At 42.9% G+C, this 144179-nt stretch overlaps 1 protein-coding gene across 1 annotated transcript; it reads left to right on the top strand.

Moving 5' to 3' along the window:
- The first annotated feature begins 53326 nt into the window (after positions 1 to 53326).
- On the top strand, positions 53327 to 137800 carry LOC118793067 (protocadherin Fat 4). Its single transcript, XM_036551017.1, has 17 exons — positions 53327 to 58837; positions 96282 to 96413; positions 100025 to 100286; positions 100692 to 101042; positions 103450 to 104372; positions 105109 to 105283; positions 117344 to 117524; positions 118542 to 118792; positions 120336 to 124679; positions 126173 to 126277; positions 126812 to 127119; positions 130161 to 130246; positions 130602 to 130781; positions 131034 to 131158; positions 131613 to 131830; positions 133095 to 133356; positions 135272 to 137800. Exons 1-17 carry the CDS (start codon positions 53735 to 53737, stop codon positions 137143 to 137145), a joined length of 14880 nt encoding a protein of 4959 aa, XP_036406910.1. The 5' UTR covers positions 53327 to 53734; the 3' UTR covers positions 137146 to 137800.
- The last annotated feature ends 6379 nt before the right edge of the window (positions 137801 to 144179 follow it).

Here is a 144179-nt window from a genome sequence, read left to right as displayed (position 1 = left end):
GCTGTGATGATTTTGGTTTTATCTGAGCCAGGGCACTGACTGTTTGCCCTTGGTCTCCCTCCAAAGTTACTGTAAAAGGTTATTAATAGTTGGTCCCAAGTGCTTGTTTTGGCTATTCGAATTTGTTTTGTTTTTTCCTCCAATGCACAGAGAAAGGACAGTTTATGCACATTGTAACTCATTGCTGGATTAATATTATTTATTGTGCTTTTATTTGATTTCTGAGTTCAATTACAAATAATTGAGAAATGAACTGATTAAGTGAAGACACTACCATCCACTGATTATTTTGGTTCATTTGGTTGATTTTTTTTGTAAAGAAAAAATTGAAACATAGTCCACAATGCTTTTTTAAATAATTACGTGCTTTATGGAATGATGCAATGACTGGTGCTCTCAGTAGTAGCATTATCAGTATTCATGATCAATCTCACGCTTGTGGGATGATGCATTGTGTCTGTTTTCATTAGCAGACTCAGACTGAAAACAGACGCTCAAGACTGCGCGCCAAACTGATTTACAGATAACAAGGGGTACCAGCCCAGTGAGTCATTGCAACTTGTCAGACCTGAGGGAGCCCGAAGCAGAACTAAGACTCCTCCAAGATTTTGGGGCCGAAGTTGTGAGGCTTGTCTCTGGAATATGCGGAGGGGAAGCCCTGCTCCCAGTACCCTCGCTGTCACAACAAACCGCGATTGCGAGTGACCTCAAGCATCTGGCGTCGCTGCTAAAATCGGCCATCTCCGTGTAAACACGCTCGTCTGCTGGTAGGACAATGGAAAAGAAGCAGACAGACCGCACCTGAAACACCTACAGCTGAGAAGGCAGAACAGACAGTTGCCTTAAGGTGTCATATGTCGGTGTGTGGATCTCCGATGGGAGGGGGAAAAGAACTGGGGCAGAGGTGCTGCCAAAGGTTTGATGAAGAGATTTACTCACACTGAAAATCAGCTTGGTTCAGATGAATCTGTTAATGTGAAAGAGGAAATATTAAAATCCAGAATAGACATGAGAGGTGTCCGGAGAGTGAGGTTGTCCTGTGTCTGTAAGCCTTGTTTGCCAAGCAATGTCTCATTAAACAGGGCCATGGCTGTGATAGCTTGTGTCTTTGACTGTACAGAACCTGGTCTAGCTATGGAGGATGGACACAAAATGCGCAGGCAAAAGAGATGAAGTGCTTCAGCCATAACTGTTCTTTAAAAGGTGGCTGTCATCACAAGGACTGTAATAAAATTCAAAACGTCAGCAATGTTTCATTATATTTTAGGCCTTCCTGAGGAAAGCATACAAATCTGTGCTCCCAATTTCTGTTGCTGGCTAATATCTGCATCTACACACAAATTAGTAAATACAATTTTGTTTTTCTTTTTAACTCATTCATCATTTTATCATCTGACTAATCTCTGTTATCTCTCATCTCTCATCTCTTGATTAATCTTGACTAGATTCACTCATGTGAATCACAATGGTCATAGGCTGAAGAAATTGCACGAATTACCCGTGAAACAACATCTGACATTTCTGTAAGAGTCAAAAAAAAAAGTAAAAATGCTTCGCAATTTGACATTCAAAAGTACCACTAAACCATTTTGTGCTTATTAAGAACATCACGGTCATTTATTCTCTGCAAAAGTGTTTTCTTCTTGAATCATTTCTTCAGCTTAATTCACTCTTTTCCCTTTCGTTTTTCCCCTGATACAGGTTCACTACAGCAGGCTGGATCAGACACCTGTCAAAAAAGAAAGGAAAAAAAAAAACAGCTCATTATTCATTATTCACAGTGCTGCAGGTTTTTTCTCACCTCTTGCGTGCAGTTATTGTCTGCAAAGCCCCAGGAAGGTGTAACATCTGGCATATTTCAGGGGTTACATGCGCTGGCTGACAGGTAGCAGCTCTCGACATCCAGCCAGCCTGCAGCAGGCAGTGAACTGTAAAATTGACCCACTAATAAGAGGAACCACGCATCGCTGTATAATAAGCGCAGGGTCCTGTCAGGCGGCTCCTGATGGGTGCAGGATTCAGCACAATGCACCGTGGCAGACCCCCCTGCAGTGGGTCAGGTCGGCTCAGCCTGGCTCAGCTCAGATCCGCTCAGCGTGCCGGTGCTATTCTCCGCTGCAGGACTGCTGACGAGCCCACCACATCCATCTCCTGCAGACACCTGTGCTGAGACGAGCTGCTGACCAAGAGCTCATCTCCTTTTACCCGACCCCAGAATGTCAAAGCCCTTACTGTATCACTGTGTGGTGGAAGGACTGTGTGTGTGTGTGTGTGTGTGTGTGTGTGTGTATGTGCGTGCCCATGCATCCATATGTGTATGTGCATATGTGGATGTGTGAATTTGCAGCTCACATAGATACATTCAGGTGTGACCTGTGGGTGTGTGAGGAAAAAAAAATTGTGTGAATAATAATCTGTCATGCTTTCCATTACCTGCAGGGAAGCAGGAACCAGCATAGAATATCATATTCTGCATTGCCTGAGCTCAGGTTTTCTCTGACTTCATCGATGGATAATTTCCATTGGTCAACAGTGAGAGAGCGAGCTTCACTGAGCTGACGGGCACACCTGAACACGTGTTTTCGAAACGAAGGAAAAGAGAACAATCTTGGGTAGCGGCTGCACTGCTCAGCAACACATTTGAATTTGAAATGCCAAAGACAGCATTAACTGTCTTTCCTCAAAGATAGGCAGGGAAAAGCTCCACAAGCTTGTTGGTAGCAATGACCTTTTCATTAGTGACAGTCAGCCTTTCCCAGCATGTTTTTTTTTCTCCTTTCTTTCTTTGCCTTACATTGCTCCGAAATTCCAATCGGTGTGAGATTCCGCATGAAATGGGGATTTTCTCTGTGTGCGCGTGGCCGGTCACCCCGAGGCCCCGTGCCTCAGCTCCGCACAGTCTTCCCTGCCAGCGCTTAATTTGTGGGTCTCACGGTTCGGTTTCCTTCGGCGGAATGCGGGGAATTCGGATGGCTCGCTGAGTGGCGGAAAACATTCACATTTTGAGCTCTCCCGCAAGGCTGTTCCAACGATGCGAGCAAGCCTCAGACTTTCAATGCGTAAATCATACGGTGTGGCCGACACTCTCATACACAACTCACACAAATTACGCTGTCTGGGCAGTGCCAGTGCCCTGTACAAGCTATATATTTAGCTCTCCGTTTGCTGGGAGGAAATTAAAAAAAGTAACTCAGGCAAGCAGCGGAGGAAATAGGTATAGATTCTTTCCATTGTTTTTCTATGCTTTCATTTCGGCGTTCAAAGTAAATGTTTATAGCCATGTCAGAGGGATTGCTGAGGGAGGGCGGCTGAAGAGCGCCCCTGTGGAGAGCATAAATAGCCCTCTCAAATGTGAAACGGGTGTCTCTCCACACAAGGCGAAGCCAAGTTAAATATTGTTCAGATTTTTATCAATAATGTTTTCAGCTGAGCGCGTGGCCCAACCTCCCCATGGAATTATGGTTCCGTTACACACATTCATCCATGGAAACAGAGCCCAAATAGACCTTTAACCCGCTGAAAAATTGAACAATAAAAGAGTGATTGAAACCTTTCTGAAGGCTACAGAAAATGCATACAGAAAATTTTCAGCCAGAGTGCTGCCACTTCATGGCTGAGGATATTTTGATGAATGTGGCTCTCTGTAAACAAAGAAAACTAAAAGTGCATCAAATTGTTGCCTACAGGGTTCTAAAGCCATTCTAAGAAGCACTGAAACTGGAAAATAATGTGACTATTTAGGCAGAACTGAGTTGATTGATGGCTGTAGTCATTTTAAATGTTATGGGTCTGCTTTTAAGCCATCTGTAAAGGGAAAAACATACTCAGAATTAAGATTTAATGTTACATCACAAATAATTTCTTGTGATTCAAAGAGTTTATATGGCTGAGCATCCACACAAAAATATTTATATATTATTAATCATTTATACATATTTTACTGGTATTAATAGCAGTAGCACAGATAATATTTGTCCACAACAATGATATCAGTTTAATTGCACTTATCAACAGAACCATTTACCAGAATCAAAATCAAAAGAGTCAAATCCAATGTGCCAATTATATTAAGTGCAAAAGGGTTAGGATATCATTTGTCATCCATTTTCTTTACTGCATTAGAATGCCATATGCACAATACAATACGTGATGTCATTGAGAAGAGACATTGGGAAATTCACACTCTCTTTTCAGAATTTGAAAAGAGAGCAAACCTGATTGCCCAGAATTCAGAAACTGGGGATTTTGAAAAGTAAATTAGAAAGTACAGTTGTTGAAAGTGTTTTTTTTTTCAGCTGGAATTGTGACACCATCTTTGGAATTATCTGGCTTGTTTGATCACACCAGCTTTGACACTATGACTTAATCTGGAAATCCTGGTGAAAGCCATCACAGCTACTGTAGACCCTTGGTTTAAAATGCTCAGTAAGCAAACATATTACAACTTTTATTTAACTTTGACATGCAATGGTAGTGTAGTCTTTACTTTGATAACATGTATTATCAAACTAATCAGCAACACTAATAAGTAACTATTATGTTTAATAGGGATCGTGATTGTGAATACCTATACTCTCTGGGGAGACACGAGGGACCTTTCATGTTTCATCCAAAAGCATTAATGCCCTGCCTAATATTTGCATGAACAATTTTTTTTTCATGTGAATATTATCCAGTACATTAGTGAAGAATTTCAAAGTTGCATAATTCAAATTATAATTTGAAGTATTATGGTCATTTGAAATAATACAGTAACATTTGCTTGTAAACTGGTTAGTTGTACTGTAGCGTGTGTAGCTATGCCTATTGGAAATTGTCTTCTCTGCTTAAAAATTGCATTTTCACTTATAGGCCGGTAACGTTTTGTTTATCTGGGCAACAGCTGGTCCTACATTAGTTGAGTGTACAGGGAATACAACATACTGTATTGTATGCATTCAGAAATGCATTCCCATATTGCAGTACTCATAACTCCGGTATTATTAGCAGGAGTATCCAGGTCTAACACGCCCAGAAGATGGAAGGGCAATATGTATACCAGTGAATTACGTAAGCCCTCTGCAGCAATACTTGCTAAAGCATGTGTGTCACTACTGTTAAGTGTTTGTCAGAATCCTGCCTCCCTCTTTCTGATCTTCAGCTTTACAGCTCGTCAGGTCCCTGTAACCCCGTGACCCCTGCTGTCATTAACTCTCAAACACAAGTGTGTGTTTTTTGTTTTTTTTTTTCCTAGGCTAGTGAGTCACAGACACCCTCTCCCCTCCCCCGCCCACTACACACAACCTACTCAAACTGACAACAAACTATAGCTGCCTACAGGCTAGGCACTGAGTGTACCACTCTGCTAGTGATTCAGTCACTTGAAAGACACACTAATGTGATAATACGCATTCTGAAACATGGATTTCATTCAAAAGCATTATGGATATCATATAACTTGGTGTCTTTGCTATAAAAATATCTCATCAATGCATGTTGAGCATGCGTGTGTGTGTGTGTGTGTGTGTCTGTGTGTATCTGTGTGTGTGAGTGTATGCCGTTATACCAGAAATCTTGGTTATTGCTTGGTTCTTCTGATTAAAAAATGAACTTATTGAAATATGTTAATAAGTTAATCGATCAAATGTTATTTGCTTGAGAGGATATTTGGAAAGGGAATGGACATACACCATGAAGCATGAAAGACTTAAAAATTAATTAAGAAAATAAAATAGAATTCAATAAATGCAGTTGATGGCTAACTTTCATCTGAATGAAAGAATAACAAGAAAACATCAGACAGGAGTAATGTGGGTAGTCTGTTGGGTTCATCCGGTTGGATAAGAAGTTGCCAATGAACTGCTTCGGAACGCAGTCAGGGCTACTCCTGCCACCATTCCTTTCTACTGTTTTGTTTCCAGGAAATGTACACACTAAAACTACTCAGAAACACATTTGCTGATCACTGGAAGGAAGAAACCTCAGGATGCAGCTGTATTTGAAAAGGAAGGCTTCACAAATGGAGTTATTGTTCAGGGGTAGTTAGAAAGTAAAGCCAGCGTCCGGTGTATGTGTCCCTTGGAAAACAGTTTCTGATGCAATGTCACATTTGTCTTTGGCTCCTGGGGTATAAGTCTGGCCTGTGTGAGACGTTTGTTGGACAGCTGTGGAAATGACTCCTTCCCTTGTTAGTAATCATTACCTCATATACACAGACAGCTAATCCTAATCCTATTTACAATGTTAGTGTCTGCCATAGTGATAACGTGTAGATTGAACGCAATGCCAGACTATGTGATTTTGAAGGCAGACAGCAGCAGCTGCAGCAAAATCTTCCGTCAATCTCCCAGCCATGGCGGCGTGTCTCAGGCGCTGAATTCACCCTGCTTGTTTCCTGTAGCTCCAGAGCGCCGTCAGCCCGGTTCAGCGCAAAGCTGTGATAACATTCCAATCAGGTGAAGCACGGTGCTTTGCTGTGAGCTGCTGAGGAACGGTAAAATCAGGGGGTGGGGTTTGAGAACACCGTTTCCCCCAGGCAACCGGTGCCGTGTGTGAGCGCCGTAAGTCCCGGACAGCCTCGGTGTGACGGCCGCCAAGTCATTTACAGCTGAAGTGGGTGGGAATCTTTCCATCCTTATTGCAAACATGTGTGTTGGTTTTGAATCATCGGTGACTGTGAACCATGAAAAAAAACCTACTGTTCATGAGCAACGCAGGAAGACATTAAGAAAGGTACACTGCAACAGAGGTAAATATCTGCGTGATGTTGAAATAATGTTCCTGCACCAACGCTGAATTCTTGGTTTGGTGTGTTTGTGATAGGAGGAAGAACACAGACATTCCTTTCACTATCTGAGAAAATTACAGCAATTAACATTGCAAGCTAGCTGTTATCTCCCCTTTATCCCTCTGATAAAGGTCTCAAAAAGAGAAGGTATTCAACCCATCCTCCATGACTGCTTACCAGCTGCATATCAATTCTAGCTGTGGCAACAACATTAAGTTAATGGGGAAAAAAATCTAATTGAGTAAAGCCATGTCACAATTTAACCTTACTCTCACCATTGGTTTACCCAGCTGCTCAATGACTCATTCACACGAACCAATGATGAGTTACATGCTACAAGTGACAGTGGGTTTCACCTCAGGTGTTGTTAGTTGTAAGCTGACATTACATCCAGACACTCTGAGGACAAACTAAACAGCAGAATAGTAAATGATTACACGCAAAACTTTACTTTAGGACCAGTCATCTGAGGCCACTAGCACTTATGCTCGAGGTTAGTTTGTAAACAGCTACGAGGCGATCTGAGGAGGGTGCTGGCAGCTGAACTGCAGACAACCAGCCTACTGCAAGGCCCAAGATTTACACTAATCCCTTCTGGCCTACACACAGCCTATTACCTTCACTTTTAAATGATGCCTCTGAGTTCTCCGATCAGTCCTGGTCAATAATTGCCATTTCTCACACTATCAGGACCGGAAACTGGGGGAACCGTGAAGCTTTAAAGCTACAAGGCACTAGAGGCTACTGTGTGTCGAAACTACTGGCAGAGCAAGGTCGGTTATTTGGCACAAAGCCAACCACCTGTGAAATGCGTAGACCCATATTCCTAATGTACCACAAAACCTCATGTGCCTTATTGATACAAAACTAACGTATAAAGTTATGGATCCAGTATCTCTAAAGACAAGGTAGATTCTATTCGATAAATAAATAAATAAATAAATAAATAAATAAATCATACGATAGATATCCTTCTGCCTCAAATATACCGAAACTGGTCGCCTATATAATTAGGTCTCAGGATTCATAATGTCAGCCAAATTGTGACTGCCAATTCATTTTGAATTTTAAATAAAAAAAATTATAAAGTTTAAAGCTTTTGTACTTTTTAAAAGTTTTTTTTATTATTATTAACTACATGAACAGTGGCACAAAAACAGCTGCAAGATAACTAGAAGGGTGTATAATCACAATTTTGTTTTGATCAAGTTCCAGCTGTGAGTCATTACAATAGCCATAAGTATTTTGCCATTATAGCTTGGCTAGAATGCATTCCTTCCTTCCTTCCACCAGAACTGAAATGAACCACTTTATAATGTCTTTATAATGATCTCACTAGGTAACCAAGTTGCTCCATCGGCACCACGCTTTACCAGAAAAAAACAAAAAAAACAAAAACAGTTTAGCCAACATTTGTACCTTATTTACTTTAGATTACAGCCTCTCTGGTATTTCTAGTGGCTGACATTTGTTCTGTGTACTGCAGACCACACAAGTATTGACATTGAAACAAGCTGGTATCGAGTCACTGGTCGTCCAGCGTGCACCATTCTCCTCCAAGCATGTTTTGAATTAATTCATTGAGGGAGCTGGCAGAGGTTCATGAGCAGCTACTATTGGACCACAATTACCATCCTGTGATTCGTTAATCCATCTGGGACAATTCAGGTCATTGTTGAGCTCCAAAGGGTGAATGTTCATTTTCTCAATGGAGTGGGTAGTCTGGACAGAGCAAGCATAAATGCCCTGTCTTGGTGAATGGTTTGTAAAAATCTGTGTGTGTGTGTGTGTGTGTGTGTGTGTGTGTGCGCATTTTTGTATATCCACTGGATCCTTTGGAAATTTTGAAAAAACATTCACGTTGGCAACAGGCTACCTTGAGAGCATTCTTCAAACTTATTGAGCGTGACAGTCTGACTGACATAATCCTGTGACAAACTGAATGTTTTTTTCCCAAGGCTGCCAAGATACAAGATACTGTTACACCAATGGGCCAAGATGTCTTCAAGGCCAGAACTTTTTCCACTGACAGCCACCACTATAAAACAAGAAATTCTATTTCAGCATTCGAGCTCTTGAGGTAACTCATTGAATAAAACCATTCTCTTGCAACTAATGACAACCATTTTGGTGTATGGAACAATCTGCAACGTTTAAAATAGAAGACTTACTAATATTTAAAGAGATTTTGATGGCATTATACAAGCCATTGGGAGGCATCCGGCCCATGTAATCTGCTATTGTGCTTTTTAAGACAGGAGACATAACTAGGGCAGTAACAAGCCAGACAGTTTTCAGAAGACAACCTGCTGCGGGGCTTAAAATGCTGAAATGCTAAAGTTGTTTCAATCTAAAATAAGAAGGCAGTATATTGTGCCCTAAGTGTCTCTGAGCAAGCAGACCAGAGTGACAGGCTCTCATACAAAACTGAGGTCAAATTTACCTTGGCAGCTGCCTTGCCCAAACACAATACACAATGCTGCTGTATCAGATAATGTCAGCTCAAATACTTTCACATCCCTGCGGTACAGTTTTATAAGTTGAGAAATACCAGAGACATCAGAATACATTTTTATGGGGACATGTGAACCTGCTTGCAAGATCTTCAGCTATTAGTTGAATTAATGGGATAGATCTTTTTTTAAGTCAGATGCACAAGCAAGAATTCCGGCACAGGTGTATGCAATATAAGAGCGTCTGCAAAGTCAGTAACTGTAAATGAATAAAAAAGTAAATGTATTTGGACATTCTAAACATCCCGGTCTTTGATTCCAAACTGTAGCGTAACATAATTGTGATTGGCCCCGGAGCAAATATTTTTTCTTGTCCCCCCCAAACACAAGTGTATGGGGTGCGCACACACACGCACGGACACACATGCACACAACCACTCCAGACAATTAAATTAAATAAGTGGTGGGTAGACATAATATTTATTTTCAACCCTTTCTCACGTATGTTCACCCAGTAACTAGTATGTATTCATCTACTGGCCACATTTACTTGCTATAACTATCTTCTTATTAATGTGGACAAATCAATTAGTAGCCGTACAGCAGACAGTAAGCAAAAATATAAAGCTAGATGCTTGCAAGCCAGCTATCTACCAACTAAGGTTACAAATTCGATTGAAAGGTAGCTAAAATATGTTTTCCAAGTTGATTGTTGATTTTACCTGTCTGTTTTCTGGCTGACATCCTGCACATTCTTAACTATATACGACAAACAGATGGTGCGGCTTATGGACTGGGCAGCCAGAATGAATAGGGTCACAATCATAGCTTGACACAAACTTCATTCTGAGTCTGATCAGCATCCACACCAAGGAAGTCCAACCATACAGCACTCACAGCAACATTTACAATGAGTAAGCGCTTTCGGGTGTTGCCCAATGGGGCGAGTGTTAATGATGCAACAATAAATAAAGAACATTGCAGCGGTGAGCGTTATCTGAGCCCAGGCTTCTGCCCTTTTCCATGCACTTACAGTTTGCTCCTGGAACATTCTGATGAGTGAACCATTTGGAGACATTTTACACTCCCAAACAAACTGCTAATCAGACACAAAATTATTCTTGGGCACGCCTGAAGTGTTCAGTGGGAACTGTAACAAACACTTGCTTGCACTTACTTCGACTGTACTGTCCAGGAGGGGTTTGATATTACAGACTTAGCAGTTTCCTGGTTTATAGGCCAAACAGCTGCTTAAACCTCCAGTGATTGCCCTGAGCGAGAAGAAGCCTATAGTAAGGGGCAGGTAAGCTCCAGAGACACTGGGAAAATATCTTTGGCATAAACATATGCATACCAAATGCAGGAGGTTCACACGTTAGCAAGGAAGCTGTGAACAGAATACACGGGGAATAAATAGCCATGTGCATGTCTGATTCCATTCATGTATCTGCAGTGTTATGAGCTCCCAGAGTGTGGGCACTGCCTTCATTATATTACATTACATTCATTTAGCAGATACTCTAGTCAAGGGTGACTTCCAGCACAAGAACAGAAGTGTATCCATTGAAGTTAAATGAGCAACAGTGTCGGATCACAACACTGCCGGACCAGTGAGTGTGAGCACAACACTATTCAAGCCCTATCACAAGTTAACTTGTGCAACCTGCCTAGACAAAGCCAAGTATACTAAAATACATCAGTCATGTATTACACTACTACTCCTGTACTACTCTAACGTGCAAATCCCAGGCCATGTCTGTGTCCATTCTTCTTATTCAAAGGCCTCAGGCCACAGGCTGCATCCAAGAGATACCATCACAACCACACCCAGTCATAACAGTTTAGCAGCCATCCAATTTGTCACCAAGCCAAAGATGCTAATCACAACTTCTACATGTTTCATTTTTATGACATTGTACTTCCCCTACCTGTTCTGAGACACAATATATGGTATGACTTGAAACATTGTGACACAGAGAAATGGACAGTTAAATAATAAAAAAATAAAATAAAATGAAATAATAAGGTTTCACTAGTTTCACATGACGCATGGCATAAATGCATGCTGCACCCACTCACTATTTTGTGTAGGTACAAAATAATAACAGTGTGATCTATGAACCCCACCATATGGCATATTCAGAGGATAACTCATTTCTGTAGGCCTGCTTCTTCTTTATCATGCACAAACACCCCCCGCTGCCTCTTTGTCTACTAATTAGCTGTTGAAGAATGATTTGTTGAGTTGTCTGCTTGATAGTGGGGGCTTCATATACAATTTTTCTGTTTGATAATTAGGGTGTGAATAGGAGATTTTGTTATTTCAGTGACAAGGACATGCATGGGTTTCAGAATCACCCACATGTTACAAAATGTTTCAGCTCATATGGTAAGGTAGTAACAAATATGTTAATTATGCAAATGCATCTGATTAGAACAGTGTACTTTACCACTGCTGCTATGGTATGATACTAGAAATCAAGATTAGACTGTAAATGCAATTCTCTTGCAAAATTAAACCACTTCACTGAACAGTAACTTTGAAAAATATAATGACATTGTCCTGTAGTTACCATAATCCTGTATAATTTAATTGCTGTGTCATTTGAATTAGAAAAACATGATGAACGATAAATGATAAAGGAAACATATGTACATGTACATGTATTCTTGTAGTTTGTTTAATGTCCTTTCAATCACATGCTGAAATTACTCGTTGCGATCTCTGTAGTTCCTTGCCCAAGATTGTATAATTGTAGGCTACTCTGTTGCTATTTTAGATCACTCTTTGGACTATGAGTGGTTAAAAAAAATGCTGAGCACATTTTTGCTGCTTGAATTGGAAAGAAAATGCCAGTTCTGGTTTTGCTGTATGAGAACAGAGCCTTTTTCTCAGTGAATAATGCTTTTCTGTTGTGAGCTACAGTGTTTTCTCTCATCAAATAGAAATTACTTTATTTCCTGTAACATGAACTGAGCCTAAACTGTTTTTTTTTTTTTTTTTGCAATACTGGTATGTGGAGAGTTACAGATCAAGTCAGAGATCAAACTATTTGCTGAAAAAGTATGTATTTCTTGTAGTACGCATAAACCAAAACCAAACATCCCGTCGATGACATGTAGTGGTATCAGGATCTGCACAGACAAAGCACAGTTTTAAATCTCAGAAGTTAACCAATCTAGTAGACTAGTCACTTTATCAGGGAAGCTTTTCAAGATGAAGTTAGTTTGACAATCTCTTTCTAAAACTTGCTTATCATTTCATAGCATACCACATCCGTTTTCCGTCCTGTTCATTCTGCCTTTCCAGCTTTATCATTATCCTCTCAATTCAATATGTGCTTTATCCAGTTAGTCTAAAATAGAGATTCCTCCCACCCATCCCAAAACAGTGGCTATTCCCGCCCTAACACTTTTGTTTCTCTGTGCTCTGTACTTAATGCATCTCAAAATCATCCATGAATGGGTTAAAAACCCACAGTACTGATTGAGGGGTTGTTGGGATATGCACGTAATGAAGTAACTCCCACACAGAGAGTGGGACTGAATAGATCTCAGAGGCCTTGGTCCACCGGCCGCCTCCACACTCCGAACGATTGCACATAATGAGGCTGCCTTTTACTCATCCGGGATCTGAAAGGTCCACGTGGGCAGGAACACGCAAATCAATGGACTTGGTGGGGGAAGGGGCGGGGGGGGGGATGTGTTTCACGATTTGCTAGGATGCCGCCTCTTCAAGGCAAGTCATGTTTTTTATGAAAGAGATAAGGACAAATTGAAGTCATGAATGAGGAGGAACAAAATTACTCTCACGTCGTCCTGCACTTCCTAAGGCTTTTAAACACTTGTTGAGCCTCGACGTTGGAGCCTGATGTGCAGTGTAGAATATCCTTCGACTTAATGATAAGACATAAAAAGAAGCACATGAAAGGAAATGTGACAGACTCTACACAGCCCACTGATAGGATGGTAAACTGAGAGGACATAAGCACATTTTATTCAGACTTCTACAAGAGTCCAGAGGCGCTTTTTTTGATATTCCCCCTACGAATGTCAGAGAGGCGCCACATTAGACACACGGTGCCTGAGAGCAGTGTGACAACAAACCTCTGCAGACATACCCACACCCCTTCCTTTCTTTACAGTACATTATTGGCATTTAGCAGACACACTTATCCAGAGCGACTTACATCATTTTTTTTTTTTTTTGCATTTTACATATAAATGTTATCCATTTATACAGCTGGATAATTACTGGGTCAATTGTGGGTTAACTTGCCCAGCGGTACACCAGTGGGAAATTGAACCAGCAACCTTTCGGTTACGAGTCCTGCTCCTTAATCTCTAGGCTAAACTGCCGCCTTTCTCCAATGGAATCAGCTTCCAATCATCAATTGCTGTTGACATGGCCGATATCAAACCCGGGCCACAGATTTCAGAATGTGCTTGAAATGAATGCCTTAACCACTGAGTTGCTCAAGAACCCTGAACGTCAGTAAATGAGTCCTTACCCTGAATAAGATGAGAATGCTGAACAAGGTGCCCATCATCTCTGCCTTTAACTATTTATAGTTATCCATCTGCAACTACAAGACCAGTGAACAGGAATGTGGAAAACACAGTTATCATTCTGCTTTTTTTAAAATAAAATTGTGAAAGTAAGCTGAAGTGTGTGGATTTGTCTTCTTAATCCCCATGAGATTTGACTGTCAGCCTCGCGCTGCCCTGGAGTCCTGTTTTGACTGCATCGGATCAGATTGTGTCTGAAAGGAGATGTGGCTCTTTCCGCATCACGTAACATGAGTGGACGGAGCCAGGGCTGGTGCCACGAGCTGCAACCGTGGTGGGGGTTTGGTGGGGGGGGGGGGGGGGGGGGACTGAGGACATGCAGACGCAGACGACATCGTGCTGCAGCTGCCAAAGCGCGACGCTCTGTTAGAGGCATGGCGGTGCGCGCGGGAAGGTCCCTCTGCGTGGGTGCTGTTTTTGCAGAAACATCCACTTCCCCAGATGTCAACGCTAATTGTGATAAGGACGCCGTGTTTGACTAGCCATTTTGTCCGCATAACCTTCTGCCAACAACCCATAACAAAGCCCAGAGATTTTAATCATCAGCTGTACTTTATTATTATGAGGGATATGAGCCATTATGCACATTCTATATGCACACCATATTCTAAGGTGCATTTGGCCTGCCATCTTCATGTAAATTAGGCACCGGCTACCTTTTGAAGGTCCCTCTTTTTGTGAGTAGAAAACAGAAAAGCTGAAAAGAGAATATTAGGATTATCATATGAGTAAACAAATGAGCAAGTAATGAATGTTTTGTTCCATGAAAATAATGACAGATTGTTTTTTTTTTTTTCTATGTCACTGCAGTCTTTAAGATTCCCCCATGAGACACGGTGTGAAATACACTGCGTTGACCACAATCGACTCTACCCGTTATGACAGGAGTTCTGCCTGGCTGCGTTCATTAAAAGTGGTTATGTTGCGTTCTGCCTGCTTTTTTTTTTTTTTGTTCAGTTTATTTTTGGATTGCATCAAAATCAGGTTCCACTGAAAACATGATAATAAGGCCAAACCACAGCATAAACATCACAATTAGATGCAGGAATCCTCTCTGTGCGTGTTTATACAATATCTTTATCTGTGCATAAAACAGAGTGTGTGTGTGACAAAGACACCACCTTTTGTCTCTGCTTGATCACTTACACTATCAGCATGTGATGAACTGCTTAATTGTCATGTATTTTTAGCTGTCTTTGGCAGGGTGTTGAGTCTCTAACGAGCTCATGAATGTGGATGTACAGTAGAGCAAAAATAAAGCAATCAAAAATACATATTGCAAAAGACATGGGCAAATAGATGCAAGTAAAATATGGCAATGCATTAATAACAATGAGAGTGGATCTTTTATGACTGTATTAACCAATAAATATTTGTTGAATTCTTTTTGTATATATTTAGGACACAATACAGTCGACAAACTTACAGAAAAGCCATTTTTTTCAGTCATAACTAAGACAAAAAGAATTGTACAAAATATGATCAATGAAAATGTAAGGTGTCATAATTTCTGATATTACCAAGGCTATCATATTAGTAGCTAAGGAAAGTGGGCACAGAGGCAAAAGCACAGCTTTGATAAAATAAACAAAAAGTACAATATTTTATATAATATATAACTCCCTCTCTCTCTCCTTTTCCCTACTCTTATGTCCAGCTGCTTTATTTATTTTCCCTTCAACCTAAGAGACAATGTGCTACAAATCATGTCCTTGGCATTATTCTCTCCCTCATGCTTTCTTTATATGTGGCAGGGAAATTAAAAGTTGGCCAAAATAGCCGGTATCCTGATCCAGCTAAACTCCCACATCTTTGATGTTTGGGTCTTGCGTAGGTCCCTCTGCCCTGTCATTCCAGACTGCGGCACCAGAGACCATTAATTACGAGTGAGATCCCACACACCGCTTTCCCACCTGTTCCTGCCAAAGAGTTCCTGTGCCCACTGAGGAGCTCCAGTGATCACCACTCGCTATGACTATTCATGAGCTGGCAGGCCTTTTTAGAATTTTGGCTCTGAATGGTTTATCCACAGCAAAGATACGGCCAATGCATATACATGTTGATTAGAGCCAAAACTGGACAAGTAATGGCCATACTGCAAATAAGTTATCATGAGCATATGCCCTTAATTCTCAGTTCCAAAATGAAGGGAAATAAGTGTAAAGTAAAGGGAGACAAAAGAACGTTTTAGTATTGATTAATTATATCTGGGGAAGCCCTCAAGGCTCCTCTTTGACACATCTTCTACATTGGAGACTGGGTCTGTGTCTCAGAGAGCCGGTCTGAGCCATTCAGTCAACGTACTTGGTTCGTCTTGTCTCCTTCGATTGTGAGACAAACCTAAGATTCTACAGTGTTGCCTCAAACCTGTACTGAACAGTGATGAAGTGGACTCAGACTCCATGCAATGTTTTGTGTGTGTGTGTGTGTGTGTGTGTGTGAGTGTGTGAGTGTGTGTATGTGAGTGAGTGTGTGTGTGAGTGTGTGTGTGTGTGTGTGTGTGTGTGAGAGTGTGTGAGTGTGTGTATGTGAGTGAGTGTGTGTGTGAGTGTGTGTGTGTGTGTGTGTGTGTGTGTGTGTGTGAGTGTGTGAGTGTGTGTATGTGAGTGAGTGTGTGTGTGAGTGAGTGTGTGTGTGTGAATGTGTGAGTGTGTGTATGTGAGTGAGTGTGTGTGTGTGTGTGTGAGTGTGTGTGTGAGTGAGTGTGTGTGTGTGTGTGTGTGTCTGCGTGCGTGTATGTGTGTGTGTGTGTGTGTGTGTGTGTGTGCGCATGTGTGTGCGTGTATGTGTGTGTGTGTCTACGTGTGTGTGTGTGTGTGTGTGTGTGTGTGTGTGTGTGTGTCTGCGTGCGTGTGCGTGTGATTATAAAGCAAGCATAAAAATAATAATTTTGCTTTATAGTTTTTGCCATTACACATTCATGGCACAGAATTCAAATGGATCTGCAGATGGCGTGCAGATGCTCTTCTCTATTGTTTTCAGAAAATAACACAACCTATAAAGGCGGCGTAGAGTTCAATCATTAATGAGAGAAACACTAAACAGCGCTGGAACCCAAACCGTCTTCGCCAAACCAGACAAACACAGACCAAACTTCGCTCCCTGCCATCTTTCGCTTATGACCTTCAGTGAAAATACTGTTTTTTTTTTTTTTTTACTGTTGAGAGCAAAGCGTGAAGATTAAGCTGAGTGTTTATTTAGAGCAGATTGTCACCCTCCTCACTGGGATTTGATAGCAGGGCAACCTGATCCCGTACTGGCTCTGACTGACTTAAAGTAGCACCAAATAACAAAGCAAAAGCAATTACAGGTTCTTTGCCTTGCGAATTAATGGGGATCCACATCCTTTTCATTTTTTTTCCACTAGTCCTTACATAAGAATTCCTTGTCACCTCTCAAATGAATTAGAAAGTGATTTCTGATCTCATTCTTGATTTGTATTTTTATGATTTCAATATGAGACCTAACAGCATGTCCCATATGAAAACCAAATATTATGTAATATATTTAATAAATATGTTGTTCAACCTAATGATATATTGCAAATACAATTAAAATATATTAATGGAAATCAGAAATATATTGCAACATGCCAAAAAAACATTTTTTTTTTTTTCATATGGGGTTCAAGTTGCCAGCCTAAGCCCAATAAGGCATTCATAGTTTTGCATGGCAAGGTAGTTCAGTCTCTTTCCACCAATAATATTCTGACTAGGGCAGGTTTTCCTTGTTTTGGTGTCAATGGGGTGATTTTGCACAACCTATATTTCTTCAAGGATGAAATCCAACAAAAATCCAGTCCAATACTCATTTTTACCCAGCTGAGAACAGCTGAGTAACAGAGAATAGCAGAAAGATACAGAGTTATCTATAAGCAGAAATTCTCGCAAGCAACTATCGTTGGTGTTTCTGCAATAGGGTAGTGTAAACAGAAAAAATAATTCCTTTCTTATAACAAATGGTACTCAATGCCACATTAGCTGCATAACACTCAGGGACCCCTTTCGCAAACGTATATTCTTGTTGGACCATGAGAGCTTCATATCAACTACAGTATACTGGAGACACATTTCAGTACATTTACACTCAACTGAAAAAGACAATCTAAAACCACTGGGGCCAGGAGGAAGTAAGATGAGGTTTATTTCATTTTAAACAGACACTATATCTCTTTAAACAAAAAAAAAAAAATAGCATACACAGATGTCACTCTACGCCTGTCCATGAATGGTGACAATGAAAGAAATATGAGAAAATGTGTGTGTGTGTGTTTGTGTGTGTGTGTGTCTGTGTCTATATATCATAGGAAGACAGCATCTCTGTGGGAATCACTGATGTGGGGCCTTGAAATTTCACTCAATTAGACTTGACATCAAAGTCCCCTGTGATGCCATATCACAGTCTCCATTTGGATGCTTAGTATCTCCAAAATGCCAATTACTTCCTGGTTTGCATGTAAAAGGCCTTAGATTGAAAGCCTTGCTTGACTCTCACTTACGGGAAAGTGTTATCTAAGCAGCATTTTACATAGTTATGAACCTGGAGGGGCTGAGGTCAGTGAATTAGCATTTATGTGTATGATGGAATAAAAAATGAAATGTGTGTTTTTTTTGGGTGTGTGTGCTTCGGGACACAGCATGGCCTTTAAAAACAAACCTGATGAATTGATGTGTTTGAACCTGTGTCATGTAATCGCTGTGAGTCACCCGTATAATTTAACAGTCATCACTCCATTAAAATGGCTTTTATTTAGGGAAAAAAAAACTGTGGCTATTTCATTCGAACAAAAGAGCACTGACAGCCGTTAAGCCAAGTGAAAAACTCATTTCAGCGGCAGCACACCAGCGTCACTGAAAGGAGACAGATTTCCATGTCCCTTTCCTGGTTGCGCTGTTACACCTCATATTTTAAAGAATTTATTCACATGACCATAAATAAAGCACCAGTCTCAATCCGAAAGGACATTCATGATTATCATTCCATTTATTACAAATGTATCACAGAATTTTTTCATCTTTAACACAAAGAGATGGTTAAAAGTAACTCTAACAGTGATTAAGAGTGTTTCTGCACCTTGTGAGGCTGATGGGTTAGATGCACTATCTGCATTCCTGTCAGTAGGTACTGGTGTAGTCACTAGGCTGAGTGACAGTTCTATGGATATATGCCTCTCCACTCCTCACTAAACACTGTCGTCAGGGGGATGAAGTCTATTTGGCCCAGAAATAAATATATTGATGCGAGCTCTGTCTTGAATACAGATATTGTATTAGCTGTTTTAATGGGGGTGGTGAGAGGATCCCATGACTCGGGCCACAGAGCAGGGTGTTAGCGGTACTGTTAGCACAGCCAGCCAAGGCAAACAGTGATTTGATCCACCCACGCCACCTTCTCACCTCAGAGCAATTTAATTGGTTAGAGGGTGGACTAGGGGATGTGTGTGTGTGTGTGTTAGGAAGAGGGGGGGGAGGCAGCACAATACGGTCCCATTCGCTTCTGTTGCTGTGAAGAACGGCAGACCAGCTCCTGGCTGCTCACAGTGTATATGCTGAGAATTAGCAGGACGCGGAGGTCATCCCATAATTACCTGATGAATATGGAGGAGCACCCTTTAGGTTTCCATGGCAAAGCTGCCAAAAAATGATAACGACTCCCTCTGTGCATCATCAAGGGCACTGATATTCCCTGCCCCCCTAAATCTCTGTCTCTGACTCCTGCTCCGTTCCTCAAAAAGCTAGGAACCGTCAGCTGGTACTAGTGTACATTCATTTCAGGGCTGAGAGCTTCATCCATCATGGGAAAAGAAAAAAAAAGATCTGCTCTCATTGCCACTGTGCAAACAAAGGAATAGGCCTTTATTTCAAAGTTCAAATGAGCACTAGACAGTTCATTTTAAACATTCCTCAAAATCAGTTTCAACTTTGTTTTTTTTTTTACAGCTTTTCAATTGCATAAATACTGAGAAGACTTTCATATGAAAGGCTGAAGCCTTTGTATTGCATGCTTCAATCGTCTTCAGAAGTGTACATAAAATAGCAGTATTTCTTTTTCATTTTCACTAAAGTCTTCCATTTTTCATTTATGCATGTGAGTGTGTGTGTGTGTGTGTGTGTGTGTGTGTGTGGACATGACTGTGCATGTGTGTGCACATGCATGCATGTGTGTCTGGTTTAAGGTGACATCGAAATTCCTCCATCCCCTAGAGAGAGTACACAGACCCTGTGGCAGCCCTCTCTCCTGCTCCATAGACACCCTCATTCAGACACAAAATCAATCAGTAAGAAGGCTAATTCATCTGGTGCTGCAATACAGATCACCACTGGACAGCATATTGTGCCAAGAAACAATGGCAAATATCACCCTTAAGGGGTATGGAGAGCACAGGGAGTCCTAGCATCCATCCAATTGCTGGCTGCATAAGCTACCAGTTCATCCATTCAGACTTCCCAGCCTTCTTCGGCACTTTGTCTGCCCAGTACTGTTCATTAAAGGGCCACTATAAAGTGATCTCCAATGCCAACAAAGAAGTCTGCTCTGGTTCTCACAGCAGATTACTGTTAGGCTGGGAGTCAAAGAGAGTTATTCATGGTGAGAGGGAAAATCCCTGAAAATGATGGTTTCTTCCTACTAACAAATGTAATTAGAGGAACCATCCAAAATTTTTAAAAAATACTGCTGCATACCACAGTGGTTTGATCAGAGGTCATACATTTAAGAGCGTTCATGTTCGCCACACTAATAGAAGCGCTCATGTCACAGTGGTTTTGAGTTATATTAGCTAATTAATCAGTGGTCCTCTCTGATAAAAAAGGCAGACAAACTTGACAGTCTGAAAGATGATTCTCCTCGGCTCAGTAATTTCCTGTTATCTCCATCACACACCGAAGTTCAGCTCCTTTTTTCGCCAGGCGACTCCATGTCTCACTGATAGATTGGTTGAGAAGAAAGCAGACACTGATGTCCCCTGTGGCTTTATCCAAAAAAAAAAAAAATGTGAAGACATACTTTGCCTCCTTGGGTGTGAATTGTCCCAGTCTTCCTGTTCTTATTCCCCTTTTCCATTCAGGAGAAAGACAAGGAGCAGTGTCATCAGTGTCTTTGGTTGCATTAAAAACAATGAAGTCAGAAAATCTGCTGTCCAGACTTGAAACTCAAAATACACTCAAAACAAAATTAGAAAAAAAAAATGGTTTGACAAACAAATTTCAGTTTCAGAAGTTTAAAACAAAGTTCATTCTTGTAGGTTGCGTAAGTAGACCAGTGTTTGGTGTACATTCAGGCCAACAAATGGAAGGCTTTGCTGTGTTTCAAACAAGCCGTGGATGTGTCAGAAGCACATGGCCCGCTAACATAAAGAGAATCAACATCAGATGATGAATGACACCCAGGGTGAGACAGCCACACAGCTGCTTACTCAAAACGCTCCGATATTTCATTTTCTGCGTTACAAGAAGGGACAAAGACCGTAATGTCTTCTGCATTCCTCAATATTATTTTTACTGCCAGTCAGCCCTTACACATGATTTTGCTGTGCGCCCATGGGACGTCCCATCTGAGTGTCATATGGTCTTTCATGTGGCTAACTATGTAATTAGCTCTGGGGAATGAAAACTGTGCTTAAATTAGATGAGGTGTCCTTTTATCCGAGTTCCCAGTCAAGCCACTGCACCCAAACAAGCCCCTCCCAAACACACTCTTCCCCTGCATGCTTAAATATTCTCGCTGTCCTCAAGTAATATAAGCCCTGTATCAGGAACATACGACTATGTGTGCAGAAAACCTGCTACAGACTGCGACTTAAAGAAATTTCACAAATACACCATACCACTCAATACCTGTGCTTCTTTCCATATAGAAATGAATTCCATGTGAAATTTAAAGAAAATAATAGTAGCATTCCTGCGTCTGGAACTAAAGGAATTATGAACAAGCCGAGTCCATGTTTGTTCCCTTACTCATGACGCAACACTCAGATATTAGTATTTGTAGTGAACTAACAATTTTCTACTGTCTACAGAAATCGGGGACCATTTACTAAAATACTGCTGCATACCACAGTGGTTTGATCAGAGGTCATACATTTAAGAGCGTTCATGTTCGCCACACTAATAGAAGTGTTCATGTCACAGTGGTTTTGAGTTATATTAGCTAATTAATCAGTGGTCCTCTCTGATAAAAAGGCAGACAAACTTGACAGCCTGAAAGATGAGTCTACAGAAATCGGGGACCATTTACAGGCTCTTTCAAGCAAACCAAACTACCTTACCAAGTAAAAAAAAGTAAAAAGAGCCGCATGTCATTACATTGCATTCCGTAACAGACCTTTCCAATGCGTTGCTGTTTCTCAGGTCACAGCTTAAGGCTGAGGGGGACTCCCTGCCAAACAGTCTGAGGAAATCAAAAAAACTGTGTCCTGCATAATCCATCACCTCCACATTCACACACCCACACCCATTTGCGAGCACACACACACACACACACACACACACACACACACACACACACACACACACACACACACATACACTCATTCATCTTGTCTGAGGGAATTTTAATGCCAGAAGTGTCACAGCGGCCTCCAGGTGATGGGGACACTGAGCGACATGAGCTGGCCTTTAGAGGAGCACTAATCTGAGAGGTGATTTTGTCCTGATCCAATAAACCTGCTGACTGTCACACTGGGTGTCTTCCGGCTCAAAGAACTGACAGTAAATGTGGCACTCTCAAAAAAATAAATAAATAAATAAAATAAAAAAAATAAAACACTAAAATTGGACGATTTACCTTGGGCACACTTTTGGGACCGCTCATTGAGAAATGGGTAGCTAAATCTTCCAGAATGCTGCGTGCCATCTCAGTTTCCCAACAAGATGTGATGACAGAAAGCGTCCATTATGAACTTTCTAAATATGGAAGGTTCATGCTACATACCATGCTTGAGTGACAGAGTGCACTTAGACTCTGTGGTGGAATGCTTCTTGTCTGAACGCCGGAATGTGTGTACTATATGTGAGCTGCACCTCGCTGACGTATTGGTCTTATGCTGAGCTACCTTCACCTTTTTCTTTTTACACCAAGGGCCAAAATGTTCTGTTTGGTCCAAAAAGTGCCAGCCCCATGGCAAATGTTTCTTGGATCCTGAGTGCAGGCCCACCTCTTCAAATCTGGCCATGTTATCAATCCTGTCAGTAGGCAACAGCAGGCTAAAAAATTAAACCTAGAGACCACTTCAGTGTCGCTTAAATGCTTTACATCCATCACAGCACTGTAACAAATGCGTGCTCATGTCTGAGAGTGTGTCAGTGGGTTCCTAACTATTTATTCAAACTGCTAAATGGGACAATGAAGAGCTATACACCCTATATTCTTTGAAATTGCGTGAAAGGGAATTTGCTGTATATGATTAGCATTCATAAGAATTGGCACAAAGGAGAATTTCTGCAATTTAAATGGCTGCATCAAACTCCCATGATGCAGTTAATTTTGGCCAGGCAGAGATACCGTGTGTGGCCAGTTCCTGATGTCTAATAATAAATTGTCTCTTAAATCACCCTTTTTTCTTTCAGCTTTATTGTGTATGTCCTCAATATGTAGTATTTTCAGTAAATTTGCAATTTAATAAATGGACAACACAGTGAATGGATTTTACAATGCAAGACACAGAATAATTTAAATTCCTTCATTTTACCTTCATTTTATGCACCTTGTATTGTTTCACCAAATGTCTGTCAATTTTTATAGTGCTAGAATTTGAATTAGGAAAAAGATTGTTCCGCACACTTAATTTATTTTCTGAATGACCTGCTTTCCAAATGAATGGATATCGTAATGGACTCCGCTTGAATTAACATGGGATGCAATACCTTATACAAGGAGGAAAGTAATCGCCATGATTTATCTGTTCCCTTTGAGTGCAGGAGCTCATCCATAGCTTATTCATTCCCCCGCAATGCATGCTAATCAGAGCAATGGCCAATAACCGAGCGGTGCCACTTTCCCGTATGGAGAACCGCAAATCCATTCAGAACTATTGATACAACATGTATTGGACGTCCAGCTTCTTTCAATATTACTGTCATGTGGAATGTCAGATCCGGTTAACGGTTGCCTGTCAGTTTGGAACCGAGGGTACATCTTGCTGCCAACATGCTCATCAGTGTATTTGCCACCGCTTGGGTGCACTCTGAAGGTCCATAAACAATGTTCAGGTTTCAGAGAAGCTCAGCTCGCTCCTCTTCTGCCTTCAGTCTGCCGCTGTTAATCATCGTAAAAAGCACACTCCTACCCTTTCTTGATGAAGAACTTTGGGTTTGCCCAGTGTGTTCCAGGGCGGTGAGACTCAATGGGAAATTCTCTCTACACATGTTTGTTCTGTTCAGAAATGCCTTGTTACCCACAGCTCCATTAAATTGCCATTGTATACATTCCTCATTTCCTTCATTTTTGTGTGGAATTGAATTTTTTCCACACCGCAATTGAAAAAACGAAAGCTGAATATAAAACTATCTGGAGGCTATTGCTCTAAATGGAAACAAGGCTTATTCAGAAGCCCATTTTGTAGTGTGCATAGCCGCAATCAATTAGCTTTTACATGGTATAGCATATTTTATGATCAAATTTTCACAGATTGCTATAAGTAAATATATGTGGTACAATCAACAGCATTTACAGCCCATTTTGAATGCTATATATATATATATATATATATATATATATATATATATATATATATATATATATGTATATATATTTATGAATAAACAGCTAATTTAGGTTGACCTTAGGGGAAACCATCTCCTGTTCCCTCTTCACATGTTATATCACTTTGCTTAATGCAAAGTGAAGATAAGGCTCATAGGTTGACTGAGGACATGCACACCGCTCAGAGAGAGAAAAAAAAAAATCATCTAAAATATAAAGAAAGGCTACGCATTATTCCTTCACCTTCAGATAAATAGGACTTCAGTTTTTTTTAATAATAAATAAATAAATACAATTCAAGGCTGCTGGTTCATTGTGTTACCAATGTGAAAGAGCCAGTGCGTGGTTTCTGACGAGAGTGCTGATCAAAGGCAAGCTTTGAAGCGAACTGCAGACTCACGCATTTGTTCATTTTCGGGGTGAAGCCAAATGCAGGGCTGCGCAGATAATCATTAACTCTGTGGGGATTGAATTCTGAAGGGCGATTGCAGCGCCCCTTGGAATGCCCGCCACCTGTGTCCACAGCTGCTCAAACAGCACAGTCATTTTCTTTTTCATTGCATGCCTCGGCAGTTAGTGAGCTTTCTCTGCACTCAGAAGTTGCCATACATGTTATTTGACTAGTATTCCTCAAATAAACCAATGTTCAGAAAGCTGGCAGCCAGTGCATGTCGTTATATAACACCTAAAAGTGCAAGTTGAGGACTTGGAGTCCATTATCGCAACCATCGCCTTCCATACACAAAGGAGCTTGCTTTTTCATTACAGCTAACGAAAACACAATTACTGCTATCCGTGCTAGGGCTTTTAGTGCATGCATGTCTTTTTCATGGCTATGGAGTAATTGACAGTACTTCAACCAATCCTAGATGTGGCTTTTATTTTGAAAGATGGATTATGGCACTAACAGCAACACCAGAGCAGCCAAGAGATGGCATGCAGGGTTTTTAAATAACAATTTATAGAATGCTTTCAGCCAACATAAATCATATTCAACCTTATGTCAAGGAGAGTGGCTTTCATAAAATCCATATAATTCTTAGTCAGCCATGGAATTTAGCATTGCTGCCTTAAGTTTGTAATAGAAGTTTAAAATTTTATAATAGTAGTGGTGATGATGTCGATGTGATGACTTTTTTCAGCAGACACCTTTTTTTCATGATAACTTGCATATCTTAGAATAAATTACAGTATTATCCACTTATTCAGGTTTAGTGCCTTGCGAAATGCATATTCATTGCTTTTAATCTGCTATGATCTTTCATTTCAATTTGGCAGAGGCCTACTGAAAACAGCTCACTATTTCACAGAAGGTGTGGTCATTTTAATATGTGTTTGGCATGCTGATCATGTTTAATGTATGAAATTTAATACAGTAATATTTACATGCGGTAAATACAATGAACTGAAACTGATAACAGGTTGGGTAAATGTGCAGATACAGGTTTTTAAATGATGCTTGTCTCATTCATTTTTATTTAGTTTGTTTTATGCAGCGATGTGTGTCAAAGCGATTAAATCAAAGTCAAAGAGCTGAATGTAAAACATATGTCGCCAGTCAAAAATGTATTTTGTCAAAGGCTAATAACAGTTCACAGACAAAGAACCAAATGAAGAGCTGCAGGATTACATTCTCCACGGAGGCGATGACCCAGAGCAGAGACAAATCCGAGCCCGATGCATCAGTTAAGCGTTTCTACATAATCAAAGGCTGCATCCGATTAGTGCAACAGCGGTACTGCCAAACTGTTTTCTCAGTTTTTTTTTTTTTTTTTCAACCGATGGACTGACCTGAGATCAGCACCATTTTTCTAGGGAGTGGTGAAGAAGAGAGAGAGAGAGAGAGAGAGGAAGGAGCCCTAGAGGGAGCGCACTCTCTCCCGGGGCCCTGTACTCTGAAAATGTCAGCGTTTCGAGACGGGCTGAGACAAGCTGTGGCTGCAGAACCTCCTAGCTCTTCATCCTCCATAATTCATGTCCCCGGGGGGGACTGTGATGTGATCAGCCCTTTTTTTTCCTGCAGAGGCAATTTACTTGTGATAACTGTTTCAGCATAGATCATAATATCATCACGCGCTATGACTCTGACAGCCAGGATATGCTGTCTGTTTATTTGTTATCGTAGGTCCCTCCCCCTTTCTCTTTCTCAGTCTCCCTTCCCCTTACCCTCCCCCAAACACAAACCCACTTGCAAACAATAATGAGAGACACACCCCTCATGCCTGTCTTTCCACTGTAGAAGAAACTATACTGGTTACCTCTCAGAAAATCCAAGCTAGAAAATCCTTTCTGTTATTATTTTTGTTCTAAGGCACGGCTGACTCATTTTAGAAGTTTATTTTGTTTGTTTTTGAATGCGTAACTTCAGCTTTAAAATCTATTGATTTGCTCTGTACCTTTTGTGAGGTGTAATAAATAAAAGTTCAAAACATCCGAGAGCACACTCCAGTCACTTCAGATTTATTTAGTCACTGGAATTGCATCAGTTTTTTTTTTTTTCCCCATTGCTTTTGCCAAAGACAAAGAGGCTGTTGGAGCATGATGTGTTTGTTCCATTACACCAAACCCTTGTCATGGTTTAAATATTGAAACAAGCAAAGGTGGAGTGTTAATTGTACCATTCCAATTATCCATTTATCATGTGTTCATCAGGCAGTGGCTCCAAAACTGTGGACTCGGACCCCACTCGGGTGGTTGAGGTGGGATGGAAAAAGCATGGAAAAACACTCTTATTATTGGATTACCCACTCTCTCACTCACAGACTAATGTCCATGCAGTTATATTGACACACGTGCATATGTGCATGCACTTACATTGATTCACCATTTATATTGTTTATTAATAATAATAATAATAATAACAATAATAATACTAGTTTCATTCCTCTTTAAGGAAGATCTTTGATCATCTAAAGTTATTGTTTTCATGGCTCTGGGGAAAAAAACCTAACCTACACTGTGGCACTGCACCATGTTATGGTAGTAAGAAGTGACAAGTTTCTGGTGTCACCTGTGTTAAACTGAGATTTTTGTCACTCTTGAACTTTCTGAGACAGCAAAGTTATGATAATGTGATGATAATAATGGTTTGATATGTAAACTGTGCCTCATAAGATCATTTGTTTTCTGGCTTAGAGGGTACCTGTGTCTGCTTCTGAAGACGTGGGTCTTTGGACAGAACGGGGTAAAAGGTTTAGTTAATGGGTGCAGACCTTCTTGATTATTTTCTCCTCAAGAGACAGAAAGTGACTTTCACTGTGGGGGTGAAAAACACCTCTGAAAGTGATGGAACTTTCATATCAATGCACTTACCTGTGGGAAGTCTTGCAATAAAAGACCTTTTATCACCTGTTCAAATGACATATCTGTCTCTCACTCGTGCCTCGAGTAGGTATAAGTACAAGCATTTGGCAGACTCTCTCCCTTGGGAAACACAAGTACATCCTCCTCAATCTAATAATGGCTGCTGGAATCTGGCAGCTGCCCCTTCTCCAGATTGATATGTTTTTCTTCTCCACCATCTCACTCTCTCTCTCTCTGTCTTCCTGTACCCCTTTTCTCCTTGGCTCATCTGAAGTGGGCTCTGCTGTCTTCCAGCAAATAGAGATGCATCTCTCTCTCTCTCTCTCTCTCTCTCTCTCTCTCTCTCTCACACACACACACACACACACACACACACTCTGACATTTATTAGATGACTGATATGCTATGCTCCCAGTGTTTCCTCTTGGCTCACTAAGGTATGTGGATGCCTTGCTATGGTTGCAGGTCCTGAATCAGGATCAAGTGTATGGAGCTCCTGAGCAAACATCACAGATTGAAGCTGACCCTTTCCTCAGGAAACAGAATTCCCAGTCTCCATCCTGTGACAGATCAGAAGAATATACTGTATCGGTGATTTAGCAACATAGAAATAAATAAGTATATATGTACAGTGTGTTATTCTGGATAACTACATTAAAATAACTTACGGTACAATATAAAGTTATTCTGGTATCTTTGAAATTATTTTGGATACTATCTGAAATTTAAGTAGCGGCAGTATTTTAACAGCAGCAGTATTTCAGTTTTCAGAATCTATGAAGTATTTTATAACCTTGAGATGGCAATGGAGTTCGTATTTTGTAGTTTAATATCTGCATACATCCAATAAATACTAATTTTCACCTATGCTACTACCAGTGAAAACATTTTGGAAGGCAGTGCCTGCAGTGCTACACCCGCATCGAACAAGATAGTGGTTTAGTCATAGTGAGTCAGAGAACAGGGAAAAGCTCAAGCCTGCAGCTACCACAAACGGCCTCTGTCAGCGTGATGAATAAAACTGACAAGAAAATTCAATTCAGGCATGCTTTCATGCTGATAATCTTCCCAACTGTTATAATTGCCACAATAACATAATCATTAAGAATTTGCATCAAATAAATAAAGTGCTTGCTAAATATACCTGACTGTTAATGCATCACACCAGGACATGCATCACAGAGCTACGGTATGAGCTGTATTCACTTCCACTGTACTGAAGCCCACCAATACCCCATCCCAATTACATTCAGCAAGGTAACATAATTTATGGGCTTCCCTTATACTTACTTATAGAGGGCGAATGATAGCCAGTCCCAGTGGATTACAGCTTTGTTTACATGAAGACCGGGCAGTGTCAGATGTGGGCCATTATCCTGTGGAGTGATATATTCAGGGCCTGTTTTTCCCACATGGCTGCATATGCATACAAGACACAAACTGTTAATGATCAAATAACTAACACCACTATACACTTCCATATCTATTTAAATGGGTGAACTCACAAAGTCATTTTGCTTCCAGGCAGTCAGTTGCGTACTCCCTGATTTGATGTTCTTAGATCAATAATAAATCACACAAATGTATGATTCTGTTCTCAGTGCTTAATAAGACAATTAACTGCCTTAGGAGAATGGAAACAGGCACCCCACTTTATTTTAATAAGTTAAACATGCAAGTACAGGGTACAGACCATGCTTTTTACTTCATATATAATGCAAAAATGTTAATTTCCTTATGATCATGTAATGTTCTCAGTGAATAAGACCAGCCCATGTGTATAAAATGATCAATGATGAATTGATAGATTTATATTATTATTTTTTCTTTGTAATCAGAACATCAGAGGATTGCTGTGTTTAAAATTGATTTTATTTAGGGGGGCATTCTCTTTTCAGCTATTCAGAAATGATTTTGGTAAATGAAATAGAAAACAAAACTCCACAGCTTCCACGATCAAATAAAATCATTATCATATGTTTTACTTGTAAGGCAGCAAACACCAAAACCCAGTGCTCTAAACTTGTCTATGAAAACCACACATGTAGCATACACCCTGCACTTACATACAGATCTGACCACTTGTGACTTTTTCCTTTCAGTTGCTTCTCTCTTCTGCGTATGTGACCGGCGAGCGCTAGGGGAGAGGAAAATGAATGAGATGGATGCCACATGGTTAACCAGACTGAGTGATGAACAGTGGGTGGCACCATAACACATCCAGTTTAGACACATTTTGCCTGGCTAAAAATGGTAAGGCCCAGGAAGAGCCGCATTTACGATATGTGTAAAATCTTTACACAGATCACTCATGAGAGCTGAAAGCCCACGAATAGCAGTACACAGACATTCTCTGTAACCATCACCTTTACGGTCTTTTCAGCAATCTGTAAAATGGCCTTCTGGATGTGATTCCGCTCCCTATTGTCCTCAGAAAACGAACAGGGGAGCCAAACTGAAAAAGAAAAAAATACTAAAAAAAACAACACCACCATTCAGAGAGCACAACAGGTTCTCTTTTTAGATTCTCACTGATTTGTCTCTTTTTTTTATTTGGTTAACCAGCTTTTACCTTATACTCTATCAGCTCATTCTAGTTATGAAAATCAATGAGAACAAATTTGAAAAAGCAGTAATATGTCACATTTAGCAGAAAAATGTATAAATCAAGTATTTATTTGCTAGTAAGATCTTAGCTTGCTATGTTTTGAACTTAATATCAGTTAGATTAATTAACAGTGGAATACTTCCTCTTTTTTCATATTTGTGGTCCAAAAGGACAATCAAAACAAAACTTTATCACCATAAAATGCATAAAGATTAAACATGCACAATCGTCCTGTCTTAATATGAAATGTTAATCACCATGAATACTGAAAATCTCCATAAAAAAAAACAAAATTATGCACTCCAGCTATTTGAAATTCAGACATTTCACAGAAAAAAGTTTAAATTTTCTGCTCTGTTTATAGATATGCCACAAATGTACAGATTTTCCTTTACTAGAAAAATGTGCTGCCGTCATGTTTGTTTAAATGTTTTGTATCGTTATCGCTTACTTTGTAAATGATTCATTTCCGAAAGAGTGCCACCGGGGGTTGCATAACACGCACAAAATTAACAAAACATAGAGAATCTGTGTCAGGATTGTTATTTCTAATTAACAACCCTGCTAGAGCATTCATGTAATTAACATTTTGTTCTTGTAATTCTGCTCCTGTGTTCTTTACAGGTCACTGTCTGCTTTAGCATATGAATCCCTCATCCCCCAGTGCCCTGAATTTCTTCAGTTGTATCAATAGCCTTGACTGACTCAGCACATATGTACAAAACACAACATTGCTCCCCCATTTTGTAATTATTGGTTAGGTTTCATGAGGCTCCATATCTTGGTGAACATCCATATGCAACACATCACTGACTTGTACGAACCAATGAAAAGTCTTTACTGTCTGTGGTAAAACACTATGGTTGTTTGCTCCATGCACACCATTGATATCGCTTGGTTGATTCATGCATTATAGAGTCCATGAAGCCTCACTCTCCAATCACCAGTAAACATGGTTCTTCTTAAAACTACCGACATGACATAACCCAACTCTGGTACTGAGAAAAAGATAAAGTATTAACTCAGAGAGTCCTTTAAGGGTACGTTATGGGGGGGTCACGATAAGCGCATGCCTGACTATCAATAGTTCCTTTAGCAATTTTCATTCAGTGCATGGACCAGGATGTTAAGGGGAATACAAAATATTCTAAAAGGTTTTATGAAACGTCATCAGTGCCCTTGAGAAACACTGCTCTCAGTTCCTTGAAACTTGTGCAGGAGACTTGTTCGGTTTCCATGGAGACCAAGTGGTCAAATTACTGAGAACAGCTGGTCTTGAACGCTGATGGCCACAGTGACATTAAGAGGCACCTGTCAACAGCTCACGGTTTTCTAGTATAATGATTGCAATCGTTGTGAAGAAAGAGAAGGAACATCACCTGCTGGTGAAATGACTCAGAACACATTTGGTGAATTTGCTTCTCAGAATGGCATGAGTGAACAGCTATTTCATTTTAGTAATCAGAAATAATAGTTGCCAAAAAAAAACAGCAAAAAAAAAGCTGAACGAACGAAAAAGTGGTCTTAACAATTTAGAGACTTCGGGATGAGATAATTACCCAATAACAGACATGTAACAAGACTCCTAACAGTTGGTGTTTTGGTTTGAATGGTTCTCCACGGGAAGACTGGAGGGACAGCCTTAGCAGCTGCTGCCTTTGAACATGTGCACAAATTCTATAAGAGCCACTTGTTTCAAATGTTTCTCTTAAGGGTGTGCTTTGGAAAACCCCAAGCAGAAACAAATAACTTATGTCAGAGACAGTAATGTTTTTATACTCCAGGGTATGAACGTAATGACTCACAATGGTCTCTTCACTTAAGTAGAGAAATAAACGTAAGTATGCATGTTTAGCCCGGGGATATGAGGAGCAGATGAATAGGAAAATGCAATTTGCTGATCATGCGGTTTCTGTCCCGTTAATCCAAACAAAGAGGAGCCCTATTTACAAATACAACAGCGTGCGTCATGAACGCCGGCATACCTGATACCGGCGTCTCAGGAAAATTTAAGATGCTGCCACTCAAATCTCATTTTCTGTCATCTTGCGAGATCTCATCAGCTTCCGACTGGCTGCATCTGAGTTTTGTTTCCTAGGGCGTTGACTTTAATGAAAAGTGCGCATAGGTCAGGTGTAAACCAGAAGCGTCAGCAGATCCTGAATTTCCAATGTCATGGAGCATTAGTGCTCTGCCTCCCGGGGGCTCGGGTACCTGTGCACACAGTGTCACAGTCAAGTAGGACGACACACTCCTAGATATTGTGGGCACATGTTTTATGATTATGATGATATATTGTGTTAATATATGAGTATACATATTACCATATGTAAATTACATCATCATTGGCATTAGTGGTAAAACGGTTGAATTCAAATTCTTGCTTTAGAAGCAAACAGATTCATGGCTCATTTTGTAAAGGCAATTGCTCTGGGCACAGACCGAGTGCTACAGCCCAGACATCACATGGCTATGTCTGGGCTGTATCATCAGCCAACTATGGCTGAGAGTCCATAACAGAAAGTAGCAGTTGGCCGTGGACAAGTGTGTCAGTGGATTGCACTCACCTTGCTTTGATAACCCTGTGCTCCTGTAGAAGGTACGAGTGACGTGTGACTTTAAAGGGGTGAAACAAGAAAAAAGAAATTCTTACAGGGTTCACAAATTTAGCTTATATACAACATAAAAAAAACAGAATGCACTAAAATGATGCAATGTCTTAGACAACATTTACAATGCAGGTATACCTCACTTAAAGAAGCATCTAAGAATGAATCTTATTCATAAAACAAACAAAAAAAATCATGGGGAGCAATGCAAATTCAATTCAAAACAGCAGGAATCCATTTGCTTTTAAAAAGTAAACAAATGTATACATTACTTTGAAAGCCAGACAGTGAAGTGGCCTGCGAGCATCCATTTTGCATAAACCATATTCCTGTCTCTCCTCTCCCTGTCATTTCTCACTAAAGCTAGTGAGCAAGCAGCTAAAGCATACAAACAGCCGTCTAATGCGAATGCAAGTGCCCTTGCTGGGCAAAAGATGAAAAGTAAATCAATTTGCCTAGATACTAAAAATGCAGATCATAAGGAGGGTAGAATCAGGAGAAATGAAAAATGAAGTGATGCGTTTGCTCAGGTTATTACAGCCGGTATTGAAAACAATTTGCAATCGCTCAGAAAAAGGAGATGTGGGTGCAGCATGCACCTGGACCTGAAAGAGGGCCACAATAACAGTACTAGTGTTTGTGTGTACAAACATATGTTATTTCTCTTTCTGAAGAAAAAAACATTTATTTTATTAACTGAGGTGTACAATACCTGCGCTCAGTTTTAGTCATCATACTACAAATATATGGAAGCTCTTGAAAAAAGCACTAAGAAGGGCAAAAAAATTCATCCCAGCTCTTAAAGACATGAAAAGGGACTTAAGCAATTTCTTTAGTCTCCATAAAAGGGGACTAGTGTGGATTTCTCTGAAGTCTTAAAAGGAATTAATAATTTGGACCACATAAGATATTTCAAGATACGTTCTATCAACAGAACCAGAGGGGGAAGGTTAGCATAGATCAAGGTAAACATCTCATTGACACTTGAAAGTATTCTTCAAAGACAGTTATCAATGCATGAAACAACTTGTCAGAGAGTTGCTGGATATGAAGTCAGAAAGCCTTGAATCCTTCAAGACCAAACATAACTAAGTGATACTATTTGTTGTAGATATACTCGGGACAATGAGCAAAGATGGGCTGAATGGTTTGCTTTGGTCAATGTAATGCAGAATGTTATTGATCAATGCATCATGTGCGCTCACTAACTGTGCACACATTGTAGCCATGAAAGATCTGGTTTAAAAAAAAATCCCCAGCCCCCAAATGGACTGCTGAAAAACTCAGCTCTCATGAGATCTAAGAGCAGTTTGGTTTTTGGCAGGTAAATGTTGTGTTAATAAGTTAATATACCTGTATGGCCACACTTTCGAAAAAGTGCAGTTGGAGAAGCCTGTCATACACAGACAGACCTGTTCCTGTGCTGGGGGGGAGGGACAGAAAGAGGACGAGACAGAGGAGGCTGTGTCTGAGCGTTCAGTTGCTGACTGAGACGGCTCTGGCAGCTGCCTGTGCTGGATTTCATTTGCAGTTTATAATCTGAAACCAAAGGAATCGGGGACAGACAATAGTGATGGCGTTCCTTTTCAACACAAACATAATTTCGCTACCATCTAGTCATTTTACAATATGTATTTTATTTTGAACATAACAGACAATCAATCAGTAGAGATGATAATCATCCTGCCTCAGCGGACAGAATATAAAAAATTAAGTATATGAACAGTATAAAATGGCAGTATCTTTAAAAGTGACAGTTCATACCATTCTTCAGGGTACCATTTTATGACAGAATGGAACAGAAATGCCTTCTGCTCTGAGGGATATTCCAAAGCCTTTTGCCTCTTTCTAAATTCTGACGTTCTTGAAAAATGTATTCATCTGTGTTTTCATTGTAAATGTTATTAGAGAATTTTTGAAACCATTCCATACTGTAACTTCTTCGAGTGTCACACGTGCACCTGCTCTCAGCACGCATGCCAATCGCATGCGCGCTGCCAAAAGTATGAAACGAAATATTTTAGGGTAATTTTAGCTCTAAGACTTCAACAGCACACAAACACTGGGCTCCCCAAAGTATGAACTAAAGAAATAATGTGTCTCTAAAATGAATGTGGACAACATTTCCAACAGTATTAACTTACTACATTTACTGCAGAAATTAAAATTAAGCATCTTACTCAAGGGTGCGACAACAGTGAGTCACCAAGGAATTGAACCTGGGACATTGCAAGTCCGGCTCCTTACCCACAATGCCACACTGCTTCTCGACAGTATATGTGCAATATTTGCTTCAGCTTTATCTTGACAGTTACAAAACAGTACATTGCTTTGTCAGTTTATCTAATGTGCTGCTTGAAGGGGTTTAATAACGTTGTACTTCCTTTTATGTTTTCCTTCATTTATATCTGCAACTTCGTGGCTTGAAGCTTCTTTTTCATATTAAGAAGCCACAGCCTTTGGAGGAATCGGTGGAACAAGTTTAATTGCCTGCTATTTTTGTGCAGCACTATGGGCTTGATCAAGGCAAAAATAAAAGGCATGCCAATATTTAAGCATATGAAATTACCTTTATGCAAATGCAACTGCTTTGATGCATAACACCACCACTTGGAAATAATGATCAATTTGTGGCAAGCTGCACAAAAAGTAAAGAGTTGAAATTTACAAGAGCACATCTGACTCAAGCATTATTCATACTTGAATGTACCAGTCCTATTTGCTCTGGGAAAAAAAGGATATTGTATTATCTAAAAAGCCGAAGTGACTTCAAACAGGACAGCATTGTAGCATAGCGGTAGGAGTCAGGGCTCATAACCAAGAGGTTGCAGGTTTGATTCCCCATTGGGGCTCTGTTGTTGTACCCTTGAGCACGGCACTTAAAACCCACAATTGCCCTAGTAAATACCCATATACAGCTGGATAGTCTGCCTGGATAAGAGTATCTGCTAAATGACAATAATGTAATGTAAACAGAGCATGGTTAATAGGATGTGCATACACCCAGTCAAGGAATGGATACAATGTGAAGAAAAACCCTGAAACAAATCAAAGGCCATGTATGCACTTTTTTGCATGCAAGGATGTTCTGAAACACCGCTGCTCCCCAGATATGGCACAAAGAGTCTGAAGTTCTATAAACATGTTGGGAGTTCAAATGTGCTGCGAATGAACTGTTGAAAAAGGGAAGGCTGTCACACTGTGAAGAGCGCGATTACAGAAAACTGCATGAATGGCAACCTCTATTCACACTCCCTCTGGGCAAACAGGCCTGCCAGGATTACAGTGTTTAAAAGGCAGAGGTGTACATCAGGGGCTGCACGCTCCAAATTTTGGGGGGTGACGCATCCTTGGCGCTGACCGCAGAAGTGGTTTTTGCGCAGGGCGGCGAGACCGCGCGGTGCTGTTTACCCCATTCCGTTCTCGGAGCAATGGCTTTGATTGACACCTGCAGCTGGTGACTCATGGGTGCCTGGGGCTCTCGGTGCCCACCCCCCCTCCCCACGAAGCCGCGCTTGGAGAACGGTAAGGCAACCCGACAGCTATCGCCGGAGCCTCCCACCGCGCCTCATTCACCTGGGCGGTCAGCTGACCTCGAGATGCCCGAGTCATGTGGGCAGGGATCACAGACACTGTCAGCTGCGACTCACCACACTCCAGACAGATCCGGAACACACACGCAAACACCAAGGCACCTCATCTATACTCATCCCTCATCACTTCAAAACAGGGCCATTGTTTTTTTTTCTTCTCCTTAAACAAGACATTCTTGTGTGTTGATTCTAAGAAACAGTGGAAGTGAACTGTGTGTCACATCTAGAATGAAGGCTTGAAGCTGTAGTTTGTTTTGACCCCAAATGTTTTCCTGTGTTTTACATGAAGAGCGGTAATATGTACTAGGTTGTGTCCTTTGAAATTTAGCTTATCTCCTCACTCTAAACCAGTCTGAACCACCGTCTGCACAGAATAACCCTTGTGGTGAAGTCCCCTATGTGCGGATCCTAATGGCTGCTTATTGAAGGGACAAACTGCGTCGTGATCATTTTGAATTTTCAAAGGGATGCCTGGCCATATGCCTCACAGAGAAATTAAGTCTTGCATTTTGGGTGATTATGAAAGTGGTCTCTCTAGAGGATTTTGTTTGTTCCATGTGTTCTCCGACTGCACTGCAGACTCCTCATTTTACAATACTGACATTCTGTATAGTTTCACAGCTGGTGTTTTATGTACTCGTGTTGTTTCTTTTATTCTTTGCCCAAGCTTGGACTTCCTCTCTAAACCCAACAGCCAACTTCACAGTAAGCCTGAAGGTGATTTTCAGTACTTTGCAATACAGTGATAGTGCAGAGAGAAGGACGTTTAAGCTTTTAACAAAAGAAACCTTGATATCATTGTTTATCTTCAGTGCAATAGAAGATTTTGGTAGATGTTGGAGTCCTGCTCTGAATCTACAGATTTGACAAAGCCACTGTCAAACCCTTCCTCGGTGTCTGAGTAAAAGATTCCACTAAGTAAGCTCGTTTTTCATATCTATAGGAATTCTGTCAGAGGTTTCCCTTGGAGCATGTGAAACCACTGTGTACTATTGCAGATTTCACAGGCTGAATAAGAGTGTGGTACAAGTCTCAGGTGCACATCCTGAAGACTCTGAAACCCTACCTGTCCAGGCCCTTTATTAAGGTCCTACCTGCTCAATAAAGGGTGTCAGATGGGAGTAATTAATACAATCAGACCCTCTCAGAGCAACAAGGCTAATCAGCTGATTAAGACTTTTGAGTTTCCCCTGCTGTCAATTAAGACACATAATTGTCCAAAAACATGCTGCAAAACAGTCTGAAGCTCATTTAAACTCACAAAAAAACTTAAATGCAATAAAATCCTGGGCATCCAGATGTCAGCAAGCAAGTCACATAAGGGCCTGTGTGACACCACATTCCGGACGTTCTGCAGTATTCTGGAGTGCGGAGGTCTGTTAGCGCCAGCCATTCAGGCCAAGGAACATTGAGAAGACTGGACTCAAGCCATAAGAAATCTATTTACCATGATATCATTAATGAGTTTGAGCAGGGAGGGGCGGGGCTTCCTTTGATTGAAAGATCTGTCTCAGCCTGCTCTAATCACACATCAGGCTGCTGTTTTTTTGGGGTTTTTTTTTTGCAGCCTAAAAAGTTGATTGATTTTGGTCAGCAGCCTATCACTGCTCTCACTTGAGGTAAATCATTTCAGTCTGGCTCAGATTCAGTCTGCTCTGCTGAGTTCACATCAGGACACCACCCAGCCAGCAGGAAGCACCACCCAGCTGGTGGATAAGTTCACATTTCCATCGCTACAAATGTTGATGTCACCGCCTAGCCAACTGCCCTCTGACAGATAGGATGGATTTTATGGCTGACCGTTATTAAAATATAAATATGTCAAATACACGAATCCACTTTAAGGCATATATTCATAATACATGTCAAAACATTTGGCTTGTATTGCAAAATAATACAATTATTCCAGATTTCACATACGCATATGCTGTACAATGCACTTTCTCTATTTAATTTGGTACACTGTGTAAAGCATTTATTTTAATTTCAGAACAGCTCCCTTGTGAACATCTCCATTGTATAAACATATTTTGCTTTTGTAAGGACTATTGAAGTTAATCTGGTGATATTACAGTTAGTCTGGGTGACAGTGTGGCATAGAAGTAAGGAGCGGGGCTTGTAACCGAAAGGTTGCTGGTTCAGTTCCCTGCTGGGGCACTGCTGCTGAACCCTGAGGGAAGGGACTTAACCCAGTTGTCTCAGTAAATATCCAGCTGTATGAATGGATAACATGTAAAAACTGTAATCTATGCAAGTTGCTCTGTGCAAGAGTGCCTATACTAGATGCTGGTAATGTAAAGTGACGTGACATGGTAGGCCTGTATGTATCAGAAGGGACTCTGCAGTAAAACAGCTGAAGGACAAGTAATTTGCATTTGGGTCTCACTCGTTTCCCCCGGAAGATCTATGCTGTTTTGGGAAGGGTCTCCTGAAAAGAGTGGGAGGGAGTCATTAATGCAGTAGATTTATCACCCTTCACATTTACAAAGCGGCAATTAGCGCCATTATGACAGGTGAGTATGCTCTGGGCACAGAGCACAAGAGAGAAGAACAGCAAAGAGCTACTGCAACATAAGCACATTCAGACGGCAGAGGCATAAGCCCTGGTCACAGACCATTTGCTCTGTTGACATTACAAATGAAAGTCCATCAAAGCACAAAAGATGATGCACGGTGTGCCTGCCCTTGTGTTCAGAGAAATCTGTGTGTTGATCGTTCAGATGGCGTTCATGTAGATATGCTAGTTTATTTCCGTTTGTCATTTTTGCTACCACAGAGACAGTCTTGGAGCGGCTCTTGATTTCTCACACCATCCTTTCCACTCTAAATTCGTTTTTTTTTTTTTTTTTTGGTAATATACTTGTAATGACTGCATTATTTGCTGTTATTGATAAATTGTACAAGAGGCATACCATGTGATTAATGTGTATGAGTGCTGACTGTGCGTATTGTGTGTGTGTGTGTGTGTGTGTGTGTCTGTAAGATGTACACTTCCATGTTTTCCAATGCTGTAGAATTTCCCTGCAGACAATTGACAAAGACAGTGTCCACTGGCAGCAGTCCCATAGCTGTGCTACACAGCCGTGTGAGCTGGTCTCTTGTGGCCATGACTCAATAGGAGGTGGCAGATGCCCCCAGAGGCAGAGGGGGAGGTATGCGTTCCAGGTAATGATGGATAGCATGCACTGGCGAGAGCCACAGACAATAACTCAGGTGTACATGCGGAGGAGGAGGGACTACGGTCAGGATCAAAGACTGATAAACAATGCATTCCAGTCGAGCGGTGTCACAGGGAGCCTTTTACATGTACGGTGACAGCAAACCCCATTTAAAGAGGGTGTGAGGGTGGGTTGTCAGTTCAAAGTATGATGAGGTATGATCCATCCTTTGTTTGTGAATCAATGTTTGTATTTAGTAATTCAGTTATTCCTGCCCAACGATTACATTGTGGACATGTGTGAAACGGAATGACATAAACATTTGCTTCTTAAGCTACAGCGTTCAAAATTCAATGCAGCTGTACAATATTTTCAAGTGTATGATATGATATGATTCGGAATGATGTGTGGTCTGCTTTTTTTTTTCTTTACACCACAAATGAGCAGAAATCATCAATCACGTCTTTTCAAAACTTTTCAGGTCAGCTTGATGCTGAAAATGGTTTTGGAGTCTGACTGCCTAATTGTTACATGATGTATACTTCATTCGCCCCAAAAGTCATTTCAACATCTGCTGTACGACAGTTTCCACATCAGCAGTAAGCAAGCCTCCTCGGGCACATAGACCATGAATCTACATTAAGCCAAACGTCATGGTGGACTGAAGAAAACCAATGCTTCTTTGAGTTTTTCCTTTTTCCAGATTTCTGATTTAAAGTGTTCTTACAGATCTTTTCTGTTTTTTTTTTTTTTTTAAATACTCTGATCATATCCTTTAACCTTTGATCAATTTTCCAGACTGTCAGAATACTATACAATGTCAATTAAAACTAAATTCCTGTTATTTTCTTAAGAAAAAAATAGCATAATTCAGTTCACCCACATTAATCATGAATTAAACACCCTGGATTTGAAACATTACTTCTATACAATCAGTGCTTTAGTTTCAGCTTCCATCACTTGTAGTGTGGAAAATATTAACAAGGAATAAAAAATAGCCCAGAACATCATCCCACCCACTCAATGATGGCAGATGCAGGCACCAATTTTCAGGTCTTTAAACGTAATGGAGGCTCCCAGCCTCATAGATATTTCTGATTTATTATCAGACTGGTGAGACTCCTCTGCCCTAACTGCACTCTGTAAACCTGGCAGAGCAGGATAAGGTCACATCATAATGGTCCCTTGATCCCATGACAATCTCCCCCACGTGTTTGTCACTGCAAACGGGAAGAAAAAAAAAAAAAAAAAAAAGCAGAAATACATCGGCCAGGAAGAGAGGGGGAGGAAAATAATTACAAAGTGGCCATTGTTGCCCTTGCTTCAGGACTTAGTGAAATATGTGTTTAATTACAGACGTGACGAGGAGGATGTGAGGGAGTTGAAATGCTCGAGTTGTCATCTGGGTGGAAATCACTCTGCCACAGAACAGACTGCATGCATTAGCGCTCCAAAGGGCTGGCAGTTGCTCCTCACTCGCTAGCTCTCCGACTCTGCAGTGGAAACATACTCCGGCCTGCCAGGACTCCGAGCCCGCTCCCCTCTTCCCTTTTTGCTGTTGTTTTAAAAAGTTTTCATTTTTCTTGTTGACACTATTTCGCTACACCCCAGCTTTTTTTTTTTTTTTTCGTTGCAGCGTGCCAAATACGCTCTTATTGCTTGTTTCATTGTCTTAATGGATTTAATTGGAAGTGCATTGATATTACATTTTGATAAATGTGACTGAAAGCGCTAAGTCTGGATCCAAAAAAAGAACAAAAATCTGTGTATAACATAACAAGCGCACTACCATCTCTCAGAGTGAAGCTGACACCTGCATTCCTATTGTATAATCCCTCAAAAATGCTTACATGGGTAAATTGTGTTGAATGGTGTGCCCCAGGGGTCTTTCCTTAGTACCTTACTTTCTTACTCCGTGAGGATATGTGATAGGCAGCAGTCAGGGGGGGACATACATCAAGGATTCTGTCACTTTTTGCCTTTAGAGTCCTATCTGTTCCCTCACATTCAACGCATATAAGCAGAGCTCTTGGGCACAGTCATCAGTTTATAAGATATCAAAGGTATCATGTTCTTTAGCAATAAAGCTGACACATGCATCTGAAGAATGACTGAAGTGCCAAATGTCAATAACAGAAGTTTTGGGAAAAAAAAACCATGTCATAGAGCAAATTCTGTATTAGGCCATATTATTTGTACCCAGAGGGAAGTTTCTCCTTCAATGTCTTCATTCCCTGTAGAACAACACCTGCCTCTTTAAAGTTATATCATGCCAAACTTAAAATAGTTGTCTGTTTTATTCTTTCACATTAGTCTACAGAATTGAATAGTTTTATTCAACAGCCAGACATACTGCTTAATCCCCAAGGGCAGAGTATGGGTTTACGGAGACATGGCGCATCAGTAGCATCAGCCATGGTTTTTTAGTGTTTTTATTAGTGGGTAAAAGTCAGAGAGATCTTTCAATCTAACATGTTATTTATAAAAGGAAAATAAAGGTTAAATGAACACAAGTGTGTGCATCCAGCCTAGAGACAAGGGATGTCTACAAGTGGTTCATTAAATGTAATGGTCCCAGCTGAAGGAACCTAATATATATATATATATATATATATATATATATATATAACATATAGATACATATGTATGTGTGTGTGTGTGTGTGTGTGTGTGTAGCTGCAAGCAGTGATCACGGGGGCCAAAGCAAAGGCAAAACAATAAGAAAATATGTGTCTAGAAAAACATGGCAGACACATTTTTGTAATTACATGCAAAGATTAATGTCTTTAACCAACACTTGAAAACATTTAAAACTCAACACATCCCTTAGCAGGATATAAACTGCAGATGTTTGGAATGTGCAGGCAGTGTGTCCACAAGTGTAAGGGAACTGATGTCCAAACATTATGAGATGTGTGTGCGTGTGTGTGTTTTCAAAACTGAACAATAAACCCACCAAATGCCAGGGATTCAAAGAAAATTTAGGATGTGCTTCTATGAATTTAGCACTTCTCTAAACTGAAAAGCTCATGGCAGGCATTGTGTTTAATACAATATCTATCTGTTTATAATTTCTACAAAGGTATGTACCAAAAAAGAAAATCAGGAAGAAAATGCACATTAAAATGGTTAAATTCAGTGGCTTATATCAGTCATTTTACCATGAAATTATGAGACTTGTTTGAATGTACTGAACTTCATGATAACAGGCCCAATGGTGCTTGGCTCCCTAATCAAATAAAAGTGAAATGAAGAAATAAAAAGTTAAAATGCTGAAAAGTATGTGATTTAAAAATTTTTGTAGTAAAAATAATTAAATTACATACTTGTAAAATGAAACAACCATAAAGTTGTCCTTTCACTTTTAGATGTAATTACATAGGAACTCTGAAGACCCACTATTGCCAGGCTTACATAAGTTATACAGAACAGCAGTGCCGGAGGGTACAAATGATTTCCATGCTCTGTTCATTTTAAAGGCAGCCAAAAAGTCCCAATTATCAATGAGAAATCAATTCAAGCCAGCTTTAATTTTCTCATTTTATATGCACCAGTATGACTTCGGCAATAACTGAAATTAATGAAAATTGTTGCGTAAAAAAAGAGAAGAAGAAGAGCTAAAAATGTAACACAACAACATTCCTCACCCTCAAGTTAGGACAGTGCGTATTGCCATTAGGCTGAACCTGGTCTCTGTATCGTCCTTGCAGGTTACTGCCATTGTCAGGTGTGGGGGCTGAGGGTTGATCCCAGGGCTACCCGAGCAACAGTAAATTACCCAGGGCTGATGGTGCAGACCCGCAGGCTGAGGGAGAGAGGTCGGAGGTGCTGTGGGAATAGCACTTTAATGAAGCCGAGCCACTGGAACTTTCAACTGTCTAACAAAGAAAGGGGGGGTGAACAGGGGCATTTGTACATCATTGTGAGCTCCATCCACTTCTCCCAATCCCTTTGTCCTCTCCTTACCTATTTTCTGAAAGTCAAGATGGCTACTCCTGAGGCTTCTGTCAGAGGCAGTGAATAACACCGGTGACAGCGTACTCTGCTCAGACTTGCACATCACCTGCATCTGGGTTTGAGAAGCTGAAGGTGGGACACTGTACAACTACACAATGGCATGAAACCTTTCTGTTGTTTCAATATGTGACAACAGGGGATTTAGTATAATGACAGTATAATAAGTTTAATTACAGTATAGTAAGCATAATGACAGCTCAATATCAGAAAAGCTTTAAGTATATTTTTTGTATATGTATATATGTGCACTGCTCATCTAACAGATAATACATGGCAGGGGTTATGTGACTAGCTTCTAGGGGTCAGTTATTTCAAGACATCAGCAATGCCAACTCACTTGTTTCAATGATTCTTTATGCTCAATGCAAAAAGTCTAAATACATGCTGTAATAGTAAAAACCTGACTTTGTGGTGCATTTTAATAGACAATCCTTCTTGGAACATCAATGTTGCAATGAAGACAGAATGCATGCGATGTACATTACCTGCAATCTGATGAATTATGCATTATGCAATATTTCAAAGCAAGCACTGATGTCAGCATTACAATCGATTGATGTTTTTATGAATTGTGAAGAACATGCTCCATTTTAGAGCTGGGCATCTCTACTGTACTAGAGGAATCCGGCTGGGAGGAAAGGCATGGCATGAGATATCCCCTGCCTTGGAGTAAAGAGATTTAAAACTGACTGTTATTGCTTTTGCTCCTCACCACATGTTCCTAGTGATGGGACAGTGGGGGTGCATGAACACTATAATGGGCAGAACTAGTCTACCATGTGCAATCAGTCACCAACTTGTATGAACCTTTCCAACACTTTTAGGACAAAGCCCTATACAACCCTGCAAATCTATTTCTTATGCTGGCACGTTAATTTATGATAAAAAATGTGTTTGCCTTTCAACTCAGTCTCTTAGGAAGACATGTAAAAGGTATTCCAATGAATAATTGATGTGTTGATTTCTTTTTGGCTGTATATACCATTTCAAACAGCTGGCATTCACTTTCAGAATGGAAAAATGGCGCCGGTCCACACAACGCTGGCACAATTACCAATTTAGCAGCTGAACATCAGTTCAGAAGGATTAACACTGCCCTCTCCTGAATCTCCGAGCCGTAATTGTGTGGTAATCTGCAGATAATTACTGTCTCAGGGAAATACTAGTTTTAAACTAATGGATCTCTTAAGCATGTCTTCCCAGACATGATAGTTAGTTTCTCTATCTCTAGCAGCTTGAGCTTGTATTTAAATAATGCTGTAGTTATGCTCATGGCCAGGAACCAGCCCTCCAGACCTACACTGAACAGTATTTCCATGGCACACGTGCGAGAATGCACTGATTAGAGGTCAAAAGGAAACCTAAAGATGAAGAATTCATCAAAGGACTGCAGGCATCACTCGTCAGCCCTATTAGAGAAAAACTCTAATCATAATTTTTACTTAATTGCTCATTTTCATGCCTGTTAAAACAGCATCATGTTCTAGGCAAGGCCTCAGGTCTACTCTTGTTCCTCTCACCAGAGTAGTTAAAGTTTATGGCTTGGGAGTTTACAACAGCCAGCATTCCTTTGAATACCCAGCAGGTAAACAAATTATTTACTGGAACGAATTTTCCAACTGGCCCTAAATGGGAAAAAATGCAATTCAACCCCTCAGTGATGTCAACCTCTGATTTCATTCGCAGATACAATCTTTATTAAAAATAAATAAATGAATAAATAAATAGGCTCATTGTATTTTTTTACTTCAAATTACTACTTTTGTCATCTTTCTAAATCATATGCTTTATTTGTATATCATGGAGTAATTTTTCTGAACAGAGCAGTTGTATACATTTACATGCAAATTGTAAATATTTTAAAAGAGATTTTGAAGCATAGATATGCAAATATACAATCAACTCACAAAAAAGGTACTTGCTAAACTGCAGGTTTTTATTGTCACTGTGTTTGTGCTCTCAAATGACTTTTTGAGGGTCATTAGGGAGTAGTTTCATTTGTTAACATGCTTGCATTGAGTAAGTGGAGAGTTGTTTGTGTTAGAGCTGTTTGTCAGGTCTGGCTATTGCCTTGGTAACAAGTGAGGACCTTTAGGCTTTGGTACTGTATCAGCAAGCTTGCCCTTAGACCAGCAAGAATCCAGTCTCTGGTTAAAATTCAGTCATCTACAGCCACCGTCCACATTGTGATTCATAACATTGCACTGCTGATGAGGAGAGGTCTGCATTTTGTCTTCTGAGTGTTGCAGAGGAATCTGCCAATGGTCATTCTGACTGACATCATCGTAGTCATCCTGACGTGACATGCACAAAACGCCATACCTGAAGTTCCATCCACAGAGGTTAGATTGTCCAAGGAATTCCATTTAACCAAAAAAGGAATTAAGACATGCATACACCCCCCCCCCCCAAAAAAGAAGAGTGCCTGTAAGGGTAAGTGCCTGGATTTCCAAAAATGAGGAACCGCACACCCTGCTACAGCACTTTGATATTGGCCTCTGTGCTCCACGCAGAATGGGGTAGAGTTCCAGATTATTTTCAAAGGAATAAAGAATCCAGTCAAAGGCACTGCCGTGGTCCCCCTTTGGGAAAAAAAAGAGTAGTGAGAGAGTGAGACTTGATCTCATTCGGCAGCTGAAACCGTCGTCAAGGGATGGATATCTGCAGCTCCTTAGAAACGTCATCACTCATTCTGTGCGATGCATCTCGGGCAAAGTGGGGTGCCAACCCATCCAGTCCTCTCCACTCCACCCCTACTAATCCATAATTGATCATCTCCTAGCAGATCTCCGCACACAACACTCAGACACTGTCGAAGGAATAGAGGTGAATGGGAAAGCTCGATGCAGCATGGCCGAACGCCCTCGGAGACACTCGGCTGCCATTAAGACCTTGTTAGCCGTTTCACCGCATTTTTATGATGCCCTTCTCAGTGCAAAAAGTCAGCATTTATCACACTGCAACTGAGTGAAGAAGAAGTCTCTGCTCTGTGATTGGATGGTTATGGGTATAAATCCCAATTTATTATTGTGCACCTCGACAATTACATTATTCTACTCAATGCACATTTCATTTTTATGAAGATTATGCGTACAGTACTATTTCAAATATGTCATTTGGTGTACTTCAACAAATCGGGCATTCATGGAGCTTTAAAATGGTAAAAGTTAAAATGTTGAATTTTTTCAGTGAACATTCTGGAATACATTTGGAGTTATATGGAGTAATACAGCAATGTTATGCAGGCTGCTAACTAGTCTGTACAAATGTCAACCAATTTCATTTGTAAACTTTCTGAATCAAAGGGTATACATTACAATACAATAACGTTTTTTTTTGTTTTGTTTAGTTTTAAACTCAGACTACTCAGGGGGTAATTCAGTGCACATCAACTGGAGGTCGGACATGTGCTGCGAAAGTAGAAGTAAAAATAGAAGTATCCTATTCTATATACTGCTGATACACATCATTTGGCATCCACAGAGGATGTCCTGAATACAATTAAACAACAGTGAAAATCTTATCATTGGTAGAGCAGTAATACCACACTGCTTTATTGCATGTCCTTGAAGGGAACATACTCCCATCTAAGATCTAGCCATAGATACATTGTTTGTTAGAAACCTTCCTCAGAACTCTTTTCTTGTAATGTTTTTTTTTATTATTTTATTTTATTTTACAGAAAGGACAGACACAACCCATCTTTGAGGATCTTCCAGATCTTCACACTTCCACTGTGCTCAGCTTCACCCATCAATACCACAGACAGCTTCCTGTCCTGAGAAGAAGCGAGGCTGGCCAACTCTGTCTGAACAGGAACGCTGTCTTTAGTGCCCTGTGTACATCATTATGGGGTTTTGGAGATCCTGTAGCTTTTGAGCCAAGGTCAGTTTCCACATGGCTACAGCTGTTGATGAGCCCTACAGAGAGACAGACAGACTGCTCTCAGCCTAGGGAGATAGTTCCCTTTTGTTCTCAACAACTGTAATTCACTGTCTCCTATTACTTCAGATGTCCATATTTATTTCCTTAACACATCACAAGCTGCTCACACATCTAACATTAACCCATATTAATATCTAGAGCTGAAACAGGAGGTCTAAACCCACTTAAAAAGGCAATGAGTACCCTCATAGTTACTGCGACCTTGGTACAAAGACTTGAGACTGTTATGTGTTGGCTGGGGGGGAGCAGATGGAAAAATAATAGAGTTTCAGAAGGCCTTACGGTTTTGACCCATCGTGAACTTTGGCTGACCAACTGGCAAAAAAAACAAAAGGCCTTGAATAGGGCCGATTCAGGATCGGTTTCAGCACGATGGCTGACCTTTCGGAAGAGTCTTGCTGTTGAGCAGGGACCCATGTTACATGGAAATCTGAGGTCATGGTTTACACGCAGTTGTAATGAAGTATGACTCAAGATCAGATTAAATGAAAACACTGGCATACAGCTGTGAAATGCCAGGGAAGATGTCCAGCTTTTTCTACTGTGAAACAAAGAGACCGGGGACTGTCATGAAGCATATTACAGAAGCCCTATAACAGAAATGATGATTTCCAAATAACTTTTAAGTCAAACACATACATGTATGTATGTATATATAGGAATATATATCCTACAGACTTGACATATGTATAAATCCTACATACTTGACTAATTGCCATATACACATATATAGATAAAATTAAGATAAATTAGCCTACATAATTGAATTAAATTGAAACAAGCCCACTTTCAAATGTCATTGTTAAACCTGAGTCACTTTATCAGTTTTACGTAACAAGTGCTTCTATAAAAGGTGTATTTCTTAGGTAATGTCGTAGGTTTCTGCTATGTGTCATAAGGAAAGAAAAGAATACAGTATGTATGGTTCCCTCAAATAGTGCTAGTTTTGGATGGCTTGTAGGGCCCCCTGCTGGTTTTATGTTGCTATTGCAATTGAAAAAAAATCCACACTACAATGACAACACATAAAGGTGTATATGTAAAGGTGAGGGTATTACCATGATCACAAATGTGTGGCTCATCTGTCACTGCATTCAATAATTGTGACTTATCATGAAATGGAAGAAAAATCAACGAAAAAATAAACAAGTAAAACATTCAATGTGTAATTGAACACCAACACGAGGCTAAAACATATAGAATGCGGATATCACTTATTCGCTGTAGGAGTTAAAAGGAAATTACACAGTGAGTGATTTTACAAATGAGTCTCCCTTAATGGCATTACATGAACTGTTCCACTGAGTTTCGTAATTAAAATTTATTCTATGGTGCTGAGTTGCCTCCAAGTCTTTCCAAACACCACCAGATAGAAAGCACGGAAAATCCCATTTTGTCCAAAGAAACAGTAGGTTTTGAGAGAACAGAAGGTCCTTGGTTCTACCTCAGAAAATCAAAGGTCAAGAGAAAATCCATGGGAAAAACAGTCTGGCAATTAAGAACTTAAGGCACATTAAACAAATAAAGACATTAGGTTGATCTACTGTCAGTGTGAGAGCCTGGCCACTTGCACGCCAATCTCTTGAAAGACGACTTTTAATTTAGCTGGCTCCCTCCTCTCCGGTTTACAATACACGTTTTGTGATATACTTCAAAAGCCAATTACCAGCAGACTTTTGGTGAACTCGTTTTTGTCCAAATCTAGGATTCAAATCAATCCATTCACTGTGAAACAGCCATTTTTTTTCAACACGCTGCTGGTCAGTGGAACATTGCGGTCACTTAAGTGACAGACGTTCCCAAGCATTCTGTAGATCTCGTTTTGAAATAGTTTTAAAAACAGGACATTGTGATTGATGTTTTATTAGCTGGACATTTGCCAGAACCCCCAAAGCCTCCCTTTTAAAGGAAACATTTTAATTTGGGCTTCTGATGACAGTAAACTTTTTGAAAGCGAGTATGTGTCTGTTTCTCATTTGTATGCTCCTCCATGTCCTCAGTGGACTGACAGGTTTGATCTTTGTGATTTTATTACCAGGCTTTGCGTTTACAGTATGTTGACAGGTTTTATAGATCAGCGCTGTGTGGTTGCGTGTATGTACTTCATAAAGGAAGCAACTCCAAAGCAGCAGTGGGCAGCTCTTGTCCTTGAGGGCAAAAGTTAATCTGTTTATTTCAAAGGTTTTTTACCTTTTAGTCAGCTTCACATCTCCAGCAGCAACAACTGTTGGTTTAACTCCTATTCAAAAGAAGATTTCTCTTAAACACAGGGACTTGAGGTGGAAACTAAATCAATGAGCTCTGTACTGTTCACAGGCTGATGTTGCCTATCTCAGTTCTTCTTCTCAAATGATGCAAATGTTCCAAAACGAAGGGGACCACCTGTCTAGCAAACCACACACATATAGACCATACTAATAATGCACAAACTCTGTCTTTGAAGGGAAATATTTTGGAGATGCCTATAAACCAAGCAGAAAGTCCTCCCGGGGCTAATTGATACACATTTGATGTGTCCAACCAAATACTCTCTGTTTCATTATACCAATGACTGAGCTGGAATGGAACCCCTCCACCCTTTCATTAGAGCATTCACACTGTGATACTGACCAATGACATATTGTAATGCTTGTTATTTACTGTAGGAGGAGATATTGCTTTAAATTCTGAAATTTACATTGCCATTCAGGCCTGAGGCAAAAAAAAAGAAAAGAAAAAAAACTAAATAAAATAATAATAATAAATAAATAATAATAAATAAATAAATAATCCTGCAACAATTTGTATTCAGCTTTCCCCATCCTGGTTCTAAGCTATCACTTCAATTTGTTAGTATTTTAAGTGAAGAAAAAAGTACAGTAATTGCTTTAGCAGAAAGTTATTCTGTAATGGCAATTCAAGTACAGATGTACTGGCAAGCATGGATTAGAATCAATCATAGTTGTTTTCACATACAGAGCCATTAAAAAACTGATCCATTAGATAAAGACACGTCATACACAGAAGAAATTAAGTTGATGAAAAAAAGATTCCTATTAGTCTTACAATCCATCTTTAAAAATGCACTCCCCACTATTTTCCCATTGCTAAAAAACAAACAAAAAAAAAAAAAAAACTAAGTAACATCACTCAAGAAAGTGTCACGTTTAAAACAGTTCACCTATAATAATGAACAGTTACAATAAGCTATCACTGAAATAGCTGCTCATGCCAAATACAAAATGGATCCTTCTATGCTAATGGAGGTTGACGCACAAATAAATCCCCATGGATGCAAGACCACATGCCCTTCATGTCTTATCTACACTGCTTTGTATTTGTGCTACCAGAGACATTCTGAGTGGCATGAAAACAAGGCATACGGGCCGCAGTGTAGCATAGTGGAAAAAGGAGCAGGACTCGTGACCAAAAGGTTATTGCTTCGGCACTGCTGTTATACCCTTGGACAAGGTACTTAACCCACAATTGCCTCAGTAAATATCCAGCAGTATAAATGGATAGCATTGAAAAAAAAACGATGTAAGTCGCTCTGGATAAGAGCATCTGCTAATTGCCAATAATGTAATGCGTAAGGATCATGAAACAAACAGGCAAAAGTCTGTCATCCTTTTTACTTCAAATGGCACCAAATTTTTGTTCTTTTTTTATTGCTTTCCTGTACAGTATTAGTAAACCCATGCATTACATTACATTACTTACATGCATTTAGCAGATGCTCTTATCCAGAACAACTTCCATCGCAATAGAACATAACATACATGCATCATTAATGACATTGATGACACTTCACATTCATATAAAGCTTTCACAATTAAATATATCCATTGTGTTTTTCTTCTTGGATTCAGTGAAAGCATAACCAGCAAAACACTATAACAAGATTATTGACATGACATATTTACTCAGACTGACTCAAAGCACATAATGTCGTCAAGTGTATTTCACTTTTCACTGGGCTATGCATAAAATAGTGTCAAGAAAACAAAAAAAAAAAAAGATTTTTTTTCTAACAAACTTAACACCCCCCCCCCCCCCCCCCACACACACACACACACACGCACACGCACACGTACACACACAAGCATGTATGACACTCCACCATCATGTGTTGGTATTGGTTATCCATATCAATGTAATTTAAGGAATTACCACCAAAAACACACACACACAAACAAAAGAAGTTGATTTTTTATATTAAAAACATCCTGCTAGTTACAAGCTTAACATAATCGGTTTACATGCCTGGCAGGATAGACGCGCTGCGTAGGAAGTTAAGCTGCTTTGATACTGTCTGGGGCACAAATAACGCTCCGTAGACGCGAGTATGGTGTGACAGCGCGCATTCTGCTCCTTGGCAGTCAAACAGATATTCAGTTACCTCTTCCAAGTCCATTGCACACTGACTTTACCTGCCTGACGAACGGCCGATTTCTCGCTACTTAGATTGAAATAAGTCAACGTCATAAATTTCTCATAAAGACGTATGATCACAACGCTTGGCATGCGCTGTTTCCATAAGTTACTGTACATTGCTGTGCGTAGACATATTTCTCTCTCATTATAAAGTATAAACTTATAAACTTTAGTTCTTTAGCATCTCTACCGTAAAGCTACGATTTAACCGTGATCCACCCTGCAGACTGAATGAACTTTTTAATATGGACACAAGATGGCAATATTTAGCTATATGAGACGAGCACACACCTAATGTATTGTAGAATTAACCATCCACATACATGTAACAAACTCTAGATCATAATAATCATTATCATCATCGTCGTCGTTGGCATAATTACATTATTATCGTCATTAATAACAAATGATTTCATGTGTGGTGAATCTGTCAATCTCCTATGGTGTAATTTATCTGCTTTGATATTGCCTTGGAGATATGTCTGGACAGCAAAACACGTTAGTCAATACTTCAAAACTGCAACTTATTTTGATTTAGGTAAGTATGTCATCTTAAACCACTTGGCAATGAATTATTAACGCAGGCTTCAGCAAGATTTTTTCTTTCTTTTTTTGGGGGGGGGGAGCTATCGTTCTCGACTCAAAGGAATCAGGTAAAGTTCTGACAGTTTAACAATTTAAGAGACCTCTGCCTCATCGAAACAGTTAATAAAAAAAGGAACCATACGCATTCCAACACTAGACTCATAATCCTCTATGAGTTATTATAACAGCCTAACGGTCCCGCAGCCAGAACTACTACCTACTCCGCCCTTACCTTATTAATGCCTGTCCTTTAGCTTGACTGACGTTTCCATTCACAAGCGTCGGGAGGAGATGCGGTTTACAAACAGAGAGTAACACCGCGAGAGGCGGGACGTCGCACAGCTATCCAATCGCACGAGGAGCGGGCGGGACTTTTCCCAAAGTGGAGCTTTGTTGTAAGTAACTTGGACTGCTGCGAGCCTCAGTCTAAATGACTGAAGTTTGTTCCCCGTTATACTTTGAGACTGCACCGTTGCAAGAGATGCGGTAACTTGAACGCAAGCCCGAGTGTTTAACTTTATTTCTTTCGCTTTTTTAAGGGGATGAACTTTTATGGAGAAAACGGAGATAAGTCGCTTGTTATTTTAGTTTAAATTTTTTGTTTTATTTATTTCGTCAGTGTTCATTTTTTCCTTAAGATGAGAGTTGTTTTAAAACGTGAAGTTATCAGCTGCCACGGATAGATGATGCGTTCTTCAACCGTTGTAAAGTTTTGACACTTTTGAACGGAGAAGCGAGGGACCTTACTGCAGCGCGAGTTACCTGATGATGCGCGGGACACCGTGTTGGCTCTACTCTGTGTGAAAAGGACAAGGACATAAAACTGAGGGAATAACTGGACTTTCGGACACACTCGAAGTGGGATATATTCGTCTAACCAGCACTGCAACGTCGGAGTTCGTACTTTGAACCGTGCCATCATGAGTATTACGCTTTCCCTTTTGTTAATGTAATCAAAGTTGATGCATTGTTGGAAAGGACTGTGTCCTAGAAAGGTGGACTGGTATTCCGACCATGGCGTTTCCAGGTAGGGGTTTCAACCGATGTTACTTGATTTTGCTGATGATGTGGACTTTATGGCAACATTCTGCGTCAAGTCAAATTCGTCAAGAGTTCCAGGTACTGGAGGAGCAGCCCATCGGAACATACGTGGGCACGATAGAGACAAAACCTAGCTTCACGTACCGATTTAGCGAAAACCACAAACTTTTTGCGATTAACGGCACCACAGGTGTCATTTATACCACATCGGTGATTGACAGAGAGAGTTTGCAAAGTAACATTATTAATGTCGTTGTTCTGTCAAGTCAGCCTACCTATCCCACGGAAGTAAGGATTGTCGTGCTGGATATCAATGACAACTCACCCGTGTTCCCGGACGCTTCAATCGTTGTGTCTTTCAAAGAAGACGCCAGCAGTGGTAGACAAGTTATTCTGGATACTGCTACAGATTCAGACATTGGGAGTAACGGAGTAGATCACACAACGTACAGAATTGTGAACGGCAACGAACAGGGAAAGTTTCGTTTGGATATTACAGTAAATCCTAGTGGAGAGGGGGCATTCTTGCACCTGGTTTCAACTGGAGGATTAGACAGGGAACTGACCCCCTTCTACCAGCTTTTGATTGAAGTTGAAGATAAAGGAGACCCCAAACGATTTGGCTATTTGCAAGTGAATGTGACCATACAAGATATAAATGATAACCCACCAATTTTTGATGAGAACCATTATCAAACCAGCGTTTTTGAAGATGCAGCAATTGGATCCAGTGTTTTACAAATAACTGCAAAAGACCAGGATGAGGGGGCAAATGCAGACATCAGGTACTTTTTGGATGAGGGAACACCTTTCCAAATTGATCCTAAGGCTGGCACCGTAACTATAAAAGAAACATTGGATTATGAGAGCAAGAGAGAATACTCTTTAACTATTCATGCTGTGGATAATGGTGTGCCTTCACTGTCAGGTAGGTCAGAAGCCACCATCAAGCTTCTGGATGTCAATGATAATGACCCTGTGGTCAAGTTCAGATATTTCCCGACCAGTTCCAAATTTGCCTCTGTGGATGAAAATGCTCAGATTGGTACAGTAGTAGCCTTACTGACTGTCTCAGATTCAGACTCACCTACTGCTAATGGCAATATATCCGTTTCAATTTTAGGGGGGAATGAACAGAGGCACTTTGAAGTGCACACTTCCCCTGTTCCAAATTTGAGTTTAATCAAAGTGGCCAGCGTTTTAGACAGAGAGCGCATTTCCTCCTACAATCTGACTGTCTCTGTGTCTGACAATGGCAGGCCCACTGCCAGGTCCTCTTTTGCCAGCCTGGTTATTTTTGTGAATGATATCAATGACCACCCGCCTATATTCCAGGAGACCCTGTACAGGGTTGACATCAGTGAAGATGTTCCAAAAGGCAGCTACATTAAAGGGGTTTCTGCAACAGATGGCGACTCTGGGCAGAACGCCAACCTGCGCTACTCCCTGGTGTCTGGAAACAGTTTAGGCTGGTTTGCCATCAGTGAAAACAGTGGTCTGGTCACCAGCACTGCTCTGCTGGACAGGGAAATTGCATCTGAAATTGTGCTGAATATCAGCGCCAAAGACCAGGGAGTGCAGCCCAGAATCTCCTACACTAAACTAATTGTGAACATAAAAGATGTGAATGACCAAATTCCCACTTTCACGCAGAGCACTTATCACGTCTCCCTGGTGGAGCACTCCCCAGCAGGTAGTGAGCTCGTGGTGCTGTCGGCCACGGACGACGATCTCGGAGCCAACGGAACAATACGGTTCTCATTTGACCCCGAGACTCCGCCCAGTGTGCAAGACCTTTTTCGTCTGGATTCAATTTCTGGCCGGCTGAGCACAGCCGCAGAGCTGGACCGGGAGGACCAAGGGTCATACCTGCTCTATGTCCAGGCAAAAGACATGGGCATACCTCCTCTCCACTCAGTCGGCAAAGTGAACATAACGCTGAAAGACATCAACGACAACAGACCCGTTTTCTACCCGGTGCAGTACTTCGCCAACATCAAGGAAAACGAACCGCCGAGCTCGTACATCACCACAGTGTCGGCCACGGACGCTGATTTAGGAAGGAACGGGACAGTGAGGTACTCCATCACAGCAGGGGACACCTTTAAGTTTCGCATTCACAGTAACACAGGCAAAATCACAACCCTGGTTTCGCTGGACAGAGAGGAGAAGACAGCCTACCAGCTTCAGGTGACAGCCACAGATGGTGGGAACCTTCATTCCCACGCCCAGGCTATTGTCACCATCACTGTAATAGACACACAGGACAACCCCCCTACCTTCACCCAGAGTGTTTACAGTTTTGTCATCTTTGAAAACATTGGACTAAATTCTGTCATTGGAACTGTGTCCGCATCCACACTCGATCTGAACACTAATATCACCTACTTAATTACCTCTGGTGACCAAAGAGGCCTGTTTGCAATTAACAGCGCCACGGGACAGATCACTGCCTCCAGTCTGATTGACAGAGAGGAGCAGGCGTTTTACCAGCTCAAAGTAATAGCAAGAGGTGGGGAGGTAACAGGCCAGGCTCTTGTTAATATCACTGTTAAGGATTTAAATGATAACGCACCACGTTTTCCCCATGCTGTAGAGCATGTTAGTGCAGTTGAGAACTGGGGCGCGGGTCACCACATATTCCAGGCTAAGGCCATGGACCCTGATGAAGGCAGCAATGGCATGGTGGTGTACAGTCTCAAACAGAACCCCAAAGGCCTGTTCCACATACATGAGAAACACGGGCAGATCACTCTAACTGGGCCCCTGGAGGTAACGACCAGCTCGTATCAGGTGGAGGTCCTGGCGTCTGACATGGGAGTTCCACAGCGTGCTTCCAGTCTGATTTTAACAGTCAGCGTTTATGATGTCAACGACAACTCGCCCATATTTGATCAGCTGTCCTACGAGGTCACCATTTTAGAATCAGAAGCTGTGAACACTAGGTTTTTCCAAGTGGAGGCCACTGACCAGGACTCTGGCCTGAATGGGGAGATCATGTATGACATAATTGGTGGGAACACTGGGGACGTTTTTGGTATCTTTCCAGATGGGCAGCTATACATAAAAGCTGAATTGGACAGAGAGGTGCAGGAGAGGTATCATCTGCTGCTGGTGGCCACAGACAGGGCTGTGGAGCCGCTTAGCGCAACAGTCAATGTCACTGTGATTCTGGAGGACGTGAATGACAATCGGCCTCTCTTCAACAGCACAAACTATGTGTTTTACTTTGAGGAGGAGCAGAAGAGGGGCTCGCTGGTGGGGCAGGTCTTCGCCGAAGACAAAGATTTCGGGCCGAACAGTGAAGTGAGGTACAGGTTTGAGACGCCGCAGTCAAACTTTGAGCTTAACGCCATAACAGGGGAGCTGACCAGCACGCTGCAGCTGGACCGTGAGCTGCTCATGAGACAGCGGGGGGCCGCGGTGTTCACTTTCACCGTCATATCCTCTGATCAGGGACTCCCCAAGCCACTTAAAGACCAGGCCAAAGTGCAGGTTTACATCCGGGACATCAACGACAACCCGCCCAAGTTCACCAAAGACATTTACCAGGCCTCCATCTCGGAGTCGGCACAAAACCTGACACAGCTGCTGCGGGTCTCCGCCTCAGATGTGGACGAGAACAAAAACGGGCTGGTGCGTTACTACATCAAGGAAGGGAATGAGGAGAACCAGTTCAGCATTGACAGCAGCTCAGGCCAGGTCACTCTAGTGGGCAGGCTTGACTATGAAGCAACGGCCTCATACTCCCTAAAAATCATTGCCGTTGACTCCGGAGCAGTGCCCCTCTCCTCATCTTGCATGCTCAGCATCAGTGTCCTGGATGAGAATGACAACTCCCCCTCCTTCCCCAAGGCTGCCCTGACAGTCGACGTCCTGGAGAACATGAGGATCGGAGAGCTGGTGGCGTCCGTGACAGCCACGGACTCAGACTCCGGGGACAATGCCGAAATAACGTACAGCATCACGGCCAGCAACAACCACGGGACCTTCAGCATCAGCCCCAACACAGGGAGCATCTTCCTGGTGAAAAAGCTGGATTACGAAACTCACTCCCTCTATAAGCTCAACATCACAGCCAAGGACAATGGGAGGCCGCCCAGGTCCTCAACAGTTCCTGTGATCATTCACGTCAGGGATTTCAATGACAACCCCCCCAGTTTTGCCCCCGGTGACATCTTCAAGTCCATTCCTGAAAACCTGCCCCTTGCTACCTCGATAATGACCATAACGGCCCATGACACGGACGCAGACATCAATGGACAACTGGAATATTCCATCATTCAGCAGACGCCAAGAGGAAACCACTTCACCATCGACTCCATCACTGGGGTTATTTACACAAACCGGGAAATCGACAGGGAGTTCTCCAATCTCTTTGAACTGACAGTGAAAGCGACAGACCAGGCAGTCCCTGTGGAGTTCAGACGCTTTGCCCTGAAGAATGTCACAGTGTGGGTAACCGATCAGAACGACAATGTCCCCACATTCGTCTCCCAAAACGCCCTTGTCGCAGACTCCACTATCGTCATCGGCTCCATCCTCACCACCGTGGTGGCGTTAGATCCGGACGAGGGCGCGAACGGCGAGGTGGAGTATGAGCTGGTGAAAGGGGACTCTGACACGTTCATCATGGACCGCTACAGCGGGGACATCCGCGTGGCCTCCCCGCTGGAGCCTTCGCGTCTCGTCTACAGCCTCACCGTGTCGGCCACCGACCGAGGGTCCGACAGGAAGGCCTCCAAGACAGAGCTGACCGTCATCCTGCAGGGCACGGATGGGCCCGTTTTCTCCCAGCCCAAATACATCACCATCCTGAAAGAGGGGCAGCCGCCCGGCACCAACGTCATCTCTCTGGGCGCCTCCAGTCCCAGAGCAGGGACCAAGGTGGAATATTACATTGTGTCCGTGCAATGTGGCGACAAGGCCATGGGCCGGCTCTTCACCATCGGAAGACACACTGGAGTGATCCAGACTGCCACAGAGCTGGACCGGGAGCAGGGCTCCGACCTGTACCTGGTGGGTGTGTATGCCATAGAGACCGACACCAGCCAGCCCAGGACTCAGAAAGCCGAGGTGAGTGACTGCCCTTTTTTGTACTACAGTGTGGGGGGGGGGCTGGAGGCAGGGAAGGGGGACTGTGGTGAACATCTGAAAAAGTGCTCAGCCTTTCCATTTGCATGTTTAAGCCATTGGTGTAGATTAAATGGAATGGAACCAAGGCCTTGGATGGAAACACTACAAATGCCCTGTCCAAGTAAATAACACATAAAAGGCTTGTACCTAATGCATGTGCATCTACATTAAGCGGATTCCTCTTTTATTTTATTGAGTGCCGTGTTTTCATTCAATATAAATTGCCTCACACATGGGCGAGCAGAGATTGGTTTTGGCAGTATAACTTTATTGTTCCTGTTCACAAAAAAGGCAGAAAAGCCGTAACAATATCATGAGAATTTCAATTTTTGGGAAAGGAAAGTGAGTACTGTGCCTCCCATCTTTCCCCTTAGTCTGTTGTTAGGAACTCAAGTATCCAAAATGGTGATTATGAAATGCACAAAGCTAGAAAAAAACAATGGAACAGCAGCTTGTGAGTAGAAATAATGTTGTATGATGTTTAAGCCAGATATAGATGAATACATAAAAACATTGAATGCTGGAAGCTCAAACAAAGTATCAGTGTCCTTTGGAAGTGGAAAAAAAAGCAGGATTACGTGGGATTTGATCTTGAATCCGTGTTGGAACAGGGTGGTCATGGGGTGCTTTATAGTGCCACTGGGCCCGGCTCTGCAGGGAATACCACAACCATAAAAGTGCGCGACCTCTTAAGACATCGTGAATACAATCTTTTTTCCTCCTTTTTTTAAAAAAAATACTTCAATACTGAAACTTAAGCTCTCCATTCAGAGGGCCTTATAAGATGCACCTCATGTGCTTCTTTTTAATTTTCTCTGTGGGGTGGAGTGAGTTCTCTGAAGTAGAACGCTGAAATACTAAACCTAGTTTGGGTGGCTGAGTCCTAGCCGCTGCTCAAAATGAAAAACAAATGTGAGTCTATATATGTGTTTTGGAAATTTCAACTGGAACCTAAAATTTCATGTTATTACAGGCTTGATGTTACACATTTATAAAGTCCAATTTTTTGAGCTCAACCAAAATGATTTCCCTGCAGCTCCTGACAAAATAAAAAAAAGGGTTTGGCACTTTCCCTGTAAAAGTATCTGACGTTTTTCAAGGCGTTTAGGAGTATGAGTACATTCGGACACTTATAATGCGTTAATGCTGTTTTTACAATTAAGCGAATCAGAATCTAATTTTTATGCTGTAACAGATTTTTTTTAAATGAAGTCAGTTGTTGTTAAGTCGTGCATTCATTTGGCAAAAGGACACTAACATAGTTATGTAAACACAAGGATAACCCAAGTCCCTGTCTTCTTGAGGCAATGGGACCATACGCCTAATCTGTTTAGCACTAAAAGCCATAGCTGAATTTATTATGGAAAGAATAACAATCAGATTTTAGTGCTTGTTCTGATTACAAACCACATTTTCTGGGTTTGTAGTCCAGTATAGTTTTATAGTTGTGTTTTATTCAGCCTAGTGAGAGACGACTCAAGCGTGCCAGTGGACCATAAGTCATTTTTTATTGTTCAAATGTTATAGCGTTAGCTTTGCTGCTTTGATGTTTTGAAATGACCGTTTCCTTTGGATGATATGGTCTTCCCAGTTTGTAGCAGTTGAAAGCGTTATTACTCAAAGACTTTTGGGTACTTTTATGTTTCTTCGAGCTCAGTCAAACTTGGTGCACTGTTTTGGTAAAGGAGAACTTTTCTCTGAGGTGAGATACAGAAAAGTTCTCAAATGTTACATTTCTGTGATTTATACATTCAAATGATTGGAAAATCTGGTGTTGCTCTAAGACTGTTCCTGCCAATGAAAACGGTGGTTTACCCTTTCAAGGCGTTTTTTTTCAACTTTCTCTGCCGTAAAGCCAGAAAAAATGTCTTTATTTCCAATTGAATTTATTATTTATTTCTTTTCTGTGTCTGTTATGTGTGTTATGTTTTTGGAAAGACAAGAACAAAGAAAGGTCCATTTAATGTGTTTTATCAATGATTGTGATCTTAAACAACCTGAAATCCCTCTGAGGTTGCTGTAGAGGGAAATTGGTCCTGAAGTGTTTTGAAGGCAGTTCTCCCTCCCTCTGCATTTGATTGGAAGTGGTTCCATTGCCGTGGGTAGTGGATTGATTGCACTCCGCTGGGACTGGCATTTTGATTGGATAACATACTGTAACACTGAGTCTCATTTCTCTCTTCCTCTGTACTAGGCTAATTGTTTTTCTCTGCCCATTGTGAAAAGGGGTGGGGGGGGGCTGGGTTTTGGAAATGGTTGAAGTGCTATGTAATTTTTTTCTACACAAACACATTGTTCTCTGTAGAAGAAAACACAGACAACCTGCAGCAGCCAATGCTGTTCTATTTTAATTTGCAGGTATACTTACACTCCTCTTGCAGTGAGTCACTGGAATTTGTGTGGTTGTGTGTGTGTGTGTGTGTGTGTGTGTGTGGTGTGTGTGTGTGTGTGTGTGTGTGTGTGTGTGTGTGTGTGTGCGCGCTTATGTGCGTGTGTGTGCGCGCTTATGTGCGTGTGTGTGTGCGTGCATACTAGTGTGTGTGTGTGTGAGTGTGTTTGTGTCTGCATAGTCATCTTCAGTCAGTGACAGATTTAAGTGTTTGCACGTGACCCCGTCTCTGATACAGCCCGAAGGAAGTGGGAGGAGAGTTGTTTTTTGCGGGCTGGGATCACGTTGGGCTGAGGGGAGCTTCCACATTCCTGGCAGTATTCTTGGACATCACAAAAGGGAGCACAGATGGCCGGGGCAGATAGAGGTGTCCTATTATTGTTTGTTTTACTCTCCCTCGCTGGAGCATGCACAGGCTGCAGAGGGCCTGGCAGAGACCTCTCTGTAGAAGCAGGCAATTCTCCGCTGTCTAGCAGAGCCCCACAGGAACGGCCAACAGCCCAGCTACGGTACAGTGGAAGAAAAAAAAAAAATAGAAAAATGAAGTAAGCAGTATTGTTCCTGAACTTTCCCTTGACCTGAAAAGAGCTCCACATACTATGTTTTAAAAAACTTGATATATCTGTTTGAAGAAGCTCATTTAACAGAGGGGAAGGAAGGGCAGCTATTTTCTCAGCCGCTGTCCTCTGAAACTAGCGCTAATGCAATTCTCAAAGATCTTGCGCTGGCTAGCATCGATGTTACCATAAAGAGATGCATAAAGCCCATTAGCCTGACACTGGGGAAAGCTGAGGGAGCCGCTGATAGCAAAGCGAAAGCGTGAGGTGGTATATGTTAAGGAGTGAAAATAAAAGCACAATGAAACAGTAAACCGAAGCGGATGGAGCAACCAGGTCCAAGGCAGAGCTTTTATTGTTATGATACAGAGGGAGTTCAAACACCCCTGGGGTTGTAAATTCGTCTGGTGATTTGGCAGAGCTCGACACGCACGGCGAGCAGCAGACACAGGGGGTCTGAACAGCGTAGACGCGGATGACGCGTGGCTGACCCTCACCTCCAGCATAGGTGGTCCGCCTGAGGTCAGAGTTTAGATGGGGTGCTGGGATGCTCCCACAAAGCCCGGCCGAGCATTGTGTACGTCTCTCAGCACGGGCCTAATGCAACAACACACCCCCCTGCCAACGCCCATACGTTAGAACCTATACCCTACCACTGCTCGCCTCACACACATCGAACGACATCAATACACAGAGCGGAGTGCGGCGTGTCTTCCTTTGTCGCTCTCCAGACACATGCTGATACCGTCATGCCGCATAACAATGAGAGGCATGCGGCGGCTTCGTCGCTATATTTCAGCGGATGCCCGGGCTTTGCGAGGAATGCCGTATTCCGTGTGACAGCCGCTTACGAGACTCGTATTTCAGCCTGCTTTGTATTTTTTTTTTTGCACCAATCAGACGCGGCGCTGCTGCTTCTGTGGTGCACTCTGCGGATTGTTTTAGTAACTGTGATACCCTTGGGTAACTGAAGCCTTGTCATTACCCCGGCCATGTGTCATGAAGCGCTCGATGGGGTCGTAATGTCAGTCGTCTGTGGCCGGGACGACCAAACCTCCCCAGTAACCTCCCCATCGCTGGCCCGAGCGCGCGAGGGCATGGCTTTTTTTATTTATTCCTTAAATATCCGGACCTTTATAACGAAGAAGAAAAAAATTACATAAATAAAATAACTTGCTTAAATTCCAACTTTATGTCTTCTTTTATCGGTTGAACATTGTCTTTCTTCAAAGAGGCCAGATGTTCAGACAATTTTAAAAATAAATGAAAAAAATAAAATAAATAATGTGTTCCAAAGAAGCCTTGCTCCCAAAGCCTCGCATACAGTTTATTTTTACGTAAGAGATGCATTCCCTTCTACTGCGAATTTGATTGTCATGCCTCATTTGCAGTGCATTTTTGGTATACTGAACACATGCCCAGAACGTGCTGGTCAAGCTCATAGTATATTTTCTCCTGTGGGAGGACCATGGTCTGTTTGATCAGGGTAAGGAGCTGTCTTTAGAGAATTCTAGGGGGAAAGAGAATATGCAGCCATTTGTTTTGGATGGAACCAAACAAAACATATTTGATGCTACACTGTTGTGCTTTGTATAAACTAGAAGCAAAAGTGCGGGCAAAACCAAGCTTCATGGGAAGACTAAAATGGCCAAAGACGTGGCACATTTAAATGTTTCTGTACTGTTCTACGGAGTTTCGTTTTTCCAAAAGTAAGCAAATGTAAGCAGTTTAATTCAACTTCGAAATGAGTTCTGTTATTGCTGTATCGATCCCATACTCTGTATTGCTGTGAGTGTGGACTGGTGTTGAACCACAGTTTGGGATTACTGCAGGCAGAATGCCAGGGTGAAAAAAAAAAACACCCAGAGAAAACAGCTTAGCAGCTCAGTGTACCAGTGCAGTTACAGCCTTATGTAATGGGTGAGAGTATCCAAGATAGGGTGTGTTCATATCTCTTGATTTAATTTATTCTCACAAAAAGACAAACTACCAGATTAAACCTTGTTGCCTTTGAGAGTTGTGAGTCATCTCTTGGAAATTTGCTGGATACTGTAAGAGTTTATTTTAATAGTCAAACTCAATAAATCGAACAAGGGAAAGGAGGTCGTAGACAGGGGTTTATTTATTATATTTTAACCTTCATTTTGGGATTCCATACTATGGGTAATGAATCTCTTTAGAGTCTGTAGTATAATCAGATATCAGCAACCGCAATCTATTGAGTCTAAAGTTGACAAAACAAGCATGTTATTATGATTTTCTGTTGCAGAAAGCTGTGGAAATGGCCAAATTAATGTATTTTTAGTATCCTACTTGTGCATACATAAAAGACTATGAATGCACATAACCAAAGCTTTCTTTGTCTGTTTCTTTTGTTTCAAAGCATAATTCACCATAGTACAAATTAGCATGTGCAAAATATTTGTAAATTTGGGCATAGGCCTTCCTACCTATAATTTATTGACCACCTGATAATTTCTGTTTATTCATGGTGTTTACTTAATTGCTACCAGTGTTGTAGAACTAGATGCCTTTGCATATATAGGATGTAACCCTGCAAACTCATGCATGCATGCTCAAAAGAAGGTAACATTTGTGCTGTAATAACCTGCAGGTTTCCGAACCCTTTCACTGTGGTGGAAATGATCCGCAGCTGTTGTTTATTTTCTACCTTTTAATGTTGCATTCAAATTCCATGTCATGCTGCTAAAGTCTGTGCTTGGCCTCAGATGGAACAATTAAATGTGTCCATATCTGTTTTTGCTTTAGCAGAAATTCACATGGATGATTCTGAATCTACTTTTATTATGTTTTAAAGGGAGGCAAAAAGCTTGAAAACACATTTTTTAAAAAAAGAACCAAGCCGAGCGAGATAAGGAGAGAGGGTGTGAGGGAGAGGGACAGAGGGGAGTGGTGTTGGTGGCGGTGGGGGTGACAGACACTGACTTCAAAGGTATGTTTTCAGACGTGTGACACACTCCGCACTGTCGCGCATTCATTATTGATACTTTCCCCTATTGGTGTCTGTTGTTTTTAACATGGCCCATTTTAAGACTGTGCCACCTCAGCCTCAGGCCTCTCTCTCCCACTTTCTGTTTCATCTCCTCTTGCTCTCCGCAAGTTGCGATCTTAAGATCTTAATTCCCCCCCCCCCCCTTCTCCGACACCATCAGCAATTTTCGGGCCTCGATTAAAGTTGGCCTTCTATTTCGAGCGCAGTTACCTCAGCAACATCAAATGAAGGTGGAAGGGGGGTGGGGGTGGGGGGGCTTGTGTGTTTTCTGAGGGGACTGCGACGTCATTTGGCTGATACTTCGGGTTGATCTGTCTGTGTCGAGGAAGCAGACCCCGAGGCAGGAAGGGTATCTCCCCCCGGCAGACAGATAATTTAGGAGCAGTGGGAGAAGGAGGATTGCGGCGGAGCTGTGGGAGAGGGCTGGAATGGACTCCAGTGTCAGGCCTGGAGACAGGGAGAGATAGACTGGCACCAGAGAAGAAGGTTCATGTTATTGTTATCTTCCCTTATTTTATGAGTTTTCCATCAAGAGCAAAAAGGAGTGCAGAGCGGTTGTACATATCCCTGGCTGAAGCCGGTACATCTTGACTTGGATACTACACCCTTTAGGAGCACAGCAGTGAAACCGGGCTTCATTTGGCAGCTTCAGCAGGTGTTTATTTCCACGGCGCAGCATGCTTTTGAAGTAAGCAACAACATTGTAATAAAACCCTTCATGTTTACCACTAATTAGAATGGGAATGGAATCCAACAGGTGGCATGTAGACGCAACTGACAAGGGGGCTCGACAACAGGAAGGGCGAAGCTCTGTAGGTGATCTCACCACTTGAATGTCATGTTGGGATGAACTGGTGAACTTTTTGACCTCTTTTAGGGTGACCTGTTTGATGGGCCACCTAAGGGTCAGGCACTGTCCAGACTGTTTTTTTTTTCAGTGTCACTAAGGTCATTTAAAACTTCTGATGACTTACTGGATTGGAAGGTTTTTGTACATGATCTAAGGAGTATCAACACACTCAGATTGGTTAAATATAAAATCAATCTGCTGAACATAGAAAATGCAATGCCTTTGACCTATAAAAATAATCCAAGCACAGTTGTGTGTTGTTTCTGACCAAATATGTAAAGGAAAATATTCAGTAAGTCGTCGTCCGTGCCTTAATAATTAAAATTTAAAACTGCTGCATCTGTTTATGATAGTCCCTGAGCAAACTCGATTGACTCTGATGGGAAGCACATTGTTCTAATGACCAGAGTGAAAACAACACTTGATTTGCTGTGCATTTCATTTCAACAAATGCTATTTCAACAAAAAAAGGAAAAAAGAAGAGAGCTGTGCTTAAATAGCAGGCCGTTTTGGTGAGCACGGCCTGTTTTTTTCCCCTCTGTTTTACTGTCTAATTGAAAACATCTGGGTAACAGATTAGGCAGTGATCAGCAGCCCAACGTGACTTGAGTTCTCTCTCATGATTGGGGTACCTGGGCTTCTCGCTTTGCCTTTGTTGTCAGGGGAAAGTTATGCTTTTATTAAACAAGCTGATATCTCAGAGCGTTTTTTTTGGCCTGCTTGCCTGTTTTAGCCCTTAATTCACAGTGAAGAGGAGGCTGCTCTGGGTTGGATTGCTTGTATTAATGTGCTTTATTGTCGTACGCTGAAATACAAATTCCAGCAGTGGGCTAATTTTGTCTGTTACACATTAAATGCATTTCTTCTCTATGGATAGTGAGTAGTGGGTTAACATGTAGGTTCCAAGGCAAGTCATTTCTTTCCCAAAAAGCTAGAAAGTTTTAATAATAGGATAGTGAATGGGTTGAACAGTGCATTCAGTTTGTATTGTGGCAACATTTGACATAGATTAATTGGGACGAACTGAATGGCTTTTATGCATTAAATGCTATGTAAATGATTTTCCTTCCCTCTGCATGTAAGTAGTCAGGGAGTCAAAGCCAGTTTGTGTGAGACTGGTTTCAATGGCAAAGAGAGACATTTATTTTATTAAGTGAGAAGCACTGCTGTTTCATTCAATTTTACTAGATGCACTGTACCAGCTGATAAAGCCCTACCCCCTATTTAATACACAAACAGAGTCATTAAGTTAAAGAAACCTGTGTGACAGGCAATTATGATTAAGTATCTTTTGGCTTACAACATTAATTTGATATTTTGCTGGTTTTCTGTAATTTGAAGAAAAAAGATTGTTCTCTGAGGTTGGATTTCCCATAAGTGGAAAAAAAAGCTTTCAGTTTGCACAATTTGCATGGTGCGCTTAATGACCTAAAGAATGCATTTCAGATACAACGGCTTGCGCATATTCTCCTGAGACATCCAGGAGGCTTGGCAAGAAAAAGAAAACACTGACCCAGCATCCAAGGCCATGTCCGTCAGTTTTTTTTTTTCTGCAGCTTTGGTTTGTGCTAGTGTTAGGTTTTACAGAATGCTGTGGAGTGGAAACAGAACCATGATATTTTCATACACTGGTGGTTTATTGACATAAATATTCGTTCTAGCCCAGGCCAACTTTGAAGGTTTTAATGAGTGGTCCCTGCTGTAAGTCCTCTGTCAAGGACTCAAAACTTTATCTTTTATTTCGTGTCCAACTGTTTTTTTTTTCCTGGTTGACGGACAGTTGTTAATGAAGTTTGTTCTTATTGGGAGCTGTTGCCCTGGACGGCGTGCTATAATATGTCAGGGAGTGTTCAAAGATTAATAACTTACTTTCGCTCGAGAGATTTCTAGTTTTTTTCTTGTTCCAGCATTGTTCCGTGACAAAACAAACTGCAGAAGTCCACTGTTGGGTGATATGAGCCCTGAGAGATTCCTGCCGTGAATCATTTATATGATATTGCATTTAGACTTTATTTATTTATTTATTTATAAATAAATATTATTTTTTGCTTATTTATTGCCATTAGGACCATTATCACATACATAGAACACAACACAGAGAAGATAGTAAAACGCAAGAAAAAAATGGCACAGTTGTGACGGGAATTGATTTAACAGGTTCCAGGAGCAAGTGGGTGAACGTTGACGCTCACACACCCGGCTACCTGTTGAATGTGGTGGCTCCTGACTGCTCTTGGCAGGGCTGACGAGTCCCGACAGCGAGCCGTCAACAGCAGAGCCTCTGGCCCTTGGCAGCTGTGCCGCTCTCCCAGCTGCTAGTGTGTGAGGCGGCCCAGCAGCGCGTGAGACTGACCACGCATGAGCTCCGCATGCGGCCTTTATGTGTCTGACACTCGACAAGACCGTGACGCTGTGATACTGATCTGGATATTATTTCCCATCATGCCTCTCCGCAGGCTGGATCAGGAAGCCACGGTCAGTCTTTCCCTCCCTTTGACTGCGGATAGGTAGCCCTCGGCCACAAGCTCACAGGCTGTGGAGTGTCTCTCTCCCCCCCCACCCCCCCTTGTGCTCTTTCTCTCTTCTCTCTCTGACTTTGAACAGGCTGGCCTACTTCCTTAACTTTTGTTGTTTGTCTGCCAAAGCTTAAAGTATGTTTAGTGGCTCAATTCAGGCCAAGTCGGGTTGAAAGCTGTTGGTCCCCATTAATTTGTTGAAGTTGATGAATATTTTAACGCTTGATGGCAATTAGCGAGAGGAAACGCCGGGCCTGTCCTCTCAGGCGTTCTCATGGCTTCCTGAAACGGAACGGTGAGGCTCCCGCACATAATTCTGAGTAATTACACCTCCTCGCTGTCTCATCAGCGCGCAGTGGCTTTCACCGGGACGCGCTTTACCTCAGTGTTCCCTAGGGTCGGCCCCCGTGTTCTCCTCGGTCTACTCTTTCCCCCATTAAAGATTCACGGTTTTAGCGGAAACTTCATCTTCGCTCACGGAGGTCAAGTTCACAACTGTCCTCACGTTTCGGGCGATTGGATTCTCGCATGCCGCAGGTCAACTGTGTTTGAACCACGCCGATGCGTTTCATTAGTCATATGGAGTCAATCATTAAAACGCAGCTTGATGCCCTGACTGTCAGGTGACCTGTCTGCGCTCAGCGTTAGGTTTCATGTGCTGTGTTACAGATGTGCTGCTGTTTGGAATTACGAAAGTGCATTTGCCATCTCTCCACACTTCCAGTACGGTGGATTTCCATCCCTTAATGTTTACAAAATGGGAGGAAGATCAGTTATCCTGCGATATTAAAGATAAATAATTTAAAAAAAATGTGTTAGTATGGTAGTATTTGGGAGCTTTCTTCATGAATGTAAAATGGTGCAATGATGAAATGGTGCAATGGCATGATGAAGAACATATAACAAGAAATTAACTGACAGCGCATACGAATATTGGCGATAATTCTGTTTTGGAGTTCTCTCTGTTTAGAGCAGTATGGAGTAGTTAGATGACACACGCGTGTTTTTGCTGTACAGGCCTGGCCAGCCCAGTTGCATCGAGCCATTCAGATCAACACTTCTGCAGAAATGAGTGTGTGTCACCAGGCCAGCAGAACCACTATCACACTCACCACAACAGAAGTTTATCAAATATTTGGGCAGTTTAGATTTCAAACAAATCAAAGCACCACTTCTAGGCTAGATGGCTAAAGATAGCCCATGTCTGCTGTGTAGCAGTTACGCCTTGTCTATGTTGTCTAGTAATCTTTTTTTTCCCAATATTATTAATTGTTTAATAATGGTGCAAGAAAAAAAGACAAACTGCGTCTGGCATTTATGCCAATGAACTCTTGGAATAATAGAAAGAGAGAGAGTGTGTGTGTGTGTGTGAGAGAGAGAGAGAGAGAGAGTGTATTTGTATGTCCACTTGCACTAACAGAAACTCAGGAATGCACCTTGGAGCAAATTCAGTGTGTGACTTTTTGCATTATGCCAAGAGTTTGATTTTGATTTACTTACTGTTGCTAGTGGACTAAATGTTTCTGTCAATGCAAAAATATGCAGAGCATAATTTTGCAAGAAATATTTATGATACAAAATATGTTTACATTAGTTTTCAGGAGCCTGGCTGAATTATCATCTTCTTCTGCAGTTACCTATTTAAAGACATACAACAAAAAGATTCATTGCGAAAAAATACAAAAAGTAAAAAATCCACGTCTGCATAACGTGTTACAGCAAGTGATATCAGTCATGTTCAATACTTCATGTTAACACAGACATTTGTACGGAACATCAGATCATTCACAGAAGTCATAATGCTGTATACATATATATGGTCTGAATTGTAGTTTGGACTTTAACAAAAGATATGCTGTAATATATAACTGTGACACATTAGTCACATTATCACTCAGTTCTCTCCTGAAAGGGAAGCTATGGAACTGCACATTAACACACTTTCAAGTGCAGCTGCTGGGTGCTTCTCTCAGGGTACTTCGGCCCTGCGTGTTGGGGTTTAAGATGTTAGGAACTCTCCCCGGCTATGACAATGGCAGTAGGTCTTTGCAAGTGAAGTCTGTCGCCTGATACAGACAGTGTCTGGCTCCGCCCATCAGCCGGCCTCTTGTTTGCGGAGTCAGTTCTCCTGCTCTTAAAAGCAGCGGCCCTCTTCCTGACCTCCGCTGCGTGGTGTGTGCGCTGGCGCTTAGGGTGCTCGCTGGAGTCCGCTCAAGAGGCTTTGTGGGGCAGGACCTTCGCCAGTTTTTGTCTGGGGTTCTGACTCTGTCGGCGAACGTCAGCCAAGCCCACCTTCCCCTGGGGCCGAGGACCGGGTGAGGAGCGCAGTCACGGTCAGCAAAGCACCCGCGCCAAGCGGCTAAGCTGACCACATGCTGCTGCTGTCCAGTCCAGGAAGCTCTGTTCTCTCAGGCCCGCGGAGGGTGATAGCTGCAAGCCGTCCTCCACCTGGAGAGCGGGTGGTTCAGTAGTCACTGCGCTCAGCTGGGAGTGTTCAGCAATGTCCTGAATCCCAAAATAAGGCTTTTCTGAAGACACCTTGTGTTAACATGTCAGGGTTCCCTCCGCAGTCACTGAGCCCAGCGAGACATTGTATAGCCATGCGATGGGTGAAACTACTTGCTGCCTTGTATAATTTCTTACAGATCAGGGTTGCATCGGATTACAGGCAGTTGTGAAGCCTTTGTTGACAAAATACAGCAACTATATAATATGGTGAAAAAATGTTGAAAAAAAATGTTTGAACTCAAATGAAGCCAGACAAAAGAATTAGAGTATCTGTATACCTCCTTTTAGAACTTGCTCTTTTTAAGTTAGTTTTGCTTTCTTAATTAAATGACTGGTACTCATTACACAGCCCATTCATATAATTATGACTGTCCTAGACAAATTACGCGTCTCGAATAATTATCCGTTGTTGACTCTTGTTGTTGTTTTTCCATGTATTAATTCAAGTTCCATCCCAATTAATTTTTAATGAAAACAGCTGAAAACCCCAGGACAATTCTTTAGGTTTATGATCAGGACATACTCAGAGATCAGAGGCTCCTTTGAATCCACCGAATTGGTATCAATGCGCTCCCTACCCCCTCCACACAGGAGTACACACACACACACACACACACACTCTCGCAAACATATGGCCCTTGCAAACACACACACACACGCATACGCACACACATGCACATAAACACCCACACATATTCCAAATAAAAGGCTGTTTTAGGTTCTTTTTTGTTTTGCCTCAGACATCCAACAGCGTTTCCTCTCATGCAAGTGAGTGCTGCTCTCCATTACTGGGGATTTAGTGGTGTAGGGACACAGACTCGTTGGTTGGTCTCTTCCTTCTTCAGACCACACCATGTATGCTATTGTCACAAGATCACATACTGTGTACTCTCACTCCGGCTCAAGTTTACAGGGGAATCACAGGCATCTTTTCAAACCACTGTTCTTGTGAGCTGGGGATTATACTTTTGGTTGTTATCCTATTAAACGCTGTTATGCTGGCAGTTCCCTGCTTTGAAGCTAAGACTTTAACACCAAAAAAATGCTAATTTACCAAGTTATTGAACAAGAAAAACGAGCTCTTAAAACGTGTAGTAATATTGTGAACATGCTGTTTAGTATTGACAAAAATATGTGATGTGATAAAAATTCCGCTCGTTCTGTTCAGTGTTTGATCACAGAAACGATTAACGATGGCGAAACATGCCTCGGACTGCATGATTACACACCCTGTGTTATTTTAATGCCTTACAAAGTGAAGCAATTTTTATGGAAATAGTGGAGTTCAGTCATCAGTTCTTGAGTTGCCAAAGGGCATCATGTTTATAAGTCTTGGCTGTATATTTGCGGAATGATATTAAAAAAAAAAGAGATAAAGGGGGCCTGCTGAAAGTTCTCTGAAATGTAGAAAAAAATGTCCGGAGTTAAATCCTTCTCCCCGCAAAGTGTTGTGTTTCAATCAAATTCTTGCAATTTTCAGCATATTAATCTTTTTGAGGCAAGCGGTGTGTTTTTTTCTTTTTTTTTTAAAGACTTGCTGTCAACAAGGCTTTTTAAAGTAATGCTCTTAGCAGGTCATTAAGCTTTTGGAGAGTTTTTCAGTAAGTTAGCCCAAACACTAAAACCCTGTGTCTCCCCGTTCTGATTAGTGACACTTTAATAAAGTCATTTGAAGTTCAGTGGACTGAATTTTCCACCTTTTCTAATGTTTCTATGGCCACAGGGAAACGACCTGTATTCAGGCCTGTATACAATCTTTTAAATGCAAATCCTTTAAAAGTAACTGTGTAATTCTGTGTATCGGGCTCTCCAGTTGGCTGGGAGAGAAAGTGTCTTTTATACGTGGCCACAGCGCTGTTTTTCTCTCTGTCTTCTTGATCTGACAGCAATTGACTAAACCGACCCTTAAAGCGTGACAAAAGGCTGGCAAAATCTTTACCCCCCATTTTTTTATACTACAGCACTTTTGGATGGGCCAAGGCAGATAAAGGTCGTCCCTCTTCCACTTGATTGGATCATAAGGCTGGAGTAAATGTTTGGTTGAAAAATTTCTTAACATTCTCAGGATTTTTTTTTCTCTCCCTCTCTCTCTGTCTCTCTCTCTCTCTCTTCTGTGCAGCCAAAAAAAAAAAAAAACTATGTCGAATCGGCCACAATCAAATCATTCACGGTGAGCTCACATAGAAGGAATTAATGCATTTTATATTGGGCCCACGGAGCTGGGCGAACAGTCCCCCAACACGTGAGAAATCCCCAGTTGAAAATTATGGCTGTCACCCACTTCACAAGGGAGCGGGAAGCAGGTCATTGACTTGATTTTCATGGGAAGACTGATTCTGTGCAGCTTGGCCATTCACAGGCTGATAGGCCCAGTATTGACAGCGTCCGAAAGGGGAGGGGAGCGTGCAGTAGCATTGTACCGCGGTTTGTTGAGGAAAAACAAGAGAGATGGGAGACAAAGCCGTGAATGGGAACAGTAGCTCCTGTGTCCTGCGACTGACCGCCCCCCGGGCCTTTGCGGCCCTGTTTGGTGAAGTGCAGCCTCCCCTGTCTCTCCCGCTGAAGCGTCCTCAGCAGAGCCGCTGTTCCTCTTCAAGCCGCTTGCCCGTGTTTGTTTGGAGGTTTATTTACGGGGGTTCAAGGATTCCTGTTTAATGTGGGGGTTTCTTTGCAACCCTTGGCTCCGCGACCTGCCCTGTCTGGCGCAGAAATCATGCCGTAATGGTGTTGGTTCTTATCTGCAGCGGGGTTTAGCGTGGAGCAGAACAGTCGTGGCTGTGATGGTATCGCTGAGTGGATGCGCAGCAGTTCAGCACAGTAGTCTGGATACTAGCATGTGCTTATCTCCCGCTCCCCTTTGAAATGAGCGCTGGCCATATTTTTCTCAGATAAGTGTGTAAGTCCTCTCTGGGATCTGGCCCAGAATAATGGGTTCTCATGGCCTGTTCACTTGTACCCTGTTTAGTGGAGTTGAGAACCTGTGTGCCTGGGGAGAGGCCTCGGTTTCCGACAGGGAAACCTCAGGACAGACCCTTTGACCTCACTGCGCCGCGGTCAGGGCAGGAAGCAACACGGCCCTCTGGCCGGCCAGCACAGCAGAGGAATTCAGACTCGGCTGTTTTTCTTCTTCCTTCTCAGCTGGTTCAACAGTCTGACTTGTCATAATATGAAGAGGTGTGGACAATTGAATTTGAAATCTGTGTTTTCAAAGTTATTCTTTCGGAAAAACAATAGGCTTGCAAACAATGTTTCTCTTAGGTGCACATTTCCTTTGCTTCGTTTCCAGCATGGAGCACTTCCGTGAAGGCTCTGCTTATTTCCTGCTCTGTTCCTGTTAAAAGGAGAGCTTTTGATGTGTGTATTTCCAGCAAAAAGCTCAGAAAAGGTTTTCTCTCCCCTATCAGCTCATTGGTGTATCAGGACTCGCTTTCATTTGGGATATACTCCCCGCTCTGAGCTCTTTATGGAGATATATTGTACTGAGGGTTACTTCCTCCTGCTGGTTAAGGATTGACTGGAATGGTCATGTGCTGTGTGCTGTACTGATTAAGAAGTTGACGGTGCCCTGGGGTTAAACCCTCTCAGTTCCTAACTGGGACAGAAAAAAAAAAATGAATTCCATGAAATATTCAGAGGTGTACTGTGAACCGGCGAGATAGGAAACAACTTTGCTGGATCTGCAGGTGTATAGATTGAGCAAAATTCATGCACAATTCAAAACTTGGAAAAAGAGAAATTGATGCAGTTGCAAATGGAGTGAAAAATGAAATGGCAAGCTCCTGATTTATGATTCAGTGGTTTATGCCTCGGTCAGGCTGGGTTAGGAGCAGGTACAGTATCTCAGAAGGCCAGACTCAGTGCCTCCGAAGTGTTCAATAGCTGCAGACTGATGAGAATCTCTTCTGCTGCATTTGCATACTTAAAAGAAGGCTGTTCCACCAGGATAAATTTCTCATGCAGCCTGCAGTCCGCCTTTCAGACTTGCCTTTTCGCCGTTTGACTGGATTCAGACAGGCTGAGCGCAGCTTGACTTAGCACAGAGGCTAGCACTGTGATCGGCTCGGCCCCCTGATAGTGGCACCGCTTGGAACGAATGAGATTATGCCTTTACCAGGCCGAGATGTCACAAGGTGGCCTTTGTGGGCTTCAAAGGGACCTCGTCATTCTTTTCCACCACTCGTTATCATGTTCCATCAAGAATTAGAGAACAGGAAAAAAAAAGTTTGTTTCCATGGATGAATTCACAGTTTTCTTTCTTCTCTCCTTTGTGCTTAGCCTCCAACCCCCCCCCCCCCCACCCCCACCCCCCCACAACAAATGTTTCTGCAAAACGCCTGTCTAAAACATGAAGTAGCAGTGCTAAAATATGGTCAAATGCCCATGCATTGAAAAGGAAGGGAAGATATCTTTATTCTCTCCTCGGTGCCGTGCTATCATTCAATAAGTACTTATAACCATGAAGAATTAGACACAAGTGGAAAGAGTGATTGAGTTCCCCTCAGAGGGCTAGATCCTCTCAGTGGCTGCTGGAAGGGTAGTTCAGCTTTAGCCCCGGAGCTTGGCGTCCGTTTGCCTCGGTCTCTGGGGTATGACAGGTAACTCCCAGGCATTTCCCCTTGTTTAACTTTGGGGGGGGGGGGGCGGTCGGGTCTGCCTCTGTGTGTTTAAGCCATTAGCAGCAGCCGCCATGGTTGCAGCCAGCGTTCTAGTTCTAATTGTCATTACTTCATTCACAAAGCCTTTATCCTTCCTCTCTAATGTTTTGGACTAAATGCTCAAAGCATTTTTTTTTTAAGTTTTTGCCTGAAACACAAGACAAGAACCAGGACTGTACAATTATACTCCTCTTTAACCAGACTAATGATGTCATTTGGTAAGACATAAATAACAACAACAGCCATGAAAGTGATACTAATTGATTCTGTGACATGTTTATATTGTTTTAATAAACTGCATTTGGTAACTGGTATTTTGTAAGAGGTGAAAAAAATGCAGTCATGAAACAGTATAAAGTGTAACATAAGATGCATTTTGCGTTATAACTGAGAAATATCCCACTTTGGCTACATTTAAAATGTAAAAAGATTAAACCCACAACAGAGTGCATTCTTATCCTTTCATCCTTTTTGTGGTAAAGCCTGTGAGAGTGTGAGAGTAATTTCTGTTCAAGCTGAATATCACAGCTGCAGATAGATTTTCACCAGAGAGGGCATTTTTTTTCTGTCTGCACCACACACTGGACATATCTTTCAGCACCGTCTATGACTGCCCCTGCAGCTTAAAGTGGCGCATGGAGAACTGGGCCCAGTTGTTCATTCAGCTGTCGGTCCAGTAGGACCCATCTGTGGATTTAATAAGCCAGGCCGTTGATTTAATGAGCCCAGTTGTAGATCTAGCAGGGCTCGGTACTGAATTCAGTTGAACCCAGATTCGGGTCCGGCAGAATCCCGCTTTGGATCCCACAGAACCAGGCTGTGGATGTGGTACACCCCAGTGAGAAAATGATAAAAGGCCTGTGACGCCGTGTCTGAGGCTGAGAGGATTTCCTCGGCTTGAAAGGCAGCTGTGATAATTCGAGAACAATCCCGTCCCGGTGGTCCCTGGCATTATCGCCCCGTGTAAGTGTATCGGCAATTAAAGGACAGACCCCCCCCCCCCCCCCCCGCCCCCACCCCCACCCAAAACTGCACCCCCAGAGAAAGCGCCGCTCAGCCTTAGTTAATGAGGTGCGAGAGAGATTTCTTACACCCCCACACTGTCCGTGCTGAGAGTCCTCTGACAAATAAAAACAAATCAAATTGGTGTTTTGAAATGTGGGTTGTTAACATTGCCTGTCTGTCTCGTGTGAAAATGGATTATTGGAAAAAAAAACCAAAAGGGGGAGTGTCCCATTGTACAAGATTCAGAATGGACCCGATTATTTTGCTCACTGTACATTGCCTCGAGGTCAAGTCATTTTGAGTATGCTGGTGTTTGAAGTAATTCCAGGTTACATTCTTTCGGGTGGTAATTGCTAACGGAGAGTTTAATTACAGCTTACCCTTACAAGAGGATCTTGCAGTGGCTGGTCAGTACTTATGGCTTTTTTTGTGTATAATACTGTAGTATGCAGCTCAAATCTCCTGCAGACCTCACGTACAAAAGCATTTACCATGTGCGCCGGAGAACAGACGCTATTGTGCTCCGGCTGGAACTATGTGAAAACACTGAACCAATCAGTAATTATAAACCCGTGATTGCCGTTTACTGTTATTTCAGATTTTTTTCTTCGATTTCAGCTGCCGTGAAGGGGCTTCATAATACACGTGGCCCACGTGAGCTGTTCGGTGTAGTTTGAGAAGTTTCCCTTGCGAGTGGAGATGCTGATGTGGGGAGATGTAGGGTGGATCTCAAGGTGAAAAGCCTTGTTTTTTCTGGGAGGGGGGGGTGGTTAGTGTCCCTGATGGCTTCAGTCTGAGAACGCCGTTATTTTTTTTCATTCCGCCGGGTTCTCGTCAGCGCCGCCGCCGCCGATGCCGCCACCATCGCCATCGCCCTCCTCACACACAGCGCCTGGCCGCAGTGCCGGCCTGGCAGCCGTGGGCGAGAATACTGATTCCGCCGATGGGGCTCCCCGATAGGAAGGCAGAGGATCCGTCCTCCCCTGTGCCGGCAGATTGAGGGGGGAAACAGGGATGACAAATAAAGCCTGAACCCTTTGAATGGGGAGGTTCTGCACCCCGCGGCTCTGTTTGCAGCCCGGACCCCAGAGGCTACCGCTTTGCCGCCTGGGGGGTTGTCAGTTACTGATGGCACTGTTGTTCGGCCGGTGTGAAGGGGGTCGAAGAAGCCCCAGAGTCCCGCTCGTTAAATAGCATGAATTAATGAAGTGGAGGAGCTGGGAACTTCCTACCCCCCGAGCAACAAAAAAAAAAAAAAAAGAGGGCCACTTCCTTTGCATTTCTATGGGCCCTTCTTCTTTTTCTTTTCATCCAGTCGGCATTTTTTCACTTTTTTGAAGTCATTTAATCCTTGGGATTAATGCCGGGTTGGGAGCGGCATCCGATAAGCAGTTTTAATAAGCAAAAAAAAAAAGAAGAAAAAAAAAATAAAATGGGGTTTGTGAAGTCGTATGTTAATGCAAATGGGAATAGCATTGATGGCTAACGGCACGGAAAAGAAGAGATGAAAGAAATCTTGCAGATGATTCTTAATTCAGTCCTCAGCCAAATTATCTGAGAAAAAAAATGTTTTCCAAAGCTTTGTATTACAGTTTGGAATCTATGATTGGCCATCTCAAACTTTTACTTTATTTATGGATTTTTTTTGTTTGTTTTGGTTGTATGGTTGTGAGCTTTACATCTATCATGCTTTCACACAACAAGCCACAGTCTATTCATTTGAGTCTCATTCCTTCTTCTACTGCCCTGTACAATAATGCTATTTTTGTTGGAAAAGCTCTAAAAAACTGTAAAATTGATTGGTGAATCAACAATGAATGTCTAGGTATTTAAAGAGGTCTCATGATGTATCACTGGCCTTTTGCTGTGCTTTATTTCTCTATTTATGAAATGTATGATTGTCTCCAAGGTACCTTATTTATGGCAAATCAAAAATGACAGTGCTTTTAAAGCATATGCTTTTAAAGTAAACACCTGTGGTGTTTTAATTCTAACATGGCATCTCTTGTTTAGCGATATCTAGTATCACCTGATGATTTTCAAAATGGTCACAAATGACTACAGGTTCAGATTGTCTGGAGGAAACTCATTGCGTTATGAACGACTGATTTCAAAGGCTTTACTGAAGAATTCATGTTTTGTTTTATAAAAATGTAATAGCTCTCCACTTGAGCGGAGTCTTCCTCATTTTTGTGGGCGTCTCTTTAATTTTGCTTAAAAATCTGATTGAAACCAATGGTTAAAACAAAAAAAAAAAAAAAGTTAGCATAGCGCACAGTATTTTGACGGGAAGTTGAGAAACAAACCCTCATCTTACCCTTTCCATAACACAAAATTATTTTTATTAAGATTAATCAGCCCTAGACTATAGCAAGGGATTGTTCCGCCTGAACTTAAGATGTGCAGAAGTCTCGCAGTGAATCACTCTAATGCACAGCATGGCGCTGTGCAGATAACAGAGATCCCTTTGAGGTAAGGCTGGGCTGGTGCCAGGCCTTAATGGGAATATGTTTATACTCGGCATTTATCAGCTGCTCTGCTCCGCAGCGCTCAGATGTACGCACAAAGGCTGGAATTTCACCCGTAAAGCTGATACTGCATAACAAAAAAATAATCACATGGAAACAATGCCTGGGTGCTTCAGGGAGGAACGTTAAAACATGTCGATTGTATCTCGCTTCTTTACGAGACAGACTTCAGGGCTAAAAGTCACACAGTCCACTTTGCCGAAGAGGGGAGTATAAACAATATTTTGAGTGCGCGCCTCATTATAGAGGAAAATTCCATTTGCAGTTTTTAGAAACTGATTGGGAGGTGTGATATGCTCAACAAGAGTATGTTTTGTGAGTTATGTCTGCGCTGCTATGTAACTGATGCAGACTTATAACTGTCTGGCTGCACCAATTTTAAAGGCATGCATTTAAAGGACAATTATTAAGTAGTCTAGAAAGGGATCAGAGATTGCGGTATGTATTCTACTTCCTTTTTAATGCAAATATAGATCCTAATGTTATTTTACACACGCTGAAGTGAGGTTCAACACTGGAGAGCTGGGGCCACACCAAGGTCTCACACAGTGCACCTCCCGTTTGGCTGCTGCTCTACAATCTGTATGTTTTAAAAGCCTTTCTACGGCTGGATCTTATAAAACACACAAGACACAAGTGGAAAATGACAGTAGAGGAAATCTTCTCCACTCACTGATGTAGCACTCCCAAGAGAAAGGATTTTATTAGCGAAATGTATGATGTTTTGAGCAAACTGTAGTGTTCCTCAGGTCCTTCGTAGGGCATGCTGTGTGATGGCTTCCTGAATAAGCCCACTAATACACAGGTGCAGGTTGCATTACCAGCCCATATGTTATCGTCCTTTTCAAAGGAGCCGACCTTGCCCTCAAGTGGATAGTGTCACTTACAAACTGAAATAACTACCAAGCCTTGGGTCTCTTCGGGGAGTAACATGCTGGATGTGGATGACACTTCAGCTGACACTCGTAATCACACCTCACTCCTTGGTATGCTGTCAAAAATGACCGGTGAATTGTAGGTAGAAATGGCCAACCCCAAACACCCCCCCCGCCCCCCCCCAAGGCCCCACCGTGTAACAGGGCCTCATTGAACCCTGTTAAAGGGTTATGAAATTAGCCAATTAGAAGCTAAGGGGAGGGAGATGGAGTGAGAGGGAGAGAGAAACCTCCAAAGCCCAGTGAGAATTAATCACTCTGTCTGGGAAATGAATGGCCGCTTACATCCCTGGGCTGTAATTTACAATTAAGTGGTTAAACAATAAAAACTCACGTCCGAGTCTCAAGCGCTGCCTGCTCTCTCTCTCTCTCTCTCTCTTTCTCTGTGTGTGTGTGTGTGTGTGTGTGTATGTGTGTGTGTGTGTGTTTTTCTGCACCCTGACCGTTGAGGAGTAACAGAACTATGGAACCAGATAATGGGGCAAGAATGTCTCGGGCCATTAAGTTTTGATGAAGTGGAGCAGGCCTGTATACCTGTTTCATTCACTTAAAGCCTCCGATGACACTGTCACCCTCCTGTGTCATGCGACATCTATGTGACAAGTTCAGGGAAAGAAGGCGACTTGTTTTCGGTCCTGTGGGGCTCAACAAGTCCCCAAACGGGATCTGCATTTACAACAAAACAAATAACAGGAAGGCTAACCTAGACAACAGATTGGCAACGACTGTATTTTTTTTTTTCCCCTTCTTTGTGTGACGCTTATTTTTGGTGTAATGAAGGCCGGTTCTAGTCGATACTGTAGTATGTTGTTGACACACGCTGGCGCAAAAAGCCTGATTTTGTTTTTGTTTGTTGGTTGGCTGCAGTCTTTGTGTTTGTACTTGCTTTGGCTCGATTAATAAAATGGAAGAAAGATAAAGAGATTAAAAGTGACCAAGAAAACCTTATCAGCTTTGCAGGAGTAACAAAGGGGCTTGTTTGGAAGCATAGGAAGGCCATCACCACTAAGATGATTCGGTTGGCTGTAAGGTATAGACAGGCACAAATGCTGTTTACTTGCGGACGCTGGGTGCCTGCAGAGTTTTAATTAGCACCAATAGCTCTTTAATTATCTCATTTGTTTTAATGGCGTAGCTTATGTGGGGCATACTGTGTTACATAAACATGCGTGCTACCAAAGTGGAATGTGTGGAAAATGACCAAAGTGTAGAATCCTATAATTTGGAATCCCCATTATTAAGCAAAGGAGGAGTATTACTGGGTGATTAACTGGCAAAATTGTCTTTCACCCTTTTTTCCCCCACTTTGACATTCGACAGATTTGACATTAGGTAGCATTAATTCTCATTTTTGGTCATTTGACATAATAAATAATAATAGATATCTGTTATGTAGAACGATTGGGGGAGGGGAAATGTGTGGAAACTTGATTATTGGGCTTGAAATTAGACCAGATTTGACCAGAGAATCAACATATTCAATGTATAACATTTCAGAAAAAAAGAACAAAAAAAATGTTCAGCAGAAAATCGCATCACTCTTTTCTGCTGCCAGTCCGACATCTTTGCCAAAAATAACAGCTAAGGGAGTCTGTACTTAAGAAAAGGTTACTCCTTTCTGGAACTGAAATTTCATGGCCTTTGCTGGACTCAACCAAAAAATTACTGTTGTCACGCTCACAAACACTCTGGCTCCAAAGTGCAAATGTTCATGGAAAAGGTCTGGATATCGTATGCCTGAGAAGTAAAGCTGGATGACTGCACACTTACCATCCTGAAACATTTAGGATAAACTGTGTAAATACATCTACATAGCATCGTCTCCGGTTTTGGTTTTTTGTGATAAATAGTTTTTTGCATACAATGACAGCAGATTTACATCAAAAAGAATTCTACACAGAGGCCTAAGTCCCGTTGAGGTATTAGTACTGTGTCACTTCTTCTTTAAAGAGTTTAACTTAAGCGTGCATAAATTATTGAGCAACGGCGACTGGAAGGCCCGGGTACACATCTAACGTAGCCTCTCCTTACATCACAGCGGCCATCAGTAACCAGGAAATTCAACATGCGAAAAGTGAGCAAGCAAGAAAATGTACAGACCTCAGATTCATAATTCTCAACACAAAAATGCATGCATCCCAGTTGTCTGCAATTTAAATTGACAGACTATAACTAAATAATATGAAAAACTTTTATGAAAAACAAATTTTTAAGATGAATTGGCCCCTGCAGTGCATTCATGTATGTAAGCTTCATTATGAAATGAAATCAAATAATGATAGACTGCAGTCTCTTGAGTGTTATATTACATATTACATGCTTTAATAGAGGCTGTATAATAAAGCTATAGGTCTTGGTTCATGAGCTCACTGTGCGGTAAGTTCTGTCCTCTTTGGGTGTCAATAGTACTACATTACATTACATTACATTACATTCATTTAGCTTATTCAAAGTGACTTCCAGTGCAATAGACATACTGTATGTGTATCCATTCAGGTTGAATGATACTAAGCCCTGAGCACTAGTCTAAAATGAATATGGATTTCTCCATTAGGATGCCTATTTGTTTCAGCGTCTCCATTGAAAGGGTGTGAAAACCCAGAAGTGTAATCTTTTCAGTGCGTGTCGACATCAAGCAAAGGTAGCTGATTCTTCAGGCACGCTCGGTGGATTTATGAAAGGAGTGTGAGGTAATGTGGGTTTCCCCAAGACCAAGGGCTAATATAATGTGGGGGGGGGGGGGGGGGGGCATGTGGGAAGATTTATGTCTGTTGTTTTAGCACTGGGTTTAGAGTGGCGTGGTTGTCATCCTTGTCTCTCTTAACAATGCGAGAAGTTTTTAGGGCTGGCTCACACTGATTAAAATCAACAACTGTAGTGTTTTACGGAGAGTGAAAAACCTTGCCTGTCTAAAGGGGGCTCTCAATCATATTGCATCATGTTATCCACTACCCTAAAACATGCACCCAGGCCCCTCTAGCTTATGTTTATGTCTCCCAGTGGACTATTCATATTGTATTTGGGAGTGATATTGACACATGGAAACTGCTAAATACTTGTAAATTCCCCCAAAGATCTCCGTGCTTTTGTCATTTTGGAAAGATCTTCACCCATTTCTCACTCACAGTAATGAGTACAAATGTGCTATTTTGCATTTCTATAGTATGCATCATTGCGCAGTAAATTTGTCCAGTACAAATTTTATAAAAATGTCACATAATGTGGTAAGATGTCCATAATATAATGTTGCAGGTAGGTCTGTCTGCCTTTGGCACTATTTGTATTGCATTCACAATAGTTCTAGCTGATGTGTGGGTTCAGCTTCAAAAGCAGACAAGTTAACATCAATGTGTGCACACCACATTAGATCATAGAGCACTGTAGGGGCTTGTGATAAAATGCCATTGGGTATGTGCAAGGGAGTTGCTTTTTTATGCATCAGCACTCTTGCGTGGGTAGAGCGGGTTTTGCCGAAAGGTGAGCTTAATCTACAGTAGCAAAGCTGGCGATTCCAAAAAGGCCAAAAAAGCATCAACTTGATTGGTTCATTCCTAAACTTTGTCCATCAGCGATGGCCAAGTGTCCTGTGGAAATGTCCCTCCCCCTATGGCTGCCAAGTTCAATGGTAACCCCTGACCGGACAAAGCACTTAATGAAAATAGGAGGACAGGTGGACTTTCCCAGTCTCAACCTGAGACCCCTCTGTCTGTACCAGCTGCCCTTTCTTCTGCTAACTAGCAGTCTCACTAAGGTTCCCAGACATTACGGCACGTGACTCTGTTAATGCCATTTCCACATTTTTACGGAACTTTCAAATCCTCCTAAAAAAAACAACAGCATTTCATGTGAAGAACATTCTCCGGAAAAGCGCAGGTACTGTTATATAGGTTTTTACGCGGTGTGAAAGTCCCTGTTGGTACTGGCGAGATGCAATTCATTACAGCAATGTTCCTGGTTTACTCCGGTGTGGACCCCATTCTAAACACAGGAGGGCAAATGAAATCAAGCCTGGAGCCTTAATGGGTTTAACAGCTGCTAATGCATTATTTTGCTGAAGCCCCTGTGCAAAGTATCTGTCTCCTGAACCTGATGGATCCAGACGTGGGACTCTGATGAGCCTCAGAAACAGGGCTCCATATATTACTCTGTGTTTAAAAACGATTTCCTTCTCCAAACACAGCTGCCTCACCCAATTCGCTTTCTTTTTTTTCCCCCCTCTTTCTTCATCCCCAAGTAGCCGGGACGGTAAATAAAGGTTCGATCTCAGAGAGAAAACGGTCTTTTGGGGGGAAAATGTGGGAAACATTATCTTCCTCCGCCCGTGCGGCTGGTTGACCCTCTGATCCGTAAATTACCACACAGTAGTTAACCGGCACACGTGAAATATTCTAATATGACACTCCGAGAAAACCGTGAAATCTGTCTGACCATTCTTTTTTTTCTTCCCCTCAGAGAAGCGATGGCCGTGTTCTGGACATGTGAAGCGTCAGGTGTTGACTGTTTCTTCCCGTTCTGTGTCTAGGCCAGTCTTCCTTGACAGGTTTCGTACGCACAGGGTTCATTTGTCTGGTTTTCTCTGTCTCTTTTTCTTATGGCCGTTTATGCTCAGCGTGCAGCCGAAACCCGTGCAGGTGTCCCGCTTCGGGGCGCAGGGATGAAGAGAGGTGACTTAAGCCCGTAATGTGCACTGGGATGTGGCATGGGGAGGGTTTCAGCCAGGCCAGAGAGCTCAGTTAACAGACAGCGCTGTCAGAGCTCCTTGTCAGCCCGGGACAGTGACGTCAGCGGTTGCTTCCCACTGAGTCAGTGCATATGTGAGTCAGGGCTGTGTACTCCTGCGTATTACTGTCATTGTTTTTGATTTATTTATTTGCTCTCCAAATGTTCTCTTTGGGGCACTTTACAAAAATAACATTCTGCACATTGCTTACATACAGCTTGATACCAACTGAGATAAATCAGGTTAAATACCTTGCTCAGGGGTCCAGCAGTTGTGCCACAGCTAGGATACGCCACGCCTTCTGCTGCCCTTCCTAATGATATCCATAATACATCAGTGGAAATGAGGAGAGCCTGATGGGCTATTACTGACTCATCCATTCGCTTCTTTGCAGGCTTGCCTGCAAGCTCTGGGTACATTCTGTTAGAATCATCCTGTCCAGGTCCTTTTGCCTGGCGATGCTCATAACTCCACCAGCTTCCAGGAGGGAAACAGTATATAACCTCTCTATACTCAATCTGACCACTCTACAATGGGCTGTTCTGCACATCTTAGAATGGCTCAAATGTAAAAAGATTTATTGATATTTCAAGTGCATTTGACATTCATAAAGGCTATCCAATCAGTACTGAACCAAGCAGAAAGTACGTTATTTTAGTCACTTCAGTTCACTGTGATCTGTGATTCGCTGCCCAGATTCCTTTTTTCCATTGACGAAGGTGTGTGTTGTTTACCCAAAGTTCACCGAGGGTACTGAGAGGATTTAATGAGGGCAGTGCTGTGCCAGTTGGCCATCTGTTTGACCGTAATATGGATTAGAGGTCTGCCTCCCTGATTGAGTCACCCATTTTCAACTACGGTATACATCATGTAATGGGAATGAACCTAAGTGTTGTATTACAGATAAAGAAAGAGCTATAGTCCCCTTTGACGTAAGTTGAGAACATGTTTGGTATGGCTTTTCTTTTTAATTGAAGAGCCAGTTGCATCATTTGGACATTTAATTTCTCAAAAGCATGTAAGCATGAAAACTAGTTTTTCATCTTTATGCCTTGATGTAAATGGAGGAAGGGTCTTCATGACATCATACCTTGATGATTCAGGGTAGCGCATTTGCGTGTTTCTTAAGTGAAAATATCGGACAAAACGCAGAGGCTAGGGAAGCAGGCAGAGCATGAATGTAAACGGCCGCGACTTCTAGCACCGGCTACGCACTCCAGAGCCAAATCCCCCGCCCTCCCCTTTTTAAAGCGCGGCTCATCTTTTAACAGTCAGGCCCCATTGTGGTAAAGGAGAGGACACAGTTCTTTTTAAAATTGTCCCTTGAAGAATGCTTTAGCGTTATTGCCCCCGCGAAACCCAAGCCAGCGCTCAGGTTATCCCAACTGAACAAACAGTCTGTGCCGACCGCACGGCTGGGTGAGTGGGCAGCCAGGACGCTCCCATGCCAGGGCTTGGTTTCACCCGTGCGCCGGCGTGGGGGGAGGTGCTGACTGCTCCTGTCTGGAAGAAGATCTCGTGTGACACCGTAAGCCTTTTAACCCCTCCGTACGGCCCTTCTTAAATCTCCTCCCCTCTGGTGATTGACAGCACCCAGACACTGGATTAGACGCTGCTTCTTTTAGTAGCATGGAGTGGCCCTTGATTTTGAGGTCATTGTTTTATTTACGCTTACATCTTCAGCTTATTGTTGACCCTTGCTTATGATGTCATTCTTTTTTTTAGGCTGGTGTCTTCTGTTTATGGGTGTACCACCACCTTCAGTACTTCCTTTTATTAATGGGAGAGGTATGAATACCTTAAATTAAGTTGTGGCATCCAAACGTTCTTAGCCAGGTTTATTTATTTGTATTTTGGTTTCTCAATGGAAAATGTTTTATTTACCTTTTTCTGTGTGTCAGACTAAACTAAACAGTAATGGATTTGCAATGTGGAAGGATAAACAAGTTTGTTCTCGTTTTTCTTTGTTTATAATGTATGAAAAGAGCATTGTAAAACAACACACAAGCCTGCGTGTTTCCGAGCATGGTTTCAATAACCTGCAGATTTAGTATTTGTGTACATCAATATGTGCATGTTTTTTTTTTCCCTTTTCTTCTGATCTTAAGCGTGCGATCGGGTCTGTGGTCTTATTTCCTCCAAACTCTGCATAAATTGTGATATAATCTTTTTAAATAGGGAATAAGGCTTTGCGCTTTTTAATAATGTTTTTTTTTTTCTTTAGACCAAAGTGAGTAAAAAGGATTTGAGAAAGGCCCACACCTTTTGGCGCTGTCCCAGAATTAATTATGGTTAAAGACTTGCATTTAACTGAGGTTTCTCTAAGGTTTTGAGGGATCCTCCAGGGTTGACAAGTATTGTCCTTGGTACAGTTTTTACAATTGGTGAGAGAATGCACTGGGGGAAGGGGTCTAGAAAGCTCTGCTCATCAACAACAGAGCCTGTGTCCTCTCAACAGCATCCACCAATGAAGAGTGAAGGGAGGTGGGGAGGCCAAGGAGGGACACAAAGCTGATGTCAGGACAGAATCAGAGGGAAAATAACAAATGACACCACTTTGTTGAACTGAGGGCCTGACCCGGGATCAGTGAGAGGCTAAAAGAATGTCAGTACTCTGAGGGATTAATGGTGACCTGTTAACCTACCAAGGTCTGCTCTGAAAGTAACACGGGTTTAATGCCTGATAGAGGGAGAAAGGGGAGACAGAGAGAGAGAGAAAGTCAACTAGGGATATTTAGTGTGATTTTTTTTGTCAGTTAGGGCTCATTAATGGGTTTATGAGCATAAAATGAATCATCAATAAGTTCTCGCATGTGAGTTTAGATTGATTGTTTTGTAACCTATTCAGCTGCAATCAGGCGTGCTCTGGACAAAACAGAGTAGCCATGAAACGGCATTACCATAAGGCTTTCTAAATGTCTCTTTTTGTCCTGCTGAAAAGCCTCGAGAGAAGGCCCCACAGCTGTAGTTTCTGGTAATGCCAACGGTTTGCGGAACTTATGTGGTTAGCTGTTAGAGAATAGTGAATTCTTTGCAGGCCTCTGCACCATAGTAATCCTTGTGAAGCCATGCGTCGAAGCTCATGTTAGCCCAATTCATGCATCCGTCAAAAAGAAGCTTTCTCAATGGTAATAGCAGGAATTGCAAAGATACCAGTTTGCTCATGATGCTTGTACAAGTGTAGCTGTTAATATAGCACAAACAAGTGATTACATTCACTTTTCTTTAGTGGCTGCTAGAAGGAACTGATCAATGCCTCTGGGGCATTGTAAAAGCATTGTAGGAGTTATAGCGCATTACTTAACTAGCTGGAAAGTATCTCTAAAGAGACTGACAAATAAACTGATGATTGAGCATTTTAACCATAGAATTTTCTAATTTTCCTGATTAGAAACAAATCTATGACAATGTTTAAATCAGCTTTTATTTACTAAAGTAATGTAATGTAGCTTAAGTACAATGACTACCTTAAAATGGCTATAAGGAATGTGAAGTTATTTTTATGATGTAAGGAAAAACACACCACTGCTTGTGTCTCATTGCTGTGGTCAGAAAGCACTGTTTGAAATGTCTGTACATGCAGAAGGTGATGGATGGCCATGAACTCATTTTCATAGTAAAAAAGTGGAAAAAGCAGAGGTAAAATGTGTAAAATACGCAGTGTTCCTGGGACAGGTTTGTGAAGAGCGGTGTGTGAACAGGGCCACTGTGTCTGAAGCCTGCTTCCATCGATGGCTCAATGCAGGCAACCTTCTCTTATTTTGGAATTATTTGGCAGGAATCTTTTACACCACCTCATGTTAAATGCATCAACATTTTTCTCATTTTTTTTTTCGCCCCTCAAAATGTCTTCAAATCAAATGGTCTTGCCAAACGTTTCCTGTCAGGTCCTAAATGAATGATACAGATACAAGGAGCGTGCAGTGAGTAATAACTACAGTGCTGTAGAAAAAGAAAAAAACTTTTTTTTTTCCTTTGGATTAGGCAGCAGCGACTGGAATTTTGTGATTGAAACTGAATTTAACTCTTGACAGTGTAAAGCAATGTCATACATGTCCGAGGAATCTAAGCACTCCAGAATGAATATGTCCACCCTTTTTTGCCATTTAGGTGTCTGTAATGGCTTCCGATTGTAAAACTGTCAAACCAAGAGTCTGGTAATTGCCAGAAGCCTTATTACAGGCAGCATAATTAATCCTCTGTTACCCGCTTCTTCCTCATCTCCGCTTTAAATTGAGCTTTTTTCACCCCCCCCCGTAGCATTCAGTATATGCCTAAACACAGTCACTGAAATAATCAACCCTTTCTGTCCCACTTTACATAACAATTCTGACAAAAGACTTCAATCTGAAAGCAGAATGTTAACATCATCGCGGCTACATTGTGACATTCTTGAATAAATGCTGCAATTTAGCAACAACGTTATCATGATGTTGCTGCAATCGAACAGGTTTCACAAGTGTTAGTGTTAGTAAAAGAAAAAAACTGTCATAAAATAAAAATGAAGACTGTTTGAACTCATAAGTTACTTTACCATTACTACTCATTAAACACACAAAGGTGTGATTGTAAGTTGTGATTTGCCTGTCTATTGTCGGTTCTGGGCAGAGTTTGTGAGTGGAGCCGGTATGAGATGGAGTCTCTCTTCTAGGCTGTAAAACAGTCAGGGTCCTGGACGGCTCCTTGCTCAGGCCTGGCTGATTAGGAGCCGGGTGCCGGGCTGCTTCTTTCTTACAGTTTTCTGGATTTGTGCGCTAACGGAGGCCGTGGGGTGCCGGCGCTTTTCTCACAGAGACAGTCCTCTTAAAAGTTTTAATCATACCCCCCCCACCCCCCCTCACTTTGACCAATCCGGCAGGCATTTAGGGCTCCAGACCTACTGCACAATGAACCAGGGGAGGGCTGGGGAACTGTTCCAGATACACCCGCAACTACCCTGGCCTCTCTCTCACTCTCTTGCTCTCATTCTCTCTCTCTCTCTCTCGCTCTGTCTTTCTCTTTCTGTCTGTCTCTGGCTTTCTCACCCCTGCGTTATCCCCCTGTTATTGTTGAAATAATCAGGACAAGTAGGCAAAGATGCTGGTGTTTTTTGTTTGCATTGATTTCAGTTTATGAACAGTTCATGTCTATATATACTGCACTTATTAGTATAGATGCAAACTTTTTTCTTTTTATTTTCTACCTAAAGTTTCTAAAACGTTAAACATAAATTGGTTAGATTTCCACTTGGCCAAGATGTTTGATCATACAGTCTTTTGCAGTTTCAAAACTGCTTAAAATTAGATTTTTCTTTTTTCTTTTAAATGTGTATATTATAGTGCTCATTGCCAGTTCAGAAGCTCACTCCACCACTCCAATTACCAATACCAATTGGTCTTCCTAGGGAGCTGTTTCCATTGGCCCATGACCTATCTTATAATTGAGCTGCTTCCATCTATCAGAGGCCTGTCTAAATACCTAAACCTGCTATTGGGTTCTGACAACTATGGTTCATCCAAAATCTAGCAGAAAATAATCCTCTGTTTGAGGAGAATACAACCGGCTTTGAGCAAGACTATCACAAATGTTTCTCTCCCCACCCCCTCCTTTCTGCCTCTGAAAGTCTCGGACATCAATCATAGGCTGACAGCAGCTATTAAACAGATGCTCTTTAAAGTCCGGCCTCCTCCTCCTGAAGCCTTGGAAGCCAGCATCACAGGCTTGAAAGAGACGTGCCTTGTATTCCTCAGATTTAGGAGTTTTTCGCTTGTTTCCCTGGAGCTGAAGCCGAAACTAAGCGCGGGGGTAACTCGTATTATCTTCCACCCTTAAATCTTTATGGTCAAATATATAGTTACATATCGTATAAATACACGATGTAAGATACAGAGACAGGATGCCATGCAAGCCTTTTTTTAATTGTCACACTGAGTTGGAGGGGTTAATGTCAGGCTACAGTAGGAAATGCTTTGAGTTTTATTTCTGTTGCAGACTTTTTTTATGAGCAATTAGCTTTTGCTTTATTGATTTTTTGCACGCTTGACATACTCTGAATGCAGTAATCTCTGGTAATGGCAGATAAACAGGCAGCGATAAGACGGTGCGACTCACGCAAGGTCCTGTGGCACCATGGCGGAGACTGGCGTCCGAGCGTGTGTCTGCGTCCCGTATCAAAACAAGCATTTTTAGAAACGCTAAGCATAAACCTTTTTACACATTTTCTTTCTTTGTTAGTTATCTTCAAAGCATAATTCCATAATTTTATCTTTTGCATCTCAGGGGGGAAAAAAATAAGGTGGGTTCTGTTTGATCTGCATACATTTGAATTCCCTTTTATCTCAAAGCATCAGCGAGGCATTGGGAAAGGCTGTTCTCCATCACACTGTCTCTTGCTGAAAAGAATGCCTGGGATCTTGCTGGGCATACATAGAAAGGCAAAGGATAGTCCAAGAAATATACAGAACAGGAATTCTGATATTTCGTTCCTAACTTATCATTTTCGGAGGTGGACCAGCTAGAGGGTGCCCCGATCCGTCGCCCTGATCCCAGCAGACTGGATGTCACTGGTTTTGCAGGATTATGTATATATGCCTCTGAACACTTTGAGAAAACAGTGCTTGGCAGGGGCCCCTGGGGGCTCCAAAGGCTGCACAAGACAAACTGTCTTTTAACAGGGAATGAAGTGCTCCTTTGAGAGGGTGACCATCCCTTTTATTAAAACCACTTGTCCAGTGTTGACTCCTCTCTGCCTTGTTGGTTACATAAGATGAGGTGCTTTGTGATCGTCTGCAGGCTCACAGAATGGGTTTTTTTTTGTTTTGGGTGGGGGGGGGGGGGGGGGGGGGGCATGGGGAGAGAAACCTCTCCACACTTCAACCAGCGCTGGGCGTTGGGGGCTGGCTGCGCTCCAGCATCCCCCCCCCTCCTCAGGCACGCACTCACTCCGGCACGGACGAGTTCCCGTCTCGGGAGCACGCGGCCAACTGCTCGGAGACGTCCCGCGGTCAGAAGATTAATGGCCGCCGTGGCTTTCTGTTTGACAGCGCGAGTCAGTCATGATTGCATACGTGTAAAAAAGAAAAAAGAGAGGGGGGGGGGATCATTTCTATCTGAAACTCTGGCTTTATCATTTGCTTATGTTTCCTTTCAGGTTAAAAACTGAGCCGAAATGGCACTTAGAGCTGTGAGTTTGACCCTGTGAAACTCACGGGTTCTTAAGCTAACAGGGCCATAAATCTTGGGGGCTGAATGGTTTGACATTATATCTAAACAGTTATATGAGTGAGGGGAAATTGAGGGAGAGTGAAGATGTGAAATAAAGATGGTCTTTGTCTGCGGGCCCCAGAGTCACAGGAAATGAATTAGGTCGCTAACACAGTTACTGTATATGACTGTGTGCTGCCCTTGCTTTGAGTACGCTTGTCGGGCATTCATCACATCTGCTGTGTTTTGTGCCATAATTCTGTTTTTTCATAGTCACCAGGGCAAACAATGCAGGACATTGTGAGGTAAGCCATTTCTGTCTGCAAGTGAACAAAAAATTCGCTTTTTATATGACTTTATTCATATTTTATGTCAAGAGAACTTAAGTAAACCTACTTAATTCACAAAATGTTGTGCTGCACAGTGTGTGGATCAAGTATCACACTGACCGATTAGTAGAGAGGTTGTGATGTGTCAGTTGTATTTCTCCTATGATTGAGACTCTGATTCATGAACAGTGCTGAGTTCTGCCAGACCCTTACTGTGGCCTGATTGGTAGATAGGTCTAGAATGTCCACATGAGTAACCAGAGAGAACCAGTGCCCAGTCTGCCATAAGTCTGAGAGGTTCGGGCAAGGCCCTGTTTTAGGTGGAAACATGGCGACAGGCTGCCATCAGCTCCTGCTCCATCTCCTGCCGGGGACTTCTGCAAAAAGTTTGATGATTTGGTATCAGGCTTCCTACATTTTCCATTATGATGTCATTCTCCTACATCAAAGTGACCCACCCTGTGTTTGAACCACACCCCTTGCAAACATGAGATTCTGTGTAGACCACATTCTTCTAAGTCTTTGTTATCACATTTAATAGAATAGGAAAAGGCTTTCATGGTTTTAGGAGCATGTTTATTTCCTGGCAGTATTTTCTTTTTTCTTACCATTTTTTATTTTGTGGCCAAGGTCAGAGTCAGTTTTAGCACTAATGGATTTTGGCTTTACTGTGTAATGAAGTGCTGTATGGGAAATTGGCCATATGATCCAGTTTCCTTATACATTAAGTGAGTCTGCTCACTACCGCACAAAAATTCCACCACCGCTGTTTTCTTTTTTTAAAGGAATTTTTCTTTCAATTACATATTCATTTCTGAGGCTCGCTGAAAAATAAATTATTTTCTTTTCAGCTCAAAATAAATGTGAGGTTGAAACCAATCTGTTACTCTTGAGGTAGCATACCTCTGGCCTTTGACAGAGGGAGATCAACCACCACCCACTTGTGGTTGAGTCATTTTGACATAATAACATGTCTTTTCAATTTATGTGAAAACATATGACATTTTTTCTGCCCAAAGAATTTGACTTTGCATTCAAAGAGTGATACATTAAGCGAGTACAGTGCATATTTTGAGAGTTTTAGCCTAGTTTGGAGAGGTGTCTCTGGACTTCTGTCTTCCAAAACTTTTAAAATTTACTTCTTTTTTTTTTGTTTTAAAAACAGGTAGACCTTATTCATAATAGTTCCTTAATAGGACGAAAAGCTCTACAATGATTGGTGTTCAGGATTTAGCTGATCGTTATGAGCCAATGAAAAAGAAACACTTCCTCAGCAGTAAGGCTAAAGATAGATTCCTACATCCACGCACTGTGTATTACTCACACTCACTAAATGGATAAACTATTAGCAATGGCTTTGCGGATTGGACTTGCATTTCAGGGATATGCATTCAGCCTGCAAAAGCTTTCATGGTTCTGTATTGAACAGGTTAAAGTAGGAATCTGCTGTCATACCCAAACTTTTGCCTGGGGAAATGAATCTGAATATAAACTTGCCTTCTAAGGCTAATCTAAGGGTCAGGTGTCAGTGTTACTTAAATATATTCATATTCAACATTGGAGTTCAGGAATATGGGTGTAAGTCCCTGTGTATCAATGGCTAGCCGTGCCTACTTAGTAGGGAAAACACTGGAAACAGGATAATTCTTGCAGTTGTTGCATGGTATATGAATGACACTATTCAGGCCAATAATGATATGCTTTTCTGCTTAACTTTGTGAAACAGAAAGCAAGCTTTTTTGTAACGTAAAATGAAATGGATAATTCCCCCAATTATCAAATTATGAAAAAAATGTGCAGAGAAAATATTATATATATTTAAAATTGAAGCAACATGTACTCAAACTTTTACTTAAATAAGCACAAAGGGCAAAGTGGCTGACAGATTACTGCCCGGTGTTTTAAGTGACTTCAACATTTTGCCAATTAAAAAAAAAGGCAATGGAATTAAGAGCCAAAAGATGTTAACATTTCTGTATTTAAGCACTAACAACTAAAGACAATGACACAAAGACCGCAGAAGCAGGATGACTGGCATGTAGCCCAAACCTTCCTTTCTGAAGGACAAAATTTGAAGGTAAGCATAAACCTCTAGGCATCAGAGAGACATACATACAGGTACCATTTATAATAAATCAGTGCAGTTTATGTAACATTCATTTCTATTCCAGGGTTTTTAGTTAATGCATTTGTAGGCTGCTCAGTAATAAAAACATGGTAAAACTTTACATGCACCTCTACAGGGTTTCAATGGTGAGGCAAACTGTTCTTTTAGGTAAGGTATCATAATTGATGACATCCCAGTATCTCCAGTTTGTTAATGATTTATAGAGTATATGAATAATGGAGCCATGATCCCAGTGTGCAGCTGCACTGTGAAACAGTAGTAGGTGAAACACAATCGTTTTAGTGTAAACCAATGTGTTTCACCTGTGCCAGGCCAACCGCCATCCTCTGACAGACAGGTATACTATAGAGCAGAACCCGCTTCATCTTCCTCGTCTCCTGACCTTGCATTCTTCCCTCTCGGTGAATTTGAATTCACCAAGCGCTTTGAAATGAATCTCTCACGGGACTGCGGGTAATATAAAGCAAAAAATGCAGGGTATAATTATTTCTCGTAACTCTTGCTTTTCGTCTAATTAGTCTGGTGCCCAAATACGCTGCATTATTTACACATCAAGGGGACATGAGTGCTAGATACATATTCATTGTTTATCAGCTCGGTTATCCCATTGCACTTCTCGGCCTGTTTTTTTTTTACATTATACATGGCTTTCAGGATGGTGTTCTGATGGATCCTGTTCCGTAATTAAGTTGCACAGCAAAGATCACATCCTATTTGAACTGGAGGCCGAAAAAAAGGCAAGCTGGCCCTTCTAACCCCTGATGTCAAGACCATTTGTATCCAGCATGGAAATAAAAAAGACCACATTTTTTGGATTTATTCTGGAATTAAAATCAAGGAAATAACAGTCTTTTGCCTTTTGCTTTCTGGTGTGTGAAGTGAAAGTATGAATTGTATGTGATGAGATTAAATACTTCAACATGGATAATCACTGAAGCCATCTGTATTGGCTGTTGCTTAGCCCACCCAAGTATTTTGCTGTAGAATTAATCAGCAAGACTGAAAACCTGTAGAGAGCATCACTCATTACTGCTGATACCTCCTGGTTAAATTCAGAGAGGATGTGAGGTCTGCGTTTCTTGTCATTAGTGGAATGAACAGACCTCTCACTCTCTGTCTATTGCACAATCTCTTCTTCTCCTTCCCTTCCTCTCCGTCTCTCTCTCTCTGACACACACTCTCCCCATGTCTTTCTTTCCCTCCTTCTCTTCCCTTGGTGGTCCTGCAGCCTTGGAGTCCATTGTATGTCCTTGGGAAACTAAGTTGGTTAAATCGATGTCATTGTGGATGCAGGGCAGCTGTTTCGTTCTGATATCCTTTCAAATGAATATCACATTGCCCCCTGAACAAATAGGTATGTACTGTAGAGATGGCAGTAATGCGGAGATGCCTGCAACGCAGGGAATTACTGTTCTCACTGTCAACATTAATAGGGATTGTTGCACTCAGGCTTTTCAAACACTGCCTTTGTATTTATAGAGCCCATAAACACAGAATGCGAAATGAGTGTTTGTTTATGATTCCAAGCTAGCCTTGTTTACAGGCTTTGAAATTCATATTTACATTAGCAGACATTACAGGACCAAATTTGAATAGCACAAGCTCCATCCATGCGCCAGTTGCAGATGCATACATACACAGCAAATTATTTAACACCATCTTGTCTTGACAGTGTTTCTTGGCTGAGTGCGGATATTTGAAACTGGTCCAAGAGCAGCACTCATGTAGAGGGCCACAAGTAAAGCAGTAACATCTCTGGAAGCCATTCACTCGGTCCCTCCAAGATATTAAATGTATTTATTTTAATTTTACACCATGGATGGTGATGTATAATTAGGTGTTCAACCGGAACATGTCAGTTGAAAATGAAATACAACTTAATCCTCTGCCTCCTTTATTCCACCTCATCAAATCCAATACGTGTAAAATTTACTGCAACGCGCTGTCTGTTGCAGGTCTGGCGGACATATGAGGTGGATGTTGCACGGTACTTCAACACAGCAGAAAGCACTCTTCAGAGCTGCGTTCATATTTTAAAACGTGGTGTTTTTCTACCCTATTTCTTCCAGGTGGAAATAAAACTGCAGGATGTCAACGACAACCCACCTGTTTTTCCAACCGATATGCTTGACGTCACCATTGAGGAGAACATCGGCGACGGGTTCAAGATAATGCAGCTAACGGCTACAGATGCCGACGAGGTAACCTTTCCTGGTGTCCCTGTTCTTTCCATTCTCATGTTCATTTGAATGATTGATCCAGGGGCAAAATATGTGATCTTTCATTCCTATATCATAGGGAGCTGTAGATCAAATAACAGACCATTGCAATGAATGGAAAGTATGACGAATGATACAGGGCAGTCTGAATGGAACATATGAATCAAAAAAAATATGATTTTTAAATTAACAGTATGTTAATGATATTGTGCTATTGGTTACATAAATGCATGTGTGTGTTTGTGCGTGTGTTTCTTTGGGTGTTTTTTTCGGGCGTTTTGGGTGTAGGAAACTCACTGCATACCTGCAGTGCATTTATTACCCCATTAAACTACAGGACAGATGTAGAGATATTGGTTTAAATCACTTTATTGAGTTTGTGAAGTTAGACATTTGAGAGTTTGGCATTATAGAGCTAGCCAATCCAAAAAAACAGCTGTTTGAGAAATGAAATAAGAAAATTGGTTTCCGATACCTGTCATTTCTTCTGTGTTGGAGCCATTCATTTTTAAACGCTCTCACTGCAAATTTGCGTGTTCTTGGATTGAGGAGCCTGATTTCCGGCACATACCGTCCCCGAACCCTCACCTCGCCTCGTTACCCGAGACGGTCTTAGAACAAGGCAAAAAGGAGTTGGGAAACGAGAGCGTGCGGCAGCCGAATCTTCGCATTAATGCAGAGAGAGAGAGCCCCTTCCCTTCTGCGGCAGGCGCAGTTTGCGTTACATCATTCACTTCACTCCCCATTACGAAACGACTTCATCTTCCACAGCTCGGGCAGGATGTGGACATAAAATCCACAACAGAGCGAAAATCACGAGGTCTCAGCATCTCCACCGCCTACCGCTACCTATCGAGCCAACGAGATGGGCAGAGCAAGCGCAGGGGATGAATCGAGGCCATTGTAGGGAGGGATTCGCGGAGGGACCGTGTGAGAATATGGATTCGTACACTTTATGGTCGCTTAAAAGGAGACGGATTTCATTGCCTAGCCATTACCTCACCACTTGCTGAAATTATTATGTGAGAAAATGCCAGGATTGCTTAATGCACTTCTTGAATCTTCATTTTTTTTTTTTTTTGAATTCACTGAAGGCTGGTAACATATGGTGGAAAAATTCTGCCGGGCTAAGGTTCACCCAGTATTCAAAATATATGATCCTTTGTTAGTGCTACTCGTTATATGTTATCCACTCATATCTAAAACTGTACTCTGGACAGTTAGTTAGTGCAGTGATTTGGTCCCGATCCTCAAGACCTTGAGTCAGTATTTGATTTCATAGTCCTGGCTCCATGAAATCAACGGTGTGATCTTGGGAAGCAGCCATCACTGGTGGAAATAGAGTTTGGGAACTTTGTTCTCATTGGGGATGTGGTACTTGGCTTTTCGTAACCCATATCTTCCTACTCTTTTCCATATTAGTATACAAAGTGACAAGGAGAAGGAAAGGTCTTAGGAAACACCTTAGGCTTCAAAAGGGACAGAAGTCAGATGGCAGCCCTCATTTTAAAGGTGCTCCAGGCGGGTGTGCTTCTGATGTCTTGTCAAGCCGGCTGAACTTGAACTGACATTTGTTTTTACTTACAGAAGAGACAAGGCTGTACAAAATGGAAAGCTGAAGTTCATCGGAAATGAACACATCAATGTAAATGAGCGCTTTCCTTGCATTTCATTGAGGTTGTTCTCGCACAATAGACCTCTTTCAGAATAGCCAAGTGGTGCCCACATCCTGGTTGTGGGAGCCCGGGCCGCTGTGAAATGTAAGCAGGGGAACAAGTCCAGTGAGCCACATGAGTGATATGCTGAGGTACTGCCAAGTTCATGAGTGTTTGGCCAAACCGAGTGAAGTCAGACATGGTGAAGTTCTCCTAATGATTTCTCAGGTGTAATTATCGTCCAAGTGCAATCTGTGTCCGGTTGAATAAAGAAAACAAGGCGTTTCCCTGCATGGGTTTGTTTTTCTCCATCCATTTTCACATTTTAGAAGGAAAAGAGGTTTGCAGGGTGCAAACAACTGATGCAATCGGCCCCATGGCATCCCTCCATGAGAAATGAGAGCGAAATTTACAGTATCTAAACAACATCAATATGCTGGATGTGTCTTGATGTGGTGTCCGTTGCGCGAGACGAGGTGATTTTTCTGTTTTTCTTTTTGGATCATCGTAGAGTGAATCACGTTTTCGCCTGATGTTTTTGTAAATGTTTACCCTTGGAACTGGTGTTTACACCTGTATAACGTCTAATGAAAACAGCACTGTTGTGGCTTTTCAAAACACAATTTAATTTTGTAATTTTGCGTACCCCGCTCCCACCCCTACCTTTTTTTCCGTACTTTTGTATTTCAGTTCAAACCCTCAGCTCACGCAACTCAAAAGAGCTGAGTGAACGGAGCGCTCGACAGCACGTAATTTAGTTCATGAAAAGGATCTCGGCACACAAGCGGTTGTTCTACTTCCTGTCACCTCTGGCACGTCACATAACCAACAGCTCCTGAAATTTGCTAAATGAGTTTCCTTGGCCCCATTCGGCTTTGGTCTTTAATTGGTGGCTTTTTTTTCCCCTGTCCTGTGGGGTGGGGGGTGGGGGGTGGGGGGTGGTGATGGTGGGGGAGTTGGTTGTAAAAGGCAAGGTCGAACGGGAGGTCAGGGAGGTGGTCAGCCTGAGTAGGGGTACCCCCCTGCCCCTGTCTCCTTTGAACCCCATCAAAGCATTAATTGGCAGGCGTAGGGTGTTCAGGGCCCAGGCGCGCACATTTCCTAGCCTGACAGGCTGCCGCGGTCGCGGTCCAGGTGGCTGATGGCTTTCCCAGAGCCGGGCCTGATTGATGACAGCCAGGCCGGCAGAAAAACAGCGTCCCATTCCGAGGGCAGACAACTTTAAAAAAAAAAAAAAAAAAGACAGAAAGAATGAAAAAAAAAAGAAAGAGAAAAACACCAGCCATTTTTTGTTGTCTATAATTTCTGGAAAGGTTTCTTGGAAAAAAAAAATCCAAAACGAAGTGTAGGAGTGGTGTAATTGCGTGGCGTACGATTTAATGCTAACCTGATTGGCGTCACCCACAGGGTGCGTGGAGATGGACGCTGGCATTGGGCAGATGCTTATTTAGCTGGGCTGCATTAGACGGCATAACAAATGGACTGCTTTGTGTTCCCACTTGGAGTCCTCTTTGTGAAACGTTTCCTTGACATTACACAAGGAGGAACACCTGAAAACACAAAACATGTTTCTAAATATAGAGCATTTGGAGGCGTCTGTCTAATGTTGCACCATTCTCGGGGCAGATATAAATGTCTGATCTCTCAGGCATATCAGTTTCTCCAAAACCTATTCTTGCTGTAGGTAACATATGCATGCACACTGCACTTATTCCCAGTTACCAAGGGATCTGTTTGTTGAATTTATAGAGGCCTCGCAGTTCAAAAAGCAAAATTAAGCCAGAAAAGAATCATGATACTCAGCTCCTGTGTTTTCTGTCTGTGGTCTGATTTATAAATCAGTGTGATAACTCTCTTCAGACAAGGGGTCTCCAAGAATATGTGTTTGTATATGAAAAGCAAAGCTTGTGAGTTTTTTTTTAATCTTCATTTTTCTAGGGACCAAATGCTTTGGTGACCTACACAATAATCAGTGGAGCAGATGACAGCTTTCGAATCGACCCTGAATCAGGGGACCTCATAGCTACCAAGCGGTTGGACCGGGAGCGACGATCAAAGTATTCACTGCTGGTTCGAGCGGACGATGGCAAGCAGTCCTCTGACATGAGAGTGAACATCACAGTCAGCGATGTCAATGACCACACTCCCAAATTCTCCCGGGACGTGTACTCCTTTGACATTCCAGAGGACATGACACCAGGTATGTTTCCGAGTATCTTTTTCCAGCAGGCTGCTCTAGGCCGTCTTGACTTTTGCAGTCACAAAAAACTCGTGAAGCATCTATAAACGCAAGCTGAAAACCAGCAATCATTTCCCGTCTCCCCAGCCAATGGGAATTACTTCATGCTTGTTAGTCTTTGGCCTGCCTGTACGCTACTGCCCGCAATAATACCATAATGACAGTCGTTTTTTTGTTTTATATGCCTGTAGACATTAGTACTTTTGCATTGTGTACATTTGGAGAGAAAAAAAAAGAATTTTCAGATTCCAGTGGTGTGTTGCCATGGTGTTTGTGCCGTGTGCTGAAAGGCCTAGACGAGCTGTGAGCAAATGGTGCAGTAAGTTCAGGAGGAGTCCTCACTCCGCCCGCCTCTGTGTTCCACAGGCGCCATCGTGGCAGCCATCCTGGCCAGCGACGCGGATGCGGGCGTCAACGGCGAGATCACGTACTCCTTGGAAGAGGACGATGAGGACGGGGTCTTCCTCCTGAACCCGGTGACGGGCGTGTTCAACGTGACCCGCCCCCTGGACTACGAGACCCAGCAGTTCTACATCCTGTCTGTTCGGGCTGAGGACGGGGGTGGCCAGGCCAGCTCCGTGAGGGTCTACTTCAACATCCTGGACGTCAACGACAACCCGCCCATCTTCAACACCACCCTCTTCAGCGCCACAGTGATGGAGAACCTTCCTCCCGGCTCCAGCATCCTCACCCTCAGCACCAGCGATGCTGACGACGGTACTGTATGCCTCCCACACCAATGCACACTTACCTCACTTTTTAAGATATACGGACCTAAATTAATCATTATGACAGATGTAATGAATTTGATATGGTAAATCACTATGAAATAAGCCATTCCTCCAATCCCAGGCTGAGAACAAAAACATGGCCTGCAAAGTGTTTCAACATATCAGTGGGGAGTTAAGCAATGTTTTGCTAACAGATGAAAAATGAATCATAAAATACATTTGACAATAGCCATTATGCATGGTCTTCACTTCAAGATAATTGTTATACATGAAGCTATCATCTGAACGAGGCTTAATGGGGTGTGATTGGGTTTGTGCACTGCTTTTTTAATATGTTTTATATAGATTTAAGGAGTGAATGCTGAGACTCAAAGTAGTGTGCAGCTTTTATTAAGCACAGACTAAAGGCTTGAATACATGGCCTATGGAAACATCTGCTACCCAATCCAGACAACCGAATGATATTAGCATCTGTTAGCCTCAAAAGAACAAGATATAGCTGTAATGTGCGGCGTTTTTTGTTTTTTGTTTAGTTTCAGTTTTTCAAAATTAACTCGGTTTTCTTATTTTTTGAAGATTTCTTAGTCTTATATTAAGTGCTAATAAAGTGCTAATGGTCTTATATTAAGTGCTACTAAAATGCTTGATGTAACTGGTCACCTGTTGAATTGATGATAGGTACCATTTGTGTGAATTTCTTTTGTTCTTTTGGTGGTGGTTGGTGATGTTTTGTAAGACAAATTATTTTAAAAGGGATAAAAATACATGTTGAGAAATAGTATTTATTAATTTAGATTACTTATTTTATGGTATTTTTGAGTAATCATTTGGTGGTGCACCGTGGTGATGGTAAAAAATTGATCTGTGACCTGAGGAATTTGTCTGGGGTCCACTTTGGGTCACAACCAAAATGTCATGGATCATTGGTTCATATAAATACTGTATTTATTCCTGTGCTTGTTAAGCATACTAAAATAGCTTAACTTGTATAGCAAAACTTTGTTCTGTTGCCTTGTTCAAAACCACAAAAATCGATCTGAACATTTTGCAGAAAAAGCCAGCCAGTCATTTGGATGCAGTTGTTTTTGATTGACAGCTTGATCTGCTGGAACAGAATGCTCTCTGCTGGCCTCACATTAAGCATGACTGCATGACAGCTGTATAATATCTATATCTGCTCTGCCCTTTGACCCAGTTTTTTTTTTTTTCCCCCCTCCATAGAATGAACGGAGACCGAGATCAGATGAAGTCAGTCTGTATGCGCTGACCGGCTGCATAAACAGCCTATTCATGACCGCTGCTGAAGAATATCCTTCCAGCGAGCTCTGCCATAATGTAGTTACTGTGTCCTACATCCCTGGAAGAGACGAGGCCTTTAACTCTGTGTGTCAGCTCTCCTCTTGTCCCGGCACACGCCGATCTCCCCGGGCCTAGCTGGCTGCGCTAGGGCCGCTTTTCTTCACAAAACATTATTGTTAGAACTTCCTGAACCTTGACTGCGGCTGACATGGCAGTAGCTTCTATTATATGAAGGCAGATAGAATGATATGTAGCCTTTGATAAGAGGTTGTTTGTGTGCATGAAGTAAATCAACAGTGTGGGAAGGTGCCGGCTCTTTCCACATGAACACTCCAATGACCAGAATTACAGCCGCTCAATTTAAGCTCATTTCAGGCCCTCGCGGGAGAGCCAAGGATTAGTCTGTATTGTAAAATTTCATAATAGCTATTCCTGTTGTTTGGATTAGGCGACACACAACTGGGCACTTAATTTGCATTCACGAAATGACCCGTGGAAATGATTGTTTTACTACAACGATGTTTACTCTGTAAACAAAAGCACGTTTATAAGCAGGACGTCATATAGGCCTACAATGCAAAGAAAATCAATTTCATTGGTTTCTTTTTATTTCTAAAATGTAGCATAATAATAACTATGTATTGTGAAAAACTTTTTTTTTATGTTTACATTTGATGTTGGCAAGCAGATCCTATCCTTTGAAATCACTAATTGCGATTATATAAAGGAAACCATCAGAGAAGCGGTTTTAAGATATTGTGTTCTTTCTGCTTAGACAGTAATCACCAAGTTAAAAGTGTTCAGTCTGAGTAAAAGGACCCAAAAGCTGTTTTGCTTTCACAATATAAGGAAATACATGCCGATAACAAGCTTGGCAAGTTATCACCATGCATGTGTTCCAGTCATGTGTAAACATCCTAGTGTTAATGTCTGTCAAGCTCTGATTAACAGATCATGCAGGAACAGTTGTTTTAAATAGAAACATAATTGAAATAGGGAATAATACGATCACAGGAACTTGTGAAGCATAATAAAACGAATGCTTTTCCCGCAAATAATCAGAGCGAATCTCTCGTTCCCTGTTTGCGTTCTAGGCCCAAACGCTGAGGTGTCCTTCAGCATCGCCTCAGGAGACCCCCTGGGGCAGTTTGTCATCGACAACCAAGGCGTCCTGAAAACCAAGCTGTCTCTGGACAGGGAGAGCCAGTCCTTCTACAACCTCGTGATCAGGGTTCACGACCTGGCGCTGCCCCCCATGGCGAGGTTCACCAGCACCGCCCAGGTGTCCATCATCCTGCTGGACGTCAACGACTGCGCCCCCAGCTTCACCTCGCAGAAGATGACCTACATCCAGGAGAACACGCCGGTGGAGACGGTGGTGTTCACCGCGCAGGCCACCGACTCCGACAGCGGGCCCAACAGCTACGTGGAGTACTCCCTGCGCGGGCCCTTCGGGAATAAGTTCAGCATTGGGACGGTGGACGGAAACGTCAGGCTGATCGGTGAGCTGGACAGGGAGGAGCTGTCCAACTACACGCTGACCATCGTGGCCACGGACAAGGGCGAGCCGCCGCTTTCCTCCACGATGGACGTCACCGTCGTCGTCCTGGACGTCAACGACAACACCCCGAGCTTCTCGCAGAACATCTATGACATCGAGATTGAGGAGAACACACTGACGGGCACGGATGTGCTCCAGGTGTTTGCCAGCGATGCCGACGAGGGCACCAACGGGCAGATCCGGTTCTCCATCGGCAGCGGCAACACCAACTCGGACTTCAGGATCGACTTGGTCACTGGGATGATCTCGGTGGCCAGGCAGCTGGATCGGGAGGCGAGGCCCACCTACTCGCTGGTGGTCCAAGCGGCGGATCGAGGGAGCAGTCCCAGGAGAGACAGAGCCACGGTCAACATCGTGCTCCTGGACGTGAACGACTGCACCCCAGCGTTTGAGCTTTCTCCCTATACTGTCAGCGTTCAGGAAAACCTGAAAAATCTTCCAAAGACTATTCTGCAGGTCAGTGTGGTACGGATTTGTGTCAATCAAAGTATGCAGAAGTCAGCAAAGAATCGATTTGATTTTTTTTTGTTATTTTAGTAAAAAATATATAATACTATATAGTATCTATGACCTCAGTATTAATTTTTCTGGACATGCCATTAACGCTGAATTCTAGAACGCATATGTGTTACGCATATATATTTGAACCTTAAATGTTTTTTTGCTTACAGTAATTGGGGGATTTACTTGGTTTACATTGTGGTAGAACTATCTTAATTAGTAAACTAATGAACTAGTGAAACATTTGACTACCCACGGACAACAGCTGGAAAGCAATTTGTTGAAAGAATGGTAATGAGATGAATGAATCTCTTTACTGATTCCAGGCTTGGAAAATGACTTATTTAAATTATTCAACTGCTCATCTCTTGAGACAAAGGTAGAATAAGTGAACTTCCCTTTCTTATACCTAAGGTAAATATGTCTTAGCTGTTGGTCTGGGAAGCAGTCCAGAAGTCATGCATTGTTACACAAGAATATCCTTTCTAGCATGATAGCAAGTATGGCTGGACTTATGTCGCCCAGGGAGTCATCAATCAGCTCCGTGCAACGGTTCATGCACACGTGCCAGCCGAAGAGAGCGAAGAACCACTTCCGCTTTTCCCTCTCACAGCTTATGGGGGACGTCTGTTTTGATTGGCCCTCACCTGTTTGCCGTCTCACTCACTCTGGCGCTGTGCCCCTGCTGTAGGTGGTGGCCAGAGACGATGACCAGGGGACCAATGGCCAGCTGACCTATGCCCTGAGTGGTGGGAACGAGGACGGGGCCTTCAGCCTCTCGTCCAGTGGTCAGCTGAGCCTCATTCAGAGCCTGGACCGTGAGGCACAGGACACGTACACCCTAATCATCACTGCTACCGACTCAGGTAAGAGAAGGGGGCGGGGCTGAAAACTAGGCTGAAAGTTCACTTAATAACCCAAATTTCATGTTTGTCTTTACACTTTAAAATTACATTTAAAAGATTGGCAGTTGTATATGGTTTCTGAATATTAAATGGAAAATAGTTACAGTACTGTATCCTAATAATTCTGAAAAGCATAGGAGGCCAAAAAACCTATTTAAAAGCAGTTTGTTTATGAGTTTAATTTACATGCATTGCCATAACGGCCAATGTATGTGCATCATTTTTATTGCTGTTTCACATGTCATAAAAACCATTTAAACTGATGAATATGTGCAATTAATTGTAGGATGTGTCTGGAAAGGATCATTTAGCCATAGTTATGGTCAAGTATATAGTGGCAGGGGTTCCTACACATCTATAAAACTTCTATAAATTTTATTAGGAAACAAAAAAAAACAAATGTGTATTTGCTATGTCCATTGCTGCTTCTTTTATACCAGTTTATTGAAAAAGCCTCATACAGTTCCAGCGCCAGCACCTCAAATTCCTTCCATCAAGATAGTAATAGCTTTGTGATACCATCACATAGTTCTAGCAGTGATTGACCAAGGAGGACAAATAGGGAGAAATGATACTGTGTGAGGGCTGCACTGCAGAGTAGATCTTACACACTCCATTGAAAGATCCAAGGCAACCTTACACACTGCAATGGACACACTTATGTTGTACTGAGCTGGATGTCGCTCTGGATAAGATAATAAACGTATGTAATGTAATGTAACGCTTTGGAGGTTGCGTATCTTGCCTTTGCCTTCGTTAAGAACCCATAAATGGTTGTTTAGTGAAGCAATCAAGCAGCAGTCTCAGTGCACAGAGTGAAAGAAAATGAGGAGCTGTTCACAAATGCATGTCTGTACTCATTGTTAGGAAGCCACACTCTGTTCCCGTGAAATGTGTTTTAATTAGAGATTTTAATTGAAGGACCGCTGCCGAGCAGGTGTCTGTCTTAGCTAAAAGCACTGATGTCAGTTTACTGGAGAAGAATAGGGAAAATCTGGATCACCACCAACAGTTTGTGTGGCACCATTTGATCTGAAAAAAAGTTTGATTAGTACTCAGTGCTGACATAATTTTTCCTGCATGCTGTTGCTTAGGAGGACACCCTGTCTTACAAATGGGATATTCAGCTTGTGAAGCCAATTAATGAACTTCTGAAGCCAATAAATTAGACCGAGCACCTTTTTTTTGTTAAACAAAATCAAGCTATGCTCTTCTGACAGAGGTCAGAAACGTTCCCAGGAAACAGAAAGAGGTCTTTATAAAATCTAAAATATAAAATACCACAAATATCAAAAACAGTGATCTTTGTACAGTATGAATTACCCTCTAATACTTTCCTGGCATTTTTAAGGCTCAGACAGTAGGGAAATGATTATCCCATTCAGTACCTGGCAAGGTAGACAGCACTGGCTGGCAGCTGCTCCAGCCTCTCTGTAGCTCTTTTTAATCAGGGACACTCTACTCTGGCCCCCTCCTAGGCTAGAATCGGAAAGAAAATTATTCCAAAAGAACAGATTTAAATGCTCTGACCTCCAAAAGTAGCACAGAAACTTTCATTAAAAAAAAAAAAAAAAAAACAAAACATGGAGGATTGCGTGTTCCACTGCGTTACTGACTTAAACATGAAAAAGGAGTTGCGGCATAGTATAATTGCAATATGCTGTAGTAAATGTATAAATAATGATTATAAAATATGCAAATATTTGACATTCATATTCTGCATAGGCTGCTTGGTGAATTCCATTGGGTTTGGCAGCTTGTGGGGCAAAGCCACTCTTTAAAAACATTTTTTTGGTGAAGTAAAAGCCATTATTTGCTGTATTAGCCGGAATTCCAGCCCTCGATGCTGAGTGAAATCTGTCATGAAATGGATGGAAACAGAGGAGGTATCTGGCCTCCGCTTCCCATAATGTATTCTGGCAGGAGCAGATCTTGGCATGCTTCTGTCATTACTTAGAGATCTGCGTTCTGTTCTGACTGTGGCACAAATACTACTTAAATAAAGGTGTTTTACAAGAAGGCTTGTTCAAGGGAACTTGGAAAAAAAATTGAACTCTTGCAATGGAAACTCGTTGGCAGCATTTCTGAGGGTAGGCGGGTCCTAGAGAGAGAGATAACTGCAGTTCAGTCTCAGGCAACACCATCTGAGAGGTAACATCTGGGTTCGGCTGCAAGAAAATTGCATTTGTAACCACTGCACAGAAGCATACATGCAAATGTTTCCAGTGTAACTGTTTTAAATGCTTCAGCATTGTAGGGATTCTCCTATATATTAGCCCTCAATTCCTACTATACAAGCTTATGTAGCTACTACCTACTGGTTTTATAAAACCATCCCTTGTCAACCATTGATAATGAGAGAATTTTTTGTTGGCTATAGGTAAAGCATGGACACAATTCTCTTTGTGTACTTGTGTTCAATTTTCAGTAACAGGACATAGTCAAAGTCTGCCCTTCATATTCAGTAGGGGGTACCGGTTTGTCTGTGCAACATATGAAAATGATCTTTCTATGTCTCCTTAACGGCCTCGCCGTGTTTGCTTTCTGACACATTAAATGTAAACCTTGTGGCCCAGGATGACGTGGTCACATTTGTTAGATTGTATAAGAGAGTGCAGGAAGACAGCTGTTTGTTTGTCCTGTAGAGTCCTTAATCAGTCCTAAATCACTGCCACCTGGTAGCTCATTAGTACATTAGTATAGTAGTGTGAATAACCTCAGTGCCGTGTCACTAAACCAGTGGGAATATGACCAGCGAGTACGGACCATGTTTGAAGGCCGGTTACATCCAATGTCCCAAGTAGCATACTTTGTTTAGCCAAAATGCTCCTTCTACAGCATCATGCGTCCCCTGACACAGTTAAACGTAATACAGGCCTCAGTCAGTTGACCATCTGGTATAGTGCGTTACAGAAGGTACTGAGTCCAGGCAGTCAGTCAAAAGCTGTATATTTTATTAAAAACCTCTCCCCAACAGCTCCTGGAGAAACTATTGGCATTCCTATCGTCATCAGTGTTTTATTTATTGGTTGCGTGGACACGCAGCTGTGCCCTGCTCCCGCTAACAATCCCCACTCTGAGAACTGAGACTCAGCTGCGCTGATTGTCTAACCCAGGATGGGATGTGTTTTAAAGGCTTTATTTGCTTTGTAACAGATTGGATGATTGACAGCCCCAGCTCTTCCAGGATTCTAGAATTTGAGACAGCATTTCATGCGCAATATTTTCGGAAAAGATTCCGGGCGGTACGGCCATAATTTTCCAAAGCATTATTTTCCCTCAGAAGCAATTCTCTCTGACCGACACTGGATGATAGCGTGGGGTAAGTCTGAACTGAGCGGACAGTGGTGGGTTTCCACGCCTGCCACGTGTTGTGCTTTTGGGTTACTGACCTGGTGTGGGACCAAACAGCTGTGTGAGAGACAGTTCTGCTTCTCTTTCACTGTGAGCTCAGTTTCTGCTCCAGCGCAGGGCTGGCAAAATGTGGCCTTAACGGCCCTGGCTCCTTACAAATGTGCTGCAGCGATTGATCGAGCACTCCTGTGACCCCATGGTGCTTTGGCCTGTGAAGGTCTCACAGATGCAGTAGCCATGCAGTGCATATTTCTGTTCGCTGCCAAGAGCCCGATCTCTGCAGATCCCCAAGGCATTGTTTGTACATCATCTTACGTATTATTTTTTCAGTAACTTCATTAATTTAATTTTCAATTATGATCACACCTGCAGTCATTGATCTTTGTATATATTATTAATGTTCTCATATACTGTATGAAGTGTCCGTTTTCTTTTGAGCCTGCTCCACTGTTAAAATGCAATGATTTATAATGTATTGTGTAATTGCTATGTTGCTGTGAGCTTGCAATAAATGATCCAGGTAACATTATTATAATAAAGTAATGTAAACAGTGTACTGTCTGTGAAGAGAAGATAATGTACTACACTTGAACAATTGAAAGCTAATTGATTACCCACTTCATAAGTAGACGGAGTGAAGGCTAGATGGTAATTTTGTTAATTTCATCTGTCTTACTGTGTGCAGAGGGACTGCAGATGTTGTGGATTATTTTGGATGACAGAGAAATTGCTCATGGAACAAGGAAGAAATCATTTCACTCTAGGGCACACACAATTGTTAAGGGTGTTGGAGGTATGCAACCTACTTAGTTTCAGTTTTGTTTGAATCTAAAGTTGTGTGTGGAAATGAAAGCTAAGATGAAAAGAAAGATGAGAAGAGAGCTTTTTGAAAACATTTACAACTTTTGCTGTCTCATTATTTGTATGAACTTGCATCAGATAGCTTTCATCTTTTTTGTTGATTGCATCACCGGTCATAATACGCACTTGCAAATTTCTCAAGAAACGGGGATTTCATTTTGTCATTACAAAAAGATTCCCCAGTGACACGAGGTAGGAAATGGAAGTCATGAAAGCAAGTCTACATGTGCATCTTGTGAGAAAATCATTACATAGACAAACAGCGTGTTTCGTCATTTTTATGAATGTAAGAGAGAGGCTAGTCCCTTTGGCCAACACTGGCGTTTTTGTCGTAAGGAATCACATTCTTTCACGTCTTTTTGTAGGCTGCTGTGTTTGCTCTTCTACTTTGCAGGGCTAAATGACTGCTTAACAGATAAAGAATTTTAATGACTGGCCCATTTAAAGCCTGGATCTTTTTATTCACCACAATGGCACTCGTGAATCAAGGCCCGTAAAGAGTCAGATTTCTTAAACGTTTCCAGCTCATGCGTTCTCAGATCTTGTGCTTGAGAGCAGATCTTTAAATATTTAACATGAATACATTACTATTGGGAAAATGTGCGGTGAAGATTGTTTCTCACCTTTTTTGACCCTCTTCGCTTGCACATATTACTGTTTAGCACCTTGAAGTCATTTGAATGTAAAGCCAAGCTGATGGAGTCTTTATAAACAGTGGTAAAAGTGCAATAGCTGCGTGGTGAAGTTTGCCAAATCACCGTCCAAATTTGCCACGATAAACCTTTAATAGGGCCGGTTTCTAAAGCTTTCAGCCAGTTGGTCTAGCAACAACAGAAATCTAGCCAAATAAAATATCGGGTTCCTCAAATGAACTTTTACAGACCTGTAACATTCTATATCAACATTTAGACATTGCACACGAACAATGTGCCCTCGCGGGTTTCTTTCTCCTTTTTTTTTTGGGTCTCATTTTCTGGAAAGCTAAACCATTGCTGGAACACATCATTAGTGTAAATAGTTTTAAACTATCTAATAAGACTTTTAAGAGGCAGTGTGGCTCGGTGATTAGTATTGTCTGGAAGCCAGGAGATCCGTGTTTCAAATCTCAGGGCAGTCCTTTGCTCACTGTGTGACCTTGTTAAGTTCTCTCACCTCACAGACCGTCACCAAGAAATACTGCTGCCTTCATATTTCTAATCTGTTTTTCAAAATACTTTCTACATGATCACCTTTGACAAATAGGACCCCTTTGTCTGCTTTCTGCCTAGACAGGTAGTTACAAGTTAGTCTCTTATTGTATTTTTCTCTTCTAACAACAATACAGGATTGCATTAGACATGATTATCTCCTTCTGGGATTAGTCTATTTATGTTATTTTAGCAAATGACACCATGGAAAATGTGCAGTTTAAGGTCCATTTGAGTCTCATGCTTTAAAATCAGTGAAAGCTATTGAACAGTTGAATGTTAATAAAAGTAAGAAAGCTGGATCGCTCCATAAAATGTCAGCAAGAGCCCTTGCACAAACCAAAACGGCGCAAAAGGACAAAGGCCCACATTTTATTTAAGCGGAAAGGAGTTGCCTGTCTGTCTGAGAAGTAACCAACAAGTGCTGTCCTAAATATGTGGAAAGAACATGCAAAACTATTCAGACACATCCTTCCATAAACACAGTAAGCAGGGTTCGTTTTAGGCTTGCTTCATAACACACTCCAGAATGTGACTGATCTTGTATTTGTTGACGTAGAAATGCTTTGACTGCATCCACATTTTAACTGCTGGTTGGAAATATCCTTTTGGACCCTTTGGCTCTTTGGTTGGGGGGGGGGGGGGGGGCTTTGTTTGCTTCATTACATTTGGCAAACCCAGTGCTCCGGTAAGTCTCTGACTTCCCTCAACTTGGCCATCTATTCAGCCATGTTTGACAGGCGCATTAAAAGAAGCTTTGTCGCAAAGCAACGGATTCTCAGAGGGAGAAAAATGTTCACTCCTGCAAAATTGTGGCCCTGTTTTCCGTGAGTAATGGTGGGTTTTATTGACAGTGCCCCACAAGGGCACAATGCAGCAGGAGTCTATAAAGCATAATTAACAGTTTAGCCTCTAAGCTCTGGGGTGCAGATGGCTGTCTCGTAAATGAACATGTTCATCTGTCTTCCTCAACCAACCTGTCGATCCCAACCAATATAATGAACCATGCTGCTGGCAAACATCATTGTCTGCACTAAGAACAAGGATGCTGAGTATCACATCTGTCAGTAAAATTAAATTTAAACAAGCGGGTGACAAGAAAGACAACATTCCTCCCCCCTTGCTACCCAAGAGACACTCTCGACGGAGTGAAATTAGAACTTCGACACAGTCACTGCACTAAAATCTCAAGTCTGATGTTAAAATGATCAAATTAGTTTGCCTTTTGGAAGAATGTTATGTTAACCTCAGATCCATACTGCTGTTTGTTCAAGGTTTATCAGTTGTTACTTGAGCCCTTTAGAAGACGGATATTTAATTACACATCACCCCACCCCACCCCCTGGTTTCTGAAGCATGGCAATGCCACTTTGCTCAAGGCTAATGTGATCTGTCTTCCGGTAATGTACACTAATAAGGTGCTTAGACTTGACCATATGCTTATTCTAGACAATGGTTTACAGCAAGGGCTTTAGGTGGGCTTAGAAAGAGAACTGTCCAAGTGTGTTTAAGATGAAGCCAGGAGACAGATGGAGAGAATACACTCCAGTGAGAGAGAGGCTGTTGTTGTGGATTCCTCTCATCTGTTCTAGTTTTTAGGGAAAAAAAGCCAGTCTTCGCCTAGGACTGTGAGAAGGGTTAACATGTGATTGTAAAAATAAGTCGTACAGACTCGTACGTTTTGGTGACAGATTCCCAGATTGTTTCAGCGGGACAACACAATATGCTTAACGCTAAAATGTCTTTATCCCTGATTTTATTCAAACTGATGAATATTGAATGTTCACTTGCACTGAAAGGGTTGCGTAAAAAGTCTAAGGTTTCAGCGTGCGAAAGGAGCGGCTATGGCATGGCTTCCCAAAGTCTTTTAATTCAGCGCAGCAATGGCTGTCAATTACATTTACTCTGTTATCTAAATACCATCAGTCTATCGTTTTGCTCTGGGAGGGGGGAAAAAAAGGAAATCTCGGAGACTCAAAGTTCTCATCAGGACATGGCTCGGGCCTGCCATGTATCAACGGCTGTGCTGAAGAGGCTGATTTTAGTGCAGCTCTCTGGGGCAATCCTGATCTTGGAACAGGGATACTGTGTCATGAAATATTTTCTGCGCTGATTGGAACAGCACATTTCTTGGACTTAAACTTAATTTCCTCGCTCACTTCAGTGACATATTTCGAATATATCCACTGTGTACATGTCCATAAATGCCGCTTACATTTCTTGGCAAAACAGTTTATAATCAAAGCAAAACCCCTGTCGGAGCATATACAATTTATCTTTTTAAAGAGGAGAGCTTTTGTGCTGCATATATTTCACTGTTAAGTAAACTAGAATGAAATAAGACCCAAAACATTGGCAGGAGGCAGGGCAGGTCATCGGACTTTGTTACTTCAGGTTGACCCTGACTGACCTTTAGCTAAGCAAGTGAAAGAGATACTCTGTGTCTGTGTGTGTGTGTGTGTGTGTGTGTGTGTGTGTGTGTGTGTGTGTGTGTGTGTCTGTGTCTGTGTGTGTGTGTGTGTGTGTGTGTGTGTGTGTGTGTGTGTGTCTGCGTATGTGTGTGTTTGGATGTCGGGGGGAGATTGAGACGTGATGGAGGTAAAGAAAAAATGTTTTTTCTTTCCCTTCCTTTTAAACTTTTGAGCTTGCCACGGCTGATCAAGTTTAGCCAATAAAGGCAACATAAAATAGTTTATTTATTTTTCCCTGTCAGCTGATGCAGACAGAGGAACCCTGCTGTAAGCGCGGCACACACTCATTGCGCTGCGAAAGCGACCGCAAGCCGCAGCACCAGATGTGCAAGCTACGATCCACGTTCGTCATTAAAATGGAATCCGGGACAGAGCTGCGCTCCGTAAGAGCCGATCCGAAGCGTCTCTCCGCGCCGGTCTCTGCGCCACGGGACAGCATTCGCCTCGCTCGCTCCCAGTAGCGCTCCGAGTCCCAAGGCCTCTGCGAAGCTTCGGTTAGACGGTGAAAAAAGAAAGAAAGAAAGAAAAAAAAGGACGTTTTGTGGTTTCATGCTAACTCGTAAATAGCGCAAAACACACGGAACTGCTGTCTCAGCAGAAAGACGGCATTCTGGGAACGTGGCCTGTCGATGGAAACAATATTTCTCGCCACAATGCATGGCAACCACCAGAGCTGCAGGCTAACTGAGCAAATTTCCACCGGCTCTGTCTCCACGGCAACATGATGTCATGTGTCATTCATCGCCGGGGCCGGGGCACGGTGCACGGCCAGCGCTACCCGTGTTTTGGGGTGTAGTCGTCCCCCCACCCGTGCCATAGATCACAAGCAGCCACACCATCCTGAGTTCACGTCCCCCATACAGTGTCCTCAGAGCTTGCCCCCAGGGGCCCCTCCACACTCCAGCAGAGAAAATCCGTGGAAGTGAATCCAAAGACAATGAGGTACGTAACTCGCTCTCATTGCGAGAGAGCACTCCACTCCTGTCACTCTTTCGTCCCCATCTGCTGCGGAAACAAACAAACAGGCATTTAAATGTCCAGTTACGGCGTTAATTTACAGTTTGCAGTTGTTATTTTAAGGGCTTCATGCGTCTTTGTCTTAACGTGGGCCAGACAAGCTGCAGTCATCATGTTTAAAAGAAAAAGAAAAAAAGAAAGTAAACCATTCAAATGCTTGGCAGAGCCGCAGAATTCAAAAAGATGGATTTGGAACTTAACACAAAACTTCTAACTACAGACTTTTTTTTTTTAAAAAAAGCAGCCTTTTTTGTTATCTGGAATTGATTAACCCCTCAAGGTTAAAAGCAGTCAGAGTTGGTGTGGTGGTGATACGGTGGGAAAGGGGAACTATGTGAGAAAGGCTGCGATCCCAACACCTCCAGTTGGCCAGGGCCAGTTCCGCGTGGGTTCAGGAGTGTGTTGAAGAAGGGGGAGAGTTCCCCGCGGGGCTGAGGCTGGATTAGCCGGGGTCGTGACCCGGACGGGGCTTGTTGCTGGTGGCTGATGGGGAGGGGTTCACTCAAGTGCACAGGCGCTCAGGTTCACCGGGCTGGCCCGCCGTAGCACGGCTGTCTCCTTTTCTGCGTGGATAAACAGTTTGTGACTTCACATCCCCAACCCCCACCCCCTCACCTCCCCACACCCACCCCCTCACCTCCCCACCTCCTCACCCCACTGATCCCCCCGAAAAGAGAAAACGTCTGGAGTCACGCCAAGTCTTCAAAACAAGTACAGCGCACTGAACTGGCGGACTTCCGTTCAAATGGCACAATGGAGTGGAAACAAGAGTTGCCCTGCTCTGACAACAGCGTTTAGCAGAAGTGCGGAAATCAGAGTAATCGTGAACAAAACTGACTGGCTGTGCTGCAGGAACACAGGTCGTTGAGTGTAGTTCCTTGTTGCCTGCTTTCCTTGAGATTCTTTGGGTTTCATAAAGGATGAGAAAATAAATTCACTTGCGTTTAGTGATTCAAATGAATGCTGCCTGTGCTTCCCTTCGTATCTACCCATACTACTCAAGCACATAGAATACTTCAATCTGAAATCTAGTTCAGGTTACATACTCTCATATGCTGCACTGTCAGTTCAATATGCTGTTCTGTTGGAGCCCCTTTGTATCTCACAGAAGTGTCTGCCAACTGCTCGTCCGTTACTCTAAGTGATATGAACACCTGGAGCGGATGGTCACGAAATTAAGAGGATTATTTGTCCCATTGCAGTCCAGCCGCTGTCAAATCCTCTTTCGTAACAGTGCTGACAAATTAGTCACGTTGTGTGCCTCGGCACAACAGTGACTTGCAAACCGCTTCGTAGCCTGATAGCAATTACTCTCCGCTAACTTGCAGCCTGATGCTTACAGCGTGCATTTTCATCCAGGTGGTGCCACTAGATTCAGCAAGCTTTGCAAGCTCTCCAAGTGGGCCAGTAGATATGCATAAGCTTTTGAGATGCTTATCCAGCTGTCTGTTTCTGTAAGTCTGTTTCTCGGTACCTGCATCCATGTCGTGTCATTTCAGCTGAATGAGCACATGTGTTTGTACATTTATGTGGAGAAAAGTGGGAGTTTTTGGAACAGGAAGTCAAGATCAAGGAAAGCATACAGACAGGATATTAATCTAGTAGGAAACACCTCTTTGGAATGGTTCTCAGTGGGATCAGATATGTACCTTGTGTAGTACATGGGCTCAGGGACAGTAGGTTAAGTATAAATTTTACAGGTGTGTTGCTGAAAATGCTCAGAAAAGGAGAAACTTGGTTGAAGGGGAGAAGAAAATAAAAATGTTAGCATGATTCATCTCTTTCAGTTTCACCAGGCCAAAAAAGTTTAAGGTTTGCGGTTTCTGGAACCAGTACTTCTCAGTTTAACTTAGACCTTTTTTAGCATGTGAGTGTTTGTGTGTGTATGGGTACGTTTGTGCAGCAATGTATTTTTCAGAAGCATTTGTTTATGCACTCAGTTATAATCACATTCACTTCACATATTTTCAGTTCTGACTTGTATACATCTGTAAAAGTTCAAATCTAAATGTTTGTTCATCTGTCCTCGATCCATGCATATCCATTTCCGCCATAATCACGTATGATGAGTACTAAGATTTATAAAAGGATTCCTTGGTTTGAAATTTCTTTTCAAACTTCCTTTTTAAATCAAACTCCTTAAATACGCGGAATCCCTTGGGCCTATAAGTTCAATGCAAGCCTCATTCCTAAATATTATTCCTTTTGTTACCCAAATACAGAAATAAACAGGATGTATAGGTAGGATGTTTAGGTATGTAAAGAAAGAAAAGTGCATTCAGTTAGCACTCTTATTTTAATGCAAGTAGAATATTATGTAAATGACAAATTCAGTGCTTTCCCAGGGTGAATCTTCCCTTTTTTGGATGGATCACACATAACTCCGGTTACACAAGGGTTATGCAACCTCTCGTGCTAACTTTTCATTGTTATTATTTCTTAACATGTTAGTGTTCCACACTTTGCAGCTTTAGGCATTTGATGTTATCATCGTCAGATCTGATGAGAGGAGCGAATGAATTTTAATCACATTGTAGAGTAATGTAATGGAGCAGATGTTTGAATTTTTCGGCATTATGTATAGCCATTATTTTTCATCTGCTATTGATTTAAAACCATCCCTGCGGATCATGTGAACTTTTTTTTCGCGTCACTCGAAGTGGAAAAACGGTTTGATTTTCACTCAAAATGGCTTTTCTGTGCTCTAGAATTCCAGAGTGTAACTTGAAGAGTGCTGTTTCCCTTTAAAGAGATACCCATGCAACAAGATTAAATACACAGAGCGGACTCTGAAACACCCCCACAAGGATTTGCTGTGTGAGCTGTGTTTCAGCAGCATATAACTCTTTGCAATATTGAGGATTATAAAGGTCTTGAAGGATGCTACAAGTGGTTACGTTAGCAGGCTTGACTATTGCAGTGAAATCATGTTTGTTAAAGCTGCATAAGTCTCACACTAAGGGAAACCTTAGGCAGTGGTGAAATACTCTGAGTTTGACCCTCATCCCCCGGCTCCTCTCTCTCTTCTCTTTCTCTGTCTCTTTCCCTTGCTTTCTCTCCCTCTCCCTCTCTTCTCTTTCTCCCTCTCCCCCCCCTCTCCCCCTCTCCCTCTCCCTCGACATGATGAGAAGGTTCCCCATCCCTGAGCGGAACGGGCACAGTCACCATCCAAGTCGAGGACGTCAACGACAACGTCCCGCTCTTCGCCTCCGCCGTCTTCCACGCCACCATCCCCGAGGATGCACCCACCGGCACCGACGTCCTGTTGGTCAACTCCTCAGATACAGACGCGGGTCCCAACAGCGTCATCAGGTACGGAGCAGACCACAGTGCTGACTCCACCCCTGGGGGTGGGGGGTGATGGGGGGGTCAATGGGGGGGGGTTTGAGGTGGGAGTCTGGAGGCCTAGCCGAAAACCAGTGCTTTCTTCTTCCGCCCTCTGGTCTCCCCCGACAGGACGTCCCGGGGCTCAGGCAACAGCAACAAAGCCCAATGCAGCAAATATAGTAATGAGGACATTAATTGGCAGTGACAGAACGAACGATGCCCATCAGGGGTTGACTGGTCCTTTAATGGAGCACAGAACCAGTCACAATTAGTCATTAGTTTCAGTTCACACAGGCTTTTTCAGTGAGTTCATCTCCCCATGTCTCTCCCGCGACTCACGGAGGTTATACACCGCTGTAGCTTTACGTTTTATTTCACACTTTCTACTCCTCGCTTTTGGGAACTACCTCCATGAGAAGTGCATTTACAGTGCAGACGTATGTATGTTTGTGTATGTCAGAGAGGGTTTATTTCTGGGTTAGAGAGGAAAGTTCTGGAGGACAGAATGAAATGTGATACTGTTTGAGAACCAAAAAGTATAACTTTTTGGTCATAAAGAATTCTGGGATGCCTCCAACACATAACTACAGTAGTGGACAGTTTGAAGAGGACTATAGAGGATTGGGGCCTCTAGTCTATAGTCTGCAAAAAATGGAAACTAAATTATATACTAAAATAAACTGTTTAGATAGCTGTGTTATGGATTTTTATAGAAATCTGATGAATGTTGTGATTCCTTTTGTCCATCTGAAAAGACTCAAAGCCTGTAGTCATTCGATGTGCTACAAATAAAGCCTCCATTTCTACAATACGTTTCCAACAGTGCCCTCTATAGGATTTTTGTAGTATTTATGAGCCAGTAAGGGCATGGACATGAGACGGAGCAAAAAATAGGATGCTTATAATCATTTTCGTGAATATAATCTGCTAATTTCCTATCGCCTCCTGTCTCCCTCCGTAATCCGCTGCTTAATCTACTTGATATGTCTAATTTGTCTCCAGCTACAGCCTGGCAGGGGGCGACGGGCAGTTCTCCATCAACCCAGCCACAGGCCAGATTATCACCAGCGCCCTGCTGGACCGGGAGACCAGGAGCAGCTACCAGCTGGTGGTGGTGGCCTCGGATGGCGGGCAGCCCCTCAGCATGTCCAGCTCTGCCACTGTCTCTGTGGCGGTGACCGACATCAATGACAACCCGCCCCGCTTCCACCACCACCCCTACGTCACCCACGTCCCAGCCTCCACCTCTGCTGGTAAATTCAACCCCCCCCCCAATGTATTATTGTATTATTCATATTATTGGATCTTATCCATTACATTACGTTATTGGCATTTAGCTCTCCAGAGCGACTTACACAGGTTACAATTTTTATGTGTTATCCATTTATAAAGATGGATATTTACTTAAACGATTCTGGGTTAAGTACATTGTCCAAGGGTACAGCAGCAGTGCCCCTTTCATGAGTCCTGCTCCTTACCACTATGCTGTCCTGCCGTCCCTAGATTCATCCACAATCTAAATCATATCACCTAGACCATCTAGACCATATCACCTAAAAGACATGGTCTGATACACTAAATACATAGCATAGAGGCAGCAATAAAAGTACAGCAACAACTAGACAAGTCTGAAAGAATTGTGCTAAACTAAATAAGCATTCATTTAGAGTGAACTGATTTGGGGCCAATCTGTAGCTCTGTTCCGTAGAAATGTGGCTTGGAATTGTGCTAATCCCACACACCTTGTAAAATACAATGGAATAAAACACTGTAGTGATTAACTGGATGAGAAAAATGCTCGACGGAGAAGTGCAAATACAACAAACACGCACAACTGATCGTTCCGTCTCTAAGACACATTTCTGAGGGTACGCCCTTTAAAACAGCAGATTCTCCTCTGCATTTGTGTCATTTGTGTCTTAAATGTGTTATGTGAGAAAATGTGTTATGTGAAAAATATCATATGTAACTGCCCACTCCTCCCATTGAGGTCAGTTTGTTTAGCATGTACAGTAACAGCAGTAAATTCTCTGGCCTAAAAACTTAAACTGAAGCAGCCCGTGTTCTGCACAGGCAGCATATGAAATGAGACTTGGAAGTGATTGGATTAAACAAAGTTCGATCCAAAACATTGGTCTAGGCTGATGAAAATTTGATTTGAGCATTTTGAAATGTAAACAATGAAACGGCGATTGGCTTAGAATTTCAGAGTTCAGAGTTCAGAGTTTATCTCTACTACAAAATGACTTGTTTTCAAAAGGCAAAAGAAAATCTACACATTCTCTGGAATTAGAACAAGGAGTTTCATGCACAAATAAATGTAATTATCTGGAGCATATCTGGCAAACCATATCGTGCTAATTTGAATTATGTTGTTGAGAATTGGATAAGCATTGCTGGTCTTTTTTTCTTATGTTTTTGATATGTAATAAAGCACCAACTGGTTTTTCACCATCATTAATTAACAATTACATAAGTATTAAGAGAATCTAATTAACATTTAGGGGTGGAATCTAATTAACATTTAGGGGCGGCGGTGTAGCATAGTGATAAGCAGCAGGGCCCGTAACCGAAAGGTTGCTGGTTCGATTCCCCACTGAGACACTGTTGCTGTACCATTGGGCCAAGTACTTAACCCAGAATGGCCTCAGTAAATATCCAGCTGTCTACATGAATAACATGTAAAAATTGTAACCTATGCAAGTCACTGAGGATAAGAGCGTCTACTAAATTCCAGTAAAGTAATGTAATGTAACAGTTAGGATTTTCCGAGTAATTTCTCTTCCTTGTGTCTAGGTTCCCTGGTGTTTGCGGTCACAGTTACAGACGAAGACACTGGGCCAAATGCCCAGCTCCACTATTCCCTAACGGGCAAAAACTCTGAGAAGTTCAAGATTGATCCAGTTAGAGGCTCCATCACAGCCAGCGAGAAGCTGATGGGCAGTTCAGAGGTGACTTTCAGCGTCCGTGTGAAAGATGGTGGGACTAACCCCAAAACCGACACAACGACCGTGACCGTCAGATTCGTAACAGGCGGAGACTTCCCTGTCATCAAGATGGGACAGACCACTTTCACATTCCCTGAAAACCAAGCCGTTAACACACTTGTTGCCACAGTTGCTGGATCTTCCACCAGGGGTGGACCCTTGTCGTACTACATTGCCAGTGGAAACTTGGACAGTGCATTTCATGTGGACCAGCAGACTGGAGACCTGTCCATCAAGAAGCCTCTAGATTTTGAGAACATACAGAAGTATGTGCTTTGGATTGAGGCCAGAGATCAAGGCTTCCCCCCTTATTCGTCTTATGAGAAAGTGGAAATAACCATCTTGGATGTCAACGACAACTATCCCGTTTTCGAACGGGAGCCATTCCGGGCTGAGCTGTTGGAAAACCTGTCCCCACAGAAGGTCCTGATGGTGTCGGCCGTCGACAGGGACAGCGGGCCCAACGGACAGCTCGAGTACGCCATCATCGAGGGAAACAAGGAGAACAGCTTCAGCATCAACCGGGCAACGGGCGAAATCCGCACCTCCAGACCCCTGGACAGGGAAAAGGTGGCTCAGTATGTGCTCAAGGTCAAAGCCACCGACCGTGGCACCCCGCCGAAAAGCACCACTGTGAAAGTTCTTATTAGCGTGTTGGACGTCAATGACAATGCCCCCAGGTTCTCCAAGATCTTCAGTGCCACAGTGCCGGAGAACGCCCCCGTGGGCTACACTGTCACACGCGTCACCACCTCAGACGAGGACGCCGGCGCCAACGCGGTCAGCCGTTACTCCATCTCTGACACCAGCCTCCCCTTCACGATCAACACGAACACGGGTGACATCACCATCAGCAGGCCCCTCAACAGAGAGGATTCAGACCGCTACATCGTCAAAGTCTCTGCCCGTGACTCTGGCTGGACCGTGAGCACCGACGTGACGATATTTGTGACAGACATCAATGATAACGCCCCCCGTTTCAGTCGTCCGTCCTACTACCTGGACTACCCCGAGCTGACCGAGGTGGGGTCGGTCGTCACCCGCGTGTCCGCCACAGACCCTGACGAGGGCTTCAACGGGCAAATATTCTACTTCATTAAATCCCAGTCTGAGTTCTTCAGAATCAACTCAAGCTCTGGAGAAATCTTCATCAAGCAGCAGCTTAAGTACCAGAACTCCACCGGTGCGAGTGCCGTCAACATCAATCGCCACAGCTTCATTGTCACTGCATCCGATAGGGGGACCAAGCCCCTAATGAGTGAGACCACAGTCATCGTCAATATAGTGGACAGCAATGACAATCCACCTCAGTTTGAATCTGCCAGCTATTTCACACCTGTTACTAAGAGCGTCAAGGTGGGAACCAAGCTCATAAGAGTGGTAGCCAGTGATAAGAAAGACTTTGGAATGAACTCAGAGGTGGAGTACTTTATATCAGGGGGTAACAGCTCCAGCAGGTTCCGGCTGGACAAATCCAATGGGTGGCTCACTGTGGCTTCCTCATTGACCTCAGATATGAATAAGGTTTTTCTTATTGAAGTCACCGCCAAAGACAAAGGGAATCCCCCTCTGTCATCTAAATCCATGGTGCGTGTGGCAGTGACCGAGGAGAACCATCACACCCCGGAGTTCTCCCAGGCCCACGTCACGGCCACCGTACCAGAGAGCCTTAACGTCGGCACAGCCATCAGGACGCTCTCGGCCAGGGACAAGGACAAGGAAATGAATGGGCTCATCACCTACAACATCACCGTTGGCAACGAGGCAGGCCTTTTCGCAGTGAACAGCAGGACCGGTGCCTTGACCTTAGTACGCCCTTTGGATTACGAAGAAAAACAGACCCATGAGCTCAGAGTAACGGCTACCGATGGGGGATGGATCGCAAAGACTGGCTACGCCACGGTCACGATACATGTGACGGACGTAAACGACAACCCACCAATTTTTAGCCCAGAAGAGTATTTCCCAACCGTGCAGGAGAACGTCCCCAGTGGCACCAACGTGGTCAGAATGAACGCGACTGACAAGGATTCTGGGACGAATGCTGTGATAGCCTATGTGATTCAGTCCTCCGACAGCGACTTGTTTGTCATTGACCCGAACACGGGGATCATTACCACGCAGGGCTTCTTGGACTACGAAGCCAAACAGGCGTATCACCTAACAGTCAAGGCCTTCAATATCCCTGATGAGGAGCGCTGCAGCTTCGCTAACGTCAACATCCAGCTGAAGGGCGCTAATGAGTATGTCCCCCGCTTTGTCTCCAAGCAGTACTATTTCGAGGTCTCTGAAGCTGCCCCTAGAGGGACTGTGGTGGGGGAAGTGTTCGCCAGCGACCGTGACCTCGGAATGGACGGAGAGGTCCACTATTTGATTTTCGGGAGGAGCAGAAAGAAAGGCTTCGGCATCCATAAAAAGACAGGTCAGATATATGTGGCAGGCCCTCTTGACCGTGAGAAAGAGGAAAAGATCTCCCTCAAGGTCCTGGCCAAGAACGCTGGGAGTATAAGAGGAGCAGACATCGATGAGGTTTTCGTGAATATAACTATCCTGGATGCCAATGATCCGCCTGTCTTCACTGTGGAGCTGTACGACGTGCAGATCAGCGAGGGCCTTTCCCCAGGTAGTCTGGTTACTTTCGTCAGTGCCGCGGACTCCGACTCCGTCCCCAGCTGGAGCAGGTTCTCTTATTCCATGGCTGCGGATAATGAGAAAAACGCCTTCACAATTAATCCTCAGACGGGTCAGGTTTCAGTAGCGGCCGAGCTCGACAGGGAGTCCACACCTGTTTACAATCTGACCTTGCTGGCAGTAGATTCCGGCTCGCCCCCTGCTACTGGAAGCGCCACCCTGATAGTGACCCTGGAGGACATCAATGACAACGGCCCCACCCTGCTGACCACCAGCGGGGAGGTTATGGAAAACCAGCGTGCGGGGACGGCCGTCATGACCCTGAGCTCCACCGACTCAGACCTTCCTCCCAACCAGGGCCCATTCACGTACAGCCTGCAGGGCACTGCCTCCAGCTACTTTAGCCTCAGCCAGGCGGGAGAGCTGACTACAAGCCGTGAGATTGACCGGGAGCAGATCAGCGACTTCTATCTCCCCGTGGTGATCAGGGACTCTGGCGTCCCTCAGATGTCCTCCACAGGAACCGTCCACATCAAGGTCAACGACCAGAACGACAACCCATCCGAGCCCCGCACGGTGGAGATCTTTGTCCACTATTTTGGGAACCTGTTCCCCGGCGGGTCCTTGGGCAGCGTGAAGCCCCAGGACCCCGACGTGCAGGACGCTTTCCGCTGCTCCCTGGCCTCATCCGTGCCCAGCCTCTTCAGCATCGCCACCGGCACCTGCGACCTCAGCGCCCACGCCCGCTCCACCGACGGCACATTCGACTTCAAGGTGCGCAGCAGCGATGGGGTCCACGGGACGGTGGACAACAGCGTGCGCATCTTCTTCCTGGGGTTCACCAACGCCACTGTGGAAAACAGCATCCTGATCCGCCTCAAGGTGCAGGGGGTGAGGGATTTCCTCACCAACCACTACCTGAGCTTCCTGCGTGTGGCTAACTCGCAGCTGGCCGGGCTAGGCACCGGCGTCCAGCTCTACGGAGCATTCGAGCTTGACAACCAGACCTTCCTGATGGCCGCCGTGAGGCGGAGCTATGGCCAGTACGTCAACCCCAGCGGCGTGGCCACCTTCTTCGAGAGCATCAAAGATGTCGTCCACCGGCAGAGCGGCGTTTGGATGGACGCGGTGGACCACGACCCCTGCACCCGCAACCCCTGCCTGAACGGGGGCAGGTGCAAGCGGCGGCTTGGCGTGGGGCCCGACATAAGAACGGAGGAGAGCGTGCCAGTCATCCTGGTCTCCAACCAGCCCCTGCCGCCCTACGCTTGCAGCTGCATGCCGGGGTACGCCGGGGGCCTGTGTGAGACCGACATCGATGAGTGCCTGCCCTCCCCCTGCCACAACGGCGGGACCTGCCACAACCTGGTGGGCGGGTTTTCCTGTGCCTGCCCCGAGGGCTTCACCGGGATGGCATGCGAGCGAGACGTCAACGAGTGCCTGTCTAACCCCTGCAAGAACGGGGCGCTCTGCCAGAACTACCCCGGGGGCTTCAACTGCCTCTGCAAGTCGGGATTCACAGGTACTGTTTGCCAGCACATCGCTAATATCATATCTGTCCTTTGGGCAGCACAGCTGCAGCAGCTGGGCTCAAAACAAATGCATGCTTTGAACACAGCTCACACTCACAGTCCAAGGAAAATATTTGCTTCCAAGTGATTGCAGAAGCATTGTAACCTCAAGCATGGTGGTTTAAATGCCAGAAACAGTTTGCTTTTAGGATCACTAGTTGGGGGGTATCAGCTGTAATGCGTATCAGCTTGTCATGTTTATTTTAATAAAAGGAATGATGCAAAAACTGACCCAAGTACGGGGCTTACTGTAGACCGCTTACAGTTCACCGGTCTCGTATTTCACTGCATGACCTCCTTCCTGCAGGTCCAGTGCATATTTACAGATTTAGAACACTTTTTGCACTCAATCAACAATGTGCTTCCATTGCCAGACTTGGAAATGATGTAACAGCTTATTAAGATAATAGCTTTCTGTTAGACTTCTGTATTAATCGTCAGGCATCTTCTGTAATTCGAAAATTGATCAAGAAATGTAGGGTGGCTCCTTGTGGGTCAAAGCATCGCAGTAAATCACCTTAAAAAACACTGCTGTACTTTTGTACAGTATGCGGTAGATTACGGACTAAATAAAAGTGTTACTCTACCAGGGCAGTGAAGATGGATATGTATTAATTAAAACATTAGAATCACATTGTTTTCTCAGCTGCTGGCAGTATTATCTGAGGACATTTCTAAATGGGCCCTGCACAGACGTTCTGCCTCAGCAGAGAATCATTAAGTCATTACTGTCCTTTGTCATTATGACCATTACAGATGACCACAAGCCTTTATGTTCTGCTTTGGAGACAAATGGCTCTCCTAGAGAAATGCACCTTTTGGCTTACAGTAGTTTGTGTGCCCTGTCCGTGAACTCTTCGTTTCCTGTTTCTCTGGGCTCGTTTGGGGTGGGGGGGGGGGGTGTAAGGGCATGGGGGGTGAAGGAATGTACCTCCATTAAGATTTTTGTTCAGTGTTGTACAAATCAGACTACTATGAAAATAAATTACACAATACGGTCAATCTCACATTCCACTGTGGGGGAATGTACCATGCATTTGTGTTACTACCGTGACAAACCTTTATTTATTAATTTTTTTCATTTTTACTGTTTTCATTTCCATAGTGTTTCCATCTCACAATTTTGCTTTATGGGTCTGCTATATCCAGTGAAAGACAGAATTTACTTAATCCCTTACATTATCTCGACAGGGAAATGTTTACATGGCGGGGGTGGGGGCTGGGGGGGGGGGGGGTTCTCAGAAACGACGTCAGTTTACAAGGTGTAAGATTTACTGTGTTATTATTATGGCTGTACATGTATGGCTGCACAAAGCTCCATTGAGAGGCTATGGGGAACAAGGCACTGATGGTTTCTGGAGGGGCTTGGATATGCTGTGTGACTCATGTCTGTTCTCCTCATCCCACTTCATCCATTGTAATTTGTGTCGTTTTGTGAACCCAGGCAAAACGTGTGAGTCCGCCATCAATTACTGTGAGTGTAATCCGTGTTTTAATGGCGGGTCCTGTCAGAATGGCGTGGATGGATATTACTGTCATTGTCCATTTGGTAAGTGCTAATTGGACTAATCGACTGGAGCTTCAGCCCAGCGGCTGGCCCTTGTAATGGAATTAGTGCCACCAGTGATCTTTTTGAACATGTTCTGGGAATTCAGTCTGTCAAATGAAGCGATTAACTTGCTGAAATGTATAAAAAAAGCGCAAAGGAAATAAGTCATTGTGCCTTTATGTGGTATTATTTCTTAATCTAACAGCAGGTTTACTTTTGGGATCACAGTTGACTAGTATGACTTCTGAATGTCTTTACTATATTACATGTCTTACACATTGTATTTATTTTTTTCCCCATTTTGTCTTGATGTGCCCATATGATATTCACATGAAAATGGTGGACAGACAGATTGACTGAGATACTGTGATACTGTGAAATGCATAAATAAGCGTACACAAACATGATGTAAAGCATCTTCACATTTTACCTCAGGAATAGTAATTGCTTTTAAGTCCTGAAGTATGTACAGAATATCTAGTATGTGGGATATATGTTATTTTCCAGTTTAATTCCTGATTTTTCATTATTCAGGTGTCTTTGGGAAACACTGTGAACTGAACAGTTACGGCTTTGAAGAACTGTCCTACATGGAGTTCCCGAGTCTAGATCCAAACAACAACTACATCTATATAAAGTTTGCTACCATCAAGAGCAACGCTCTCCTCATGTATAACCATGACAACCAGACGGGAGACAAAGCAGAGTTCCTGGCTCTGGAGATCTTCGAGGGACGAATGCGCTTCTCCTTTAACTTGGGCAGCGGGACCTATAAACTAATGACCATGAAAAAAGTTTCAGATGGCCAGTTCCATACAGTCATCGCAAGGAGGGCTGGGATGGTGAGGAGCATTCTAATCCAACTTTATGATTGAGCTGTTTTATATATTGTGCCTAGTTATATTTAATTCCGTGGTTCACCTTTAAGAACGCACAGCATTGGGAAAGGAATTGTTAGATGGAATTGAACTTTTAAAAGAATAAGTGATATATGTATTGTGAATCTCATGATAGCTTTCTGCATGACAAACTTTTATGATTTTATTGTTGAAGGCAGTGTCCAAAATCACACTGGCAAGCTCATTTGATGGCAATCTTGAGTCTTTAGATTATAATTAAACTGTCCACACTGGTCGGTTCGCTTATGGCTTCCATAGCCTGTAATTATGCTTGAAAACCAAACTTGTTTTGATTTACGCTTGAGGCACAAAAAGGCCCTACCAGTTCGACAACAGAATCCCTCTTTTCTTTAACCTAAAAATGGCAGAGCACAGAGCAAATTCTGAGATATCAGGGGAGTGAAAAAAAGTTACCAGCTTGTCAGAGGTTTTATAAAGTAAGTCCCCTGCAGGACTTCAAATCTGTCATTTCCCACAGTGAAGTGGGATTTCAGAGGAAACTGGTAAAATCGTTAAATTGTCATTTTTGAGATAGTGCAGAGTGACATGATGGAAAGGTACACAACAAGCGGTGAGACATGTGATTCCGTCCCTCTGTACCGCAAATATTATATGTAGGCAGAAAAAGGCACCATGTTAACGCTGTAGACCGCACGAAAATAAAAGAAAAAGTATGCACGGGCTGTACTTAAGCGGCCAACTCCCTTAGGCTGTATAAAGCAAAGCTGGTGACCGTGTTTGGAGAAGGTGATGCGGGTCATTTAGGTGGTCCCGTGAAGGAATTCTCAGTTCCTCTACCTGCTTTTTAAGCAGATGTTAAATCCATATATACCTTCCTCCTGACGGAATAGAATAAAAAAAATGGACAGTATGTTAGATACTGTGCATTATAGTTTTATTCAGAAAGAACAGCACCCGAAATTAACACTGAAAATGAAATACACCAACAAGACTAATGTTCACTGGCAACTACAATACAGTATGTGATTGAAGAGGGGTGAAAGTATCAATCAAAACTTCACAATGTCATCACAGAAATAAAAAGGCGCTCCTGACTCGTATTCATCCAAAGGACTCTAAAGGAACCTGTGGTCCCGGCCTCATATAACTGTTCCAGCAAGTACTGCCCCAAATCTTTCCTTTTTGTTAATAGCTTTGCCTTTTTTCCCCCTGCATCGCCTCTTGTTTTCATCCGGTCAGATGTCAAACAGTGTTAAGCTTGGCAGTATATCCCCCCCTGCGCTCAGCGTGGCAGTAGATTGACACCAGTTGTGTGTTCTTTTGTTTATGGGAAAGGGGGTGCGTTCAGGGATAAAGAGTGCGTGGATACACAGGAATGCTCTCCCGTCTGCGCTCTTGCCGCTGAGGTAGCCTCTCCCGGGGGTCAGCACGGGACTCTGTATTATAAAAAGTTGCCCCGTTAACCAATTACGAGTGTTTACACCCCAGCCCCCCCCCCCCCCCCCCCCCAATGTTAACCAAACATAAACAGGCTCCTGTTCTGTCCCTGGAAAAAGCATTCGATATTAATTTAGAAGGCGTTTTGAAGGCACATTCCATACTTGTGTGAAAGACCTGACAGTGTGTGTACTCTGTGGTTTTGTGTTAAGGCCCCTGGTCAGAAAAAAAACAGCAGCATCATCATGGTGCGCGTGTGGCTCTGATGTGTAGCAGTTTCCTGCTACAGTCCGTTCTCTTGCTCAACAGTAAAAACCTTTTTCTTTTTTCTATCCTTGGAACTCTGAAAACTTTTCATATGAAAAAAAAAAAAACTTGTTTTCCATTGTTTTCCCTTTTGAGTATGTGCATCTGCGCCAGTAATTAGAAGCGGGAGTTTTGTGGCATGTCTCTTGGTCATTGAGGGCTCGCAGTGTGCCCCCTCCTCCCCACCCCCCCATACAGAAAGCGCACCACACGTGGAACGCTCAAGCCTTGTGCTTCAGCACGTCCACACTGTCTGCTTTTATGCAGATTTTAAACAGGCCCAAAAAGCAGCGTAGCCCACGCATGGAGGAAGGATGGAATGCCGGAGAACGACTCGCTCGTAAAGTGAAGCGAGAGAGGGGACCTCCGTGGGAGACCCCTATGAGGAAGAGCTCTATTTTAATCAACCTTTGGAAAAATCCGAAGACCTACACCTGCGCCGAGCCTTTGGAACAGATTTTATAATTTATAATTTTCGATTTACAAACACTCTATTATGGAATAATGACTGCACTGTACGGAGACCGCTGTAGTTTTTCAAGCAGCTTCTGTGGTCTACTGTGGGCCAGGGGGCTCTGTAGAGCTTGTTCTGAACTGTTCTGAGAACAGTGCTCTCACTCTGTACCTTAGCCTCGGATGGCATTACAATTCAATTTGTAACTGTTCTCAGCATGCACATGAGCCACTTGGGGAAGATGTAGTGTGATTAATGGTTTTATGGGTTTGACTTAAGCTCATTTGGCTCCAGTGAGCAGAAAATGACATGATGTAGTTCTGATGTCATAAACCCACAGTTTTACTGTAGTAGTCAATATTATGTTGATAGAATTGGTTGAATGCAAACTACGCCGTTTTTGTTTTTTTTTTTCATTTATACTTGTATTAATCTTTATGCATATGCATTCATGTTTATCTCCTCATTAGTTTGAGAAGTATTAATATTTATTGTTTTAGTGATATTTAAGTAGTTCTTTTAATATAATGCTGTTGTGATGGATGAATATGACAGCAGTGTAGCATAGCGGTAAGAAGCAGGATTTGTAACCGAAAAGTTGCCCATTTGATTCCCTGCTAGGGCACTGCCGCTGTACCCTTGGGCAAGGAACTTAACCCAAAAGTGCCTCAGTAAATATCCAGCTGTATAAATGGATAACACGTGAAATTGTAACTTGTAAAATTGTACTAATAATGTAATGTAATGTAATGTAATGTAATGTAATGTAATATGGCGTCCTGAATAAGGTCACCTGGTTTAACCGCATTTCTCTTGCATCCTTTAGGCTGCGTCTCTGACTGTGGATGTGTGCGGTGAAGACCAGGACCCTGGCTACTGCGCTGTCAGCAACGTGGCCGTCCACGCAGACTGGTAAGACGGGGGAGATGGGGAGGGCGAGGGGGTGGAGGAAGTGGGGGGACAGTGCTCAGGCCTTGAAGAAAAGCATTTTAAGTAAAGGCCACCTTTCAAGATGCTCTGCATGTAGGAGACATCACAAAAGTCATCTGTAACGGGGGTATTTACCAAACTGTCACACTGGAAAAAAAAGCCTTGAAATGAAAGGGCCTGCTTGGTGGGGGTAATCAGGAGCCATCGGGGCTAGATGACGAGCAGTGGGCTAGCTCCAGCCAGCTGAGGCTTCTTTACAGAAGGGCCGGCCGTCAGAGGACCGTGTGCTTGGTGAGGCGAGAGGCGCTGACCCCCGGTGGCTCTTTCTGGCCGACAGGATCCTGGACGTCCAGCCCAACCGGCTCTCGGTGGGAGGCGTCGCCTCCATTGAGCCCATCCTTCACCGGCGGGGGCAGGTCGCCACCCACGACTTTGTGGGCTGCATCATGGAGCTGGCCATCAACGGACGGCCCCTGGAGCCTGGGCAGGCCCTGGCGTCCCGCGGCATCCTTGACAGGTTTGGCATCCCCTCTCCGCATACCACCACACGTCGGGGGTTATTCTCTCCCGATTTCCCATTTTATGAATAGCGGGGCAGGGTTATTTTGTTTTTATTTATTTATTATTTTCTTTATGAATGGTGGCAATCAGGAGCTTTTAATATGCTAATGTTGCGCCTTTTTTTTTTGTTTGTTTGTTTCTGGGATCCAAAAGGCCTGGTCCTCCTCAATGCCCTTTGATTGTCTGCCTTGTCTCCCCGTTTCTGCAGATGCCCCAGACTGGAAGGCGCCTGCACTGCCGATCCGTGCAGGCACGGGGGCACCTGTGTGGACCATTGGTCGTGGCAGCAGTGCAGATGCATGGAAGGCTTCACCGGGAAGTATTGTGAGAAATGTAAGCGATCTATTCAATGCTTTATTTTCCCCTTCTGTACGTGTGCATTTTTTACCAGAGAATATTTCATTCTCAAAGTCTATCCTGTTTAATTGGTTAAATCACTTAATCATCTGCCACTGTAACATTTTAGTTTGTCAAAATAAATCATGTCGCTGTTTATGAGAGATTCACCCTAGAGCCAGCCAAACTGTGTTTGTGGAGCCAAACAATAAAATTCAGTGAGTCAATGGTAAGGACAAGTGTTGCCAAAATTCAGGAGTTGGTCACGTACACTTAAGGCCATAAAATAATGAAATGAAATATAGAATATGCAACAACATTTTATTATATTAGACTTTGGTGTTTCCAAAAAGTTTGGCAAGTTTCAAAATGTCAACCAAATGCAGGAGCACCGCATTGACTAGTACATTATGTGTCCTCACTGGCCTTTGTGTGTGTGACCCCCCTCCAGACATAACGGCCGACACCGCGTTGTCCCTGGACGGTACCGGACGCCTGGACTACTCCATGAACCAGAACCAGAAGCGCGACCTCTTACTGGGCCAGAGCCTGGGAGGTCCGGGCCGTGCCGGGCCGGGCCAGAACAGCCTGGAGGTGAAGTTCCGCACCCTGAGCAAGAGCGGGACCCTCCTCCACGTCCAGGAGAGCAGCAACTACACCACGGTGAAGGTGAGAGGGACGGGCGCGACAGGGCCTCGTCTCCGTCACCTCGTCCGCTGCCCCCACACTCCTTCCCCGCACACAGTTAAACGCTTTGACTGATGCTGGGCCCGCTTCCAGGGGCTGAAAACTCATTCATCTCCCTAACTGTTCCTCAGCTCCATTTTACTGCAGGACCCAAAGGCTCCCCAACCCCCAACTCTCAACCCCCACCCCCCGAAATGCCACCGCTCTAAAACACGAGGAATAATGTCTGACGTCCTAGTTAATAAATATCACAACAAGATGCGAAACAGATAATGCCCAGAATTTGTTTTCCAGATTTCTGCCTCAGACATGTCTTCCTTGGTCAGAAGGATTTTCAATTACAATTTCTGTGTTGCTGTTAAATCAGATCACCGCATACATTTTCTAAGGCTAAATCAGTCTTTTGTTTTCTAAGAAAAGGCAAATGGGGTTATTCTTCCCCTTGAGGCTTGGCTCACATATATACCTATATGATGGTACAGAGAAGCTGGCTGCCACTTCTCTCATAACTGAGCCAAAAACAAAAGGTTAAAAACCAATAAATTTATTTTAAAACCAAACGGACCAAGAAAGCAGCCTTCGCAAACCAGCAGCAGGGACAAAGTGAGTCTTCCCTGCTCCCCTGCCACACCAGTAACCAGTATTTAATCACCTTTCAATTAATCAGGTGTGACTCATTACCCAATAGGCTGGTACCCCAAACAAAACACAGGTGAGCACAATTGACAATAAGTGACAATTACCATTTAGTCCAAGGAAGAGGTGGTGAAGGCTCTCTGTCATAGATGGTATTGAGAACAAGTCAACAGGCTCATTGCTTATATTACTCGTAGTGATTTTTCTGTTTCTGCCCAATTTCTGCATTGTCAGATTATGGAATAAAAGGATTTGAAATGCTTGCCTTGAAGAGCGCTGTACCTTAATTATTTATGCAAACTGAATGGTTTCTGACCAATACACAACTTTTGTTTTTTGTTTTGTTTGTCCATGTGAAAAATTAAATTTAGGAATAGTTAAGCATGCAGGGCGATGTACTAAGTTAAGCCTGTTAGATAAAATTTCTAAACATGTGTTATACATATAAAAGTGTTCATTTAAGTGTTAATTGTCATCAGAGTCATGGATGTATTTTGAGAAAATACGCTGGTCGCTTGCCAAACGCAACACGACCAGAGAGAAATGCTATGTTCTTTTCCTGTAGTGTCAACACACAGCAATCACCCGCCCCCCCGTATCTTTTTCCCAGCTGAAGAACGGTAACATTCACTACATCTCGGACGCCGGCGTCGGGGGGAAGGTGGAGCGGATCCTGCCCGACGTGGCCCTCTCCGACGGCCACTGGCACTCGCTCCTGCTGCAGAAGAACGGCACGGCCACCTCCCTCCGCGTTGACGGGGCCCACCTGAAGGAGATCCTGCACCACACCCAGGACTTCGGAGGAGTCAACGTCCTCACCCTCTCGCTGGGGGGGATCCCCTCTGGGCCCACCCAGCAGAAATCTGCCTCAGGTGAGCGTCCCATACCAAAAAAAAAAAAAAAAAAAAAAAAAAACATCATCTCCTCCAGTCATTCGGAGGAAAGTTAATCATTTGGTTTATTTCATCAGTTTTTGACAAGCTAGCAATTACTCCAGTAATGTGAGGTAATTTGGTCGGTTTAATGGGGAACAATGGATACTCAAAGCTTGGGTAATAATAATGCAATGAGATATTATGATGGTTTAGTGAGCATAATGGCTTCAAATTATTCAGTGGTTAGTTTAAAAAAAATATCACCGGATGCATTTGAAGGAGGCTTGTGATTTAAAAGGCACATTTAGAACTGACATTGATTCTATAACAACCAACAGATTGTAAATCTTCTTCAAATGCTGTATCACTTTGCCAGACAGGAGACCACTGACCAGATTTCAAGAGAAAATTACGTATACTTACCTTATTGGTTTTCCCTTTCATTTGCCCACCCAGAGAGGAGGAAGTGGATAGAACAGGAGGCAGGGACAGATAGTGTGGGTTTCAACTTCCCCAAAAAGCCTCACAGATAAACCACTAATTAACTATTGCCTTTAATTCCAATTCTACTGTAAAGTGATGCTAATACAGAAGTGTCAGACAACGTTGTCTGATTGATTTGATACATCATTGCAGTGAGAAGTTTTACATGAAACACTGTTTCACTGGACAGTGACTACAGTATTGTAAGATTCACAATAATACGATTTCAGTAGCAGACCCATACCAGGGCTACATTTAAAACCATGCCTAAAGCTTTGCAGTGGCCAGATCAGATTCAAATTCAGATCTGTGCAAAATGTAAACAATTTGCATATAAACACCAACCACCAAATTCTATTGCACCAACTCCTCTTATTTATCCATATTAATTATTTACATATATTTGGTTTAATAAGATTCTGCAGGTCTGCTTTTGATATACAAACATCTCAGCAACACAAAAAAGGTTCATGATAAATTATGATAGATTTTCTGTACAGAGCTGTTCGTTTTCACTTGGTCTTTTCACATGTCTCACCATAACGTGCTCTGCTAGTGTACAAGGAGACAGATGATGTATAAAACCCATTGCAACAAACTGGTTAGTGGTCCTGTGAGTTTCTCCTGTCCACTCCTTCCGCAAAGCTTCCCCCCTCTCAGGTTTTAGATACCCAACATGCTGATTTGCCTCAGTGATGTCAGCCTTGTGACCCAGAACTGCTGCCAAAGAACAATGGATGTCTCGTCAATTTGCTTTATAGAACCCCACCTTCTCTAGAATGGAGTTGGCTCCCAGCCATGATGTATGTGCATGTGTGCATGCGTGTGCATGTGCATCCATATGTTTATTTATGTATGTGTACTTGGCCTACACTTTCAAAGAGTTGCCTTTCATTTATGTTTTTAATCACTGATAAAATAAAATCAGATGTTCTTATTCACATATGGTTGAATTCAGTCAAAAATATCTTTATATATTTTTGGAGGCAATGTTATAAGAGTGTGATGGTCTAAAGGGTTGAGTTAGGTCTTGAAGGTCAGAAGATGAATGGGAATTCCTTGCTGCAGTTCCTGCCTGCGAGACCATTTTCAAATGCATCCAATATTTCTGAAGCCAGAATCGTTAGAGCTGCATCAAGATGTGTTAAGATGTGAATGGCCGAGGTGTCTTCCAACAGGACATGTGGTAGAGATGCTGGCCAGTGCTAAACCACTTAACCGTCCAAACAAAATTCCTGCCATACTGTACTGATAATAGCTCTCAGTTCCTGTCATTTTGAAGGAAATTATTCAGCTACATTGCACATTTTGGAAAGCGATCAGTCTCGCCTCACTCGGATATTATTATTTTACAGACCGCTGCTGTCTTGATAAGCGGCCAGGAGTACTTCCTGTCATCCCATCGGCTCTTCCCCTTCCTATTTTTCAGGCTTTGATGGCTGCTTCGCCTACGTGAAGTACAACGGAGACACCCTGCCCTTCAGCGGGGAGCACGACGCCGTCACCATCTCCAAGACCCACTCGTCCGTCAAGGTCGGCTGCCGGGGGCCCAACGTTTGCGCCAGCAACCCCTGCTGGGACGGGCTGATGTGCGTCAACCAGTGGCACAACTACCAGTGTGTGCCGCCGGGTGACTGCGTCTCCGGCCCCTGCCAGAACGGGGGCAGCTGCGAGCCCGGCCCCCAGTCGGGGTTCACCTGCGCCTGCCCGGAGTTCTACACTGGCAGGACGTGTGAGAGCGTGGTGGCCTGCGTGGGGGTGCAGTGCCCCTCGGGCACCCTCTGCAAGATGGCGAGCAACGGGGGCTTCGTCTGCAGCCCCAGCCCCATAGCAGAGGAGATGACCCTGCCCATCTGGGCCGTGCCGGCCATCGTGGGCAGCTGCGCCACCGCCCTGGCCCTGGTGGTGCTGAGCCTGATTCTCTGCAACCACTGCAGGGGCCGGCGGAGCAAAGTGCCAAAGGAAGAGAAGAAGCCCAAGGAGAAGAAGAAGAAGAAGGGCAGCGAGAACGTGGCCTTCGACGACCCGGACAACATCCCGCCGTACGGGGACGACATGACAGTGAGGAAGCAGCCCGAGGGGAACCCCAAGCCGGACATCATCGAGAGGGAGAACCCCTACCTGATCTACGACGAGACGGACATCCCGCACGGCAACGAGACCGTCCCCAGTGCACCCTGCGCCCCCTGCGTGGGCCCCGAGGCCGACATCGAGCACTACGACATCGACAACGCCAGCAGCATCGCCCCCTCCGACGCCGACATCATCCAGCACTACAAGCAGTTCCGCAGCCACACCCCCAAGTTCTCCATCCAGAGGCACAGCCCGCTGGGCTTTGCCCGCCAGTCCCCCCTCCCGCTGGGCGCTAGCAGTTACACCTACCAGCCCGCCTACAGCCAAGGACTGAGAGCCACACCCCTCAGCCACTCCACCTGCCCCACCCCCAACCCTCTGTCTCGCCACAGCCCCGCCCCCTTCGCCAAACCTTCCACCTTCTACCGCAACAGCCCCGCCCGGGAGCTGAACCTGGCCCGCAGGGAGGGCAGCCCGCTGGACCTGCACGGAGAGGCCTGCCAACCTGGCGTCTTCAACTACGCCACCCGCCTGGGGCGGCGGAGCAAGAGCCCGCAGACCATGGCGGGCCACGGCTCCAGGCCCGGCAGCCGCCTCAAGCAGCCCATCGAGCAGATCCCCCTGGAGACGGGGCCGCCGGTGGGGCTCTCCATCGAGGAGGTGGAGCGGCTCAACACGCCCCGCCCCAGGAACCCCAGCATCTGCAGCGCCGACCACGGCCGCTCCTCCTCCGAGGAGGACTGCCGGAGGCCGCTCTCCCGGGTGCGCAACCCCGCCGACGGCATCCCCGCCCCGGAGTCCTCCTCCGAGAGCGACTCTCACGACTCCTTTACCTGCTCCGAGATGGAGTATGACCGCGACAAGCCCGTGGCCTACAGCTCCCGGGTGCCCAAGCTGTCGCAGGTCAACGAGTCGGACGCCGACGACGAGGAGTACGGCGGCCGGCTTAAGCAGCGGCGCTACTCCAGCCGGCGGGCGGAGGGGGGGCCCGGCGCCTCCCAGGCCCCCCTGACTGACCATTACACCCTCCCTCACAAACTGGGCCAGCAGGCCGGGAGCTTCAACTGGGACAACCTGCTTAACTGGGGCCCGGGCTTCGGCCACTACGTCGACGTCTTCAAGGACCTGGCCCTGCTTCCCGAAAACGCAGCTGCGAAAGACATTGAAATGAACAGTGGGGATGGATCTGTGACCATTCTGAACGAGGGGGAGGCGGAGCAATATGTATGAGACTTAATTTATGTCGACTGATTGTTTCATGCTGTTTTATTAAAATGGACAGGATATAAATAATGAACAGAGGACATTGAATAAGCAGTATTTTCATTCCTATGTTGTTCAAATAGGACGATCTTAAATGCGGTAAGGCAGAAATGACATCTGAAAGTGTTATGTATTCAGTTTTTTTTTGAAGGGTTTTGCCAGTCAGCCAGGCACAATCATTTGTCATAAATCATATCACCTTGATTTTACATACTGTATCCATCAATACCAAATAATTCATTCAAATGCACAGAAGTGGCCGTATGTCAGGCTGGATAATTAAAATGTCTGTGTAAGCTTAATTAAATTTAGCTTTCACTTCATTAATTATGAATACTGCTTTTGCCTTGCAATACTTCCGTATCAAATTACACAGATCATATCTCAAGATAAAACAGTAAGACTTGCTGCTCAACCCCTTCTATGTTCTCATTAAAAAAAAGCATGTGTGTTTGATGTGCTGAACCTGAAGGATTGTTGTATGAGCACACTAGTTGGCCCGCACTTTAAATTTGTCCTGCCAGTGTTATGAAAAGCAAGCCGACACACCTTTCCATATCTTCACATTCACACTCAGAAGATTGGCGAAGAGTTACGAAGAACTGAGATTAACGAACTGAGCTGCTGCCTTACAGACATTTGAGGATTTTTTTGTCTTTTTTTTTTTTTTTTTTTTTTTGGAGGGGAGTGGGGGAGTGGGTGGCGGGGGGGGGGGGGGGGGGGGGGGGGTTAAAATGTTTTGTGAATATCACTGCCACAGTCATGAGACTGTCCTCCTCGAACGCCAGTGGGCGGGAGGCACGGAGGCCTGATTCTGATGAACCCCCTGCCGTACAGAGACTCTAGCATCTTGTATATTTTTACTCAAAGGTATCCCTCCAAGGAATTGTTGTCAGTGTTTTGTTTTTGTCTTAGAAAAAAAGTGTACGGTTTCTACTTTTGTACTGTTTATTAACTTAAATTACTTAAGCTGTGTTTTTATGGATATTTTCATATGCTGAAAATAATGTTCTTACTTTCAGGGAAAGTAAGATGAAGTACTTATTTTTTACATTTGTTACTTATGTAACATCAGTATTTTCCACTTTTGATAAAACTGTAACATAATGTATGCTTTATACATGTAAAAGCCAATAACAGAATAAAATATTTATTTACATTCTGTATTTTTTACACATTAATAATAATAACAATAATAATGTGGTGTTAGAGGCAAAGAGTGCCAAAGAGGGAAGAAATATTAGTCTTTTTTTTGTTGGAGCAAAGCACAGATGCCCCTCTAAGATAAAAAAGTACCATTTAAGCCCAGATTACCATTCAATAATGTGGGTGGTAAGGTATTTTAGACCCGAAGGACTCTGCCTCTTTTTGACTGGAGTTTATAGAGAGTCCATGCTGAATTGAACAAAACATTTTAAAGAGCTAAATGAGGGCCTAAATGAAACTGAGCTCGGCTTGCTGTGGGCCAAACACAACACTGACGAGACCCAGCGATGCAGGACTCTATTCTGCTTTCAACAGCTCTTTCCATCTGGTTTATTGAGCGGAACATTTTTTCAAAGCCCCGGTGATGGGGTCCGAAGCACGCTTATCTTCTCCCTCATCGCGAGCGTGGGTTCGGTTCGAGAAAGCCGGGCGCCGGGGGCCCGGCGAGGAGTGACAACCGAAATCTGTGTGAATTTAGCTCCTGGAGAGGTCTGACGGACAGACCGGCGTACCGGCGAAACCTTCTGGGCAATGTTCTGCCATGCTGAAGTTAAAATAATAATAATATTAATATTAATAGAAAAAGACCTCATGTGAAAACGGTAAAAGGAAAGGAATTCAAATAAACTTCACCTCATTCCCTAGATGTGCATGATGGACAGGGTAAGGGTATGAAATCCAACAGAGAGGGGAAAAAAAGGCAGACCATTTGTGTTTCTAAGCTGGAATGATTTGGGACGATATGCCACCTTGCTGCTCTGAAGGGGAGAGATACGCACAACTCAATCGCTCAAAGGATTGACGGTGTTGTGCGATTTTCTAAAATGGAGTGTGTTCACAGAAGAAGTACTATTGTGGTTGGTGGTGACCAGGGGGAACTCCTGCCACTCCAGAGAAAAAGACCCTAGCCTTCTGTAAACTTGCCTATTGTGATTCTGGCAGGACAAGATAACATTATAGGAGCTGTAGAACAACAGATAGCTGCTCAAAAGTTCATTAGTCCAGCATTGTTTGCAGTTATCAGTGTTACCATTCTTAAAACTTTGTAAGGTTCCCATGAATGATGTTGTTATAATGTTAGCAGCACCAACATAGGTTTGAAGGCTCTTATATTGATCTTCAAAGTCTGTCTGTCAAAATTGCTCCTCTGCTGTGGATGTGAAGGTAGCTTGTGGAAATTTCCCATCTCACTGTATGCCAAGTTATTTTCAAACCTGCAAGTATTGTCCGGTGCAATCTGTCACAACTTGACAACACTTAAAAAAAAAAAAAAAAGTTAAGTGTCAACTATGCTCACTTTTTCATGTTGTGCCATTGTGTTGTATGCTTGCCTGTGCTGACCTTCTGAATTTTGAAAATTCTCCTATTTTGATGACCAGGATGCTTAGAATGGTATTCTCAGAGACAACAATAAATAAAGTTTAATGACGCATAGATCCAAAACCCCAGAGATGGCTTTAAATTATGCTGCTTCTAATTAGCAAGTTGGTCAAAAAGGACAAAGTCTCTAGTCTATAACCGGTGGCACTGGTGAATCTCTTCAACCATTTTCAGGAAGTGGGTTCTTTCAAGGCAGTACGTACATTGCTAAAAATAAAAATGAAAGATGCGTCATTCAGCGGAGATCTGTTTTCTTCTTTTCCCATGATGCTCAGGTTATTCATCCTCATTATAGTCTTTCAGTGTTGGAAATCATCTGTGCATGATTTACAGATGTTTTATGATTAAAGAAACTTTCACTTCTGTTAGCCTGAGCAACATTTTTTGTGCCAATTCCAGGCAAATGAGATCAGTCTTGAGTGTGTTGTTTATAGATGCAATGTCTCATACAGTGCTGTTGTGTAGATGAGCAAATTTAGCACTCGGTGTTCCTTGCCATAAACGTGGTTACAGTAAGCCTGTTTGCAGATACAGAATAAATGCAAACATGTGAAATGGATGTTATTTTGATTCGCAGTTGTATGTTGATGTAAAGTAGTCCTCACCCCACTCCAAATCTCTCTTGATTGACTACAAGCGAGTCTGCAATTGCACTTGACTTTGGCAAACACTTAAAAGGTCAACACAGACATGGAGTTCAAAGGCGGCTGCTACCAAGAACCTCACAAAACTCAGAGACATTTAAATGGAAGACAAATGGCCAAGAGGACACCCATTTGTCTGCTAAGTACTTACATCTGAAATAACACCAGATCTACAAATTATCACCCAGTCTTAAGGGGTCCTTAAGCTCACATCTGTATATAAGCTGCGGGGTTGGTCAGATAGTCTTGCTTAATACCGAGTGTACCAAAGCCAAGTGATGCCTTTCAACAGGCATGAAAGCATGAGAGAATTAAACCGTGGGAAATTAAAAACAAACAACTGTACTTATGTACCTCTGCCAGTCCTTTGAATTCCTTTCCCTGCAGACATGGTTGTGGCTTTTGCTGCGACTGCGGAAACACTGAAGTTTTTCTCTCCGCCGCAGTCCGCTCGGCCGCTCGGCCGCTCGGCCGCTCGCCGGACTATGGCACTTTAAACATGGCAAGAGCCTCCAAAACTGAGGCTGAGCCTGAAGATAGGAGCACCACAATGAGAGTCTGTCCAGGACTCCTCTGTCGGTAGGCCTCCCCATCGGACCCTGCTGAGACACATTCGGGTACATCTGTTTCCAATTCAGACACGACACACTGCTGCTTCAGCATTTCTGTTGCTTTTTAATTCGGGGGAATGTGGACTGAAGTGCTGCTTAGCTCTCTGGTTTGGCAATGTGTGATAGTGTCTTTCTGGTGACTGTGTGTGTGTGTGTGTGTGTGTGTGTGTGTGTGTGTGGTGTGTGTGTTGGGGGGGCACTTTAGTTAGCGTAGTTTTTTTTTTTTTTTTCTTCTTTCTGCACTCTCTTTTTGGGTTTCTGAATAAAATATTTCTATTTCTGTGAGCTCCTTTGATGGTTCATAGAACACTATTTGGAGGTTTACAATTAGATTTTCTGTTTTATATTAAAATCTCGTATGTGGATTTAAACAGCAAGAGTTAGAGAAGATTATTAAAACAGAAAATGCTCTAAAGGAAATGTTCTCAAGATTGTTGCCACATAAGGGAATACTTACAACCTGAGCCTTGTGTGTGTGTGTGTACAGTCACACATATACACACACAGACGCACACACACACACACGCACACGCACACACACACACACACACGGATAACATTTTCTCTTTCAGTAGTAACACTTACTCTGTCAGAATGAGCTCAGAAAGGGGAGAGGGAGGTGACTCGACACCCACAATCTTACCACCGTATGCTTTGTCCTTATCCGGAAGCAAGATATTTAAACATTTATTGTTCATTTAACTTTTTTGTTTGTTTGCTCTGTTGCTTCTTTATTTATTCCATAATTTTTTCCTTAATTTAACGTTGCCTAAGGTCAAAGAAGCAAAAATAACAGTTGTCTAAATTAATTACTTCATGTTAACAACAGAGCATGTTGTGGTTATTTGAGCCAGAGTGCTGCCAGGAACAAGATATTGGCAGAGAGGTGTGGTCAGGCACATACACCCCTTAGCCAGTAGTCTTGACAGTGATTCGAGCCCAGTGTGAATCTGGTACAATCCGGCAAGAATCCAAGCAAGGACTGATTCTATATTTCAGGGCTATTGTGTCGTTACATTGTAGATATGGCACCTTCGCGCAGAGTTCATCTGCAACAGACATCCTCCAATCACACTGAAGCTAATATGCATAAATGTTTCATGGATTATTTATTATTGCATTAATTGTGCAATGATACTTAGGGGCAGCATATGGGGTTAAAAGCTTTGAACTGTGTGGCTGCATTTAAAAGTGTTATTAAAAATGCCAATGAATAAAGACCTAAATAAAGACAAAAAAAAAAAGCTGAAAACCAGGGCAAATAAAAGTCTAGAGCAGACAGTCTGAAAGCAACACAGAGTGCTTCTGTAGGATGTTGGATGTATTTGCTAAAGGTAGTAGTTGGGGTAAATGACTAAAATGTGCCAGGATGTGAGTAAGAGGTGAATGTGAATTTAGCTCAAAATGTCAATGTCTGTTCAGGGAACAGCAACCCTGGCTTTAATGTGTAGGACTTCTGTTTTCTGCTCCCTCTGAATCCTTAACACTTCTTGATCGGCAAATGGGCTAAATTTTCAAAAGTTACAAAAATGCTCACAAGTATTCAGGACTATATGTCACAGACCCAAGCAATGCCAGGATTTAAAACACACAGAACAGCATGGATGCTGGTGTACCCTTAAGATAAACATCTTAATGTTTAGTGTAATTATATTATTAATGATAGAAAGTAAGACCTAATGTGACGCCCAAATATGTTCCTGTACCTATACTTTAACACACTGTATAGAATTGGCAGCATTTATAACACAATTAAACACAACCACACACTCTCTCTCTTAGTAACAACTTTCTGCATGTGCTGTGTTATTCTAAAAAAATTCTCAGTCTGTTTTTCATGGTACAAGGCTGCATGCTAGAGGGAATTTAGGGAGGAAATAAAAATCACATACAAGCAAATGCCTTTCCTTTAGCTCGAGGAATGCACAGTCTTGGCAGCTGCTAAAAGCAAATTAATTTTCACAATAACATTCATTGCCTAATTGTCCCCCCCCCCCCCCCCCCCCGCTCGTTGGACACTTCAATCAGTGCTATAATTCCCCTGTTGGGCTTTCCCATGCCCCCGCTATCTTTTCTCAAGTCTTAATCTTTTCATTCCGTCAGACTGGTTCTCCGCAGCCTCAATGCCATTTCCAGGGTCTGGTCTTCATGCTAATTGTTTCTCAATGCCCTCGTTTCCTCCCACCTACATAATGCACCTTGTTTCCTCTCCCTGTTTCAACTGCGCTGCCATTCACAGGCCACTGAAACGGGGAGAAACAAAACGGCTGTCAGCCCGCGCCCCCAGCCACCTCCATCTTGTGTTAAAAAAAAAAAAAAAAAAAAAAAAAACCCAATAATTGCGATGATTGCTTTTCAAAATGTCTTCATTTCTGGGTAGGCCAGGCGACGTGCTTTGGGACGTTGCACTGAGGCCGGCAGACTGTAGCCAGCCCATATGGTGTCGAGCCTCAAAAATAAATGCTGCAAAGTTTAGTTGACTAAGAACACACAGATAAGGGCAACAATGGGGGAAGTTTGTGAAGGATGTGGGCTATACTGAACATACATTCAGCCTGAATTTTGTTTACATTTAATTGTTCGGGAAAGACAATGGGCTGTCTAGAACTGCAACGCTGGAACGGTAAACAATGCCATCATGGGCAAAGTGTTACTTCTGAAAATGTGCTTGTGTTTTCACCACCAGTTTATCCGCTGGGAAACTAGATTTACTTCATTTAAAATTATCAAACTGAATTCAGGAAACATTAGCATTGTTGTTAATGTTCAGCACAAACATATATAACATTCATAAAAACTCTGAAAAAACATTTTCCCAAAGGTGGATTCTGTACCTCATCTTCGTATTTACATTACATTCTGTCAACTATCTGACTAATGCTTTGCTAATTAAAACAAACTTTTGGCACAATTCATTATACACTCCCACAATTTCTGTGATACATTTTTGATAAATATCATTGTATATAAATCCATTGTTAATCACCCACAGATTGCACACACTCAGACTGTGAGAGGACTTGTTTTATTTAAGGAAGTTTTAAAGTTGTCCATTGCAATATTGTGCAGCACCTAGCAGTATCTGTAACATGCAACAAAAGAGAATACTAAAGATCTTTTTAATAAAAAGGGAGTAGGTGCAAAGGTTATGAAAATCATA

The sequence above is a fragment of the Megalops cyprinoides genome, chromosome 18 (assembly GCF_013368585.1).
Source record: "Megalops cyprinoides isolate fMegCyp1 chromosome 18, fMegCyp1.pri, whole genome shotgun sequence".
NCBI lineage: Eukaryota > Metazoa > Chordata > Actinopteri > Elopiformes > Megalopidae > Megalops > Megalops cyprinoides.
This window is presented reverse-complemented; position numbering and strand designations above follow the sequence as displayed.

Excerpts from the sequence above, each read along its gene's own strand:
- LOC118793067 (XM_036551017.1), top strand. The coding sequence starts at position 53,735 with ATGGCGTTTCCAGGTAGGGGTTTCAACCGATGTTACTTGATTTTGCTG. Across the intron at positions 100,287-100,691 it reads TCCAGAGGACATGACACCAG|GCGCCATCGTGGCAGCCATC; the intron begins GTATGTTTCCGA and ends TGTGTTCCACAG. Across the intron at positions 130,782-131,033 it reads TCCCGCGGCATCCTTGACAG|ATGCCCCAGACTGGAAGGCG; the intron begins GTTTGGCATCCC and ends CCGTTTCTGCAG.